The 144,179-nt window shown below is 48.3% G+C and overlaps 1 protein-coding gene across 3 annotated transcripts; it reads left to right on the top strand.

The window, feature by feature from the left end:
• Nucleotides 1-41,033: 41,033 nt before the first annotated feature.
• On the top strand, nucleotides 41,034-139,987 carry LOC142557001 (solute carrier family 2, facilitated glucose transporter member 10-like). 3 transcript variants are annotated; one of them, XM_075668514.1, is made up of 13 exons: nucleotides 41,034-41,469; nucleotides 104,253-104,480; nucleotides 116,436-116,552; nucleotides 118,045-118,235; nucleotides 121,239-121,342; nucleotides 122,582-122,690; nucleotides 129,243-129,329; nucleotides 130,959-131,039; nucleotides 131,722-131,832; nucleotides 132,905-133,916; nucleotides 134,454-134,576; nucleotides 135,501-135,633; nucleotides 138,123-139,987. In XM_075668514.1, exons 1-13 carry the CDS (start codon nucleotides 41,415-41,417, stop codon nucleotides 138,196-138,198), a joined length of 2,427 nt encoding a protein of 808 aa, XP_075524629.1. In that variant the 5' UTR covers nucleotides 41,034-41,414; the 3' UTR covers nucleotides 138,199-139,987. The 3 variants fall into 3 exon arrangements, with proteins under 3 accessions (XP_075524629.1, XP_075524630.1, XP_075524628.1); XM_075668515.1 differs by lacking the exon at nucleotides 41,034-41,469 and adding an exon at nucleotides 80,046-80,116; XM_075668513.1 differs by lacking the exon at nucleotides 41,034-41,469 and adding an exon at nucleotides 96,153-98,235.
• Nucleotides 139,988-144,179: the final 4,192 nt, after the last annotated feature.

Raw genomic sequence — 144,179 nt, 5'->3', positions numbered from 1 at the left:
GGTCTACCGCCCCCTCCATCGCGGTTATGGATGTACAACACCCCGAGGATCGTCCCGGTTCCCGTTCATCCGCGGACATCGGTTCGAGGAAGCGAGGAAATACGTCGACTGGTAGCGAGGACACAGACCTGTACTCCGCATCAGGAGACGAGTCCTCGGAAGACAGCTTTCGACTTGTCCAGTACCGCAAGGCCAAACGAAGAATTATCAGCTCATCTTCGGCGTCCAGCTCGAACACTGTGAAAACAGCGCCTCAACGATGGCCTCACTCCATCCTGTTTGTGCCACAGAACGCTACCGACAACCTGCGCGTCCTCAACAGGCAAGCACTCTCCGTGTATCTCGAAAACACTGTGCCAAACGAGATCAAGGATGTCAGGATAAACACTAGGCGAAACATCCTGGCAATCGATGTGATGAACCCGAGCGCGTTGACTATACTACAACATGTAACGCAGCTGGGAAACGTCAAGGTCCGATCCATCATGCCAGCGAATGGTGCCACAATAACAGGAGTCATCTATGACATTGACAATGAAATTCCTAATGCAGACCTCCCATTCCTCATAAAACCAGCAAGTGAACACAACGTCATTGTGCATGTTTGTCGCCTCGGCAACACACGTTGTGTGAGGCTAACGTTCAAGGGCGACTGCCTTCCACCCTACGTGAAGGTCGGCCACTTTCGCCACCAGGTTCGACCATTTATTCCCAGACCAATGCAATGCTTAAATTGTCAGAAGATTGGCCATGTGAAGGGTGTCTGCAGAAATTCGGCCGTGTGCCCTCGATGTGCCGAACCCCACTCAGAAGACAACTGCAGCGCAACCACGTTGAAGAGTCCTAACTGTCAGGGTGATCACTGCGCCTCTTCCAAAGACTGTCCCCAGATCAAGAAAGAGATCACCATTCTTAAACAAACGGTGAGAGACAACTCTACCCACAAAGAAGCCGCTGTGAAAGTACGGCGAAGACGACGTCACCGTCGAAGGTCTTCACGACGGAAAACATCAAGCTTTCAGGAACAGTCAACTCGTCAATCAGCATCATCAGCGGAAGTTTCCAGCACTCCGAACACCGATGTTGGAAGGGAGAAAACTGCCAGATCTCTCTCCACAAAGGAATGGCCGCCACTTCCGCGTACACGACCGCCAGAAGAGCCGCAGAAGAAGCCGCCCCCAGTACAGCAAGGTGCTGTATCCGAGGAGTCGCGGGAAACAGATGAGCAAGTGATAGCATTTATTAGGCCTTTAATGAATGCCATCCGCGTGTTGCTAAGCAACATGCACACTCCGTCTGCCAGAAGTGCACTTCAAGTACTGGACGCTCTGAGTCCGGTGCTTGCAACCCTTGAGTAGATCATGGCTCCACAGCCACGGTCTTTTAGGGAAGAGGTCCGACAAGCGGCTATTTTTCAGTGGAATGCGTGCGGACTCAGAGCGCGCCTTTCGGATTTTCGTCGCTTCGTGTACGCCAATATGTTTCCCATTATCGTCATTTGCGAGCCGAACTTATGGAACACAATCAGGCTTTCTGGACATAAATTATTTATGTCGTCAACTGTTTATGAAAACAGTAAGGTTTTGGTGTGTATTCGCCGTGACCTCACCTACACTCAACAGCCTGTACCACCTAATGACAATAATCTATATATATGCCTAAACGTAAGGAAAAGGAATTTGGCCTTTACTTTTGTGGACGCCTACCTATCTCCGTCAAGTCGATTTGATTACAAAAGACTACAAGACACCCTTTCCTCAACCTCCAATCCCTGGGTCATCATTGGAGATTTCAATGCCCATCATACACTCTGGGGAAGTCCGATGATCAACGCAAGAGGCAGAGCTCTGGTATCTTTTGCCTCCAGTAATGAACTTTGGCTGCTGAATGATGGAAGTCCTACCTTCTTACGTGGCTCCACGTACAGTAGCTGTCTGGACTTGGCTTTCGTCTCGCAAAGCCTTGTCAGACGTGCAGGGTGGTTTGCGGACATAGAGACGCACGGAAGCGGCCATATCCCCGCGTACGTCAAAATCAGAAGATTGTCCCCTTCCAAAATATGGGATACGATCCAAAGAGTGGACTGGCCTAAATTTCAGTCTATTATGGAAGCACACTGCGACGCCAATCCATCTTTCGACTTGGAAGAGGCAATCAAGAGCGCGGTGCAAGACACTATGCGTACTCTCACATGCTCTTCGAAACTGAATGAATTTGATGTGGAACTAGAACGACTTCGAGCAATCCGACGACGTGCTGAACGAAGATACCGACGTACGAAGACAATGGACGATTTACGGACCGCCAGGCGCACGCAAAAGAAGATACAGCCCCGGTTAGACAAGCTAGAATCGCAACGTTGGACTGCCTTCTGTGAGTCGCTAGATCCACGCAAGCCTTTATCGCAACTATGGAGAACGGTGCGCGGTCTCCGGACACTCCCCGTACAGCGATTCCCATTCAAGGCGCTTGCCCTCTCTCAAAAGAGATCGGAGATTGACGTGGCAGAGGATTTATGTGCCAGATTATCGGGCCAACTCACAGCTACCAACATTCCATCGCCTTCGAGCAACTGTCCGCCACCACGTGATCACCGGATGGATCTACCATTCTCAATCCACGAACTTAAGGCAGCATTAGCTTTGTGTAGCCGCACATCCGCGCCAGGACCTGACGGAATTTCCTACCGAGCTCTGTGTCACCTGGGGGAGCGAGCGAGAGGAGTTCTCCTTGAGGTGTACAATGAATCTTGGAAAGATGGCACACTACCAACAACCTGGAAGACAAGTCGCCTTGTTCCACTGCTGAAGCCTGGCAAGTCGCCGTTGGAACTCTCATCATATCGCCCGATCGTGTTGGCGAGCTGTGTGGGCAAAGTAATGGAGAGAATGGTCCTAGGACGCCTGGAGTGGTACTTGGAGTACCACAACACCTACACAGATGCCATGGCGGGTTTCCGACGCGGTCGATCATCGATCGATAACGTCGTCGACCTGGTCACTTACATTCAACATGAGAAATGCCGTAAGCGTCTCTGCGCTTCTTTATTCCTCGACGTTAAAAGGGCGTATGACAACGTTACGCATGAAGCCATCCTCTCTGCTCTCGCAGAGGTAGGAGTGGGTGGTCGGATGTTTAAATGAATACGGAGCTATCTATCCATGCGATCCTTCTTTGTAAGCACCGAGGAAGGCCATACTTCTCTACATTATAGCTACCGAATGAGAGCAGCATTCCGGGCAAGTTGGTAATCCATTGCTTAAATGATATTGCGCGACATAAAAACGACACGGACGGGAAAGAAGACGACACACCAAGCGCAAACTTTCAACTAAGTTTATTGTGCCACTGCGTCATTTTATACATGGCAGGCAACGTAGATCGCGCATGCGCTTACAAGGAAATGAAGTTGAAGTCATGTAACATGGTTACGTGTCATGTGACGCCGCGTCCAAGTAACGTAATTCTTTTTCTGTGAGAGCCAGAGACGGGAAGCTAACACACGCATCACCCAATTTCGCGATCATCTGCGCTTCAGATATCTCACGGATGAGCTGCGTTCTGCCACGGGAAACAATCGTGCATTGATCCTCAAGAGGCTTGCACCCATGATCGCGACAGTGGATCGCCAAGAAACCACCTGAGCCGTTTTTTACATTGTTGCTGCGTTCGCGGAGCCGATCATTGAGGCAACGCCCAGTTTGTCCAATATATTTCTTCCAACATGAAAGCGGGAGGTTGTACACCACCTGGTGTACACACTCGACAAACTTTTTTCGGTGATGCTTTCTGCACTTATCGGAAGGGACGGCATTTGGATCAGTCAGCCTGCAAAGCTTGCCGAGCTTGTCGGGAGCAGAAAAAACAACTCTCACGTTCGCCCTTTGGGCAATCTTTTTCAAGTTGTGGGATATCCCGTGCATGTATGGTATGACACTTACTTTAGGGCGTATGCCAGGAGGGGCATCGGCAACTGACTTCTGCGTGCTGGATCGCGTTTCTCTTAAGATGCGTTCCGCGACAGACACTAGCACCACCCTAGGATATCCAGCCAGGGACAACCGTAAAGTTTGCGCTGCTAAGCTTGCGTCCACAACATGACAGCAAGACTTGCTAAGGGCATTCTTGAAGCACAAACTGATAATGGCCCGCTTAACAAGCTTAGAATGTGCGGACGTATACGGCAGAAGTGGTTTGTTGGCTCGCGGCTCATACGACGAACACGTGTGACTGTCCTGAAAGTTCAGGCGAAGATCAAGAAAACGAAGAGACCTATCTACCGGCATCTCATGAGTAGTTTGAAGGGGTACTAAGCACTTCTGAAACGTTTCTAACGCTTTCTTACTTTCCAGAATGAAGGCATCAGAAGAGCAGTCAATGTCGGCCCCGCAGAACCTCGTCCATATTCCAGAGTCTGTTGCTTTGCCTGAAGAGATTCGAGAGGTCCTATCCCTCGGGCCGAAGTTTGCCGTCCAAACCAAAAGGCCCCCCAGAGAACTTCTGTCCTACGTTCGAGATGTCTCAAGGCTTGTCCCAGACCAAGAGGTAGGCCGTATCGTATCGGAAGGTGTGGATGCACTTCAAAGGTGCAAGCAACCGAAGGCGAGGATTTCGGTGAATCGGGTGGCCTCTTCACTCGTGGACAGTTCGCTGTGTGTAATTCCTGCCGATAAAGAAGGCGGTTTTGCTGTGTTACCTGCTGAGGACTTTAACGCCAAGGCTCTAGAAGCCATCAGCGCCACGTTTAACTGTCATAGGGAGGTGTCGCTGGCCAAGGTAAAGGCTGCGGCAAAGCGCATGTGCAACAGACTTAATCTGCAAAAATTAACCAAGGCCTTTGAAAACAGCAAGCGAGATCATCTACAAGTTTTCTTCAGTGCCAAAACGCATAAACCCGGTGTTCCGTTACGGGTTATTGTGTCAGAAATCGATACTTGGCAAAAGCCGTTGGGGGTGTTTTTACAACAAAAGTTGGGCCTTCTGCCTGTCAGCGACCCTTTCCTCGTTAAGAGCTCAGATACTGTGATTGATTTTTTGAAGTCACATTCTGACCGTGGTCTTCAGGCGTTTTCTATTGATGTAAAGGATCTTTATTATTCCTTGCCGCATATAAGCGTACTGTCCTGTGTCGAGCAATGTATTGATAAGTATGGTGCTGTTTCCTTCCAGAATGAGGCCGGCATGTCTTGCAGTCAATTTTTAGAACTTTTACAGATTTATCTTAATTCCACCTTTATCACTTGGGATAACCAATGTTTTTTGCTGAAGAGCGGAGTTTGTATTGGCTCTTGCATTGCTCCCATTCTTAGTGACTTGTTTTTATCCTGTTTAGACCGTGACATTTCTTTACAAGTGCAAGGCACTGCAGTTTTTAAAACATTTAGATACGTTGATGACTTTTTAATTTTCATTGACTGCTCTTCTGATGCCTTCATTCTGGAAAGTAAGAAAGCGTTAGAAACGTTTCAGAAGTGCTTAGTCCCCCCTCAAACTAGTCATGAGATGCCGGTAGATAGGTCTCTTCGTTTTCTTGATCTTCGCCTGAACTTTCAGGACAGTCACACGTGTTGGTCGTATGAGCCGCGAGCCAACAAACCACTTCTGCCGTATACGTCCGCACATTCTAAGCTTGTTAAGCGGGCCATTATCAGTCTGTGCTTCAAGAATGCCCTTAGCAAGTCTTGCTGTCATGTTGTGGACGCAAGCTTAGCAGCGCAAACTTTACGGTTGTCCCTGGCTGGATATCCTAGGGTGGTGCTAGTGTCTGTCGCGGAACGCATCTTAAGAGAAACGCGATCCAGCACGCAGAAGTCAGTTGCCGATGCCCCTCCTGGCATACGCCCTAAAGTAAGTGTCATACCATACATGCACGGGATATCCCACAACTTGAAAAAGATTGCCCAAAGGGCGAACGTGAGAGTTGTTTTTTCTGCTCCCGACAAGCTCGGCAAGCTTTGCAGGCTGACTGATCCAAATGCCGTCCCTTCCGATAAGTGCAGAAAGCATCACCGAAAAAAGTTTGTCGAGTGTGTACACCGGGTGGTGTACAACCTCCCGCTTTCATGTGGGAAGAAATATATTGGACAAACTGGGCGTTGCCTCAATGATCGGCTCCGCGAACACAGCAACAATGTAAAAAACGGCTCAGGTGGTTTCTTGGCGATCCACTGTCGCGATCATGGGTGCAAGCCTCTTGAGGATCAATGCACGATTGTTTCCCGTGGCAGAACGCAGCTCATCCGTGAGATATCTGAAGCGCAGATGATCGCGAAATTGGGTGATACGTGTGTTAGCTTCCCGTCTCTGGCTCTCACAGAAAAAGAATTACGTTACTTGGACGCGGCGTCACATGACACGTAACCATGTTACATGACTTCGCACTTCATTTCCTTGTAAGCGCATGCGCGATATACGTTGCCTGCCATGTATAAAATGACGCAGTGGCACAATAAACTTAGTTGAAAGTTTGCGCTTGGTGTGTCGTCTTCTTTCCCGTCCGTGTCGTTTTTATGTCGCGCAATATCATTTAAGCTATAGCTACCGCGGCGTCCTCTAGGGCGGTGTACTTAGCCCTGTGTTATTTAATCTAACACTAGTTGCTCTCCTTGAGCACGTGCCAGCTACAGTCAGACTATCAATGTACGCAGATGACATCTGCATATGGACGTCTGCAGTAACACGCCCACAGTTGCGAGCGAGAATTCAGAGAGCCGCCACACAAACTGTTATCTACCTCCGTAATCGAGGCCTGGAAATTTCCTCCGAGAAATGCGCACTAGTGCCATTTACGCGCAAACCCATGGCCAACTACAATGTAACGATAAATGGCCAAATAATACGACGGGTCCGATCGTACAAGTTCCTAGATGTCATAATCGACAGGGACTTGTCATGGAGCCCACACGTATCATACGTGAAAAAACGGTTGACAGGCATCTGTCACCTGCTCAAGTTTTTCGCTGGAAAGACCTGGGGAATGTCGCCAAGTGCCATGTTGCAACTGTACAGGGTGCTTTTTCTAGGATTTCTGCGATACAGCATGCCAGCAATAAACAACAAAGGTAAAACAAATCTGCGCACAATACAAAATCTTCAGGGTCAGGCGCTCCGGATCTGTCTAGGCCTGCCTCAGAGTGCTTCAACAGTGGCTACGATAGCAATCGCTGGAGATCACCTTGTCAGGACCCACATTGAAATTGAAGTACTCAGGATCCATATAAGGCATCTGACCAGGACTCTTCGTCACAACTTGGCCTCCCTAACAGCGGACAGACCACACACATCTTTCAGCCAGACGATAACTGCATATGATGAATCGTTGCCAGCTTGTTTCATTCCGGCTGCGAGACCTTCAATTCCTCCATGGTGCCTCGCTCAGCCAAAAATCAACCTCACAATACCTGGTATCTTGAAAAAAGCTGACCTATCATCGCCACTGCATTTGTACGAGAACTAACCGTGATTCTACGCATATTTACACTGATGGATCTGTCCTTCCAAGCAGCTCCGCGGCGGCAATCGTCATACCAGCGAAAGCTACAACAATAAAATTTAAGACGACCCACGCGACTGCATCGACGGCAGCAGAGCTCGCAGCGCTCTTTACTTCCCTTCATGAGATTGGTGGTGAACCGCTACACAAGTGGGCGATATTCTGCGATTCGAAGGCGGCGCTGCAGTCTCTATATACTGTCCCTTTTATGTCGCGGACCGCACGAACAACTAATATTCCATATTACAGAGACGTTACAACATATAAGTGATGCAGGCCATGAAATAACATTTCAGTGGCTTCCAAGTCACTGCGGGATTATTGGCAATGAACGGGCGCATCACGCTGCCCGCTCAGCCCATACTGAGGAGCGCCGCATCCCAATTCCTCATTCTAGAACTGACGCAGCACGGAAGCTCCACCTACTTGCTCGGCAGTGCACCGCGTCGCAATGGAATGAGCCGCATTTAAGGAACACGCGACTGTACTCACTTGATCCGACACTAAGTCTTCGAGCGCCATCACAGCTTCGCCGTCGAGACGCCACGATTTTATATCGACTTTGGTTGGGCGTAGCCTTTACTAAAGCCTATGCATTCCGCATAGGGATGACCGACAGCCCAACCTGTGACCACTGCGGCCATGAAGAATCAATTGGTCATATATTGCGTGCCTGCCCGCAGTACAGTACGCAGAGGGCATGCCTTCGCCACGAACTTGACCAACTGGACGACCAACCGCTATCCGAAAAAAGAATTCTACAACATCGAAAGGATCTACCGTCACAGAAGAAGGCCATGCAAGCGCTATTGCGCTTTTTATGATCTACCGGCCTGTGTGAACGACTTTAAGTGGAACGCCTTTTGTGTGTGTGCCTCCATGTGTGCGTTTTTCCCCCTTTTTTTGCGTTTTCCTCTCTGTCATCTTTCTAACCCCTATCCCCCATCCCCAGTGTGGGGTAGCAAACCAGAGACTCATATCTGGTTAACCTCCCTGCCTTTCCTCTTCATTATCTCTCTCTCTCTTCTTCTGGTTAGCTTTGTTTTTTTTTCTAGATTTACTTTTTTGTTTGTAGGCTTAGTTAGTGTGTGTTTGTCTCTGTGCATGTATGTGTGTCCATCTTATGCGGGTTGTCCGAAAAGTGAATGTGCAGCATAAACGGCCGTCTTAAAATTGAAAGCTTAGGTTTTACGTGTGGCCGTGCAGTGATCACTACAGGAGACGCTGAACCGGCTTGAAGAGATGTCTTCCACACGAAGCTGCCTATTAGTGAGCACCCGTTGAAGGGATGCCGGAGTTACCTGCACGACGGCATGCCCGGAAATGGCTGTCTGTATATTTGCTGCAGTGCGAGTAGACTGTTCATGTACGCCCCCGTTCTTATATATATATATATATATATATATATATATATATATATATATATATATATATATATATATATATATATATAGTGCGAGTACGTCATCTTCCTCATTTGCGCATCACCATCGCTTGGTATCTTCTACAGCGCGCTAGTTCCTGCTTTTGTGCTTTTTCCGCACGCACGCACGCACACACACACACACACACACACACACCCCCCACCCACCCACCCAAACACACACACACACACACACACACACACACACACACACACACACACACACACACACACACACACACACACACACACACACACACACACACACACACACACACACACACACACACACACACACACACACAAACAAACACAAACACACGCGCGCGCGCAATATGTGTCGATTGAGCTGCTAAACAACACACTGCGGTGAGGTGAACGTGGTATAGATCATGGATATGGCGCATTCCTCTCGCAGTTCACCGCTAAATCACAAATGAACTGTTTTTGTTCGCTTTTCTCGCTGCAGGATTACTGTTCGGACGTCATGTACAAGGGAAAGGGGCAACCTCACTTTCCTTACTGCGTCATGGGATGCCGCGGGCTCTGATGTAGGCAACTTTCTCGTTTTTGTTTATACTGCTATACCAAAAGAACAATGTCGAGATCGGAGGATTAAGCGATCAAAAATATTCATGAAGATCATAGGCAAGGCAAGGACGACGTGGGAAATTACGGAAATGACCGGTTTTTTTTAATATAAATATCCAGTGACGAAACAATATTAAAAAAGCAGAATACATAAGTCTATTGCACTTCAATTCTACAAGCACTTCAATATAGCCTTACCGCCGTACTAATGCTTAATTATCCCGCAAATATGACAACAATGCTCCTGGTCGGCGTCGTTCCCTACAAAAAAGATAAACAAGGAGAACCAATCGCGCTGAGTGGGTATGTTATTGTAGTAACGCTTGCATGTTATAGTGCGCCCGATGACGCGATGTTGGAACTTATTCGACCGCGCACTACGTTTATCGTTGCGAGCGCTCTCGTGACTGCAGGTATTCCGACGTTTTGTTGCGAGAATTCCCAAGCTTTGTGAACCACGCAACAGGTTTTGTGGAACGGTCTTTTTGTACAGATATATTTGTCTGATATTAGAGGGAAATTACTTTGAAAAAGATCCGGCTATGTGCGGCTGCTTTGAGAATCATGGAGTCAGATCGAGAGAGGGGGGGCGGATGCGGAGGAGGTGGGGAGGGGGTGGTACCAACGTCCCGCGTATCCCCACGAAACCCAAGCGCTTCGACATCAAGAAAAAACGAAAGAAATAGAAGAACGTGTTGACCATCATTTCTGGCCGCGGTATTACGACACACACAAAGCTATGTATTGCTATTGGTGTTGTGACTAAACAGTGCAAAGAAGCACGTGGGACAAGACAATAAGGCCTTGACTTTCGACTAAAGTTTTATTGAAACGGGCACCAATCCATAGGCTGGACAGTGCTATTAACACGCAAAAAAAAATTAACATGAAAAGAGAAAACGGAAATTTTAACGCATGCAGCAAGGCCACCTCTTCTTGTCTTTGTACGTTATGATGTACTGTTTTATTTCTCGTCGTTTATAGTGTGTCTGCTTGATGACAGTGCTGTCGTGCCTATAGACTTGATGCAGTTGTACGCTCCAATAAAACTTTAGCCGGAAGTCAGCGCCTTTGGGTCGAGAACAAACAGCGCTCGGACCGGACGAACAGCGAGGACGACAAACTACATTGCGCTGAACTAAAAACCTCATGGTTTATTGCGGGCAATGCAATATATGCAAAACACAGGCTCGGCGCAGAAGACCAGTAAAAAAAAAATGGCCTCTGCGCATTCCTGGAAATAAACCAGTCGCTGCTAGTTCAACACCTACAGTCTATCGTCCTCACTTCGCATACGGTGCAAGCACTGTTTATTGTCGTCCGAACAATGTAACGACCAAGCCCAGTACAGCACACAGACAGCGCCGTGTCTTGTCCCTTGCGCAGTTTATAGCCTCAATGAATACATACCGACTATAGTCCAACTTTCAATGATTCCACCATAGTAATGAATTAATTAGTGATTGATTTTTTCAAGATACCCTTCACTGAAACTTCTTTGCCGGATTTTCTAAAACCATCCTATGGGTTCTGCCTTAAGATTCTTGCGCTTATCCCTCTTATCCGCTTGCGCCGTCTCGGTATAGACCTTTTGCATCCGCGATGTGGCAGCAGTGCGTTCATGACCCCAGGGAACTTCCGGTCAGCCAACTTCGACAGTCCAGTTAGCCAAGAAAAAAGAAGTATTTTGTGGCATAGTATGCTCCAGGCACATATTCTTGGTGTTTTCAGATATAAGGAACGTGCGCTGATCATCAAGCTCATGTAGGAGCTTTTTTTGTTGCACTTAACACTACAATTCACCTGTCAAACGTTCCAACTCTGCAGCAAAACTGGTGCAAGGTGGAGGGTCCTATAAGTTTATAGGCTATTGTAACATGTGCCGCTACTGGGCTTAACCGGAAGTCTTCTGGGAACTCTGTAAATATGAAAAGGGTCTATAGTCCAGTGGCTACAGCGCAGCGCTACTGAGCTCGGGGTCGCGGGTTCGATCGTGCCTGCGGCGCCAGCGCTTTGTTGGGGGTGAAAACCGAGGACGCCGAAGCACTTCGTATTAGTTGTGAATGCGAAAGCATTAATGTCCACTTGAACGCCGCTGAGCAGTGCTTTACTGTTACGAACTCCTCGCCGGCAAGCGAGCGCGTTGAGACGCCTGGCGCGTTTTGATTTTTCACCTTCCCGAGGCGCAGCTCGAACGCAGGCGGCAGCGTGCACGGGCATGCAAGCAACGCGCGGATAACACGGGCTATCGAGAGCGAGATGCCCCGCGCGGGTCTCTCCCGCTGGGACCACTCGTTTCTCCTTCGTCTTCGCGTCGCCTGCTACAACACGGCCGCCAGAATGCACAGACTGCACGGAAGAGGCAGCGCCGCGTGCTTGGATTGCGGCGAGGAGGGGACGCTTGAGCACCTTCTGCTCCGCTGCCCGGCCTTCGATGTTGAGCGCACTGCGCTCTTTGCATCATACCGTCGTGTGGGACTGCCCTGTGACTCGGAGGGAGCACTTCTCTTTCCGGCAGCCCACCCTTCCATTGTCAAGAAAGTGCTTCCTGCCGTACTTGACTTTTGGTGTGACACGCAGCTGAGAGCGCGGCTGTAAGCCCCGCATTGCTTCTTCAACCTTCTTGTTATTTTTTTCCGCCTTCTTTTCCTTCTCTCCCTGATTTATTTCTCCCCACTCCCCTTTCCCTGTGCAGTGCTGTTGAGTTGTCCTCCTCTGAGAGACAGTTACGGCATGGCACTTCTCTCTTCCTCTCCTTCAAAAGTCACTACACACACCGAGAGCGAGAACGAGGGAGATTTCGCGTCGCGGCGACGACCTGTCCACTCAGGTCATAGAGTTTCTCACTATATTACCTAGAGGGAAATCTTGCGCTGCTACGCTGTGGTATGCATGGGAATGCCGGTATATAGAGTGACTTCGGATTGGCATCGTTCTCGGAGAGCCAGGCAAGCACCGTTCCGTCTGTCGCAACGATTCATTTTCTACTAAAACTGCACGTAAAAAGCTGTTTCAGCTTTATTATTACGCAAGAACATGTTTCGCTCATCTATGAGGTGTTTGGATAGGACTGCTGGTACGATCTGTTGGGAACTCGGCGCTGACGCCCGTGGTTGTACCTGGGTCGCAAGCCCCAAGGGTAGCGTTGGCCTGGCGGCCTGGGGTACAACTGGAAGCATCCGAAGGTCCCGGCAAAGCATGAGTCGACTGGTAACAACGAAACAACTTGTTTATTTTAACATCGCAAAGAGTTGGCGGTCAGGTTTGACCGAAGTAGAGAGACGGGAGAGCACTTCACTCAACAGAAGAAATCGGAGCCCTCCTTTTGGCGTCCGGGGGCAGCTGTTTTTATACTCTCGCAGTTGAGGGCAAGAAGGAACCCCTCAAAAGACGAGCACGTGAATGTACAATGGGCTAATGGTGACGCACACTGTCGTAGCGATGCCGTAGCACCATGTCGAGCACGATCTCGTAGCACCCTGTCGTGGCGCTGCCGGTCGGACACAATGACTGTAATGAGAGGATGGTCCCTGCTTTGGCATCGCCTGTTTCGGGCACAATGACTGGAATGAGATCCCTGCTTTGGCATCGCCTGTTTCGGGCACAATGACTGGAATGCGAGGATGATCCCTAGGCGGTCGCATCGCCGCAGTCGCGCCTGGAAACACCTGGCGATGAGTGTTGCGGCGACGACGATCGGGCCAAAATGTCTGCCGCCCCGCCGCAGTCGCGCCGGCAAAACCACGTGTCGCAGGCGAAACGCAACAGACCGCCCCGCCGGGGGAAGGAGATCCCGATGGACAGGGGACTGCATCCGCTGTCCGGAGGGATGTCGCTCGATGATGCTTATAACCGAAGTCGGGCGTCCCTCGACGTTTCTTGAGCGCAGCGCACAGAGAAGGCCTCGTTCTCTTGTTCAGGTTCGCACGGGACACTGCAAAGTGACTTCGGGAGAGTTCACATTTTTGTTCTCGTTCCCGGCAAGCGTTAGAACTACGCTGAAACTCAACCGCTCAGTCAGCAAGCACGGCACAACCCTCACTAAGCCCTGCCAGGCTCTTTCCCCTTTTTATACCACTGCCTAGTTCCTTACAGTAGTCTAGCATCACTCAGAACGCGTCCACAAATTGAAAAATTGCACTAGAAAGCATATCATCACTTTGAAACACTAAACAAAAGCAATATGTTAAAAAAAATCCTGCCTCAGGAAGAAAAACATCAGTAACAAACAATTTTGAGGCTGATTCCTACGTTAGGGGCTTCGACTTAAGCCATCGGCGTTACCGTTGAGACTCCCCTTTTTGTAACGTACCTCAAAGGAATATTGTTGTAAAGCGAGGCTCCAGCGCAGGAGGCGGCCATTTTTGGGAGAGATGGTCTGCAGCCATTGGAGAGGGCAGTGATCCGTCTCAATGATAAACCTCGAGCCGGCTAGATAGCATGACAATTTCTGAACGGCCCACACGAGACACGCACACTCTTTCTCGGTGGCGCTATACGCCTGCTCACGACTGGTCAGCTTACGACTAGCATACAGGACGGGGTGTTCTACTTCTCCATTTTCCCGTTGGCACAGTACAACGCCCATGCCTCGCTCACTAGCATCGCACTGAACAATGAACCCTTTTGTATAGTCTGGCGATCGTAGCACAGGCTGGCTTGTTAGGGCACTCTTTAGGGCGCTAAAAGCTCTTTCCTTGGTCTCGTCCCAGACGACTGTTTGAGGCTCTGTCTTTCTTAGAGCATCCGTCAGGGGAGCCGCGATATCAGAGTACCTAGGGATGTACCTCTGATAGTAGCCGGCGACACCCAAGAACGACCGAATATCGGTCTTGGTGCGCGGTTGCGGAAAGTCTCGCACAGCGGCCACTTTTATTTCAGAGGGGCGGCGACGACCCTGACCAATCACGTGACCGAGGTAGACAACCTCGGCCTGTGCTAACTGGCACTTAGGAGCCTTGACTGTCAAGCCCGCTTCGCGCAGGCGGGTTAGCACTGCCCGCAAGTGTGTCATATGCTCAGACCAGGATGCGGAGAATATCGCTACGTCGTCTAGATACGGTAAAGCGAATTCTTGCTGTCCCCGCAACACTTTATCCATGAGGCTTGAAAAACAGTATGGCGCGTTCTTCAAACCAAAACTCAACACTTTAGGACGGAATGTTCCCATTGGTGAAATGAACGCCGCATACCTACTAGCCTCTTCTGTAAGTGGAACCTGCCAATAACCCCTGACAAGATCTAGGGTGGAAATAAACTGAGCGCTACTAACTTTCTCAAGGCGCTCCTCGATGTTAGGGATCGGATAAATTTGATCCTTAGTGATGGAATTAAGCCTGCGGTAGTCGACGCAAGGACGAGGTTCCTTGCCCGGTACCTCAACTAAAATCAAAGGGGAGGTATAATCACTCTCACCTGCCTCAATAACACCGAGCTGTAGCATTTTCTTTACCTCAGCCTCCATAATATCGCTCTGGCGGGGTGACACCCGATACGCCTTGGATCGTACTGGCTCTGTGGAGGTAAGTTCTATATCATGAGTAAGTACAGAAGTCCTACCAGGCCTCTCAGAGAACAGACCTTGAAACTCTTGTAATAGCTGGTGTAGTTCGGTTTTCTGCTCGGGCGACAGCGGTGCTTTACTGATAAGGTCACTAATGACTTGACCGGTGTCTTCCCTGTTCGTCACTGAGCCTAGTCCTGGAAGCTCGACCGGAAGCTCTTCAGGAACGTTTACCATCATGCACACCACTGCTTCCCTTTGTCTATAAGGTTTGAGCAGATTACAGTGGTAAACTTGCTGTGCTTTCCGCTTTCCTGGCAGACTTACCACGTAGTTAACGTCCGACAGTTTCTGAACAATTCGCGCTGGGCCCTCCCACTGCACGTCTAGTTTGTTGTTTAGCGATGTGCGCAATATCATGACCTCATCGCCAACCTCAAAACGACGGGCCCTGGCTGTCCGATCATAATAAACCTTGGCCCTCTGCTGGGCCTTTGTCATTGCTTCACCTGACAACTCCTGTGCCCTTCTTAAGCGTTCGAGGAGCTTAAGCACGTACTCCACCACGACTGGGTCGTCGCCCCTGCCTTCCCATGATTCTCGAAGCATGCGAAGCGGAGACCGAAGCGAGCGACCGTACACCAGTTCAGCTGGCGAAAACCCCGTAGCTGCATGCGGCGCGGTCCTTAAAGCAAACATCACCCCAGGCAGACACAGCTCCCAGTCAGTTCGATGTTCAAAACACAACGCTCTCAACACGCGCTTCATGACGGAGTGGAGCTTCTCAACGGAATTCGACTGTGGGTGGTACACTGAGCTGTGTAACAGCTTTACCCCACACCTTTCGAGAAAAGTTGTCGTCAAAGCGCTAGTAAACACTGTGCCCTGGTCTGATTGGATTTCCGCAGGGAAACCAACTCGCGCAAATATGGACAGTAGTGCATTAACTATCTCAACTGAGCTGAGTTCTTTAAGCGGCACTGCTTCAGGGAACTTTGTCGCTGGGCAGATCACAGTCAAAATGTGTCTGTACCCCGTGGCTGTTACCGGCAGAGGTCCCACAGTATCAATAACGAGCCGTCTAAAAGGCTCCGTAATGATAGGTACCAATTTCAACGGCGCCCTCGATTTGTCCCCTGGTTTGCCCACCCGCTGACAAGTGTCACATGTCCTCACGAAATGGTCTGCGTCCCGAAAACACCCTGGCCAATAGTACTCTTGCAAGAGACGGTCCTTAGTTTTCTTAACTCCTAGGTGTCCGGACCACGAACCCCCATGCGACAAGCGCAACAGATCCTGACGATAGCATTGAGGCACGATCAGCTGATCGAACTCCACTCCTCTTCGGTCTAGATACTTCCGGTACAGGACTCCACCTCTTTCCACAAAACGCGCAGTTTTCCTGGCGATACCTTCTTTGACATTGCAGCGCACGTTTTCCAGGCTGCCATCCTTTTTTTGCTCGGCTATCAAAGCCGACCGGCTGACTTTTAGCAACCTATCAAGTCCGTCTGACGTAGGCGCGATGAGCAAATCAGTAGATAGCTCTTCTAACTTTCCCGTGTCGGGCGTTTCCTCTCCAGTATCTGGCGCCTTTAACGTTACAGACTCAAGTTTATTCAGTTCGGGCGTGCTCTGAATATCAGCTTGCTGCGCCTCTGACCCTTTTTCGTTGTTTGATAACGTCGGCCCCGCAACTACCGTCTTTGCAGCGAGCTCCCGAACCTTCGATCTGGTTAAGGCCTGAACACTAGCTTCACCAAACAAAAGCCCCTTCTCGCGCAGGAGGTGATCGGACCTGTTTGAAAATAGGTACGGGTACTGGGGGGGCAGCATAGATGACACTGCCGCCTCCGTCTCAAGCGCTCCGAAAGGTCCTTCAATAAGCACTTTTGCTACCGGCAGACACACGCTATGAGCTTCCACGGCTTGCTTGATCCACGCGCACTCGCCCGTGAACATATGGGGTTCTACGTAAGATGGGTGAACTACATCCATCGTAGCTGCGGAATCGCGAAGCACTCGGCACTCTTTCCCGTTCACGAGGAGGTCTCGCATGTAAGGCTCGAGAAGCTTCATGTTCTCGTCCGTGCTGCCTATTGAAAAAAACACAACTTTTGGTGTTGTTTCCGGACACTGCGCCGAAAAGTGACCCGGCTTCTGGCACGTATAACAAACGCCCGCTCGCCTCATCTCGAACCGCTTTCTGCGTTCGGCTTCGGCTGCCGTCTCTTTACGTTTGGTCGGATTGCTTTCACTCGCATCCTCACTACGCGTGTCCCCCTTAAATCTCATGGGCGTGAACCTTGGCCTCTCAGACTTGGAGCCAAATTCACCCTTTTGACCGTCCTTAGCTCCGCGAGCTCGACGCGTCACAAACTCCTCGGCTAGCTCAGCGGCTCTAGCCACCGTACTCACGTCTGGCCTATCCAAGACCCAGTATCGCACGTTCTCCGGTAACCGACTATAAAACTGTTCTAGCCCGAAGCACTGCAGAACTTTATCGTGGTCACCAAACGCTTTCTCTTCTTTGAGCCACTCCTGCATGTTCGACATAAGCCTATACGCAAACTCTGTATATGACTCACTTCTGCCTTTCTCATTTTCCCGAAACTTCCGACGGAACGCCTCCGCAGACAGCCGGTACTTTTTTAGCAGACTCGATTTTACTTTGTCGAAATCCTCTGCCTCCTCTCTATCCAAGCGAGCGACTACGTCGGCCGCCTCGCCGGGTAACAAAGTGAGCAAGCGCTGTGGCCACGTTTCCCGAGAGAACCCCTGCTTCTCGCACGTTCGCTCAAAGTTAACCAGGAACAAACCAATGTCCTCTCCAAGCTTAAACGGCCGCATCAGGTCAGTCATTTTGAACAATACTCGTTCTCCTGCACCGTGTGCCTGACTTCCATTACGAGCGCGTTCCATCTCTACCTCGAGACGCTTCATTTCCAAAGCGTGTTCGCGCTCTTCTTTTTCTTTCTGCTCTTTAAGTTCGCGCTCCTGTTTCTCTTTTTGCTCTTTAAGTTCGCGCTCATATTTCTCTTTTTGCTCTTTAAGTTCGCGCTCCTGTCTTTTTGACCTCTCCTCAATAGTCTCAAGGCATTCCGACAGCTCGTCATCCTCAGCCTCTAACTCAAGAATAGCCTTTAGCAGTTCAGGTTTTCTTAGTTTGTCTGAGACATCCAGACCCAACTCTCTTGCAAGCTCCAACAATTTCGGTTTGCGCAACGACTTCAAATCCATGGCTGCTCTGAATGCTGCTTTCTCTACTGCTTACTATTGTCTTGCCGCAAACTAACCCGGCAGCAACGACAACCACAATTACCAGCTCTGTTTCTGACACTAACAAAAGCCTGGCAAAGCTCAGAAGAAGAAAGTCCCGCACTCACCAAACCTCGCAGGCAGGAATTCCGCGCAGTCGTTCCGCTGCAGGCAACCAGTCGTCACACAGGGCTCGTTGCACTGCTCCCGGATCGTCGATGAGCTGCTCAGCATACAGTCAACTGCATCTCTTCGCTGCTGGCCTCCGTTGTCGCGATCTCACCGCTGGCAGACAGTTGTTTGAAGTCGGAGGCGATCCCACCGCTGCCACCAGATGTTTGGATAGGACTGCTGGTACGATCTGTTGGGAACTCGGCGCTGACGCCCGTGGTTGTACCTGGGTCGCAAGCCCCAAGGGTAGCGTTGGCCTGGCGGCCTGGGGTACAACTGGAAGCATCCGAAGGTCCCGGCAAAGCATGAGTCGACTGGTAACAACGAAACAACTTGTTTATTTTAACATCGCAAAGAGTTGGCGGTCAGGTTTGACCGAAGTAGAGAGACGGGAGAGCACTTCACTCAACAGAAGAAATCGGAGCCCTCCTTTTGGCGTCCGGGGGCAGCTGTTTTTATACTCTCGCAGTTGAGGGCAAGAAGGAACCCCTCAAAAGACGAGCACGTGAATGTACAATGGGCTAATGGTGACGCACACTGTCGTAGCGATGCCGTAGCACCATGTCGAGCACGATCTCGTAGCACCCTGTCGTGGCGCTGCCGGTCGGACACAATGACTGTAATGAGAGGATGGTCCCTGCTTTGGCATCGCCTGTTTCGGGCACAATGACTGGAATGAGATCCCTGCTTTGGCATCGCCTGTTTCGGGCACAATGACTGGAATGCGAGGATGATCCCTAGGCGGTCGCATCGCCGCAGTCGCGCCTGGAAACACCTGGCGATGAGTGTTGCGGCGACGACGATCGGGCCAAAATGTCTGCCGCCCCGCCGCAGTCGCGCCGGCAAAACCACGTGTCGCAGGCGAAACGCAACAGAGGACTTGTTATTGCGTGTACAATTACACGATACGTAAAAAGTATCAGCAGGCCGCTAAAGTTGGCGGACAGACAATATTCTCGTTCGCTTAGAAACAGTTTGTGGTCTGTTCTTGCTTTTCTTCGCTTGGTCACGCATTGTAGGTGAGTAAAGATGTAATATGCGTGAATGGAAACATTTCATAAAGATTTTACTTTAAAAACGCGTTGTTTGTGTAGCCATATCCACGTTTTAGACGAAGCCTCTGACGACACCAGCCAACACAAGCCTCGCAGACACACATACCGTCATTCCCATGATGGCACGGCGCCCCATATGAAACTCCCATAGACGGTGGCGCCAGATTTCCCTCTGGGTGTTATAGTGAGTAACTCTATGCCTCAGATAGTACCTGGCGCGCTACTGGGGCAGCAGGCGCTACCTTTTACCTGTGTCCCGTGCATCAGCGACACGTTGAAGATTCCATAGCGGTCGAAATTAATCCACAGTCCCCCATTATGGCGTGTCTCATAATCGAATCGGGGGGTTTTGGCACGTAATACCCTGGAATTCAGATTTTCCTTGCGCCCGCTCTATTCCGTCGAGGCCAGCTCGTGCCGTGGCGTCGCAGCCAATGGGAATTCAGGTGCCGTTTCTCTGCTACAGAGGCCGGCTTTTTCGCTCAATGAGCCATTTGACGCTTTCGCATCGAAAGCGCTCCTGTACTGTGCTTAGCTGCACTCTAAAGAGCCCCAAGTGGCCAGATTAATCCGGAGCACCTCACTACGGCGTGTCTCATAGTCAGATCGGGGTCTTGGCTTGTAAAAGCTTCAGTGGAGTCTGTCAAATATTTTTTAATGCAAAAGCGTTATATGCCCCTTAAAGCGGAAAATCCGGCGGCCCTTCGGCGTTAGCACGCGATGGTGCCAAAACCCACGTGACCCTGAGATGACGTCACGTTTCAATATCAATTCCACACCCAACATTGACTTGGCCCACCCCCAAAATTTGGGTGACCCGCCCCCAAAAATGAATTTGGCCAATTTGAAAATTGACTATACCCACGTTCAAAATCGACCTGGCCCACTCTCAAAATTGAATTGGCCTACCCCCAAAATTTCGGTGGCCCACCCCTAAAATTGACTTTGCTCGATTCGAGCACATGACCAGGTGATCACGTCATGTGACAAAGTAACGGGACCAAGAACCTTAAGTTGCAAGGTGACATGGCCAAGTGATTACATAATGTGACAATGTCACGTGACATGTACGTCGAAATAGTATGGACGTCGATATAGTCAACACACCCAACAAGCCGTGCCCAGACATGCCGCGGCCTCGCAAAGTATAGCAGAAAATAGAAAATGAAATCACGTGTCTGGTGGCCAACGAAAGCGCAGAAACAAAAAAAAAAAAGATAAAGAAGACCGTAAAAAGCAGCGTCGCGCGCAAGAGTAATAATGCTGTCGCATTCATTGCACGTAGAGAAACTTGAGTGCTTCTGTAACTTTTTTTTTTCACGAGGAATATGCTAGGCAGAAATATATGGTTTAATTGAGCAATCCGGTAAAAACAAGATTAGGCAGAGAAACTTAAGACTCCGACGGTATGCTGTCACATAAAAAAGGGCCCTGTGTTTTCGAAACACGCTTCAGGACAACATTCGTTTGGGCCAGGTGGTGCATACTTTGGTGTATCTTTTCGCAAAAGATAGAGGAAGTTGACACTTAAGATTGCTTACGTGTGGGAATGCAAAAACATTATAGTCTGTTTGGTGAAATGCTCATTTTTTTTTTCGAGCAGTCCTTCTCCGCTCAAGCTCACGCCTGCGTTCTAACCGCGCCTCGGTGAAGCCAAATGAAAACGCGAAAAGCGCCTCAACACGCTCGCTTGCCCGCGAGGAGTTCGTAACTTGAAGGACCATTCAGTTGCGTTCAAATTGACGATAATGGTTTTTATTTTAAACACTCGCTTTATACACTCACGACGTGGCGCCACCTTCGCCCCACCGACTGCGCCGTCAAGGGTGACGCTTGCACTAGGCCACACCTTTGGACGTGACGCGTGCAGTGATGCACGCACTAGGCACAACTTTATTCAACCAGAACCATGTAGCCTGGCGCCGAGAAAGAAAGAAAGAAAGAAAGAAAGAAAGAAAGAAAGAAAGAAAGAAAGAAAGTAAGAAAGAAAGAAAGAAAGAAAGAAAGAAAGAAAGCCGCCGTGGCGTCGAGGAAGCGTGCTCGCATCCCGGAGGCCCGGGTTCGACACTCACCCAGACCGATATTTCCCAAGTTTTCTTTGCAAAGCCATTGATTTACTTCGTTTACAGGAACCTCCGTGAGCAATATGACGTCGATTCGAGCATTTTACAGCGATAGCTTTAAGGCCCCCGTGGCAGGGCAAATCCGGTTTCGTTGGCGTTGTTCGTGAGCTGACTGCGAGCTGACCGTGAGCGAAAGATTTCTACCAATCACAGAGCGGCGCTCGATTTTCTGCCAATCGTAGCGGGGCCCACCGCGTTTCTACCAATCACACATCTTAAAGCACGCCGTTCCTTTGATATAAAGTGAACTGCTTTTTTTGAAATGTCCGGGAACTCGCTTACATTGACAATCACCGTCCGTGGTTTCTACGTGTATTTGTTACGGTGCAGGCGCTACACTACGTAATCGTCGTTAGCGTGCATGCAGACACTGCACCACCTGACCGGATTGCTTCAACACGGCGGGAGCATCCTGCGTGGCATGGCCGTAGTTGTAACCTACACCACATTCCCACAAAAGCAGAAAAGTTACCCAGCCTATACAGTAACTATAGTGAACACATGTCACCTTTTGAAAATGTACGGGAAATTACCGCACAGTGCATTATCAGGGGCGCCGCGTCGTCGAGGACTGTGGGGTAATTTTTGGGACTCTTTTTTTTAAATGTGAGCTCAAAGCACGACACCCTATCGCTTTTTTTTTCGATAAGCATAGGCTCTGGCCGGTTTTGCCCATTGACATAACCCGCTAAATTCAGCGGACAAAAACGAATGACGACAATGAGCGGCGGGAGCGCGTCGAAACCGAAGTGCGCAGACCTTCAATCCTTCTCGGAAACTCCGTACATAATCATAATGTTACAAATCAACGTCGCCGCAACTTATACGAAAATTTTCAAACATTATTACATAGAGGCATTACGCGTCTTTTCCTTTTCGTCTCGAAGCAGAAAAAGGAACGTTCCATGCATGGGAACAACTTAAAAATGCGCCTTTTTGCGGTACCGGAAGTTTTTTTGGGCCGCAGTCTTGCTGCTATTAACGTGCGCGTGAAAAGTCTTAAAAAACAGCCGTGATACGCCAGCGTGCTTGAGCTCTGTCCCGACGGAAATGTGGCAGCCGCCGTCGGGAATCGAACGCGCAACTTCGCGATCGGCAGCGTATCGTCACAAGCCACTGCGTGCGCCGGAGGTACAGCAGCACAACCTTGAACCGCCCGCCAAAGTACGGGTGAGCTTGCCGTGCGCTTACATTGTTTTGTCGCGCACGAGACGACGGCGTGGGCCATTGACACTGCAGACGCTGACGGTCTTTCCTGAAATGACACAGCCTGATGACATGCACACCTGCCCGCGCAGCTGTTTTCGAAGGAAGTGGCTGGGACTGAATTGCAAAAGCGCTAAAACATTTTCGTGATCGTAAGCATCAGCCTTCTGCAATTTCTGGTTGCATTTTGGACCCAAGTCCGTGCTCTATACGCGGCTCACACGTTTTCTTCGGGTAGCATGATTAGATGTCCGAGTAGGTCAACCTTTTTTTTCTTTTCCTACATTCCGAAAGTTTTTGTACGCAGGTGTACAATCATGCATACGCAGCCTCAAGTGAAAGGGCAAACAAGCAAACAAACAAACATCAGCAGCTGTAAGTCGATAAAAAAGTTGTGGGGTTTTACATGTCGGAACCACTTTCTGATTATGAGTCATGCCGTAGCGGAGGACTCCGGAAATTTTTACCACCTGGGGTTCTTTAACGTGCACCTAAATCTAAGTACACGGGTATTTTCGCATTTCGCCCCCATCGCAATGCGGCCGCCGTGGCCATGATTCGATCTCGCGATCTCGTGCTCAGCAGCCCAACACCATAGCCACTGAGCAACCACGGCGAGTTGTGAGTAGATGACATTACAGGAATATTGTCCTCACACAACTGTGCATCAAAAGCTCCGATTTTGAAAAATTTTGCGATGCACCTATAATTAAACAAGTTCGGAGGCTTTATACGTGCCGAAACAGCGATCTGATTAAGAGGCCCACATGCAGTACTGTGTGACTCCGGATTTGTTTTCCTTAGCGTGTTCTAGCGTGTTCCTAGCGCGTGCTATAAGTCTAAGTGGAAAAGCGTTTTTGCACTTCTGCCCCATCGAAATGAGGCCGCCTGGGCCAGGATTTAACTAGCGTCATCGAACTCCGCAGCGGAGCGTCACAGCCGCTGGACTATGGCGTAACCATATACCTCACCAGCAACGCGCCATATATAGACAGCGAACTCCGTGTAAAAGGAATTCCAGTAAAACCACACACAGGCGCGAGTCAGATTGAGCCAGACGTATAGCAGAAACTGTTGCCGAACCAGGAAGGACACTACGCCTACAGCGAAGCTTTATTTATGGACGCGAATAAACCCAGATTGTTACATCGCAGTTTCTTCGGAGCCACGGGGAGGGTCAGACACCTACTCTCGTTTTATGTTGAGCAAGTCAGACAGATTGAGCATGCGCAAAACTTAAGCGTTCACGGCTCGGAAGTGGATTGCCTGACAATGGTACTTGCCCAGCTCAACATCTCCACCAGTCAAAGTGCGCATGCGCGCGACGCAATTTCGTGCGCCGAAACTGTAAATACAGTAATCACTGATATTTAAGGAATCATCCTCCGATTAATCCTTGCTAAATTTCATTGGTCATCGGGTCGTTTCGGGATTCGTCGCTGAATATGCTTCAACCACCGTAATGGTCGCAACCTCATAACTGAGAAACGCTTCCGCTTGACTTTATGATAACCAAGTAAGCGTGATCGTTACACATCACGCTGGCTTAGCAGCGGCGGCACTCTGCTGCTCCGCACGATGTGGCCTGTTAGATCGCCCATCATTGCGGCCGCGTTCTGGTGAAGGCGGAATGAAAAACAATACGCTCGTCTACCGAGTAAGGTAAGAAAACACCTTGATTAGGCCCAGATTTATCCAAATCCTTCCACTACGAATCTCTCGTCGCCTATATTGTTTGTATTGTTTGGGCAACAATTGAATAATCCCCCCCCCTCCCGGTTGCAGTTTCATATCTGCATCTAGTTCTTTAAGAATTTTTACGTCCTATAGTCCTTGCTCTTCGTGACCAGATCCTTGTTGTCACTTCAGACTGACGGTCAGGTCTGGTCCTAGGCATTTGAAAGAAATTTGTTGATTCTCATGTACAAGAGTTCTATGTCAGTATCCGATTCTTCTAAATCTTACTATACGCCATACAATGCTGACCTTTTTTGGACAGATCTCTGTCTGTAGGCAGCTGTCTGAGCCGCATCGATTTTATGAGAAGGTCCACCATCGCAACGCGTCGTTTTTCGTTGTGTACACCAACCAAACCTCGATAGTTCATGGTTGATTTGTTCTTGTGTGCTCGCACGAGTGATTGCTTTAGCAGGCTAAACTCGAATTATGAATCAATTGTAATCATTAAGGAGCGGGGCTGCTGTAGCCCCTGTCCCATATGGCGGCCTTTTATTAAGCCACGCAGGGACTCAGGAACCACATACACGATTAAAACAGGAGCGCGCGAATCCAGTGCAACATCGCTGACATCGCTATGCGTCACAACGAGCACGATTGTGCAAAACCGGACCTTCTTGCAACCACAGCTTACGACACGCTGTGCTCGTCGCGACCGTGTGCAGTGTTAACCCCGAAGGTCAGGGTCGCGCATCAAAGGAACGAGAAGACCTGCACCATACATGCATTGTAGGATCTGATTTCAAACGGAAGTTGGAGCAACAGCTTTGGTATTTAGCTGCAGCCAAGTCACGTACGCAGCGCATCAAGAAAACTATAAAGATAGGGAGACACAGCGAACTAGCATTCAAAAAGAAGTTAGATATAAGCCGAACGACGGGGACTAGGGAAGGACTCGCTCCCGCTGCTTTTCTTGGTGTGTCGGTTACACCGCTGGTCGATATAGAAATGCATACATGGCGGCAAAGTTTCAAACCATTTTCTAAAATTTTAAATTGACAACGCTCTGCATGTCGGCGTTACATCAGCCGGTCCATTTGATCATTCAACTCTGAACTTCGTGAACTATTCAAGCGAGTTCAATGCCGATTCTTGTTCGTGGACAGCTGGCCGCGGACGCCTCCTACACGCGCCCTTCGCGCTATCTTTCCCACGAGTGCAGAATATGCTTGGAATTCGTCCAGCATTAAGCCCGCATGCTGCGTGGAACGAATGGCTGTGGGTACAGGCAATGTCATACTGAACTGCCAAGAGAGAGAGAGAGATCGAAAAGGATAAACGTATAAGACAGTGAGGTTTACCAGAATTGAGGTTAAGCGGACCGGCTGAATACCCTGAACGGGAAAGGCTCTTTACAGTACATCACGGAATGTGCCCCTCTGCGCATGCTCCGTCCAGCCAGGTGTCGCTTAGCAACGGAGGCTAGCTTCTCCTGTATATCTCTACAGAAAATTAGCGCTAGTCAGATCAGATGACGCGCCTAAAACTGACACGTGGCGCCGCCAAGCCAGTTGGCCGGAAAACCTGTGGTAGGACAGGGCTAATGGGCCACGTTGAAACGAATGCGGAACGTCCCGCGACGTGACAGCGGTTGCGTCCGCTGCTGTTCCATGAGTGCTTTTTTTTCCGAAATAAATAGCACTGAACAATAAGTTTACGAGCAGGGTCGAAGGCAACAGATTGGGAGCTGCCACTCGGGGGCAGACTGGCTTAACGGTCGAGTAACGTAACCACCGGTTATCTTGCAATACGGCTTCAGCAGTGTCGTGTTCGCGGAGGGGCACTTCCGCGACCGTGCGCTGCCGAAAGGACGCATACTTTACACGGCAGACTATCTTTGCGATGTGTACGAAACTGTGTATGGTAGCAACTCGAACTCCGAGATTGCAGCGAAGGGCCATTCGCGGCGTTAAGCATCGTACGGCGTTAAGATATACGGCTAGGTCTGTGTTCAGCTTGCGAGCGCAAAAGCTCGACTCGGTCTGCTGTCTGCACGTCATGTTGCCACTTTCAAAGATAATTAATGTCTCAACATAACTGAGGATGCGTTCGGCCAAGTGGCAGCTGACATTACTTATGTAATCGGTAGTTAGTTTTCGTAGTGCGTCAACTCACAGGTGAGAAGCCGTATTTCTTTGCGGTGTTTCGAACAGTGTACGAGTACTAAAATCAAATCACTCTTACGTAACCGGCATTTACAGCTTTCGTAGCGTGTCCATTCACAGGAGAGAAGCCGTTTTGTTTCGCACTTTTCTTTGCGATGTTTTAAACAGTATCCACCTAATCAATATTCGTTTCACTTTCTTCGAAGCTGATGGCGAATCGCGAGGTGTCCGAGTCAACCTGCACATGCAAGGCCAGCATAAGTGGAAATTGCAAATGCATTGCAGCGGTCGTGCTTTGGGTCAGAGATGCTGACTCAGCGTCGTCAGCAGAATGATTACAAGCATAGGGTCGGTCGTCGTCTAAACCTGACACGCCAATAAAAGAGCCCATTGAGGAACTTTTTGGACGTAAAAGCATAACAGGCCGCTGTGCCGTGCGTTGAAGAAATACAGTATGTGTGAAATGGGGGGGTGGGAGGTGGAATGCTTTGCCCACGCGATTTTTTCCCCAGTAGCTACTTGGTAACCTGTCTGGAACTATATACGTAGCAATGTATTGAAATAAGATGTGCAATGCTCGGCATGATTTTACATATACCTAAATGTTACGTGCTTGCTAAGTAAAAGTTTTCTTGTGTTTCACAGAGTGTCAACCAATGTACATTGACGTAAAGCGACCAAGAGAAGAATTCCCAGGCTATGTTCTGGATCATGTCCTGGAGACTAATCGTGTAATGCCTACATGGCCGGAGAAATTGAACACACTGTTCGTGAAGTGCTAGCTGACATAGTGCCAAAGGCTGCACTGAATGCAGACCTGTGCTTTGTAGAGGAAGTATTGATGGGGGACTAGAGTTTTTGCCCCTTTATACAATGACTGCCAAAAGGCATGTGGCTGCCATGCATGGTGTGATAGACAGCAATGTTTGAAAGCTCAGCGCTGGCGAACGGCGATTCTTTTTTTTTAAAAAAAGTAGCGTCCACTGCAGCTGAGAGCATAGCTGCAGGGACCATCACACAAGGGAACTGCAGTTGGTCTGTAGCGCAGCACATCACTCAGCGCTTTCAGTATGCATGCCCGCTTGTCTTCTCAGAACTGGCAAATGTGCAGGGCTGGTTCTGACTGGAATCGCAAGGAGAGGTCTGTCACTATTTCAAGGTCCCTTGCACATCGTGTCACCAGAAAACGATCCTTCGAGTCGCTAGCGGAACAGTTACAGAAGTCAAACACCAGTGTACCAGCCATCCTGTACGTTACGCCACTAGCATTTTTATAATGTGCTAGCAATCAGCCCAAGGAAAACATAACTGAGTTGTCCTAAGTTCAGCCTTGATCATGTCCACGATAAAAGAAAATAGGAGAACCAAAGCAAAGATAGGCAGCCCTGCAGGTCATAGGGTAGGCAAAATAACTGGAACTCACTCATCCTCACTCACGAAATATATCTTTTGCTTGGAACCTCGCTCAGGCTCAGGCTCACCAGAATACTCATCAGTCTGGCTCATTCGGATTGTGACTCGCCAAAATTGTAGTCAGCCAGGCTCTTTCAGAGTCTGACTTGCCAGAATTCTACGCACCCGACTTCCCTCAGACTCGAGGGTCGGTCTGTATTGACTCACAAAAGATTTCACTGACCTGTGCCACAGACTGAAGCCACAACCACTGCGTTATGCGTTACGCTGTACCAGTTAAGAATTAAGTGCCTGTACCTCCGTTTTGCGGTTATTTAAGATTCTGCTTGTTGAACCTAAACATGACAGTGTGACCTAGAACCACTCATTGAAAGCTTGTCGTTGTCTTCCCTTCCTGTGTGCTTGTCTTTTTTCGTGTGCAAAATTTTCTCATCACTCGCTGAGCATCTGTAAAAAAATTCTTCAAGTTTCACTAATTGTGCAATGACTAGTTCTTGATAAACCAGACAAATTTACCTGTATGTCTATTTGCCTTCGTCTAGGTACTGATTGATTGATTAACAGGTTTTAACGGCGCAAGAGCCAATTCTGCCTAAAGAGCGCCGAATGCATTATGTAAGGAGGTATTAATGATAACAAAGAATGTCGCAAGAAGACCTCAAGGAGGCCTAAAATAAGTATCTGTAAATTGCTTGAAGTATAAATATACTAAAATAATGGCAATGATTAGTGGTGTGTGCTATGATCATAAAATATTTGCAACGAAGGATGATTAACCGATGCACACAGGAGGCAGTAGCACTATAGTACCTCAAGAAAGCGCTTGGACGCAAGCTTCTAGACAAAAGGGCCTGTAGGCAGGTACGAGCTCTACAAATATGATTGCATAGCAGCTACGACGTACAAGGGGCAGGTAGTGCTACTACAAATAACCCGGCCAAACAATTTTTAAGGTGCCGGTTTATGTAAAAAATTGAAGACCGTGTTAAAATTGAAAAGCGGTTAATTGCCCAGAAAAAAAGCTGGGGGTGGAGAGTTACGTGCCCACGACAGAGGGAGGGGAAGTACTTTTCCGGTCTGCTTGTATTTCAGAGCACCGGAGAAAAACGCGAATAACTGTAAAGCTGTCACCACATCTACTAGCATCTTGGAGGATCACTTCCAGTCACTGGGTGAGAGTGAGTCCCATAGGTATGGCCTATCCTTAATCTGTAAAGAAGCACTTCTTTGTGTCTTTCTGTCCTCTCGGATATACAGTTCCACAATTTTGGCTTCATGATGCACAGCTTATTTGACGCTTCAGTATCCCACTGGCTTTTTCAATACTTCCTAAACTGATGCCGTATGGAGGGTTTGAGGCTGAGGTTGCTATGTGCATATTTATATCTGTTTCAGTGAAGGCTACTGAGGTAGCGTTTTCGTCAGCAGCTACATTGCCTTTTATGCCTCTGTGGCCTGGTACCCGGCAAAAAGTAATGACTTGGTTGGACACGTACGCTGTGCATAGCAATGAGTACAGTTCATTAAAAACAGGGTCCGTATGTTTTGATAAGCTGACTAGGGCTTTAACGACCATCAACGAGCCTGTGAACACGACAGCCTTAGTGATATTTGTCTGCTGTATATGTTTGACTGTCTTGAGTATCGCGTATGCTTCCGCAGTGAATATACTGGTGCGCGCATTTAATGTACCTGACGTTTAAAGGACGCTTCCAGAGCTGCTTAAGACACCTCAAAGGGAGACTGAGAAGCATCTGCTTAAAATTCTTCGCAGCAGTACTTCGCTTGAAGTTAAAGGAAATGAGAACGTGTACGTGTTTCAGGTGCATGTTTTGATACTTGTACAAAAGAGAACACACTCGATGGTCTGCCATCTTTAGTGTCGGGGAATTCGAGTAGGAGCCATGATTACGGTTTTTTTTCTAAGTGGGACAGCCGCTTCCTCTGTCATCGCTTCCAAACGCAAGGACAAATGAATCCTCAAAGCTAAGCGATTATGATAAAGCCTGACAGTGGATACGTCGTAAATAATTGAGTGACATGGATGTTCCACATGTGATTCTGCCTTCAGAAAGTACGAGAAACCTAAATATCTCATTTGGAGATGTAGGGACCATTCATTGCATTCAACATACAGGCTTTCCATATGACTAGTCCTGAAGGCACCTGTAGTCAGTCTGATACCCAGATGGTGAGCAGGATCCAGAATCTTGAAACCACTCGGCACAGCAGAGAGATACAGTATTACGTCATATATTCAAGTTGTTATACTAGGAGAATGCCAGCAAACTTGAGAGTAGAAAAAAATCAAGAGGCAGACATAGACAAAGAGACAGAAAGGTGGCTGGCCACCTTTCTGTCTCTTTGTCTATGTCTGCCTCTTGATTTTTTTCTACTCTCAAGTTTGCTGGCATTCTCCTAGTATAACCATGTACCAACTAGCCCAACAAGCCACTCTCACGAAGTCAAGGCGTGATCGTATCAGACTCTTATGCAAGCTCAGGAAGCATCGTCTGCCACTTCCCCAGGATTGGCCTCCCAGAAGCTTCAGTAGATTCACCATTTTGGGACATTTCTTCTTAAGATGTTTCAGTGTTGAGGAATGAAAGTTAGTTTGGAATGTAGGATTACACTTATAGATTTATGCTGACAGCTTATAGAAAGGCTTCCTCCATTCAGAGAAATATCGGGATCCAGTAATATTCCTCTCTTGTTTGAGAAAAGCATGCAGGTATTTTCTGTATATTTAGACTGAATCTATTCTCATCCACCAACTTACATGGCATGGAAAGTGACAGGAGTGTTTTGTGAGTTTCAGCGTTTAAGTGCCTTTCATATACCATTCCGTCGGTTTCTGGAGAAGATTTGTTGCAACAGTTCAGTGAAGCCTGAAATTCAACCATGCTAAATGGGCGCTTGTATGGTTAGTTTAGCGTGCCTTTCGATTCTAAGGAAAGTCGCTCTGCTTGTCGTTGATATTTTAAGAACGTATTGGAATAGTGGGATTAACTGGAAATATGTTCGAGGTCTGCAACTAGAAAATCAGCTTGATTTGTGAGGGTATCTCCCCGGATATTTACTAGCGGTACAGGATGAAACTGTCTGTCTTTTAATTTGTTTACTCTGTTTGGTGCTTTTCTTTCGTCTGTATAAGACTTGATGCTACTCATGTATTTGCGCCAACTTTGCCGTTTTGCACAGCAGGCTATTTTTTATTATTATTAAATGTATTTCGTTGATTTTGTGTCCTAATCGCCTTGAAGTTAATCAGGTTCTCTATGGTTTGGGAGTTACGTAAGAGATTGCAAGCTCTGTTTGGCCCCTCCCGCGCTTCCTTACACGTACTCCTCATTCCACCATGGAATACGTCTTTTCGAAGTCGACCCGTTTGTTTGGGGAATACGTACTCACGCAGTGTCAGTTACAAATGCTATAAATTATGCTACTGCATCGTCAGTACCAAGTGCACGGACATCGTCCCAGGGCAAATGTGTTACTTCACGAAACCGCGTACCGTCAGCTGAGTCGGCTTTCCATCTAGGAACGTGTGTAGAGCATTCAGCCTGTTTTGCAAGGTTTAAAACGACAGGGAAATTGTCACTTTTATACAAATTATTAGTCACGCCCTGCTCCAAATACGGCATAAGTGCACCAGACGCTGTGCTTAGATCTGCGGATGTCTTTTTTTTTGTAGAGCTGTAGTGGTGTCGGTCCCTTCTTGTAAAGCAAGCCATCACTTGAGGAAAATAGGGAGTTTTGTATTAACCGTCATCTCGCATCACAACGAGAGCCGCCCCACAGTGTACTATGCGCGTTTATATGTCCGACGACTACGTAAGGGCGGGGAATCTCATCAATAAAGCTTTGAAATATTGCCCTAGCTCATCACTCGACGTGGGGGGAGGCAGGGTACACAGACGTAATGTTCACCAGTTTACAGAACAGCACTGGTTGGACGGCAATTGCCTCAAGCGGGGTTCGGAGTTATAGTTAGCGATAGGCAACCCCTCTGTCGATTATTACAGCTACACCACCGGACGATGCGGCCGTGTCTTCTGTGTCTCTCCGGAAAATGGCGTATTGTCGGAGAAAGTTTGCGCGTGCAGATTTAAGGTGTCTCTTGTACACAGTGCCTTTGAATTAAACCTATGTAAGAAATCATTAACGTCACCAAGGTTCCGGACAATACCTCTTACGTTCCATTGTATAATTGCAGTATCCATGTTAAAAAGAAGTGTGCGCTTTGTGCCTAAGACAAGGAGGTTAATGCAGCTTAGCTTATACAGGGCCCTTTCCGGACCGCGCAATGCGGGGTTGTTCTTTCTTGCCGCGGTCCTCAGACTCGTGGCGGTGTTACGGCGCTGGCCACGCCGGCTGGCTAGGGCTAGTGTCTACTGCCTCTTGCGTGGCACTGGACGTCCGCTCTTGTGAGCCGTGTGTTCGTCGTGAAGGCCTCGCCTGATGAGACGGAGCCGTGGAGCCTGCCAACCCGGAGGTCCATGAGCCCTGCTTCAGGGAAGGCAGAGCAGCGCTGGCTGATGTCACCAAGGGGGTTGGTGGCGCGGCCGCGGCCACACTCTTTGTGGGCCGGGCAGACGCCGGAGTTTGCTGCGTCTTGCCGGAGTCTGCTGCGTTATTGTTGCCCCATTACGTGCCGCATCAGCATACCTTGAGGTATGAAGGAATGAAACACGCTTCAGTGCTTCCTGGGAAGAAATGTTCTCTTTATTTTATTCGTTATTATTTCCTTTTCTTATTTTTCAACGTGTTACATGAACGCGAGTGTGCTGCATGTTCACCGTCGCAGTTAGGACAATGGAATGTACCACTAAAGTTGTCAGAGTTGTGTTCATTTTCTTCACATTTTACACAGGTCAGTCGGCAGTTTGCCAATGCCAGCTGTACACCGCTGCTATAACCGAATACGACATAACCAAGACAGGTTAGCCGTACAAGGTTAACCCTTACCACGAAGAAAAATAGGAAGTAAACAGAGGATAAAGGAAGACAGGACAGTAATGAATTAGAAGTGTAAATAAAACGAGCAAGGAGACAAGGACAGCAAAAGGCGACTGCCAATTTCCCCCGGGTGGGTCAGTCGGGGGCTGTCGTCTACATGAAGCGGAGGCCAAAGAGGTAGGTGTGTTGCCTCCCGTCTTCGGCTCAAGCCACTGGATCCTATTTTTCCCTGACACTGCTAATTCGCGCACGACTACATGCTGGAGGGTCCAACCCTCATATGTTCGGGTACGTGTTGTCGCAACACACCAAACACCTGCTGATACAGGCGCCGCTGCAGGGTCTTCGTATGGGTACTGTCATGGAACCAGAGGCTAGGAGGAATGTCGAGATGAAAGTTGGCACCACAGTGACACAGGTTTGCTGCAAAATCTATTCGAGCGGCTATTTATGGGAAGTTTTAGAAGTAATGTCCACAAGTGGCTTTGTGTACCTAAATGCCTAAATTTATTTATATGCGTTCGGCGTTGTACTCTCTTTGCATTCTTTTGTTTTCGCAGACGACAGCGTACCCTATATTTCGGTCAAGATCATTTTAAAGGCCCTAATGTCAGGCAACACAAATAACTCCCGAGGTTGCTGCAACAAATCTCGGCCGCGGTGGACGCAATTCTGTGGGGTCAAACTGTTGAAACATCTCCATGGCGTGCATTGGTTGCATTTAGATTCCCTGGTAGTCAAAATATATCGGAGTGCCCCACTAAAGCGTGCCTCATAATCTGCGTATGGTTTCGGCATGTGAAACGCCACAATTATTTTCAGGCAACACAGCCCATCATCTAACGTGTGTAGTGTTGTTCAGTTGCAGTTGAAATGAAGCTGCAGCCTTTTTAGTGCCCTCCTGCTATAAAGTGTTGTGGATGTACTTGGTGATTCATGTTCATTGCATTTTCAGATTAATTGACGCTGTGGCATGCGTAGTGCCAACACATGTTAGTTTTTGCTGAGCTGACTTCAGCAACATATTTGAAAAACAGTATGACATGTCCTTCACAGAAGACGATATTAGTACGCACCATGAACGCTATCACTAACTGAAAGTAAACACTAATGTCTTATTTTATTCACTTTCTATCATGTCTCGAACCATCTCTTCTGTGTGCATGATTATTAGCCAGTTCAATTTTTGGCTTTATCTAGCCATGTTCTTAACACCATGGAGTGGGACCTTGCAAGAAAAACGAACTGTAGAATGGTGCATTCTTAACTCTCATTAAACAAGAATAAACCATGCTGTGTTATTGTTGTGCAGGTTTGCTTTGTCATCAGTTCGTTTCACCCTTGGTTGCTCGCAGGTCCTGAAGGGCTCTTCGAGGCCATCAGTGGTGCGACACCGCTGGAAATCAAATGTCCTTATTCCCGGAGAGACGATTATATCATTGACACAAAGTTGCAGTAGAGTTATGTAAAATATACTGTTTACCATGATGGTAGCTTGAAGCTTGCCTGCAGCCATCAGTATTATTACCAAGCGCAGGTTGCTATGTATGTCATGAATACGAAGGAATGTTTTTTTTTTTTTACAGTAGGAAGCCGAGTGTCATCATTGCTGTTCAGCGTCACCAAGCCTTTCTTAGCGAAAACATTCCTAAGATAGAACATTTTTTTATCCATAAGTGTGAGAACGGCCGCGAAAGTCATTCACTGGGTATGGTACATCTAGCTGATTATCCTTTAGTAGCCATGTTTTATTTCTCAATCCTGTAAGTAGGTCAAGTCACCTACAGTTTACAATTTTTTGCCTGGACAGGGCTACCATATGAATGCATGACAAATCTACAGGGTCCATGATGCACGTACGCCTGGAAACAAGAAAGCATTGCAGAAAGTTCTTAATAGCACGGTGTTTTATCTAATCTACTCATTTCTTTCTTTTTATTATTATTGCTGCACGCGTGTGGTATTTCATTGTTTGAACGAGGCGCGTGGGCGCCATCACTCGAGAAAAGAGGAGGAAGAACGCTCTCTGGATCTCGAGCTGTCGGCTGAACTGGCCAGCGTTGCATTATCCTTTGTAAATATATTTTGTAAATAGTCTCCAGTTTAATCCTTCGTTCGCGTAACATTATTATTGTAGGTAGTCACATTGAACAAGTGCACATCCTAATGTATATGATACTCAAGTCAGGGACATGTGGATAAAAAAAAAGCAGAGCGCAGAGAAAAAAGAAATATTTGTATGCCTTATCAACAACTTTGTTTATTACTACACCTGATTATACTGGAGGAATGTACGTGTCTCTCGTGGTCGAGCCAGGTACGTGAATGCACGCCTTCGAGATCTCGAACGCACAGTGTAGAGGGACAACAGTGCAGTGTTTCATCGCTTTTGATCATATTTAACCACTATTATTGCAGTTAATCATGGTAGTTGATGCGATACTCAAGCCAAACTTTCTTTTACGTCCTATATTTTCAAAGCTAAAATATTTATCTTTGTGTATTCAACAAAAATTGTATGAATAAATCTTTAGTTCCAGAAGAGTTCTGCTATGTGCCACTAAAATGTGCATGTCGTTACGCAAAATTTAACATATAAAAATCGCACACAATATGCTGCCAAGTGTGTTAGAGCTGGCAAGGTACAAGGCATTGGTAAGAATGCAACACAACACAAAATAAAGAGAAACATAAAACGCCGCATATAAATGCATAACCCACAAGTCAGCGTGCAAGAGACAATCAAATTTATTAGCACTTAAATCATGATCCAGCATGAACTTGCTATGTGAAGGCACTGGAAGGCGCTTGAAAAAACCAGTCCAGAAAAGTGACAGCCTCACACTAACCAAATGCAAAAAAATATAAATAATGTACAGTGCAGTGGTGAGACGCTATAATGGAATTTAAAAAAAAAGCGCTGAATTCAATATTCACTTGTACTGCAGGAAGAATTCATCAAATCAACATGCTTGCTAGGAATTGTCACTTTTCATTGTCCTGAATCACCGGGCTTTGAACATTAGCTAACACGCAGCACATGTGAAAAATGTAACTCGTGGCTGACATGAGAGACGCTGGAGCACGTTGTTCCAATATGCCATGAGCTTTAATCCGCTTTATGACCCACTCCACATGTATTCTAACTTATACAATGTTATAGTCTCTAGCTGCTGCTCAGAAAAAGGTTGCTCGCCAAGTTAAAATGGCGGCCACGGTGAGCACCACGTTTCTTCCAGCCAAAGCTGCTCTAATACCCAGGAAGCCTTTGTCGGTTATAATCAAGTCGGCTGTCTCTATAAGATACAAAAAACCACTATCAACAACGCTTTGTGTATCTCAGCAGAGTCCACCAAACGATTTTGATTTAAGAACAATGAGTCGAGATGGTGCTGCAGCAACTAAAAACTCCAGAGTAAATCCATTCTTGTATGTTGAGAACAGCACGTGCTATTGCCTAACTTCGGAAGGCATCTCCGTCCGTATTTCCGTACAATGAATGACAAGAGTGTATTCTGGGTAGTTTACCTTAAAGCATTCTGACATTCTGTCTCGTATTACATGCAACGGTGGCTTAATATCCAGCGCCTTGTTGCACACACCAAGGTGCCCAAAACTACGAAAAAGATTCTGGATGCAATTGTCTCGTGGACACTAAATAATACTGCAATCGCACTGAGTGGTAGACCATGCTTAAGCTTTAAAAGAAAAATGGTCAGTTTGTTCTGGAGGCTCCCGACATTTGCTTTGTCTCTCATGCGAGTAAGAAGACTTAGAAGCAGAGGAACAAATACACGCAGAATCTTCTGTGGGAGTTGTCTAAATGGTGCGTAAGCGTTTGCTCCTAATCACCTGCTGGTTTGTCGTCGTATGCTGCTGTGTTTGGTATAATTTCGAGAAACACTACGAAAGAATAGTGAAACGGAGAAGCGCGCTTAAAACACTGAAACGTTAGGTGAGACCACCATGAGACGACAAAGAAGAGGCGAGCAGTAGCCATGTTCACTCATGCTATATGATAATGCGTTTGGATGATTCCGCTGCTTCGTTAAAGATAAGCAACGGCAGATGGGTGCTGTATGTAGTACGTGACGTAATTGAACGGTGTCGAGTTTGGTTAACTTCGTAGGTAGACGTGGTCGAAGACGCTGCCTCCTCTATGCGAACCATTGTCAACCGTGATCAACTGTACTCCGGTGGCGGCTGCGCCGCTGCGCGCGCCTTATCTGGAAAGCGATCTGCAACGGGGACTGAGTGCACCGAGCTCTGATAGCTTCGTGAGCTCTGTGTTCTCGCCACTTAGTTCGGGTTGAAGCGAGAGGCAATACGAAGGTAAATTCAGTCGCTGCTGTGGGCCCTATCTTGAAAGTGATCCTCTTACGTGACGGACGGACGGATCTTCTCGTTGGGTAGGCACAGAAATGCCTGCGCATTTAAGACAGTGTCATTAGCCCCATAGAGGTTCCTTATTGTCCCAGCTGTCAACGAGATGGTGTCGTAGCCACCGAAGTAACAAGCCCTTGCGTCCACAGTCCGATGGGGCAGGGTTGAGCCAGCCGATGCTGCTGGCGCTGGATCAGCTGTCGCTGACTCTTCACACCCCACGTCCTGATACGAAGCTGAAACGTGCGGCTCCGGTGTTCATCACTGGGTTAACCCAGGCGGTTCATAAAACGACGGCTTGGTAGGCTTCCGAATCCTCGGTACGCAGTTGCTGCTTGCGCTCGGCAGCACGAGCCTGTGGTTGTGCCCGAGCTGAATCATCGGCACGACGTAGACGAGCTCGTTCCCGGTTCTGTTCGCGGCGTTGCTGATCGAAAGCTGCCTGCTCCTCAGGAGTATGTATGATGCGTGGCCTACCCATTTCGGAGCCGGAGAGAAACTGCTGCGTTCGCGCTCGGCTGCGGCGGAGAGCAACGGCGTCACTACTGGCACAGCCAATCGCACACCTCTCTTTCTCTTCATTTTTGCGCATGCGCATATTGGAGCTGCGATGTAGTTGCTTCCGGCGACATCCGACAGACGGACGGACCGATCGGGTAGCCATATAAAAATTCGCTGTAAAAGTCGCAGCTTCGCCCGAAAGGCGAAGCATCTATTGCAGTAGCAAATTTGTCGACAGCTATACGAAGTAAGGATATTCGTTTTATCGGCCGGATAAACATGTAAACATAAGCATACTACATAAATTGACAAGCATACTGTCACGCGCACAAGTAAACATGACCACATCTCACTCGACGACCGCGGAAACCCTCAAAACGCTGCAGTGGAGAAACGCGGCGGCAGGAGCGAGCGAACTGACCTTCGTGCTGCCGTTCGCATCTACGCGAACTAAGCCGCGGAAACAGCGCAGCGCGGACTCTGTACTCGTCGCAGATGCCTTCGAGATACAGCAGCCCGGCCGGGGGCACGCGGCCGCCCAGGCCGCCCGGAGTACAACGCGACCCCCTCCCCTCCCTACCCTCCCCCCGATGGCGGAAGGCGGAGCGCTTCCTCTCCGGTTTCGGCCGTTATGTGCGCTAGATTGAGCCGCAATCGCCGGCTCATCCTCGCACGCTTTCACTCGCACATACAGCGCACGGGGCGCAGTGACAATTTTGTCGCCCTCGGACTTTATAGAGAACCTCATGGCGACGAGACGCCGATGGCTAAAATGTGCTTGGAGTGTTCACACAATTGCTATTTCAATAAAAAGAAAGTAGCAGCACAAGCGCGCCCTTGGAATTTGTAACAATATCATGTGAAGATTGACCGCACGGCGTGTCAGTGGCCTTGTAATGGAGAGGAGTGGCGGGATCGGCGACAGTATGCGCTGGCGCGAAAGATGATTTCGAGTTGGAATGTATTCCGCTGCGTTCACTTCACCGCTACAAGTCCGCTGACACACCGGGCAATCGACGCTTGCGCAATATTGTTAAAAAATAGCAAGATTGTCCGTCTTCTTTAGGCACGAGCAACAAGTACATCGAAACTAAAAAAAAAAAGAGGAAAGTTTTAGGAATGTAAATGAAGAAAAATTGCTACGTTGCAGCAAGTGCAAAGCAACAAGTGTGCAGCCTACGCGATGATACATCAATAAATTCTCGCCACTGCACCCAGCGTGTTGCTCGTAGTTAATGGCTCTGCATAAGGAAAACTTCCCTGGTTTTATCTACAGCCGCTGCTCTTGTGGAGTCACAGGCAGCACCGCGATGGTACTCGGATGGAAGGATCGACGTATGTCGGGTGGTGCATGGTGTCGCTCTTCTTATTTCCTACGAAATGCTGGCTGCACACAACAGTGAACCGTGCGTTAGATTACGTACTACTAACAACATGAGACGGAAGCCACGGCGGAATAAATTATTCCGCGCACGGAGAAGCACGGGCACGGTTCGACTCACCGCGTTCGTCCGACCGCCGAGATCCAGCGCTGCCGCCGCGCTTTCTCGTAAGGCCTCGATGGGAATGAGTAAAAGAAGTTTTTATGGTCGTATCACTCTTCGTTGGGGCACGTTGGAGCAGTACTTGCGCTCCCTGCGTTCTCGTTCTTTTTATTTTTTTATTTTGCGCCCTTGCCCGCAGTCAACCGCGGTAGTCACGTCAACCGAAATTGCAACATGGCCACCAGGGCGGCGCAACATGTCAACACAAACTCCAGCGCAAGCCTCCTTTTTTACTTTGGCTTCTGCAGTACACGTTCGTTTTCCCTCTGCTTCACCACAAGGCCTGCCACAAACAGTTCCTGCCAAGGGGAGCGAAACGGCCCAGCACGCAGCTTGGTAAAGAGGGGGGCGGCTGGCTATTTGCCACTTTAGCGGCCGCTAGCCAATGAATAATTACAGGCAACTGCCATATTTTCTTTATATAAGTATTATTGTGACATATGCATTGCCGTCAAGTGGCATGTGTGGGCTTATTAACCAGCTGCCTTCACCCATAAAGATCCCGTACACGTGACGACTCCGACAAAAATGGATGTTCCGCATCCGCCCTCTAGGCCGTGAAGGGTGGCACTGGCTAACACTCACAGGTTTACTTCTAGTAGATAAACATAAATACCCCACGAAGTGGATGGGAAAACGGCTCCGCGGTAGCTCAGTTGGTAAGACCATCGCACGCGTAATTCGAAGACGTGGCTTCGTGCGCCATTTGCGGCCAGTTGTTTTTTCATCCACTTCCATTTCCATTAATTTATAATTTATTTAATTGAGTTGATAAGTACGTGTAATTTCCCCTATGCTGTCCTTGGTGTCCTTGCATGTTTGCTTCTTATGATATGAGTAATAGAAATTGGGTGCTCGGTGTCCTTTCTTCTCGTTCATGTTTCTAGCTGGGCGGAGCATACGCACAGCGGGCCTCTCTGGAACTGCACTGCGAAGAACATCCCCCACCCTAAACAAGCAGCGAAGTGCAGCAGCTACCGCGCCAGCTCACGAAGTGCTGGCGAATCGAACGGACCTTGAGACTGTGCTGTCCGAGCGTTGCGCGCGGCAACAGCGGGCACGGCTGCGTACCACATGTGGCGCGTAGTATAGTACCTTCTCGTTCATGTTCTGCGACTCAATGAGCTCCCGCGTCGCCTCCCTGCACGAGGAGGCCTCAGCGGGGGGGCGCGCCAGGCGTTACCTATACTTAGAAGGAAGAATGAGAAGAGAGAAAAAGGACGGAGGACGACGTTCACAATGCGGGCCGCGTGCACCTAGCCAACAGAAATGAAGCGAGAGAGAGACTGAGCCACGAGGAAGCACAAGGGGGAGGTGCACAGAGCGGTCCGCAATGTGAAGCAATCGGATTGGAAACGTGGAAGAGTGGTATTATAGCGGAGAGGTCGGGCGCAGGTTCGGGAAGGCGAGCACGGCCAAGAAGTGTAGTGGCAGGTTGGCACTAATACGGCGAGGCACTCTACGTTCCGGGCCGGTATAAAGTCGTCGGGAAGAGGCTTTCTTTCTTTCTTTCTTTCTTTCTTTTTTCTTGGGGGTTGGGGTGATGAGGGAGAGTGAACGGGGGAGCGTTTAGGAATCGCTCGAATGACCGGCGCGTGCTGCCGAGCGAAAGAGAAAACGCGGTTTTACAGTCTCGCGTCGGCGGTTCGCCTGATGGATGTTGCCGTCTACCCTTTGTCGCCGGAGCTGCGTAGCTTCGTTCGCTGCGCTGCTGTTGTGACGCGCGGAGTGCGAGCGGGACTTTAAAGGGTCCCAAACACAGAGACGCCGGCTTCAGTTCGTAGACAGTTCTTGTCGGAGAAGGCCCGGCTCTCGCATTGACTGGCCAGTGTCTCATCTTGTGGTTCTCGGCATTTCTATTTTGTTTTTCGGACTCTGTTATTCGATCTCGGAGACAAGAAGGCTCTTGGACGACGGTGAAAAGTGACACAGTCTGCGCCTCCCACGCGTATGATGGCGACGAGCTTCGTTATTCCTATTGCAATGACCTCCTGCAGGAATTCAAGTAAGACCTTTTGTACTCTGCATGCAACGGGAGACAGTTTTTACGGGATTATCTTGCCGGTAGCGAGCTAAATTAATTTGATTTGACATGTAGGTTCTTACGAACTCTACGTATATTAGGTGCATGATGTCAAGACTATTCGAATAACGGCATTCATGTGTTACGGCGTACAGTGGACTTTTTAGTGCACAATGGACATTACATTCTCTTGCTTAACATGGCTTGATATGAGTGGCTTCGCCTGGCTCGTTTGTCTGTTTCTTTTTTCTTTACAATTATTTTCTTGTAGACAGTATGTTTGTGCATTCGTGGCATGTGCGTGCGTATTTATGGGAGAACTTGTAGTTTCACTTCCTTAACTGTGTATTGGAAGGACAACAAAAAGAAGTTCTGATGTGCTGCCAGTCTTCTTCGACAGGTTAATTATTTGTTTCGTTTCCGCGTTGTGCACCCGCTTAACTTTCGTTGGTCGTTTCACGCTGAACCAATGAATGATAGCGCTTTCAGCGACAGTTTCATACGCGGTAAAGGGTTGGTGGCAAAGCTTGTGGTCCTCGATAGGCAATGAAGTTAAAGCGTTGGCACGAAGTTTTTCCGCTTGAATGCAGCAAACGTTATGTATAAACTAAAGTTGATGTGTCCCTGATCATGGAATGGAACAGCGATGCATTACCTCACTTTTCCTGGTGTCGCTCTTTCCTTTCTTTCCTTTTTTTTTTCTCACCTGGCATTCACTTACGGCGCCGTAGGGTGAACTCTACGGAGGGAGTTGTCGGTTTCAATGTGATAAAGCTGCTCACAAAAAAGAATGTTGAGCACAAAAAAAAAATATAACCATGGCTTTACGTGAGTGCTTAGCCCTCCTTCCAATTGGGATCTCGCTTTCTTAGCATTACGTATTAGCATATTTTATGAATGGCGATCGCGCATGTGGTGTTGCTACGAGCACCACTGTCGTGACTCCGCGCTATCTGGGAACTCCGCAGCTCTCGCTGAGCAGAGACGCTTGAGAGCTTGGACCATTCTTAAGACATTCAATTATATCTCATCGGGCAGCCCGAATGCATCATTTTAACGATGGCGGCGGCTCTACGGATAGCTAATTGATCAACGCGGTGTTCCGTATGCTGGGCTGTCGTCAAAAAAGAAAAAAAAGCCGTTGCTGTAAAAAAAAAAAAATCTTGTTGGCAGTTGATTTCGAACTCACACCTGTTTGGTGGCGTGTCAGGTGATCTAACCACCCTGACGCACCATTTTCTTTTTTTTTTCTTCTTGTATTGCTAGAAGGCACACGATAACATAAATGAAACAAACTACAGTAAAAATGGGGTTGCACCAATTTAACGGTTTGGATAGGGCTTGAGCGAGGAGTACTTCTTGTTGGGCTCGTTGTAATACTAATTAGAGAAGACAGTTCGGCTAGTCGGTGTTTAATTACAGACTCGAGACATCATTAACCAGCGCGAGAAGGACATCGATCGGACGACAGTGAAAAGCACGCAGGACAACCAGCGTTCTGTCCTGTGTGCTTCTCGCTGTCGTCATATGTCTTTCTCGCGCAAGTTAATGATGTCCCAAGTCTAGTAATAGTAATAGCTTGAGCCATATTCTGCCTGTTAGGTATTAACTACAACCATGCACGGTACAAATCAGTATCATTTCATTTTGACGAGTTCGTACATAACACCTTTAGCACGGCAACTGCACTTAGTTACGTTGAAACAGCGTAATAGTAAAAGCGAGCTATGTAGCTCGAGGCGCGTACCACTATGTCAATGAGAAGCATCATTCTACGCGTGCTTCGCGAAGGACTACATTCCGCCGTTGCACACGGTGAAATTCTATGCGTACAGTGAGAAGGCAGATTTCTATGAGTGCGCAGTCAGATTACTCGTGGACGATTAACGCTCGCTAGAGCAAAAAGTCAATCAACGAGCAGAGTCTAGAAGTCGTACTATGACGTAATCTCAATGCACACGACATAAACCATTCGTGAAGTGTCTGCGTAGCGACATTTGTAAGCAAGAGAAATGGGTTCCCCTTGGCTATCACCGCTAAATCTCGTTCGCTTTCAAAAGTTGTCTCCCGTAGTCCTCTCTGTCTTTATTTACCCTTTCTTTTTTTTTTCAATTTCCGTTGAGGGTTGTATATCCTCGTTAAAACTGGACGGGCTCAACCAATTGGGATTGGCAGGGCGTTGTCCCTTTCGTACTCTTAAGAATAAATTTCCGCGCAGTTTGTACCGTGGGTCGGCGCTTCTGAGTAGTCACTGTCGCGACTTGAGCCTGTCGCTGTCACATCACGTAGCGGGTGGGTGCTCGGGGCACTATGGACGTGCGTATCGCAGAAGGCAGCGCGGTTGCAGTGTTCAGTTGCGAATGACTTTAATATTCATGCTGCTTTCTGTTTTTTTCTTTCTTTCTTCTGTCTGAACTGCGACAAAGCTTGCGTCGCCAGTCTCTAGTTTTGTACCGCAGTCCTGCCTGTCACTATACGTATTCATGCGCGCTTGGTAAATATTTAGCACCGCCATTGTGACATCTTGGGTTGAGCAGACTGGGTTGTTAAAAAATATGACTGCTTATAAGTCCTGTTCGCTCTGATGTCTTTTCCTTGGATGTATCGTGAAAATCGGGAGGAGTCTACAAAGATATCGGAGCTCTGAGATTTTAAGTTAATATTAGGAAACATTTAAATAAATAAGTAAATAAATAAATGAACAACGACATACAGAGAATAGGCACATCGGTCTGGGAAAATGATTTAAAAAATAAAATCAGTGAAAAATGTGAAATTGAAGTAACACAGACATGCGCGCGCAGAAAAAAACCGAGAAGATTAGGTTGACGGGCGGCCTCTACACATGATGGCCTCAACACATCACCCACGAGACTGATCGACCACAAAAAATGATGTAATGCCGTACACAGCAACAGACACACACAAAAAGAAAGAAAGTACAAGCTCGTAAGAAAGCAAGAAAACAAGCTAGCATGCACACAAGAATAGCATTACGTCACACTGTGAGGTGGGCAGTTTTCATTTCCCCCCGCTCCCTTGTGATTCAACGTCACCTAAGTGAGTAGCGTTTCGGTTGTGTACGAGTCTGTATGTCACAGGGCAGAGTATCTTTGCATGTTGTTTCTGCTCGTCTGCAAGTCTCTGATTTGTTCTTTACTTTATCTGCGGCAGATGGTGCAGTGCTTTAGGTGCGAGTGGTTCGCGCTTACACGAGCTTATTCTCTGACCTTCTGGGTGGGTTGTGACGAGAGGCTTCCATGTTTGTGCGTGCAATAGTAATAATAAAATATATGGACGTCAAAAGCAGCCGCTTTTCTACGACGCCGACTATGCCATGCGGTTTCCATTGCCGAATTTGGGTGCTTGCCACAGACAAAGGTTTAGCACTCATCGCGTCGCTACATCTCCTCCGATACTCTTCGTTCCCTTGTAGTCGGAAATTTAGGCCACTCCACCTGGGTTGCTTGGTACTCGGCTCTCTTCCCCACCTAGCGCATCGCATAAACCATTAACACAAAAGAAGAAAAATGGGTGTACCTCGCGCTTACGCGGGAATCGATGTTAGGCGAAGCTTTCTTTGGGTGTTTGCTCAGATGTTAATGAATGAATGAAACCACGTTTATTCCACATTAAAATGCGCCGAAGACGCTGCGGCGGAAAGAGCAAACGTTATACAAATGTTAAAGCAAATGTTATACAAACGTAATTCTAATGACGGGAATTTTTGTACAAAATGGCGCAAATTGAATGCGTTTTCAGATATGTTTTCGTAGGCGACTGCTCCAACATTCTGTTGCCGACTTTTTTTTCCCGCACTTCTCTGTAGCTCAGCGTTCAGTGCCCGCCCAGGTCGCACTTTGTTCGCCTCACTTGTTTTTTTCACAGTCGGCTGCTTCTTTTGCCGACTTCACCGCTTCTTGCCTCTTGTTGTGTTTGCCTATTCTGGCTTAGTGCCACAAGCTGCCTACTCAGCAAGACAGCACGCGCAATGGGTAGGGAACAGGTTGAAACACGGGGGCCAACTGATCAATGCCAAATCGTAGACAAATCCACGCACCACACTACCACCAATTGATGATAGCCGAACGACTGGATTATCAAGTCTCCCTCTACTTATGTTACTATGAACCACCGTGGATAAAGAATAATTTACTCACATCTGCGTCATTAAGGCCGCGAGCTGTGCTGGCAAGTGCACCTACTCCGCTCATATGTTAACACGGGAGTCACGTCTGCGCATTAACGTATTGCGTCAGTCTATCTAATGCCGGGATAGCTGCGTCGGTACAGTATAGTTATATACCTCCTCACTATAGGCAAGCACGACTGGGTTGCGCGGCTGTTGCAAAGTTGGCATTGTCAATTTAGTCCAACATGGCGAACGGACCAGATGACGGGACAAGTGAACGAACAGAAACAGGTCGACAAAACAAGTGCATTCTCACTGAAACTTAATCACCCCTACTCTTTTGCGTACATATGCTCCCACACACTAGTATCTACTCACGTTCAGCATTCACTCCCGTTCGTACTCACTACCTATCTGACATTCGCCGGCGTCCACTCAAGCTCACAGTCGAGTGCACTCGCACTAACCAGCATTTACGTTCATACACACACGTCCCTAATCACGTGCGCTCACAGTCGCCCGACAGTCATTGACCATCAGACTACGTTCCCCAGAAAATCACCAACTTCCGTTGATGCTCACATTACGCGGCACCCCCTGCTCAAAAAGAAAAAAAAACACGTCCACTCAAATTCGCCGGTGCCCCATTCCTCTTCGTACTTATACCTCCAATCACACCCATAGCCACTAACTCTATCGCGAGCCTGCGAAACCAGAGCGGAGCGAGTGGGAGTCGGCGTACTCACGAGTGAGTACACCGACCTGGGTGAACAGGAAAGGACGCCTGCCATGTTCATTTATTTGTGCCGTCGTCAGCGCTCTTCCCCACGCTCACTGTCGAGTGATTTCATTGATCAAAACCGCGTTCGCACTTACACGCGCATGCAGTACAGTACAGCCTGCTTCATTTTTTTTGTGATCGATGCGTGGTACTTTCATTCAGAGTATGCACGAATACAGGGACGCAAGTCAGCCCGTATATTTAGGCACTGTCCCGAATGTTACGCGAGTCCCACGTCCAGCCTCTAACCTGTCAGGATATTTTTGGCGTATCGGAAAGCTCATTTTTGAGCATATGCACATACACAGCGGTTAAAGCGAAAAGGGGGGTGAAAGCTACAAACACAGAATATTTTGATCCGTGATCTCGTTTGTAAGCGCATACGCGGAGTCGGGAACGCCAATAGGCTGGGGTTCAACACCTGTCGGGTGTGCAGCTTTAACATCTACAGCGGACGTTCGTCACTTGTGGTTCTGTCCAGGAACGAGGTATGCTCCAGAGAGTATAAGAGCTGCCAACTTAGCAGCGCATCAGGCAGGCAATTATTGGCATTGACTCATAGGCGATAAGCTCCCTAAGCGTGCACTACCAGAACCTTTACATGCCGAGAACCTCCACGCTCTTATTTAATAACACATCTAAGCCGTAGGGGAAACTTCACGAATAATAATAAATAACACATAGAGTTGGCGATAGCACGTTTGAACCCGGAAGGGTGCAACTTCGGCGGCCTAATTACATTTTTCAGCTATGTGATTAAAACCATTTATTTAATCGCCGAAAAATGCGACAGGCTTATAATCAACGATACAGACTCCTATCTTTTTTTTCTTAAGCGAAAGCGATACTCCTCGCGACGCTCATATTGAGGGAGCCGAAATAGTGCTACGAGAGGAGGCATGTCGAAAATGCGGGAACTAAAAGGAAGAGCGAGCGGTAATGACACGGCATTGCGCGCAGTAGGCGACGTGAGATTACGTTACCTGACGTGAAGTTAGGTTAAGCCAGTACCACTTTTCAGCAAACGTTATCTGCTCATTTCTCAAGAGCGCGCACACACACGAGAGAAAGAGAGAGAGAGTTCCTATGTGAGCAAAGAGGTAACTTCTGCTGTTTCATTGCAGTCTGTCGATTATAACTAACGATTCACGTGACCTATTCGAGGTATCATGTGGCTCTACATGAAATCCAACTCCTTGCTTAACGGGTGAAGCCGTGATCGCTACTATCATGTTGAGAGACGATTCTTTCATCGCAATCATAAAAAAGGGAAAAAGGAAACAAGCAAAACGCGTCCTCTGTGGATAATCATCTACGCTAATACGATTAGCACTCAAGTGTTGGTGCAAATATAATTTGGAGATGACAGAAAAAGCACAAGAAACGGAGGGTATGTAAGGCGAAGTGTGTACGGAGGTGCAAGCTTCGGTCAGCCTGCCAGAAAAAGCAGAGCAAACACAGGGCCCGTTATGCCAAGTGCATACGGTGGTGGCAAATTCATTCAGCCTGCAAGAAAAATTGCAAGAAACGGAGGGCCCGTTGGGCCAAGTGCGTACGGGGGTGGCAAGTTTGGCCGGCCTGCCAGAAAAAGCACTAGAAACGGAGGGCCCGTTAGGCCAAGTGTGTACGAAGGGAGCAAGGTCGGCCACCCTGCCAGAAAAAAGCACAAGAAACGGAGGGCCCCTTAAGCCAAGTGTGTACGAAGGGAGCAAGGTCGGCCAGCCTGCAAGAAAAAGCACTAGAAACGAAGGGCCCGTTAGGCCAAGTGTGTGCGAAGGGAGCAAGGTCGGCCAGCCTGCCAGAATAAGCACTAGAAACGGAGGGCCCCTTAAGCCAAGTGTGTACGAAGGGAGCAAGGTCGGCCAGCCTGCCAGAAAAAGCACTAGAAACGGAGGGCCCCTTAAGCCAAGTGTGTACGAAGGGAGCAAGGTCGGCCAGCCTGCCAGAATAAGCACTAGAAACGGAGGGCCCCTTAAGCCAAGTGTGTACGAAGGGAGCAAGGTCGGCCAGCCTGCCAGAAAAAGCACTAGAAACGGAGGGCCCCTTAAGCCAAGTGTGTACGAAGGGAGCAAGGTCGGCCAGCCTGCCAGAAAAAGCACTAGAAACGGAGGGCCCCTTAAGCCAAGTGTGTACGAAGGGAGCAAGGTCGGCCAGCCTGCCAGAATAAGCACTAGAAACGGAGGGCCCGTTAGGCCAAGTGTGTACGAAGGGTGCAAGGTCGGCCAGCCTGCCAGAAAAAGCACTAGAAACGGAGAGCCCGTTAGGCCAAGTGTGTACGAAGGGAGCAAGGTCGGCCAGCCTGCCAGAAAAAGCACTAGAAACGGAGGGCCCCTTAAGCCAAGTGTGTACGAAGGGAGCCAGGTCGGCCAGCCTGCCAGAAAAAGCCCAAGAAACGGAGGGCCCCTTAGGCCAAGTGTGTACGGGGGTGGCAAGTTTGACCGGCCTGCCAGAAAAAGCACTAGAAACTGAGGGCCCCTTAAGCCAAGTGTGTACGAAGGTAGCAAGGTCGGCCAGCCTGCCAGAAAAAGCACTAGAAACGGAGGGCCCCTTAAGCCAAGTGTGTACGAAGGGAGCCAGGTCGGCCAGCCTGCCAGAAAAAGTACTAGAAACGGAGGGCCCGTTAGGCCAAGTGTGTACGAAGGTAGCAAGGTCGACCAGCCTGCCAGAAAAAGTACTAGAAACGGAGGGCCCGTTAGGCCAAGTGTGTACGAAGGTAGCAAGGTCGGCCAGCCTGCCAGAAAAAGCACAAGAAACTGAGGGCCCCTTAAGCCAAGTGTGTACGAAGGTAGCAAGGTCGGCCAGCCTGCCAGAAAAAGCACAAGAAACTGAGGGCCCCTTAAGCCAAGTGTGTACGAAGGTAGCAAGGTCGGCCAGCCTGCCAGAAAAAGCACAAGAAACTGAGGGCCTGTTAGGCCAAGTGTGTACGAAGGTAGCAAGGTCGGCCAGCCTGCCAGAAAAAGCACAAGAAACTGAGGCCCCCTTAAGCCAAGTGTGTACGGGGGTGGCAAGTTTGACCGGCCTGCCAGAAAAAGCACTAGAAACGGAGGGCCCATTAGGCCAAGTGTGTACGAAGGGAGCAAGGTCGGCCAGCCTGCCAGAAAAAGCACAAGAAACGGAGGGCCCGTTAGGCCAAGTGTGTGCGAAGGTAGCAAGGTCGGCCAGCCTGCCAGAAAAAGCACAAGAAACTGAGGGCCCCTTAAGCCAAGTGTGTACGAAGGTAGCAAGGTCGGCCAGCCTGCCAAAAAAAGCACAAGAAACTGAGGGCCCCTTAAGCCAAGTGTGTACGAAGGTAGCAAGGTCGGCCAGCCTGCCAGAAAAAGCACAAGAAACTGAGGGCCCCTTAAGCCAAGTGTGTACGAAGGTAGCAAGGTCGGCCAGCCTGCCAGAAAAAGCACGAGAAACTGAGGGCCCCTTAAGCCAAGTGTGTACGAAGGTAGCAAGGTCGCCCAGCCTGCCAGAAAAAGCACAAGAAACTGAGGGCCCCTTAAGCCAAGTGTGTACGGGGGTGGCAAGTTTGACCGGCCTGCCAGAAAAAGCACTAGAAACGGAGGGCCCGTTAGGCCAAGTGTGTACGAAGGGAGCAAGGTCGGCCAGCCTGCCAGAAAAAAGCACAAGAAACGGAGGGCTCCTTAAGCCAAGTGTGTACGAAGAGAGCAAGGTCGGCCAGCCTGCCAGAAAAAAGCACAAGAAACTGAGGGCCCCTTAAGCCAAGTGTGTACGAAGGTAGCAAGGTCGGCCAGCCTGCCAGAAAAAGCACAAGAAACTGAGGGCCCCTTAAGCCAAGTGTGTACGAAGGTAGCAAGGTCGGCCAGCCTGCCAGAAAAAGCACAAGAAACTGAGGGCCCCTTAAGCCAAGTGTGTACGAAGGTAGCAAGGTCGACCAGCCTGCCAGAAAAAGCACTAGAAACGGAGGGCCCCTTAAGCCAAGTGTGTACGAAGGTAGCAAGGTCGCCCAGCCTGCCAGAAAAAGCACAAGAAACTGAGGGCCCCTTAAACCAAGTGTGTACGAAGGTAGCAAGGTCGGCCAGCCTGCCAGAAAAAGCACTAGAAACGGAGGGCCCGTTAGGCCAAGTGTGTACGAAGGGAGCAAGGTCGGCCAGCCTGCCAGAAAAAGCACTAGAAACGGAGGGCCCCTTAAGCCAAGTGTGTACGAAGGTAGCAAGGTCGCCCAGCCTGCCAGAAAAAGCACAAGAAACTGAGGGCCCCTTAAACCAAGTGTGTACGAAGGTAGCAAGGTCGGCCAGCCTGCCAGAAAAAGCACTAGAAACGGAGGGCCCGTTAGGCCAAGTGTGTACGAAGGGAGCAAGGTCGGCCAGCCTGCCAGAAAAAGCACTAGAAACGGAGGGTCCGTTAAAGGGAAGCTGAAAGTGTTTCCAGAAAAAATTTGTGAACATCTGTACATAATGGTTTTCAACCCTCCGAATTCGACTAGCGTGTCGAAATTGAGCGAAAGAAAGCGCAAATATATTTTATTTCGACGAAAAGTGCAGCAGCGGACACGCCCAGCTCGCGCGTCTCGTTTCAGCCTGTGATTGGTCGGGCGCCTCGTGACGTCAACACTAGTGTTCGTCCGAACCAACCGCTGCCGCTACACATGAAGCGCGGTGCCAGGTAGTTTGGTGCTGTTTTTATGAGACGGTAATGGAAAATTTAGAGAGACTGCGTTTTTCTGAGGAGTTTGGCGTTACTTCCTACATGTGCGAGCCGATTGCGAAGAGCCGGCCTCTCGAAGAAGCAAACGATGCTGGTGCGAGCAGTGCTTTCGACGCGAACTAAAGCGAAGTCTTGGGATCGCCTCGTGTTGGAAAGGCTCTTTGGTGAATATGTTTCTTGCAAAGCGATCTAGTAATCTTGCCGATCTTTCGCCGATCTAGTGAGCTCGTTTCCGGTCAAACAACTGTAGTGTTGTGTTCCTGCAAGCCTCCTCGTGGAACGTAAGCGGGGATGCGATCGTCGGCATTTGTGCGCTGTCCAAAGCTGTCGGCAATCTACAAAGACGGTTTAAACGCGCGAAAAGCTTCCCGGTTCATGCAGTACGTGTAGTGACCTTCATATGTGCGCCATTCGCATACTACTCGTAACTGAAGTCATAAAGGCGGCTAATTCCGTCGGCTACGTGAGGCGGTCGGTTTCTCGCTATGCGCGAGAGAAGGGGGAGCGTAGCGTGCTGGCGTGCGCCGGCATTCCAGCACATGCAAACTCTACATTTGCACTGCGTTATGGCAGCTGCATGCAGGCTGTTTTACAACACACGTGCAAATAGAAAATTCGCGGTGCTTTGCGACGAAACCTGCGTCAAGGGCGCGAGATAAACATGCACCTTCCGTTCAGCGTGCTAACATGAAGGAGCTCGCAGTAAATCAAAATCCAGGTTTGGGCGAGTTCGTGTATTCACAAGGCCTTCCAACACCAGCTATTATCAGTCAGTCCGCACTCGTGCAGTCTTTGTTTTCGTTGCTCCGATCTTTTCGCGCTGCGTTTAGAAAGCCTGCTAGTGGCAAGTAGTCCTCTCTCATTTTGTGGCCATATACAGCAACTGCGCAGGCCGAATTGCAGGGCTGGCCGTATACTACCATTCTACATACACGCAGACGCACCAACAAAGGAATGCAGGGTCGATCGAAGCAGGTTACGATGGCACGTACGCAGAAACAAGCACGGTCAGGCACGGTCGCGGAGGCTGCGAAGGAACGGAACACTAGTGTTGATGTCACAACACCGCCGTTTCCGGTCTCCGCTCGCATCGTCAGCGTCAGCAGCAGCGCGCGGCATTCGACGGGAAGCGGAGCTACAGCGCTATCTTAACCGACGATTACGTCGCTCCTAATTGAAGAAAAAACCCAAAATTTACATACATGGTTTATAAGGTTCCCGCATCCGTATATGAGCGTCTTATTAAATTCGACAGACTCTTCAGCTTCCCTTTAAGCCAAGTGTGTACAAAGGCAGCAAGGTCGGCCTGCCTGCCAGGCAAAGCACAAGAAACGGAGGGCCCGTTAAACCAAGTGTGTACGAAGGTAGCAAGGTCGGCCAGCCTGCCAGAAAAAGCACAAGATACGGAGGGCCCGTTACGCCAAGTGTGTACGAAGGTAGCAAGGTCGGCCAGCCTGCCAGAAAAAGCACAAAAAACACAGGGCCCGTTGCGTCAAGTGTGTACGGTGGTGGCAAATTAATTCAGCCTGCAAGAAAAATCACAAGAAACGGAGGGCCCCTTAAGCCAAGTGTGTACGAGGGTGGCAAGTTCGGCCGGCCTGCCAGAAAAAGCACAAGAAACGGAGGGCCCGTTAAGCCAAAAGTGTACGAAGGTAGCAAGGTCGGCCAGCCTGCCAGAAAAAGCACTAAACCGGAGGGCCCGTTAAGCGAAGTGTGTACGAAGTTAGCAAGGTCGACCAGCCTGCCAGAAAAAGCACAAGAAACCGAGGGCCCGTTAAGCCAAGTGTGTACGAAGGTAGCAAGGTCAGCCAGCCTGCAAGAAAAATCACAAGAAACGGAGGGTCCGTTAGGCCAAGTGTGTACGGGGGTGGCAAGTTCGGCTGGCCTGCCAGAAAAGGCAGAAGAAACGGAGGGCCCGTTAGGCCAAGTGTGTATGGAGGTGGCAAGTTCGGGCAGCGTGCCAGGAAAAGCACAAGAAACGGAGGGCACCTTAAAACAAGTGTATACAAAGGTGGCAAGTTTGCTGAGCTTCTCAGAAAAAGCACAAGAAACGGAGGGCCCGTTAGGCAGAGTGTGTACGGAGATGGCAAGGTCGGTCAGCCTATCAGAAAAAGCACAAGACATGGAGGGTCCGTTAGGCCAAGTGTGTACGGTAGTGGCAAGTTCATTCAGCCTGCCAGAAAAAGCGCAAGAAACGGAAGGCCCGTTAGGCGAAGTGTGTACGTAGGTGGCAAATTGTGCTAGCCTGCCCGAGAGAGCGCAAGAAACGGATTGCCCCTTAAGCCAAGTGTATACAGAGGTGGCAAGTTTGCTCAGCTTCCCAGAAAAAGCACAAGAAACGGATGACCCGGTATGTCAATTGTGTATGGTAGTGACAGATTCGGTAAGCATGCCAGAAAATGCACAAGACGCTGGGGGCCCCGTTAGGCCTAGTGTGTATTGAGGGGGCAAGTTTGGTCAGCCTGCCAGGAAATGCACAGAAAAAGGAGTGTCTGTTAGGCCATATGTGTATGGAAGAGGCAAGTTTGGTCTGCCTGCCAGAAAAAGCGCAAGAGACGGATGGCGCTTAAGCGAATTGTTCATGGAGGTGGCAGATTCGGTCAGCCTGCCAGAAAAGCACAAACATCGCAGGGCCCGTTAGGCCAAGGGTGTATTGAGGCGGCAAGTTTTGCCAGCCTGCGAGAAAAAGCGTAAGAAACGGAGGGCCCGTTAGGCAGAGTGTGTACGGAGGTGGCAAGTTCGGTACGCGTATCAGAAAAAAGCACAAGAAACGGAGGGCCCGTTAGGCCAAGTATGTACGGAGGTGGCAAGTTTGGTCAGCCTGCCAGGAAAAGCACAAGAACCGGACGGCCCATCATGTCAAGTGTGTATTTAGGCGACAAGTTCTGCCAGCCTGCCAGAAAAAACACAAAAACGGTGGGCCCGTTAGGCCAATTGTGTACGGAGGTGCATAGTTCGGTCAGCTGGCCACAAGATGCACAATAAATGCACAGCCTGTTAGGCTAAGTGTGTACGGTTGTTGCAATTTCATTCAGCCTGCTAGAAAAAGCACAAGAAACGGAGGGCCCCATTGGCCAAGTGTGCAGGGTGGTGGTAAGGTCGGCCAGCCTGCCAGGAAAATAAGAAGAAACGGTTCGCCCGTTAAGCCAAGTAGGCACGGAGGTGGCAAGTTTGGTCAGCCTGCTTGAAAAAGCACAAGAAGCGGTGGGCCCGTTAGGTCAAATGTCTATTGAGGCGGCAAGGTAGGCCAGCCTGCCAGAAAAAGCACAAGAAACGGAGGGTCCGTTAGGCCAAGTGTGTACGGAGGTTGCAAGTTCTGTCAGCCTGCGAGAAAAATCACAAGAAACGGAGTGCCTGTTAGCCCAAGTGTGTATGGAGGCGGCAAGTTCGGTCAGCTTTCCAGAAAAAGCAGGGAAAACAGGTCCCGTTTGACCAAGTGTGTATGGAGGCGGCAAGTTCGGCCAGACTGCCAGAGAAGCACAAGATACCGAGAGCCCTTTATGTCAAGTGTTACAGACGTGGTACGTCCAGCCAGCCAGTCAGAAAAAGCACTAGAAACAGAGGACCCGTTAGGCCAAGTTTGTGCGGAGGTGGCAAGTTCGGTAAGCCTACTAGAAAAAAATGCAAAAGAATGGAGAGCCTGTTACGCGAAGTGTGTATTGAGGTGGCAAGTTCGGTCAGCCTGCCAGATAAAGCTCAAGGAACGGAGGACCCGTGAGGCCTAGTGTGTACGGAGGCGGCATGTTCGGCCAGCCTGCCAGGAAAATTCACCTATGGCTGTTCGAATAGGTAACAAGAGATGACGAAGAAAAGGTGCAGGTCCAAGATGAGAGACGCGGACGCGGTCGAGGTGTCTAGAATCAAACGTGCGAGTCGCCAAGGCGATAGAGGCAAACGCGCGAAGGCCGGAATCCAGCCGCAGACTTAAAAAGCGAAAGAGAGTAAATCCCAAGCTTTGGCATTTACGGAGGTCGGGGATCGGCGGGATGCATGTCGCGAAAACGAGAGTTTGGTGAAGATTCAGGCGTAGTAACCGTGGCCTAACGGCATTGCGTCATCTCATGGTAAGCATATGGACAAACGGAAGTAAAAGAAAAAAGGTTCTGTAGCTGCTAGAACAGCCGGTCACTCGCTGGGGAAGAAAGGCAACTATCTAGCCCCTAAGGGAAAAGCGCTCGCGTAGGTCTGTCAATGTACGCTTCTGTCAGCAGTTGGAAGCTGCTGTCCTAATGTTGCAGCTACGAGCTGCGTCCGGCAAATTAGAAGCTTTTGCCTTCTTCACGAGCGCACCTTGCGGGAACCCGGGAATGCGCGACCCTATCGAGCTCGTCTGTAAGGATTCCTTTGAGACCCGCGAATAAAGAAATGAGAAAGACGGGTTGCAAAATGGTTTTGTTCTTTTGTATCCATTTTCTGGAGATTAGTTAAACGCTGAACATTTGACAAGCATAAGAAATGCCCCAAAATATTTGTTAGGTAGTCAGCCTTTCCGGCTCAGGTTAGATCCCTAATTTCAAGTGGAAGTTTCACGTGGTAAAACGTGTAGAATTGTAAGGCGAACAGGGTGGGTGTTGCGTACAATTTGGAAGATCACGCGCAAGTTGCGCAAGTTACGCAAGTTGATAAGTTATGCTTTAGCGCAACTTAATAATAAGTCCTTGGGCGCCTTGCATGAACATTTATTAACGAAAATAATAACCAATTTAAGAACGCGTTTTTTTGCGGGCTAGGAACATTTAAGAGCGCGTTCTTAAATTCGTCATTATATTCGGTATTAAACGTTCGTGCAAGCCGCCCCTGTCTCACTTGGCAGGAGTGCTTGAAAAAAAAAGCTATCGGGTTTTACGTGCCAAAACCACTTTCTGATTATGAGGCACGCCGTAGTGAAGGACTCCGAAAATTTCGACCACCTGGGGTTCTTTAACGTGCAGCTAAATCTAAGTACATGGTTGTTTTCGCGCTTCGCCCCCATCGAAATACGGCCGCCGTAGCCGGGATTCGATCCCGCGACCTCCGTGCTCCGCAGCCCAACACCATAGCCACTGAGCAATCACGGCGGGTAGGAGTGCTTTTGGAGGCACGTTTTGTAGATTGCGCTCATGAGCTCTAATTTCTTCGACTATATTAAATTTTGAACGTTTCAGGAGCTTGGGTCAGACAGAGGACATCGTTGGTCTTTTCTGCTCGTGGTATGGTAGACCTTATTTCAGTTCGTTTGATTACTTCCATGAAAACGTAACAGCTGAACGCTCGAGAAAGGCAAGCGTGTGTTTTCATTTTCTTTAGTTACACGGAGATGTAGGCTGAAAAAGCCGCAGTGTAATCTTGATAGCGACTTGTTTTGGATAGTTTGCACAATTTTTTAAAGAAGTTTTTTATTATTTGTTGGATTTCATGACTTATTCTAATCGCGTGGCATCGTATTATGTAAAGGTTTGTCGCATAAATGCGTCCCCCCTCCCCCCGTCGTATGGAGCGCAGATTTACATTAGCACAACTTAGAAGTGCGCTAGAAGAAAGTCGAAATAAGGCCTTATGAGCCAGTTTAGGAACGTGATAAGGGTTTATAAGGTTTTCCCTTTGTTTATTTCGCTATTTGGCATTATGTAATGATCATGTAGCTATCTTGTGCTAAGTGTTACTGACATGAATTGTTCAAGGCAAGTTCTGCCTTCGCCTTCCTGATCGGTGGAAGCTCTAATTTAGGATTACTTAGCTTCTTTACAAAAACCCCGTTTGTGTCTATTTGTGCGGATACAGTTGAATGTCTCTTGGTACTTGTCAGGATTAACGTGCACCTTTCGTTTCAAGACTTTCTTTTAGGTAGGGGGTTGTCAGATTATATGGATTTCTACAGTCTGGCGATGAGAGTGGCTTGCATAGGGCGCTTGCGGCATTGTGTGGCTGACAGAGGTCGCTCCTTGGAGTTTGTCATCTTGCATTTAAGCAGTCCAGTCAGAGCCCACCTATCAAGACGCCTTTGGCCAGAAGATCTTCATTCTCAGAAGCTGCGGCCCCATGGCTTCGGGCAATGCAGGCATCAAGCCGGCCGGCTTCATCGAACAACTCAACCTCCCGATGCGCCATCTGGTGGCGGGGGTGCTGTTGTGCGTGGCGATCTTTGACATGCGGCTATCACGGGCGCTAATCACGCCTCATTGTTCACTCAAGGCAGCTCAGTGAGCGTCACCTGAGTCTTACGGACAGGAAGTCATGTTTCAGATCTTCGGCTTTTCGAGCGCCGAGAAACGACAGCTCGCTTCAAGACAACACCGCCCACTCCTGACTGTCATAAAGAGGTCACTCAATGATGGCATGGTCATTGTCGAGGACTCCCAGAGAAAGGCGTTGACGGCCGGTTCACAGTTCGCCACCTTGCTTCGTCTTGTGCAACGTCGGAGGCAGGAGAGCCGCTAAAGGGTGGGACGTTGGGGACAGGAAGTGGTGCACGGTTCAGCGTTTGTGATTGGCCAGTGAATTACCTCAACGAGGGACAGAGGGAAATAAAGGGCTTAAGAAGCGCATCCAAACGGCTGTGAGAAGGAGGAGGCTTGGACATGCAAATACTCGATCATGTAGCGCGCTCCGAGAGTTGTAGCCGATTTTGTAAAACTTTATCATGTACTTTTGTTTATAAACCTCTTGTTGTTCTCTTAAACTTCGCTCGGAATCATTCTTTCCACCGGCACCTGGCACGACAGCGTCCGTCGAACCTTCGTGGCCGCACGGACCCCCGATTTCACAACAGCGGAGATTCTGGAAATGCATCACAGCGCCAAGTGTTCAATTCGACTAAAGAATGCGTACATGGACAGTGGCAGAAGTCCGACAAGCTTCAGGGCACAAGGAAATGTTTAATGCGTGGGACGAGAGGTGGGAAGGCTGGCGCTCATCACTCCCTTGCAGGCGTATCGTGCAAGAGTAGGGCAGACAGTCAGCTGTAGGCACACACCGCAAGAAACGCAAACCAACGTCGGGGACGATCTAATGAATTAGTTAACTGCGCGCGAAATGAGATGGGGTTAGGGGTTTCGAGGCCCAACACGTACACTGGCGCCAATTGCCAACTACTTATTCGTCGCATCGACACGGCACATATATACTTTCCCGCCGTTGCAGACGTGCTAAGAGTGGACTTCAGCGACAGGTAGAAGCGAAGTGTTATTTTAACATTCGTGAGCTTCACGTGGCTGATAGGTATGTAGATTTTATTTTAATTGAGCACTTAACCGGTATTTGCGCTTCTGTGGCATGACCGCCCGCCTTTTGTGAATAAATTTCAGCTGGCACGACCACTCTTCTTCACCGGCAGGCCTAGTTACTGCGGCATATTCCAAATAAAAAAAAATCCTTTCTTCGCCTAACCCTTGCCAAACATGCTAAATCTGGATTACGGGCCTCTATGCGAAGCTAGGGCACCGTAGATTGCGACACAATGCTTTCTGATACAAAGTGCCTGGATAAGTTCATCTAGAAAACTTAGTTTGGAGCGCTCACATTGCGTGAGTTGGTGCAGCGACCCTCGCAAGATGACGCTCCGCCATGATACCCTAAATGAAAGAATGAAATTGAATGAAACCTAAAACACCGGTGCGAACCACCACGGCGGCCAACAGGTTTTTTCCCTCCATGGACACATGTGCAGTTATTGGCAGCACAGAGTGTTGTGACGGTCAAAAATACGTCACCTAAAGTACCAAGCCCTGTATGTAGCGGGGCTGACCCATTAAGCTTTTATTAAACTATATCTCTCGTTCAACAATGTAGAATGGTAAACGGAGTATCTTCGTAACCATGCGCATGTGTTGCTCCTTTCCCTTTACCTTCCCGTCATGTGCGTTTTTCGCCACGTTAAAAAATCTTAACTTCGATAAGGTACTTTAAGCTAACCTTCTTCGAGCAAAGACATTAGGTACCGTGTACAGTGGGTTGTTCCATTTTGAAAGGAAACAATGGAATGTGCAGCGTTCGCTTTGCTGGCACTCCGCGCTGAAACTGCAAGACGAATCTATACGTTAATGCACTGAAGTAGATCCTCGTGCAGCTAACACACGCTACACCCCCTGGGTACACATAAGAAGGGAGATAACACAGCGCTTGTGTTGTCATGTTTCCTCTCTGTCCCAGTGATGATCTCGCAGTATGGGAGCTGCGCAACGCCAAATAGTCCAATGTATAGTTCACTGCTGCAGTGTATGCATGGAGGTGCCAGGGGTCGCCAACCCCGAGTCCCGTAGCTGCAAAGAGGGCCGATTGCCACCGTCGCTAGGGGGAGAAAGAAAATTGAACGCACTCTACACTCATGAGTTCCCTTTAACAGTGGACCCGATCCGCACAATCCGAAGTATCGTAATACAACTCCTCGTGCCAGACGTGACATCGCTGCCCGCAAGCAACACGAGAACGGAAAACAAGTCTGTACCGGACGTCCGTCGTAACATCGCGAGGCAGACAAGTGATACCGGTGACAAGCACAGCGAAGGCTGGAGAAATTCCGCGTCGCTTTGTTCTCTTCGCCGATGAATATACTTTCAGAGGGCTTCGAAGCACGCGGCGAGGTCGTTAACCTCAGTTGTGGACGCATTTGGTCATACCATGGGCACGGAATGCAGCGCATTGTGCAAGCACTGCCAGGTGTGTGTGTGTGTCAGGAATATATTTATTGGCCAGGCTTGTACCCAGAAAAAATTCAGAGCCATTTCACTGTGGTGGGGGACCAGCGGAGCTGTATATATGGTGATAAATACGTTGATAATAAATATGTTGCTTGAAGATAAGACACATACCACAATGAATTTCGATTTCCGCCGTCTTTGTTGTTGTTTTATTAAATTGCATATTCAATGCCTTTCTTTTTGTTTTTAACCTTCTTTTGTTCATTTTTTTTAGATTTATTATTTGGGGGTCATCAAGGTGAATATCGCTTTATAATCGCTGTAATATACGGACAGTGGTTCTGCGGCGACACTGTAAGGGCTCTTGGGCGATGTGAGGCCTATACACGACCGATGACGCGTCGTGGGCACGCTGATGTTTGTGTAACACTGAATGCCGAACTTTTTTTCCAAGAGAAACGCCACGAATCACTTTCCGTCTGGCCGAGACACGATTATGTTGAAATCAACCACAATTACGATGGGAGTGGAGTCAGCAGGGGTTATCCAAAAGGTGCATGCGCTTGGCGTTTGCGGCACCATCTTTGTCCGTATAACGTGCAACCCGCCGTCGCCGCGCACGTTCCCGCTTGCGTTCACGACGGTGTTTCTTCGTAGGCGGGCCGTTCTTCCGCAGTCCTCCCCGCACGCGGCCTACCCATTGCATGGGTGGAAGGGAACTGAGATAAGAATACACGGTTTGCCTATAGAGCCCCATGGCGTCACACTTCAATCCATATTAAACAGTGCATATTGCGGTTTTACTTTTTCTTATTGCAATTTCTTTTTTATCACAATACGTTTTGACACTTCTCGCGTTAAACGCAACCGGGACATGCCTGGAGATACGCTTTTGCTTTATGCTTTAGCTCTTTTAGCTCTGGCGTGGCAGCCATCTTTTTTTACCTACGCACACAAACCGTCAGAAGCTAGCGTATATAACAGCTCCGCTGTAAAACGAGAGGACACTCAAACCGCTACGATAGCGCCGAGAACGGTCCTCCGTCATTCAATCTCGAATCACGGGTCAAGTACACGTCCACTAGTATCTATACATGTTGCACGAGGCCGCATGTATAGGGTATTCGCTTGTGCTCCCTTACATTCGAGAATGTACAGTGTACGCGTCGCGCGCGTCTCCTGATAAAAAAAAAATGACTCTTTCGCCAAACAATCGGCGGCAGTATGCAAGAAACTTCGGATACAGTACAGGGCCACCCGGCCACGGTGGCCGCATTACGACGGGCGCGAAATGCAAAAACGCCCGCGTAGCGTGCATTGGGCGCACGTGAAAGATCCCCCCACGTGGTCAAAACTAACGCAGAGTCCCTCCCTCCTCACCCCCCTCCCCCCACCTACCGCGTTCCTCATAATGAGATCGTTGTTCTGGCACGTAAAACTGAGAATTTAATTTTCAAATGCAGTGTAGGCGCGTCTTGCGCCGTACGATAACTTGATATCAGTGATTACCAGCCAAATGTAAATGTGCGCGTGACAACATGATACTGCGCGTGGTCTGCAGACAAAGTTTGTCCATTTATAAGAACCGCGATGACGAAGCGTTATAGCGCTGTTTTGTAAAACTTATTCTATTAGAGAACCGGCATTCACTTGACACCGTAAATACCTCTTCCGTATGTGCAATCACATCGAGAGGCAATACATTTTTTATATATAGTTGTCCTTCGCTTATGACAACAAGTTATAGTTGCTGTTTCCAAAGTTTCGCGAAGAGTTTGTCTGATACCTCATATGTGACATATGTACAGTGCTCGCGGAATGAAACGCGACAGGCAGCATTTAGTAGAACACTGCACATGTGCAACGTACTCGAAAGTACCATTTCATGTCAGGAAACGCGCACTCCGATCTAAGTGTACGCGCCAAAATTACGTAGATGTGACACGGCCCCAAATTGACGTGTTTCATTCCGTGAGCACTGTACCTCCGAGATGTATCGTCACACAAAATTGTGCCTCTGAAAGCATGTTATACTTGTGTTTCCACTGGCTCGTTTCAACTTGTCCGAAGCAACCAATGTGTGGTATGCCTAACTGCACAAAAATAAATAAATAAATAAATAAATAAATAAATAAATAAATAAATAAATAAATAAATAGCAAAAACAACAAAAAGTTTGCCCCAAATCTTGGTGGCAATGACCGTATAGTGGCATGTGAGAGATATGGTATGAAGATATCGGCGCCGAGCACACAACTAGCATGCGATACACGGTATACCAATACTTCTCACAGCGTCCTATTCGATCTTACCGCCGTGCAATATGCGGAGTAATATCTGCAGACGTATTTCATATGTCAGCTGCTAGACAAAGCAAAGAGAGATTAACAACCGACGTTAAAAACTTGAAGAGCTGGTGCTTAATTAAGAAATGATGTAAAAAAAAGGCCCAGCTTATAGCACTCTTACCTCCAAGGCAACCTCAATGTGCTCGTCGACATTTGTGGTTCCTCGCATTTGTATGGCAAACACGACAACGCGCCTGCGCGCGCGTCTGACTTGTCGATAAGCGACGAGACAGAATGTAAATGGGCGACAAGGAGTCGTTTGTATGCGCGAGCTTGCGCTCATGTTGGCTACATATGACACTGTTTGCTCGCCGCATTGAAAACCCCATGCTTCGTGGGCCAACCGCGGAAATTGCGGAGATTGCGACACGCTGCCGAGCACACCTTCAGTTGTGCTCCAGTCTAACACGAGAATTCGTGGATGATACATTACCGCAGTCCGTTAAAATGAAAAAAGAAAAAACGCACGGCGGCGAAAAATGTACGCTTCTCGCTTCGTTGCCGATCTAATGAGTTACAAATGGCATTCAAATTTTTGGGGCCGCGGCCGGTACGGTCTTGTCACCGCCGAGAGGTTGCGCAGGTGCTTGGCGGGTGCAACTGAGTGGCGCAACGGATCGCGGAGTCCGTGACAAGCGTCTCAGAGGAGCGGGATTTCCGGTGGCACTCCGGGAATCCCGTTCGGCTGTTCCCGGATGGGATTCCCGGAGGCAGGATCGCTTGCGTGTTCCCGTTATTTCCGATGAGCCGGAAAGGATTATGAGCCGTCAGCTTCGACGTTTATAAGACAGCTGATGCTCCGTGCTTGTATCAAATTCCCGGAGGGAAATTTGATGCTGGTGCCTGTCATAGCCTTGAGCAGAAAACACGTGAGAGAGATTGCATGGAAGCATCGCAAAATAATGAACACCAACCCACCGGCATCATTGAAGACAAGTGCGTGTAATAACTACATTCTTGGAGTATTAGTCCACGGGACGGAAGCTTGATGATCGACAAATGACTCGGCGAGGAGCTGAGAAACCCGTTATGAGACGTGGAATTGGAAGTGGCTGGCGCCGCGTTAAGAAGCACAAAACAGTAGCTTGAAATGCGGATAAAACGACAGCACATGCCATACTAGCCGAGGTCAAGAGGAAGGAGTCGGGTTGCGAATGCCACGCAGTCGCCAGAAAATATAACTGGCGATTTGTTTGCATGACACAGTGGAGGTCGATGGAGAGGAGAAATGTCGATGGCGGCAGATAAGGATTAGGTTTAGAGATGAGGAACGTTCTTGGCCGTATGGTGAGTTCGGCTAGCGTAGGACAAGGGAAGTTTCAGGCTTCTGCGATCAGTCTTTGTACTTTGGTGGCTTCATTGCGCGGGTGGTGACATGGCGATGACGACATATGCTGAGTTACTATAATGGGCGTCTGTCGTATTAACGTTAGTAGCCGCTTGGTTGTCGTCGAAACTCGTTACAAATGTTTAACTTCACTGGATTACTGCGTGCGTGCCAGTGGACTGCCTTCGGGGCTTCTGAAACATCTTTTCACAACCTGCAAGCTCTTGCAGTGCCAAAAAATTTCGTGGAAAGATACATGACTTGGCGTTTTATGTCTCAGTGGGACATTGATATTATGACTATGTGGCTTCTTCACAAATACAGTTTGTGGGACAGCGACAGTTCTACATTGTTCATTTTTTCCTTCGCTTGCTTTCTTTTCAGTTTTCCTTCTTCCTTTCATTACCCTTTTCTACTGCACCAGTACAGTGTAACCAACATGAGATATCCTCTCGTTAGCCTCGCTGTCTTGTATATGTCTTGCTTTTATCTCTCTTCCTATCCCCCTCTCTATTTGGCGTAGCGGTGTTTACTTGAAATGCATATTTGTTTACATTCTCATCACGTGAGTTTGAATAAAAGGAGAAATAAAGAGCAAAAACTGAAATGAAAATCAAAACAAACTGCAATAAGATACATATGTGGAAAGCGAAAGGTATGAAAGAGAGTGAAGGAGAAAGAAAGAGAGAGAGAGAGAGAAATGAAACTGCATAGTGAGACGGACAAAGAAATGTAAGAGACGAAAAGAGAGGGAATTGCTACAATTAGCGGACGTGTTTGCCGAACAATGACTCGGCAGCAGTGCCTTCGGTAATGCGGTCCAAGGTTATGCGAAATTGTTCGGAGAGCAGACTAAGGTCTTTGCGCGCGACGAACGACTGTCACTGTGCTCATGGTCTGCGCAATCAATGTCGTTCCCGTCCTTCCGGGACCTCCCGACAGGCAGCGTTCTGCTAGTTCTGCCGTCGTTAGGTTAAGTCCTTGGCCCCCAATCCCGACTTAATGCGACGCGCGTACACGTCGCTGCGGCGGATTCATCTGGAGCACCGCGCGTGAGCGTTAGCTTATCGATCACGGCCGAGCGTGCAAGAGTTTCCCTGGAAACGCCGTCACGCGGGGTGTCAGAACAGACTCGTCGCTTTGCCGGCGCTGCTGTGCCTCGCTAATGGAATGTGCGGGCGCTCGCGCGCGGTCCTCGGCCCACATATTATGCGCTGCGCTCTCCTTAGCCCATTAACGCGCGCCCCGAACGCGATGTGGTCGCGGTGCCGTGCCTCGCACCGGTGGCACGGTCGAACGGCGTCTACGCGAGAAGTTGCAGTAGCGCACTGCTCGCGCGGGCGTGAAAGGAACCGGACAGGCTTCCGGAGCGGAACCGCCACGAAGAGCGCCGGTACTTTTCCAGCCGCAGTATTTATCACGCACGGTTGCCGAACGTAAGCGCTGTGGAAGAAGGGGCGTTGTGGAAGGAGAGGAGGGCGGTGTCTGGCGACTGTCTGGTGCGGAGGGTCGCGACAGTTTCGTTGTGATTCGTAGTTCCTTGTAGAGTACAGCAGGACAGCCGACAGGACGTCCCTCACCAGTTGTAGATCACCGAGGGCAGAAATGGGCACGTGAATGGGTTGACAGGTGCGATCACCTGTCGTCGAGCAATCAATCAATCAATCAATCAATCAATCAATCAATCAATCAATCAATCAATCAGGATATCGTGTCAGTAATCAGTTATGATGTCACCGACCGACCAGCCATTATCACCACGAGGTGACAAGCCTCGTAGCATGGTGAGGCTGTACACCTTGCTTTACAGAAGCATAATTTAATTACTGGTGCAGCATAACTGAAATCTACTCTTTAGTGGGCCTTTCAGTGTAGGTTTTGTATTCGGTTAGAAGGTGTCCCGCGACGGTAAGACACTGTGTTATTCCTTAGCCACCCGCTAAGCTTGGTATTTGAAATCTATCAATTAATCAATCAATTGGTCTGTTGCGATGGGGTTTCAGCGGGAAATAAAGAAGATGGAACTCTGACATTCATTTCTTTCTGCTAACTATTCCATTACCTCGAAATTAACGTAGGAGAAACACTTTAAGAATAATATTTTATGAGTGCAAACTCATTCAGTGCTGGATTCAGTGCGCGTGCTTGCGTGCGTTGGACTTTCTTGTGCGTAATAGATAAGTCTTGTGCCCTAATTTCCTAGTGATGTCTCTTGCGTCGCTATTCCTTCTCGCGCCTTGTCGTTAGTCAGAGCGACTCTCCGCCCGCGTTGTCGACGGTATCAGCCGGCCGTGAAAGGTGGGTGATAAGAGTAGCAGAGAATCGAGCGGAAGGAATCGCTGCAAAATCGCGACCCTGAACACATAATGTCGGCGCATAGGTTATCTCTAAAACACTCCGACCACTTAATAGAATGAGGCATGCTATTAACCGCATTCTTTGATTTCATTTCGATTTATCCATGCGGTATGCGAAACTGGACATGTGCTTTTCTTGGCCAATCCTCGAGAGCGGGTTATGTGCCACTGTGGCGCAACAGGACATAGAAGCCTTAAATGTGTTTGCACATTTTTTCCGCCATCTTTCTACTAACACAGCTCACAATTATTTTCTCGACGAACATCAAACACTGTCAAACACACAAGCGACCGTCCGTCGCTTAGTTGTCCCCGCCGTGGGGGTCATTGCCCCTTGATCCGGAAATCCAGTTTACCTCGCCGTGGGGGTCATTGCCCCCTGCTCGAACCGAATCGGCTACCCGACTGGGGCGCCACCACTGCCACTTTTACTTTTGAATAAAGCCAGTCGACTCTCCGTTCTCAAGCTGTCAAAACGCGTGTTCCTTGTCTCCGCTAAACCGAGCTCCCAACACATTCAACAGGTTTGCTGTGCATTTCTACATAGGGTGTGAGCGTTCTGGTGCGCAAACATCCAAATTTGCATGAGATTAAGCTTGGGACCTTTTCAGTCGATAAACATAAACATTGCATGAGATTACATGCTGCATAGCTTAAAAACAATCGCCCCCGTCAGCTGTATACTTCATCAACCACTTCACATAGATACATAGAATCCAACATGTGCGTTGGATCCACATATTCTTTTTTCGCTTCTTTTTGAAATTATATAATGATACAACCCTGCTTTGTCTGACAACGGTTGATATGTATAGACGCTGTTGCACGTAATTGTGAGTTCGTCAAAAGATTATGTGAGTAGGATTCACATAGACTTAACGTACGTTGGCCATGCCGCGTTTCATCCAATGAGACGACATTATTTGGTTCGGTCATGTGTAGGTATTGGCTGCATAATTCTAGACGAATAAAAATGAAATGGCTTTTGAAACTTCTCTGGCACAGTCATGCATCCCCCGCGCTAGTGCCTCACATTCTTGAGGAAAGTACAAAGAAATAAGTTTGAGGAGACGCTCCCCCGTAAGCCGAGGCGAGCCGCAGGCTCAGAGAACAAAAATTAACAACTTGCGTAGGGGTCGAAATGTCGGAACCGAGATTTGCGCCAAGGAGCATAAGGTTATCACGTCGCTTCCACTTCCGGAGGTAGTTCCAGGTCATAGTTTTTTTTTTTACTTCCTTTTTTTTTCACTTGACAGAAGTTGTCCACTCGAGACGCAGATGGCGATGGTTGGAACCAAAGAGGTCTTAACAGATTTTTGGGGGGGCCTCCTTGGTTGCAACTCGCGCTCCATTTTCTAGAAATTTGTGCTTTAATGAACGCTGCGCCTGCTTTGCGAAGATACAAGCGATAATGCTGTAACATAGTTTATGTTCGCTGCAAAAACCGTTTATTCTCGCGTGGCCCTAACTTTCGCCCTTTCCGCGATTCGAGAGAGAGAGAGAGAGAGAGAGAGCAAATAATAAAGGAAAAGTAGGGAGGTTAACCTGGATTGAGCTCGGTTGGCTACGCTACACTGGGGAAAGGAAAAAGGGGACGGAAAGATTAAAAGAAGAGATAGTCTACTGGGGATATCGTTCGGTCACTCAGTCCGGACCACAGACGCTGACTCAATCCAGTAGCTTTCAAATATCACAGCAGCGCTTCTGCGGCCTTTTGTAGCTGCTATATGCGAGGCCATGGTCCCAAGATCTTGTTCAAGGTGAACGGTGTTCTATCTAGCTGATTGAGAGCTGTGCAGAGGTCATGTCCTTCGTTTTCAAAAGATGGGCCGTAGCACAGTAGATGTTCTATAGCTTTCGCGATTCGAAATTTTCTGGGACGAATGAGGGGTGCTGTGCTGAGTACTAACTATTTATTTCACCAGCTAGTTCTGCTGGCCTTTACGCTCCAAAAACTCGGCGAATTCGGTTTACTTGCCTGCGCATGCTTGCGCTACGCTGCAGTCCTCTCTCAAATGCAGTGCGGGGAATCTCCGGCCTCGCAGAGGTGTACTCATGTTTGTCATCCTTACCCTGCGCCACCTGCAGCGTGATATAGCGTCATGCATGAAGTGCTCGTGTGACTTAAGTGCCGCGTAGAAGGCGAAACGGACTGCACTGCTACGAGGAGACAGAAATTGATAAAAACTTTATTAAAGACAGCAGACTTTGGCGCCATTGTGAAATCGCAACTTAATTCTCAGCAGCGAAGCTTTCTTTCGAGCTGTAGCGTTAAGGATTTCAGCTGCCTGTAATTAAACCATATATATATATACGTTAAACATTTTGCCCGCACATGACTAGCCCGTTTGCAACCTTGCCCGCACATAGCGCTCTCGAGAACTTGTTACGAAATATTCTACTTGGCTTATAACATAGAGTTCCCTCGGGACAGTGGGAAACGTAGCTGATTAACCACCGTGTGACGCTTTCGAACACTTGCTTATGGCTTTTTCTCTTTTCTTTCTTCTCCTTTTTTTTTTCTTTTTTTTTGCGGAGGATACTTCGCACCCAACTTTGCCCTAGCGTCCCCCCGGGCCCGCTCTTCGTTCAATAAATTTTAAAAATTAAATTATGGGGTTTTTACGTGCCAAAACCACTTTCTGATTATGAGGCACGCCGTAGTGGATGACTCCGGAAATTTAGACCACCTGGGGTTCTTTAACGTGCACCTAAATCTAAGCACACGGGTGTTTTCGCATTTCGCCTCCATCGAAATGCGGCCGCCGTGGCCGGGATTCGATCCCGCGACCTCGTGCTCAGCAGCCCAACACCATAGCCATCGCGGTGGCGTTTTTAGTTCTGCCAGGGCAACGCAGTAAGTTCCACGCCGCCCGTAGAACACACTCACAACACTCCAGATTCCTTGTGCGCATAATTTATTGCAAAGGCCGCACTGAAGCCACCGACTTCGAAGTTCGCCTACACGTCGTTGATAAACCTGCTGCCCTTACTTTCCATAAATATAGACAACGGACCCAGGTTAGCTCACCGGGGGCGCCGGTAAAACCACCTACAAGACCACGCACGTAGCGCGTAAAACTAGGGTGAAAAACGAGGATTCGCAAATTATTTGCAGCGCTTCTAATTAAGCCAGTATGACAAAAGTTTCGGCCCTGCTTTTATTTTATATCCCCCCCCACCCCCCACCCCCGCGTTCCCCATTTCCACCTAACGCAAACTTCGTTGTCACGAGCGGTTCTTGTAGGGGATCGGGGAATAATAGCGGATAACGTCAGCGTGACCCGGGAACTTTTCAATAAGTAATTTTCTACGATGGCTGAAATTAACAAACTTCTCGCACAGCTCATGAAAATTGGGAAAGTTAAGTATTCAGTAATTATTTTGAAAGAACATAACTTACCTGCACATTTCGAACTTCCGTTACACTATATGTATACACATGAAATCACTGATTTTGTAAGCGTTTCCTTTAACGCGTCGCAGTTGGCCGAAAACGAGGGTTTAGCAATTTTAACCTCTATGTTTTAACCTGCATCGATAACGTAAACAAACGGTTCAAACATAGATGATACCGAGGCAAGCCGAAATAATATGCCGTGGAAACGCACAAATCTGAACAAGCTATTTGTTCAAAGTTAAAACCAATTTGTCAATAATATTTGCTTCTTTAAGGTAAAGCCCCTGCATCTACGCGCCACCACCGCTTTGTCGGCGGAAACGTGTATGGAGGGGCTTTACTTTAAGGTAACGCAAAATAATAGCATGCATTCGTATCGCACAGCACGCGTTTCCTTTATTTGAAGAACTTAAAAGTAACGTTTCTGTAAATTAAATGTTTTAGAAAGTATGTTGCTTTTGAACCTGTCTCACCACCAACAGGGTGCGTGGTCTCTCGCGCGCTCAACGGGGGCGCAGAGAGCGGTGCTTCGGCGACGTCAGTTGTAAGCCGACAACCGTTGCCGTCTGCAATGCTTTGGCTAAACTCTATGTGAGATCGCCGCATTTTGTCCTTATTTGTTTGCTGCCGCTATTAATGCGTACACGATAGCGTGGTGCTTTCAAAGAATAGTTGAATCGCGCAAAATCTTATTAACATATGCTTAGCAAGTTCGGCGTATCCATATGTGCGGTTTTGCAACAACTTAGGCGTTGAACAGGGCAGAAATCCGAGAAAGTTTGTCGGCCCTGCGTCGTCTTCATTTGCTGGGCGTCGTTATTAGGCATGAACTTGGGCGTTACATTACTATACTGAAACCGTTAAATACTGCGCCGTCTTTATTAACGGGTCTGGGTGATTCACGAGTGAGTAAGAGCCCGCCACACTTATATATACATAGCGAGATTTACTGCTTGATTGCGAAGAACACACATTCGAGCATTGACACTACTTTGCCGGTCAAAATGCCAGGTTGTGTAGTAAGCTGGTTTGCTGGAGGGGGCGTCATCTCTGACACTGCAGCTCCAGAGATGTTCACGGCGCAACAGCCCGATGCAGTCTAAAGCATTGTGCCAGTTTGACGTTTGCGCGAGGCACGGGCCGACAAAGTTCTGGGCGCGTGGTCGAACTTCTGCCAAAAAAAAAAAAATGACGCGTAGGTGAATTGATGTGATGAACTGTCCAATTCTGTTCACTGCCATCCGCCTGCGTCGCGGTTTTCTGCGTGAGCTATGCAAAGTTGATCGCGCTTCACTGGATGCCATGAGTGCGAAGAAAAGTCCTCTCAATTTTGCAGAACAGCTGTGTGGTTACCTCGGAAGGATCTTTAGAAGGGAAACAATTGCATAGTGCCGCTGTCTTATGCGTCAGAAACGGTGTTCGTGTGCGAACCGCCATACTTTCAGTTTCCGTAAAGCTCTTTAAGCTCCCGTAGACACCGGCGCCCCCGGTGATATTTAAGGGAAACTCCTTTGCATGTCTGGACTTGCCCCATGAGGCGCACAATCTTAAGTGCCTGCGCGCGGCCCCTTCTAGCGTGTTGACGTGTTGACGTCTACACCACAAAGGGGCAACACGCGGGAAGTGGAGGCGCGCCGATACACGACGATGGTGAAGCGATTAGCAGCGCTCAAGTGGCTTTCTCCTGCGTGTGCGGGTGTTCGACTACACATCGCGTGTATGGTAACCTCCGCGCCGGCGTGATCGAGTGTCCGTGTAGTGCACTTATAGCACGCAGCCTCGCTCCTGTATAGTAATACGCCGTCGCCGACCGGGGACCGTGACGCACTTAACCGCCTTGTTTATTGCTTCGTCCCTCGGCGCCATCGATCATTCACGCACGACGTGCGACGGAGAAGACCGTCTCTCCTGTCACAATTTGGAGTTTCAGGCGGAGCCGATGGGAGAAGAAGCCGTCACTCGCTGGCAGCGAAACGGGGGAGATGGTCGAGCCTGCTTTGAGCCGGCGAGGCGTGTAATTATCGTCCACTTTCGGAAAGGCAGTCGACGTTGTGGCGAGCGCAGAACTTCCTATAAAATTTAGTGGGGGGAACTCTGGCACTGGCGTCTGGCATGACAGGGCTGGTTAGTACGATTAGCAGGCCTAAATTTCACACTTCTTGTTTCAAACGGCTTCGTGACTTCGGAAATTTTCGCAACAGTATTTCGTCACGAATTGAACGATTCGCAATGATTTTGCACTTACAACATTGCAAAATTAAATAAAAGAAGAACTCAGGTGTCACGCTTACAACCGACTGTAATTCGGCAGTAAAAATCTATAGCACAATTTTGTAAACTGCCCCTAATGAGCCATTAAAGTGGGCAACGTTGATGTATTGCACACAGCCTCGATGTACGCCAATAATATTTGAGTAATACTTTGTAAAAACACTCGTAAACATTATAACAACTTCTCGCAAGCTGTATTTGTTCCTTTCAGATGCAGTTCAGAAAAATTCGATTTCTGTTCCTAGTGCAGAGTTAATGATTTGCAAACTTGGTTCTTCTATGCTTCTGTAAGCTTTCCACTTTTCGGGAATTACTGTAAAACATTCGGGGCTCTAAATCAAAATCCTGCTTTGTACAATCGCTATAATTTAGGTTCCCTTTCAAGTGCGATAAACTTTATTCGTATTGGACCAGCCGTTGTCTCATCAAATCATTTCCGCGTTTTACATATGTTTGAATAGCGAAATCTGAGTTATGTCCCCGAACTCAAGCAAAACAACATTATTTTTAGCTATTCCCTCCCGGACTTGCCTGACCATGGCTGCTGCCGCTGTCTTACCGAATAGCGCACGTGCAACGAATCGGCTTATGTGCCCACATCATCAACATACGGATGCACCGGCTCTGTTGGCTAAGGAATCGCAAAACAATATAACAAACGTATTCTAACTGCACGCAGATGTATGCATTCGAGAGCACAATTCCTTTATTAAAACGAAGTTTTCCGCGTCTTCTTCCCCAGAGTTTGGAGTGTCTGCTCGATCGGGTTCTCACGGGCCGACCTCGAAGACAATGTCCTCGGCAGTCGCGTGGTGGGGGGAGGGGGGGGGGTAGTCTCCGCCGTGGCCTCAGTGATCGCGCGCCTACCTTTGTGCACCGTTGCGATGTTGGAGGGTCGCATCTCCGCCATACAGTCTCCTACAAAAAATTACTTGCAGAGGGTGTTTAGGCACTAATGTGAAGAAATGAAGCCCCCTACTGGAGGCATGGTGTCGCCCGAGATTGTAGATGCACCCTCCGCATTTGTAGATGGTTGGGGCTCCTGCGATTACCTCAATCACCTGCCCTTAGCACTCGCTATGGAAACGGACACGTTCCGTAGTGGTCAAAGGGGTTGGATATTCCGCTTTTTTTTTCTGACAGAGTACTTTCTGAAACTACTGAAAGCGCGAAATGACACTAAGTACGCAAGAAAGATACACGGACATGCGCTGTGTACTTCCAGCCGTTTCGCGCTGTCTTTTTGAAGTACTTTCATGCCATCTTGGACCGTGCGTGAAGAACACAAAGGGTAGGAGGGTAGGGGGAGAGCGACATAGTCGAGCAAGCCTGAAAATTTTTGCAACGAATCGTAAACTTGTAAGCCTTATAACTTCTGCTGAGCACTAGCTTTAGTTTGATAAATTACACCTACCATGTCTTATAGTCAGCTCTTTCAAACGCCACCACTCCTGCTCTGGTGGACAAACGTACTGCCGAGCTATGCCTCTTTGGACGCTGCGCGCCATGCTAAATTTAGCTCAGACTGCGCTATGCGGGGAGCGAGAGTGGTGCCATGAGCGCATGCCACGCATGTATGGTCGAGTAATGGTTCCTTTCCTCTACACAACGATATTAAAGTTGAGTGCGCGGGTAGCATGGTTGGCATTGGTTGCAAATATATAAGCGATAATGCTGTAACAAGTTTTCGTTGCATCGGTTTCAGCAAGGGTTCCTTCTTTTTGCCTCTTTAAGTCCATTTCACGTAAAAAATTGCCAGCTTTGCGGCGAGGGCGTTATTAAGTTAAAAGAAGTATGTGTTCAGCAGAATCCCTCATCGCTAAAACTGACAACTACGACTTTTGAGAGTTCTGAAAAAATACTTGGGTAATTCCCACGCAGATACCCGAAACAAATACAGAGACTGTGAGTAGTTAAGAGCGCATCGATGGCTGGGAGTCGTACGACGCATGTTTGCAAAGGCTTCGTTAATTGACGGTTTTAGAATAACGTTCGTCACCATTTTGACGGGACCGTACGGTGCGCGTCCCTTCAAGACATTTAGTTTAGCGGACGCAAACGTAAGGAAAACGTTAGAAGACAGGTCACCGTTTGGTGCTTCTTGCCAAACATGTCCAAGGAAAGACGATCCATCAGCAACCGGCCTGCCGTTTCTATGCTTGTATACACGTCTCGTTAGGCTTATAGTCGCCGGAACCACCGAACGATCACAGAAATTGGAGGCGCTATGCGCTAATAACTAACATTTCAGGTGAATTTAGCTGGAGCGAACTCAAATTTCAACTTGTACTGGCAATCAACAATAGCGAGAGCATAGCCGCCGCGATAGTTCGCGCTGGAACGGGAGCCATGGGTGCCGCCTTCTTCGACAACGCTAAGGAACAGGGTCGTCGAAACGCAGAAGCCCGATAGCGTAGGCAGCATGCGCAGTGACGTACGTAATGATCGGTTTCATTGCGAACGCTATTCATAAACTCTCTAATTTGGTGGAAGGTCAACCTTGTTGGTAAACGTGATCCGATGTGTGCAAGAATAAATTACGCAGATCCAACCGACATGTTGAAATCTGAGAAGCGAAGGCTTAGTGAAGCGCCTAAATAAATGCCATGCAATGGATTATAGCCTACGCAACATTTTGCCACATAGCGATTACCAGCCTGCCACTGAAGACGCGGAAACCCCCACCACGTGAACCACGTGACTGCGTATTATACTGTCTGCGGAATCGGCTCCCTTTGCTATGACACTGTAACTAGGGTCGGCGCGCCTACTGCAGAGCGGGCCGTTTGTGGAGATTGTGAGATAATTAACTGCACTTTGCTCGGTGAAGTATCAACCAAGTAGATGCGCCAAACATAAAACCCTAAGAAAGGAGGCATGGAAATGGTTGCTCTATTAAAGAAATTGTGCTCTTGACGTATGTATGTGCTGCGACGAATATATTTAGGTAATATTTGTTTTAGCACTACGTGACTCCGTAGAAAACAAGGCCATACGCCGAGACACCTGCAGGGGCAATTAAGGGGGTATAGCGCTGTCCTGCGTATGATCTGTTCGGCAAGAGCACCTATTAGTCACGACTAGAAAGGCCCCAGGAGGGTTTTGATTTCCGGTGGGTGTTTTATGGTGCACTTACAAGTACCGAGGCTGAAATGAATCTATCTTTTCTAATTCCTTGTCCTTTATGTTTTACTTTATATCTACTATGTTGTAAAATAAACCTTCCTTCTGACAGCTCTCATTGACCTACTGTTGCAAAAGCTGGCGTTGCAAATTGTGTTTACCAAACATTTGTTATAGTAACGATGCCTTACGGTGTTCTTTGTTTGCTGTCGCTCGCAAACAAAGAGCAGAGAGAGTTATGGGCTTCCGTAAATTAGGCTCCTTTCTGAGGTGCAGCTCTTATGCACAGTGTCCACCATCAGGCTAGCGAGGAAAAATATCAGATCTGCCAGGTATCTAGCAGAAAATTGATCACACTTTTACACTTTTATGCGTACAGGCAATCAGACTTCAGTGTTGTACCTGATCACATTGAATAAAATTATTATTATTATTATTATTATTATTATTATTATTATTATTATTATTATTATTATTATTATTATTATTATTATTATTATTATTATTACACATGTGGAATTACTATTCCCGTTGTTAGCGTAGGCTTTTTCAGCCTGCTACGGCGCAAACCGGAGAAAAAGAAATAGTTTCGCAGACATACACAAGCCGGCGTGCGATCATGCATCATAAGCATGATGACACACGCCGGAAGGCCTAGGGGGTCTGGGTTGCCGCAGTGAAATGACTTCATTGAACTGAAACGCTCCAGTGTTTCCTGTGCAACTAATTAGCCCTACCCGAGGTCATTTGAAACTTTTCCCTGTATTCAGTGCATTCGTGCTTTATTTATTTATTGAGAGGGACCCTGAAACGATTCTGATCATTTTGTACAAACCGTACTGAGTTGCAGGGGCGGGTCCTTCTGATCATTAGGTGACCACATTTAGGCGGTCCGCGTAAAGCGTGTGATTTACTATGAGGTTTTTAAAAAAGGTTCATCGCTATCGATTGCAGCGGTGTCGCTCTGCCGAGTTTTCAGCCGCGCCGTCCCCTGCAATGTAGTGGAGGCGCGTGACGTCAGTAGGGCGAGCTATACGATTGGCTACCCACACAAGTGGCAACCCGTAGTTGATTTTTCCAAGTTTATGGTGAAGAAATGTGTTTCGTGATAGATGAAATATTGGTTAATATGTTTGTCTAAAAAAATGTGACAGAACGAATATACAAGGACAATTTATCACCACACTCAAGCGCTTACCGCGCACTGCAAGTGTCGTCTGCTTATGTGTTCCAACGTGCTCGGTGTTGGTGCGACCTGCGCAGTCAGTGTTGGCCTCGAAGTTTGTGTTTGCGAGGACCATGAATCGCCCTTACTGCGTTATGGGCTGCAAATTTCGCGACTGCCGACACGTCAACCTGCAACGTCGTGTCCCCCTGCTAGGAAACAGACGAGCGGAGTGGCTGCAGCGAATCGGGCTGTCGGTAATACCCGATCGGTGACAGCATCTACGCGTTTGCAGCCGTATCGAATAGACAAGGTCAGTTTCCGTATTTACGTTTACCGGTAATCGTTGTCGTCGTCAGGGGAATCCGGAGAGTCTGGCGAGGGCGAATCATTTCTTCCGTCATCAACGTACAGCTGGGGATTGAGAAACGGCGTATCGCTGTATGGGTCAAAACCCGCCTCTTCGCTGAAGCCCTGGGCCCATTAAGCGAACGACGGTTCGAAACTGGGGCCGAAACAGAACGCTTCCGAACGCATGCTGCTTGGATTGCTTTCGCTCGAGATCGACGGCCAGGCGGCTAACGGAGAACTTGTACAGGCTTCGCGCGTTGGCTTGAATACAACCGGAAGTGCACGACACGACTTCGCATCATTACGCAGAGCCAGCGGAGGCGGGGCTTCGCCCCGATCGCTCGGCGAACGAGTTGAGGAGAAAACCCATACCTATAGGGAGGACGCGAACTTGCAATCGTCCGTAGCTTTCGTAATTTGGGACGGTTCGCTTGAATTGTGGCGCGAATGTTCCACTGTAACTGTACCCTACACGCGTCTGCAATATTTCTCTCTCTCCTCCCCATCTTACACCCCCCCCATCCCGCTCCCATGTGTAGGGTAGCAAACCACTTGAGCTAAACTGGTTAACCTCCCTGCCTTTCCTTCTCCACTTTTTCCTTCCTTCCTTGTCTAAACCGTTCCAAAGACCACTTTAGGAGACTACCCAAAATCCACTGCTGTCTTTGCAAACGCTTTGCTATATCTGAAGCGACTACTTCACCATAGCTGAGGTTCAGGGATTCATTGTGATTCACTGTCAATATTCTGAACGAGGATTCCTTCATTTATTCATTCATTCCTCCTTTGGGGGACTCATTGTAGCGCAGCCAGTGATACTTCTGACCCTACCAGGAAGGAAGGAAAAAGTGGAGAAGGAAGGCAGGGAGGTTAACCAGTTTTGCCTAACCGGTTTGGTACCCTACACATGGGAGTGGGATGGGGGGGGGATGAAAGATGGGGAGAAGAGATAGAGGGCACATAACACGGCACACACATCGTTGGTTACAGTCTGTCACTCTTGTGCGGTACGTGACATCACTGTCACAGCCGCTTGTCCAAGCCCGTATCCTTCATAAACCGAAGTAGTCCCTTCGTCGCCTTCAGCTGCGATGACTTCAGTCGGCGATATGTGAAAATGGTTGCAACTGACAATGGTCTATTGTCAAGGTGCGCTAGAACGGACGCCATGGACTGTCTCTGAACCAGGAGAGCTTCTTGTTGGTCGAATGCTATTGATAGGCATTGCAAAATTCTCAACTAGGTCATTCAGACTTTCGCAGTGTATATCGCAACTATAGGGGTCTGCGAACAGCTAGTCTTTCACTTACGGTTCTGTCTCGAATTTCAAGCCCGAATCGAATACAAATCGAATAGTGCCGAAAGAAAATCAAATCCAACGTCGAATACCTGTTGAATAGTTTTCGAATATATTTATAAATTATTATCAGCTGTTTCCACCATTAATATAAAACTATATTCACTTCCAAGCACATTCACAACGTTAGCAAGTTTCTCTCATTCATTACGTTGTACTTTATGAATCGTCGTTCACGGAAAGCACAAATGGAGCATTACAACCAAATGCCTCGCATACTCAGGCCTCTTTCGTTAGTGCGCGTGATGGCGGTTTAGCCGATAAATATCTGGCTGCCTGAGCGTCGTAGTGGGCTACACTTCGTAACGTCTCGTGCTTTTACGTCTACTATGACACGTTGGCACTGAACAGATCGCACATTTGCTCAAATTTTGTGTTTAATCGCACGAACAGCTGGCGATTTCAAGTCGTCGAAAAATATACGTACTTACGAAGAGTGACTATTCGATTCTAAGACCGAATCAAACGGCGCGATGTTCGATTCGTAATTAGAAAGTTTCAAATATTCACGCGCCCTTAATCGCAGCCAATCTGCACTGGGCACGAGATGATGGTAAGGAAGTAGGAAAAAGAGCATCAACATTGAACGGACAAGGGTCCGGTCAAGCTGTGGGTCAGCGTTCGGGCATAAAGACTCGTCTTTGTCCGAGAAAACGGTATCCCTGACGAAGACTCAAAAAGCCGACCCCAACTTGAGAGCTCCGTTGCTCAGTTACTGTTCAACACTTCAAGTGTCAGCGTTCGTGGTCACACAGGAGGCCCGACAAATGGACGGAAGGTCAGGCAAAACCTTATCGTAATCTTAATTCAATAGACCCATTCGTGCTGTGATCCGTCTTCTTTCCCACGCCTAACGATTTCAATAATTCGTGCATGACCATACCATGCTCACTATTTCTGAATAAGTGACGTTCTGCCAGACGAACATACACTTCCAGTCCCACGTGCCAAAGACATCATCCGAATGGAATCACCTCCCCGCCTCCATCGCCAGCAACCGCGAGCATGCATCATTCAAGACTGCCATTTCGATAATACCACTCCTCTCTGTAACGTCACAATGGCATTCAGAGCATTTCAATAAATAAATAAATAAATAAATAAATAAATAAATTCAGGCAACTACTTCTACAAGTGTAGAGGAATGAAAAGCAGACGCACCTTGCTTTTATTTACGAGAAGCCTTTCCTGCCATCTCGACTTGTCACCTGTCGCAGTGTTCCAGGTTCGCGTTTAGCGCCACAAAGCTTAAACATAATTCCATACGAAAGAAAATAAAAGTAATTTGCTGACCGCTATTACTGCACATGGAGAGTATTTTCGTATTAGAACAGTTGCACTTTATTTTAGGCATAAAAATTAATTACTATGGTAAAGGATCATTAATTTATTTTCTGCATTATTGACGACTGGAACTTCGCTATACCGCGCATATTAAACACCACCCTGTTTCCCGGACTTAAGTCAGAACTTCGAATTATCAAACTCGGCGAATAAATAAATAATAAGAAACGTCGCCAGTCTGCTTCAATCCGCTCAATCAGCCCGTTCGCTTGACCTGTGATTTCACGTATACCGAATTTCCACACGCTTCACTTTCGTCTGCTCATCCGGGGTTAAAATTATCAAGTGTTTGTGAGGGCTCCCTTTCAAGTGTGTAAAGTTGATATTACCTGATTCTAAATATTGAAAATTATTAGAGCAGTGTGTGCGCATGAATCCTCTACGTTTTCTTCCATGGATTAAAAAAAAAATCCATGGAAGCTGCCCATCAGGCCCAACGTCCCAACAAGAACGAGATAAACAGGGAGACGGAGGCTTGAAGTCATCAACTTGATCAAACGAAGGATGTGCCACCGGAGCCAACGTTTCGCCAAGGGGACTCGTGGGGATGTCAGCATACGTTAGTCGGTTAACAAGGGAAGAACCGGTGTGGGACTCCCCTTGTTCGACCACTGCCGATCATGTTGATGACTTCACGCTTGATACGCGCCACCCCTGCCGTAAAGCCCGAGTTGTGCGTATGAAATCAACGAGCGTTTAGCCTTTTCCTTCTGGTATATCTTTCCACTGCACCGAATTAACTGTCGACACACGAGCGATTGAGTTTGTCTTTGTTTTCTTCTCGCATTGCGCTCCTGCGCAATGCGGCCACCTTGGCCGGGAAACGAACCGCCGTCCATTCAGCAGGGGTAACGTCGCATCCGCCGAGCCATTCGCGGCCGGGGATTTCTTTCGTTTCAGAGAAGGGTCGTCGAAGCTGCGAGTTAACCGGGCAGGGGGTGTGTCGCGCGTACCATGTGTGTGTGGGGGGGGAGGGGCGTCTTGCTTCGTTTCCTCTTAGAGATCATGCGCGATGCTACTACACGCACGACGTGTATTCTTAGTCGGGACAGCGCAGACAATCCATTGCGCGCGCACACTCTGCCCGTCGTAGAGTGTGTACTAACAACGCCACCACGTCGCGCTCGTTGTGCAACGAGCAGGATGCTATTCGCGTACCGGGAGATGCCGAGTGAATCTCGGGGGGCAGAGGGCGGGCTGGAGAGGAGGAGGGAGAGACGGCGATCCTAGGCACAGCGTATCATTGCGGAAACGTTCAGTGAGGGCAATAAAAAGCACAATGGATGGATCGGCGCTGCTCCCGCGTTCTCCCCGTTCAACTGTGCCATCGCGAGTCGCGGCGGATAGCGGTAAAATAAAGCTCGGCGGGGAAAGCTGCTGTTCACTCAAATGACGCTGGAAAGAGGTAAGATGCATGCCCATTCTTTCTTCTGCTTTTTTTTTGCGGCGAATATGAATGGAGGAGTTCCGCTATGGTTTTGCGCTGCGAAAACGTGTTATGGAGCGGCCCGTATCGAGGTATTATCGCATTAAGCGGAGCCGACGCGCTATACAGGTCATATGTTGGATATAGCGGAGGGGATAGAGACACTAAGCGCGGATATATGATGAATCGTTTAAACTCAGGTATAACGTAGGAATTGCACCGTATACAGTAAGGCGTCCTTGAAGTAGTAGCGGGGTCTTTCAATACTTTGAAGGACCCTGCTAATAGCTGTACATTTCAGGGTGGTTTGCGGACAATGAAACCCATGGAAGCGACCGTATTCCCACGTGTATGAAAATCAAGGGCCTAGGCACCTATTCTTCACGCATCGAATGGTCAAAGTACAGGTCACTCACAGAGAAAAAGGTGGCAGGAAAATAAAGAAGATTCTCTTCAAAACTTAGAAGGCATAATCAAAGCTGCTACTCAAAATACCGCCTGTAATTTTGTACCTGTATCACAGTTTTGCGCATATGAAGCGGAATTGGAGCATCTCCGAGCAACCCGCCGTCGTGCTGAACAACGGTATAGGCGCACAAAATCCCTCTACGACTCGAGGGAGGCAAGACGTCTGCAGAAGAAGGTTCAGCGTTGAATCAATGCACTCCAGCCTCTAAAATGGAAATCTTTCTGGGAGTCGCTCGGTACACACAAGCCTCTATCACAAATGTGGAGAAGTGTACGTAGCCTACGAACATTGCCACAGCGGCATCGCCCCCTTCAAGTGCCTTGCTCTCCACCAAGGTCGTCGCGAAATTTAACTAGCAGAAGACTTCGAGGGTTGCCTGAGCGTGCCAGCGTACGCCGCGAGTAATCTAGGGAACATGCTTATGTCAAGAGATTCCCGGACGGACAATCTGTTCTCAGCAGAGGAGCTTCACGCAGCTTTGGCAGCATGCAAGCGTTTCTCATCACCTCGACCTGATGGTGTCACTTACGTGGCCCTGTGTCATATCGGTCAACCAGCTCGGCGTGTCCTCCTAACCATATACAACGACTCGTGTGGCAAAGGTTTGGTTCCTCCCTCGTGGAAGTCCAGCCGCCTCGTTCCTCTGCTCAAATAATGTAAATATTCCCTGGACCTGGCATCCTATCACCCCATCGCTACTGCCAGAGGTTTCGGAAAGGCGATGAAGAGGATGGTATTGACTCGCCTAGAGTGGGACTTGGAACATAAGGAGATATACATTGATGCTATGACCGCCTTTCGGCGTGGACGGTCCTCAATAGATAACGTGATTGACCTTGTCTCGTTGGTACAGCAACAAAAAAGCCTAAACAGTTTATCTGCGGCGATGTTCTTAGACGCGAAAGGCGCATACGATAATGTGTCGCATAAAGCTATTCTGGATGCCGTCGCGAACATTGGATTGAGGGCCGTGTCTGCCAATGTATTTACAGTTATTTGAAGGCGGAACCTTCTTTGCACAAAGAGAAGATGGTACAACAACGCACCCTTGTACTTGTCGCGGTGTGCCTCAAGGTGGAGTCCTGCGCCATACTCTTTTTAACGGTGCGCTCATCGACTTTGTTTATGTACTTCCGCGGTCCACGCATCTGTTGATATACGCATACGACTTTTGCATCTGAGCATCGGAGGTGACGCTTCTACGCATACTACATGCCGTACTTCAGAGAGCGGCTACACTGATGTCAAACTACCTTCAAGGGCGGCGACTAGAATTGTCATCTGATAAGTGCTCGATGGTCGCCTTCACGTACAAGGCGATGGTCCCATACGTCATTAAAACCAGTGGAGAGGCTACTAGTTATGAGAAGATCCACCGCTTTCTGGGAGTAATAATGCATCGCGACCTGCTCTGGAGCCCTCATATTGCCTACATGAAAAAGAAGCTCACCATGATCGCTTACGTGCTAAGATTTCTTGCGAGAAAATCGTGGGGTGCATCTGTACGAGCGATGCTTCAGCTTCATGCTGTAGTTTTCCTCGGGTTCATGCGCTACAGCTTACCTGTGCTTTGCAGGACCCGAAGAACAAACGTACACGTCCGCCAGTCCATTCAAGCTCAAGCACCGAGAATATACCTTGGCCTTCCGAGATGTGCACCTTCAGAAGCGACTGTTGTCATCGCGCGTGATCACCTTATCCCAACGTACATTTGCGTCGATGGCTTAAGAATGCCCATCAGGCCTTTCGCCCGAATTCCATCACACCACCTCGCCTCCCTTCCTGCTTCTAGGCTACACTCTGGCGTTTGGCGATATTATTGCTTCGCATCGTGCAGTGTTCCCTCGAACTTCACGCCTGCAGCAAGACCACCATTACCGCTGTGGTGCCTACATGCTCTCGAAGCACTCCTAACCATTCCTGGAATCTAAAAGTAAACACAATCAATATTTTAGCCGTACAGCAAGCCACACTGCTGCTCCGGCATGAGAAACACAGCGGACGCCTTCACATTTACACGGATGGTTAAATTTCTTTTGCAAGCTCACAAGGAGCAGGGGTTATTCCCGGGTAGTCCGTCACCATAAAATTCAAGACATCGCATTTTACATCATCGATGGCTGCAGAACTCGCAGCCTTCAGTGCTGCTCTAGAATTCGTAATTGAAGAACCGTCACAGACATGGTCAATCTTCTCCGACTCCAAGGCCGCTCTCCAGTGAATTATGTCGCCATTTCGTCATGAACCGAATGAACAATTAGTCGCTGACATAAGACTTCTTCATCACCACGCAGAAGAGAAAAAACACAACATAGTTTATCAGTGGATACTGGGCCATTGCGGTATTTACGGAAACGACCGTGCAGATGAGCCCGCCCGATCTGCTCATGATGGCCTCCACTGTGTAGCTATACCGTTATCCGGAGCAGACACAGTGACAGGGCTTCGTTCGCTCGCACGTGAACTTGCACTTGCACAGTAGAACTAGACAATATTTACCAACGCTCGTCTCCATAACGTTGATCCGAATCTACAGCTACGTCTTCCGTCACGACCATCTAGAGCTGAGGAGACGCTTCTGTGCCGCTTGTGGCTTGGTTCGGCCTTCACAAATGCTTACTTATTTCGGATCGGAATGGCCAACAGCCCCACATGCGATGACTGTAGCTGCGAGGAAACAATCGTTCACCTTCTCTGTGAGTGTCCCCGCTTCAGTGCGCCCGGGAAAGAAATTTCAAGAGTGTTAGTCTTGAAAAACACCCTTTGTCGGAGGAAAGGGTCCTGGGACACTGACCGAGACCGTCCTCAGCACAGAAGGCTTTGAAAGCGTTGTTGCGCTTCTTGCGGGGAACTGGTCTTAAAGACAGACTTTAAGCATTGCCGTATTCTCCTTTCCTTCCCCCCATGTTTTTTGCTCTTCTTTCCTTTCTTTTGTAACATATCTCTTTTCTGTTATCTTTTATTCTTGTTAGCCTCTTACCCCAGCACAGGGTAGCCAGCCGGTCTGAGAACTGGCTAACCTCCCTACCTTTCCGTCTATTTCTGCTTTCTTCCTTTTGGGTGGTGACAAACCAGACACGTACGACATTCGATGGCTGTGAGAGCTCCATCAGATAGCTTCCTCGTCTCTTATGCATGATTTTATCGGACTTGCATACATCAGGGAAGTTATTTTTTAAAATTTTATATGAATACAGTACGTGTATGCCTGCAACATAAACACGGTAAAGTTTTATAAATTAGCGCACGTTTCAACGTTTCTATAATGTGACGCTCTTTACCATAAATGACGATAAGAGCTTAGCAAGCTTAGGAGTTTCGGTTACCTTTTGTTGAGCCTGAAGACAGCATCCACGTTACACAAATTTACAATGGCAATGTACTTCACTTCAGCGCTAAATGTCATTTTATACATGCTGCAACTTGACACCATGGCACCACAGTTGCATTTGTTATCTCCCTGTAGATTTTACTGCGATTGACCGAAATTTCTAGGCCTCTCATTAGATTAGATTTAGCAAAAGGATCAGGCAGTGAAGTGCTTCCTCGTACTCCATTTTGCTTATATATGGTGTACGGCGATAGGACCGATGAAATTACTCGGAAAAAGATGCTGATTAACGTGTACGAAATGAAAAAGAACAAAATGGTGGCCGATGAAACGTCACATTAAAGCGTGAGTTTCAAGAAAAGAAAAAGGTTCAAGCACATATACACTTTGGGTGCATTGAAGCAAGGATGCACGAAACAAAACAAAAAAAAAAAGAACGTTCCACACAGCACATAATGCCTTCTTGGCCCCGCCTGGAGAAGTCCCCGGCCCAAGAACATCCCTCAAAGGAGCACCAGAATCCTTGTTATTTTAAAGTTGACACACAGTTACGAACATAACTGGGCATAAATCGGAGAAGTTAATAGCACATACAAAATACGTTCATCTCGTTCACCGCAAGGCCATGAAGATGACTCAGCGCGCTCTGTTTTATGTAGGAAGAGGTGGGCTTTCATCGAAGTCGATGAAACAAAAAAAGAGAGATAATTTCTTTCCGCGTCTCTCAGTAAGTCAATAGAAAGCCCGAGCTTTAGTTCAGGGTCCACTGTATAGAGAATATCTTTTTTTTTTACTTGCATCGTCTGACCATTGTAAAAGTCGAGTCTATGGAAAATTACTTCGCAACGTGTCTTATGTATGCCATGTGTGAAGCGAGGAGTAACGCGCATGCCACCATGTTCATAATGATGACCAGTGCTGCCATTTCTTGCGCATGGTCTTGGCTCCATTCCCATGTGACTGGCCACGCACTATTCCACGCACATTCCGCAAATTAAATGATAAATTACCTCTGTGACGACTTGGTGTGAATGCTACTCAGAAGTTCCATCGCCAACTTCGAGTCTGAGCAAAGCAGCGTCACTTCCGGCAATGAACTTCGCTGCTTCTAGTATAGCCCACAACCGTGCTGTAGTGGACGGCGTCAAGCGATCGATCTTAAGTGGACGCTGTTCACCTGGGGCTGTAATGACAACAGTGCCTGATTAATGCCCGAATGCAAGCGGATGCCCTTGTTATGCATATTCCGTAGACGCTCATATTGGTTCTCCAACGGACACATCAGCGGCAGTTGGTGCAGCGTCCAGCTGGTCCTCAGAGTGGTGTATAGCGCCAGCATAGACTTTGCGTGTAAGGTTGGCCCAAACCTTGGGTGCGCACGCCAGTAATGCGCCGCAGTGTCGCATTGCTGCTGTTATCTACCAGTGTCTGCCGCTACACGCATACACACATCCTTGGCCCGTCAAGCGCTGTTGACCCAGTTTCACTCGAACGGGCGAGTACTTTCTCGGCAAGGACCTTCTCGGAAGGCTCGGCACTATATTCGTCGATTCCACTTCTACGCGGCAGCGAATACTCTCGGCATACTCGGTCTCAACATGCCCGAAACGAAATATAGGTCCGCCCAGGATGCCATTTTGTACCTCAATATTCCTCGGTTGCACTATAGGCGTCATCTTCCGATGTCCGCTGTTTGATGATCGAACAACTGTATGCAAATTACCTCAACTTCCTCCATGCCCACACGGACGAATCGACGAGCGTGTATTTTGAGGGCTGTGCCGCGGGCGCCCGTATTGGGTCTCGTCTTTCATTACTACACGGTTTGGCCGTTGGGACTGCCTGATCTCTTGGACTGCTGCAGAAAGTGCCGCTGTTGCTGCTTCTCCTCGCGAACAGGGAGAACAGACTCCCAGAGAACGCCTTCGTGCATACCGATTCCAAGTTGACAGTTCAGCAACGTATCGTGGCGTGCCTACAAATAAGTTCTGCCATCAGTTTCTGGCTCCACTTTAAAACATTCATAAACGCCTCCAAAAGGAAAGAACCACTAAAGATTAAAATAATGTTCCAGTGCAAATGTCTTCGCATGTTAGCGGAGCTGCTAAATCGCACTTGCCCATGAAACGCTTTCGAGCCAATCAACAATGGGAGTGCCGGTGAATCATTCCGCACGGATGATTCGTGGCCACTTCGGTGCACAATTGGGACACGCCGCACTGGCCCTCTGTTATTATAAACGGGCACTTTTCCTCACAGCAGAAGAACGCGATCGGTTTGTATACACTCCATGGGCATGGGCCTTTAAGGTTGACAGGAGGGCCTCTCCACGCTGCAGTGAGTGCAAAGTTGGAGTTGATATGGTGCCCTTCATCTGGTAATGCAACCGGTTCTGCTCTGAGAGGAAGGAAGTGCTTCTGGACTACATGAGGAGAAAAAGAGTTTCCTCCCGAGCGGGCAGGGCAATTATTTTAACGCGCTAGACCGGACAGAAATACACGTTACAGTTTCGTGCATTCTATACTCACATATGTCTGCGAGAGAATGGAGTTAATGTGTCGCCGTGATGCGTGGTCACGACGCTGACTGAGACGCTCATTCGGAGCAATTGCCAGCCAGGTCTGCCAGGCTAACCCGGCCAACAGCAACACCACAACTGCCGTTCTTGAAAGCTTTGATATGTCATGTTGCTGCACCCAAAAAAAGAAAATAGTGACAACTAGCGGTACCTAGTGTCCCGAGCTGGCTGTAAACGGCCAGAACCTGACAGACAACTTGGGGTAAGAGCCAAAGAAAGCTAAGCATTCCGTAGAGATGGTTAACCAGCGAAGCTGAAACATGCGGCCCCTGTGTTTATCACTGGGTAAATCCCGACGGTTCATTGAAGTCTTTCCCGATGATTGGTTACGTCTTTGTATTTCTTACTGAGCTCTACACGCACGTTCGGCTGCGACGGAGAGAACTACGTCAGTGACGGTACACCCGCAGTCCGCCGTTTTCGCTTGCGTTTGGTGTCTCGAGCTTGCTCGAAAGGGTGCTTAGCACTCTCCGCCTGTTACAGCTTGCGAGTCTTCAAAATTGCTTCAACATTCAATCAGTCCGACACGTAAGACAATGAATGGCTCATGCCCCCTTAAGCAATGGCTCATGCCCTAGTAAACGCAGCCTCCCCGTTAGGACGACAAAAGTGAAATTCTACTTTGGAATGACGAGCGGCGACGGGCCAGCTGTGGAAGAAGACGACGACGACGCTCGGGCCATTGCTGCTGATGATAGTTTTTTTTTTCTACACACGGACACGATAGTCGGGAAACTAGCCCTGAACAGCTTAGCTGTATAAGAAAATGTTATTAAACGACTGTCCTTGGCCTTAACGCAGGAGAAATGATCTTGCAAATAGAAAAAAAAAAGCAACATTTCCGTGCAAAAGTGCTGTATGTGACTAACTCGCTTTAAGGTATCGGAACGGAATGTTGCGCAGTAATGGCTATAATTAAGCAATCGCTGACTTGTACGTGTGCTGTTTATACGATTCGCCGAATGAAGTGGACAGCAAAATACGCGCAGTGACCTTCGGTTATACGAGTGGCTTTCTCACTGATACTTAGTCAAACAGTACTGCGCCGGAGCGTGAGTATATAGTTCAGCACCGGCTTCCTTCTCTAGTGAGAGAAGGATTTCATAAGGCCGGTTCGTACGTACGGAAAACGGTTCGTTATAAACAGCGCCAAAACCAGTTGTGGTAGCCGGCGAGATTAGATAGATAGATAGATAGATAGATAGATAGATAGATAGATAGATAGATAGATAGATAGATAGATAGATAGATAGATAGATAGATAGATAGATAGATAGATAGATAGATAGATAGATAGATAGATAGATAGATAGATAGATAGATGGATAGATGGATAGATAGATAGATAGATAGATAGATAGATAGATAGATAGATAGATAGATAGATAGATAGATAGATAGATAGATAGATAGATAGATAGATAGATAGATAGATAGATAGATAGATTTAGCATGCTCTCAAATGAAGGGCACGGAAACATTGGTACCTGCTACTTCGTTTCACATCTGTGCGGGCTAAAGCGCTCTGGGCGATAAAAACTGACAAAAAAATGCTGGTGGACATGTAAAACTATCAAAAAGAAACAAATAGTGGAGGACTCAGCGTCCCCCTGAGGCGACAGGCTGTTAAGAAGAAACACGCTTGTACACTGTGCGTACCATGAGGCAAGGCCTCACGTAAAGCCAGCTTTACGGTCACTTTCTGAAAGCTGGCTCTGTAATCAAGAACGGCGTCTGCTGCTGCAGTTAGAGATTAGGGCCCCAGGACAGCTGTGGTTGTAAGCATCTAGGCTAGCTGGCCACAGCTACACCTCCTCACTTCGAGCCTGCTCGGACTTCGGGCTGCTGCGAAGCAACCAGGGTGGTCTTAACGTTCCGGTCGAATATCAGCTGCAGCCCTCACGATTACGTACTCTCGTCAGGCGAAATGCAGCTACCTCGCGGTCGTTTTGTTTTTATTTCTCTCTCCCAACCTGTGATGTCGACATTCTGAGGGGTCTCTGCCGCGTGATTGGCGTGTGAGTTCCTCTCATAGTTAGAGGGTTTCCGTTGCACGCCGAAACTCATTTCGTAATGGTGGCCGCGCGTTAAGCACACCGGCATGTGATAATCAATCTTGTAACCATTTGCTAACGCGTGTACGCTGCATCCATCACTTATCGGCCGTTAGGTGAAATGTGCCGTTTGTGGCAAATTACACCAAGAAGCAAGCCCTAATCGTGATGAGTTTAAACGTTCATCTTTTCGAACAGAGCGAATGAAAGCTATATGATAACGACTACGATAAACGGAGACGCGTGAACCTAACATGAGTAGTATTGAGATAAATGGCGCTGATCCAGACTGTATTAGGGTAATTCGGCTGATAAACGGGCACGCGCGGTTTTAATAGCGGGAACGAAAATTGCTCATGCATTTCTTCAGAACGCTCTAATAGACTGTTCGAAGCCGGTAATGTGTTTCTTTTTGTCACATTGGCTTCAAGTCACGACATTCGGGCCCCAATATATAATACGCCCTGCAAATAATTTCTAGCCTCGTTCGCTGCGGTAGTTTGCATAATCAGCCACGGACCTACGGTGCTGCTAGCCAGAACAGTTAACCCTTCCATGCCGTAATGTTTCAGAAGATTCGTGTGCGTTGAGTTTCGTGCGTTGGATTTTTTTTTTCTTTCCTTACCGCCACGCAGGTCCTCGACTCAGCGAGAACTCTACCGCAACTCAAAAAGAAAAAAGGAACGGAATTGATGACGATGTTTGTTAAACAAAATACCGTGAAGGTTTGAACAAAAACGTTTCTCAAGTAGAGAAGGTGTCCCCAAAGGCACCACCTGCATCTTACTACGGGCAGGAAGAAGCGTTGCCGGGTAGGAATAATCCAACCTTCGGACGCGTGCGGCACCAGTTCTACACAGGCAGATGTAAGGACCAATTTATTTCAACCCGCAATCTTATGTGAAACGATTCACTTGAAAAAAAAAAATTCTCCAAATTCCATGGGGAGGTGATGGTCAAAGCCAAGCGATAGCTTCCCGGTAAGCCAGCTCAGATATGCTGTCCGAACTGCCTTGGTTAACGCTGTGAGACGTGTTGGCGCTCTGGCGTTGCACAGTATTGTGAAACTGGTTGGTCCGCGCGGCCACGAAGGTTCCATGGATGGCGCTATGCCACGTGCCGGGAGAAAAATAAAAGGGGGTTCCGAGTGATCGCCAGGCACAACAACCAGCAATCTTCGACAGTCCCACTTGCGAGAGGGACGAGCGAGGAAAAGAGGGAATGCGCTGTCCTGATTTACATTTGCACAGTGCATGTCTCGCGTTCTCCATGCTTCCCACTTACCGGAGTCGAAATTTCCGGAGTCCCCCGCTACGGCGTGCCTCATAATCAGAAAGTGGTTTTGGCACGTAAAACCACGTATATATATAATATATAGGTATATCTCTACCACGGGAACGGCTTCCCACACTTTACATACACTTCTTTCAACTTCGACACTCTTAATGCTAACGCTTTAAAAAAGGTTTTGCTTTTATAGAGCATTATAAGTCGCTATCTATTCACAATGATCGCTGTTTAACTGTTTGAAAAGAGTTGTTCCGACCGTTGTCAGCGTGCTGCCGTCAGTAGACCCAAAATGATGCCCATTAAGTGCTTATGCAAAGCTGTTTTGGGTATTTCGTCGTCTGTCACTTGTTCATTACGTTTGCGTTCCTGTCACAAGTTTTCAGGCAATACCTTGACGTCTAGGCAAATTTTAATGAAGACCACGTTGTCCTTGTCTCGGCCAAAGTGATTTATTTTGTCACAGGCATTAAGCTTATATGTTTTTCTTTTGTTTCGGGTATAAAAGACAATAAATTATTTATTTGGTGCATCGATATGATTGTCAATATAATCGATAGCCGAACGCCTCCGGATAGCTATTTGCTTGTTTAAAGGAATGATGCCATTTACAGTGTATATTTGTAGTGGCGAGAATGTGTTGTTTCATAGGGTGATTTTGTAATGAACTGAACCGTTACTGTGGCAGCAAGTGCGTCTTGAAGAGTTATAAAAGTTGGCGTTCGGCGACAACGCGCTTCGCAACTCGGTTGTGTGCAAAAACAAACGCCTTTTAACATCGCCGCCTGTCAATCAGCTGTGGTCGAAGTCTACCACGGTTGTCATACGGCGCACTTTCCATCCCGATCGAGCTTGATCGCGATCGAATTTCTCGGTTTCGATTGGCTCCTGCGCGCCGGCTGCGGGAGGGAATCGATTCCAGTCGAGAATTTCGATCCTGATCTGGCTCGATCGAAAGTGCGCCGTGTGACACCGCTGTAACCTCCGATCACGAATACGCGCGAGCGAGTCAAAGAAATCTAAACAAGAAAATGCAACAAGAGTTCTTTCATAACTGCCTTAACATAAACGGCGCAGTTTTGCTCCCTAACAATTAACGCACTTATGCTTTTTAAGTCTCGGTCTCCGTGCAATGCACTTACTCGCGTGGATAGATTGTCGTCCATGATTCGACGCCTTTGTAAACGATATTTTGATCGGAACAACCCTTGTGAGACGAGCTTCGACTGTGCCGTAAGTTTTGCTACACATTGAGGAACTTCAGTTTAGTTGAAGTGTTTATGATGGGTAATTGGCCTTCAGACCAGACCAAGTGCTTGTTGCATGTCGTTGGTCTGCGGTCTAGTTCAAGTGTTCATGGTTTAGCTCAAGCGTTGCGTGTCGTTAGTCATCGGTATCGTTTATATGCTCATTGCGTGACCTTGGCCTTCAGTCTGGCTCAAGTGTTAGTTACATGCCGTTCAAATGCTGTCAGGGCAGTTCAAATGCTACGTGTCATTGATCTTCAGTCTTAGTCTAAATCTTTGTTGTTGGGGGACGTTGCCCTTTTGTCATGCTCAAGTTTTAAGTGCCGTTAGTCATCAATCCAGTTCAAGGGCTATATGTCGTTGGTTTGCAGTCGAGTTTTAAACGTTCCGTGGCGTTGCCCCTCAGTCCAGCTGAAGTGTTTTGTTGCGTGGTCATCAGTCCAGTTCAAGTGTTGTGTGTTGCTAGTCTTCCGTCTAGTTCAGGCGTTCGGTTGCGCGACGTTGTCCTCCCTATATATCTCACAAGTTTGTGTCGTTCGTCTACAGTTCAATTCAGTTCAGTTCAGCTCAGTTCAGCTGTTCGTTATGTGTCATTGGAAGTTGCATAGAATGAGAAGACACACGTTCATTGTCCAGATTCGTACTCCGTATTTTCAATTTCGTCGTGAATTCAAGAGCAGCAGATAACTACACTGCAAACTGTCAAGTTTATTGCCACAAGAAACGTATCTAGAATAACAGCTGTGCTCGTGTACTTGTGAAAACTAGAATCTGACTTTAGTCACAATTTTTCAGTTCATTCACAGAGTGTCATTACATTTATATTTGTTATTGCTTGCGTGCTAAGAGGAAGTTTTAGCTCGGGGACTCTTGTCTAAATACATAGGAACGGCGATATCGTTTTTCGCGGCATGCATGCGCCGAATTTGATGAACTCTGCTTCATTTAAAAGAAAAGCGTAAACTCTAGTGACTGTAAGCGGATTTTCTTACTTAGGCGGTCAATTGTTTACAAAAGCTATTGAAAATTGAAAATTTGGAGAAACTGCAGCACAATGTTGGCAACCTGTAACAAAAAAATTATATGGCAATTCTGTAAACTTTACATGTACATCTAAAGCAAATAAAATTCATACTGAGAGCTATTGGAAGTGGGACTTTTGTGAAACCCTCCTAAACATCCAACAATTTCACCTAAACTGTAAATTCATATATCAAAGTTGTCCGCTATTGACGCTTTAATAGATTGAGGTTAGAGAACTGCGATGTCTACTTTACTTCCTACTTCAATTTTCTTTACTTGCCAATTTTTGAGAATTCATGCGAAATATTCGAGACCTAAATCAATGTACTGCTTCAGAGTCACTAGAATTTATCTTTTTTCTCTAAAATGGAACACACTACGTTCGCAGCTAACTTTTTCTATACTTGGTTCCTACCATGTCTGATGCCGGTTTTCGCGGCTACGAAGCCTTCTTTAGATATGTTTTTCCCAGAAAACATGGGATGGAAGACATTATAATCTTCAAGAATTTCTTCGCGACTTTGCGAGCGACCGCTCGAATGAAGAACGCACATTGTGGGTGTGCCCCGCGATCTCCACTCCCAAAGGTAATGTACTCTCAAGCTCACAACCACGCCGTCTCTTTGACAGACCATCTGTTGTGCCCATTTTCGTAAACTCACTTCGCATACGATCATGCGAACTTGCACAAATCTTAGACGCCTTGTTTGGTGAAGTGCACTCTGCCCAGGTCTTAAAAACAGTAGCTGTAGTAATATATCCATGCTTATACTTCTTTTCTTTTGTTTTACGTGTACTGATTGTACAGATACCGACTATTGTACAGTCACTCGCGATGTGAATTGATGTTCGGAACTTCAAATGCTGCCAATAGGTCGCGCTATAACAATAGTTCAGATGAGCAGTTGGAGTAGGCAAGGGAAATGAATGAATGAACACAAGCTTGCATTATTTTCATTCATTCATTCATTCATTCATTCATTCATTCATTCATTCATTCATTCATTCATTCATTCATTCATTCATTCATTACCCGTGCCTACTCCAACTACTCATCTGAACTTCGGGAGAACGCCCCCTGCATTTATGTACTACGCCAGGCAATCCAGTGGCGAGAAGGCGACACCTGTTCACCGCCTCAATATCCTGGCTGCCTCGAAAGCACCAAGAATTTCGTAATCTTGTACAGTACATGCTTCCCGCGATTCGTTCAGCCCGAACCGCTATGGCTCCCTCGAGGAATATGTTTTTCTTTGTAATTTTATTCTAAATGTAGTAACACGTGGAGGTTTAGGCTGCGTTAACGCCAGCTATCCCTAACATTCCCTATCTCTAACTATCCCTATCCCCAGCTATCCCTGCCTACAAAAACCAGCCATGGTGTGGCGCATGACGTTTCACGATTCGAAAGTTTTTCAAGCAGCCTTGACACAAGCTGCTTCGGAGAGTACCAGGAGTTCGGCTCAGCTTCAGGGGTACCCTTCTCAACAGACGACTGATGAAGCGCGTGCCACCGAGTAGAGAAGCCTGTTATAAAACAAATAAACGCTAGTGGTTAAGCTGGCACGCACATCGTGAACGGAACTGGGACTTGAGCATAAATCCAACAGCAAAGGTTTTCGATACTAAAACAGCACGTACGCATGTTTGCCGTCTCTAAAAGGTGACACAAACGCGATAAATTTCGTCACTCGAACGAAAAAAAAAATGGTTTGCACAATTCTCATCGATTCAACGAGGAAAAAGTTTCTATAGGTGTGCAAACGCCATTTCTGAGAACGATGCCGTGTCTTGTCGTCGCTCGCCCAGTCACGTTACTGTAGGGGTGGGTTGTTCGGTGGTTTTAACGCACGTTCCGGTGTGAAAACCTGGAAAAATGAAGTCGCCGAGTGATCGAGATGGCTTTCCATCACCGAATCACATTCACACTATACGAACCTTGAACGGACGCTAAGCGACATTTCCAGCTCGTGCTCGCGTCGGCTTTTCGTGATTCTCGACGTTACAGGATATGCGGACAAGGAATGCGGTCCCCTGCTAGTTAAACATTACTAATACAAAACCACGGTTGCTAGGCACATGTTTTACGAACACATTCAAGGGATACGCAAGCCCTGCGGAAACCGCAAATGCATGCGCAAACCAGAGAAGCGGCAGCCTTCAAACAAACCGGACTTAGTTAGGTTAGGCTCGACAGGCTTTGACCGCCTCCTTCCCTATACACAATTTCTCCCCTCTTTCTGTCTGAGTAAACAATGAACGAGTTACAAAGTTGGGTAACATAAAAATAGTAGAGGGAGATTACAAAACCGCAGCGTGACACGTGACTCAGCGCATCCTGTTCTGGGCCCACAGAACGTCGTAGGAATAATTTCTTTCTTCTGTGCCACCCAGACAAGGGTGGTCGTAAAGCCGTCACCAGCAAAGCGCTGCATTGCACGAAGCAACCCGAGACGGCGTCACACATCCTGACAACGAAACTTGCTCATGTAGCTAACGCTTGCCCAAGATAGGGGCTAACAACCTGACACCTAGTGGACAAGGGAAAGCAAAGGGAAACGCGCTTCTCGTACGCGTGTTATTATATTTGCGAGCGTGAGTAATGTCTCGATGCGCAGCTGAACCAGCTTATAAGGAAAGGGCTTATGCGCCAAGTATGGCTCGACGTCTGAAGTAGCTCGATGTGACCAAACTACCCTATAGCGAACTTCGACGGCCTTTTGTCGTGCGTTCGTTATGCACGCATTTGTTATGCCCAGTGAAGAATAGACGCGAATACGGGCTTAACTTATTCAAAGCAACGTTACGGCCTATACTGGGCAGCAACTCGTGCCGGTGCCTTGAACTGATTTTCAGCACCACTATCAAAACGACGCGCACGCTGCTCGTGGTGATGTCCAGCCCTTCTCGAAAAAGAAGGGCTACCGTTAGCTGGGCTATTTACGGGATCTATGTTACGAGACTAAAACAGTCGTTAGCTAGCGCTCGTTCCGAAAGAAAAAAGCAAAGCAATCAATGCACCAATTAAAAGCTCTCTCTCTCTCATATATATATATATATATATATATATATATGTATAGATATATATATTGTAATGGGTGCACTGAACAGTTCCGAGGGTAACGTCTCTTCGTAATCGAGGAGGCAGGTGACGCAGAGCAGGAACAGCTGGTTGCCCGAACGCGGCTCACACTCGTGCCAAGCAGTGGCGATCCGGCTGGCCCACTGGCTCCACAGCAGGCATGGAAGAGACGATCTGGCTGGCCTTGTTCTTGTGCTCTTCTTCTTCATTACAATATATATATATATGTATATATATATGAGAGAGAGAGAGAGAGAGAGAGTGAAATGAGAAAGCATGTCACATGCGCTCTTCACCCTCGCACATCGTTATGTTGCTTCGATGGATGTCCCCAGGTCATATGCAGCAGGACGTACGTTATAGTGAGCGCTCAGTTTTCGCCAAAGCATAAGCACCAGCACGTTGTGAGCGTAGGGAGAAGGAAGGGTGCGAGAAGGGCGGCGGGCGGCACTGTAGAGGAGGGGCTCGCCCCTGTCGGATGCCCCCCTCTGGATCCGCCAGTGGTCCAAACTCTGTCGTCAACGAAGTCGAAACGTAGATGATGCCGCAACATTAAACCGACGCGTTTTCTTTTTCTTCTCCTTCTCTTTTGCATATAGAGCGACACAGATGCCTCTCTATATCTCCCGCTTTGCATGCAACGCCTCCGCGCCAGCTGCGTCTCTCCAACCTCCTTGAGCGGCGTCCTTTCTCCAGCCGCTTGACCGATGCCCCGCTGTAGTGACTACGTCGCGCCAAGATCGCGTTCTTTGGAGACCCCTCGTCCTCGGCTCCGCCAAGCTGATATGGGCTCTCACTCGGTCGTGTAAGTGCCAAGAGAGAGAAAAAAAAAGGACGAAGGCAGCACAAAGAAGCAAAGAGAGAAAAAAATAACAAAGGACAGAAAGAAAGAGACCTTCGCGATATGGCGCAAGGAACGCGTGCAGGGAGCACCGTTACATCGCCAGAACCGTCTCGACTTCCTTTCCATATGCGTCGCCAAAGCGGTCGTGCCGATACAGCGCTTGAGCGTGTCTAGCGTGTGAAAGCGGCCTAGCGCCGAGAGCGCCCGTTGAGATGCTACAGAATGACCGGGCTAGCTGCTCGGGAGTGCACCGCTGACTGCGATCCCCACAGAGAACCGTTGTTTGCCGAGCCAGTTCATCGGTTACACGCTGCTGGCACCGTATTTTGTTGTTCTCGTGTGGCGTGAGGAAAGAAGAAGAATATGGTGAAGACTTGCCAGTGAGGTGTGCGCGGCGCGCTACGGAACAAGTGTCTGCTTTCAGTACGACGAGCTCGTTCAAGCTCACGTGCCGTGGCAAGGACTGCAGGCGCTTCGAAAGCACTACACGTGGAGCATCGGTGGAGGAGCGCACCCCGATATTCGGGAGACCGGTGATAGAAGAGACACAGAGAGTTCACCAAATTTGAAGTAACACTCGCGGAAGCCCCGCGCACAAGGTATAGTGCCTGAGAACAATCTCGGCGGGTGCGTGAAGACAGCTACTGGCGCGTGTTTTGAGGAAGCCACTTTAGCCAAGCCAAGGTCACTTCAACGAGTAAGTTCGGTATGGTGAGCTCCGCTATTAGCCTTGTCGCCTAGCGAAGAAACGGCGGTCACGTTCCTCAAGCGTCCCCGCAGTCGCGACGCCTCGCGAAAGGTCGTAAAACGTCGCAGGAATCTCGAGTGCCGCTGGACGAAGTGCACCGATGAGGTTGGGGTGCAAGAGAGACCGCGAAGTATAAGTGGTTCGGCAAAGCAGCAGCGGGAGCTGTAGGGTTTCAAATTGCCCTTGAGACGCAGTTGAAGAGAGACACGGTTGTCGGGGACAACCCGTTAGAAAAAGAGAAGCCGCTTTGAGAATGCCACTCGCCCGAAAGGTGCTCGACCCGAGGAGCGAAAGAAGAGACGAGAAGCTGGGGCAACGGCTTCGGGTTCCGCGAACCGCATCGCCGAGCGAACGACAACACTACTGTGGCGACGACGTGTGAAGGTTCTAGGAGGAGGGTTGGCCGTCTTCGCTGCGAAAAACGGTGGCATGTGCAGGGTCCCCGAGGGGCACCGGAAACACAACGTTGGTGGCGCATGTTTTTAGGTCAACGATACAAGAGCAATAATTGTTTGGGGTGTTTTGTCGCTCATCTGGCCCATAACGAAGCTTAACCCCGTTACAGCAGCGTCTTGCGTAACCCAAACACAAGTCCCAGCAACGGACACTCAGCGGAAACCTGATTTGGAAGGTGCGCTTGCGTCTTCGGAATACATAAGACCACCCCACCCGCGTCCCGCTCTACAAAGCAAGACAGAAGGATTCACGAGTGCAGTCAGTCGCGTTTGGTGAAGACGCAAGAGTGTAGGGAACGGAGATACTTCGAGGGCCAAGCGTTTCGCCGCAAGAAAACGTGCTTCCGAGGCTGGCCGAAGACGTCGATTATCCAGCTGGACGGCCCCGCTTTGCGAAAGAGCCTCGCACGACTCGCATCTCGACTAATGCTATAGGTGACGACATATAACGTCGCATCGTCACAGCCCAGGCTGCGGAGGGCGAAAGGCCAGAGAAACGCGAGTGCCGCGCAGTCGTCCATCACGCGCTCGAAGACCTCGACGAAAGGTTAGCCAAGCGACACGGCAAACCACGATCTTACTCGCCGCCACCGCCGCTTAAGGTCGGGGACTCTCCCGTGTACGTTCTGGCGAGCGACCAAGCAAGGAGTCCGGGAGCTTATAAGAAAATAATAATCGCCAACATTGATCGAAGACAGTGGTGGCCATTATTTCGCCCGAAGCCACCTGCACGCGCCGACGTCTTTGGGAGCAAAGCTCGCGGCCACGCTGTCGACGCTGAAGGGCCGTGGCTGGCGACAACTGCGTTCGCCTGTCGCCTTTCACTTTGCTGCCACGCGACATAACCGCGGCCCCGTCGCACGTCGCGGCCTGGCGCCAGCTGCGAGACATGAACGCTCGCGCGGACGCGGCTGCGGCAGCCGCCGGGACGCCGCCCTTCTTCGACGACTACCGGGCAAGCGAGCCGTTTTTAGGCAGCGGTGAGTGACATGCCCGCGCGGGGCGAAGGGGGGGGGGGGGGGGGGCGTGACGCTGACCTCTACGCCCGCTGGTTGCTCGAAAAGCGCGCCACTCACGGGCATAGATTTCAATGCGAGCAGGAAGCAACTGATCAGAACGCCTTTTACACGCTATTACACGAAAGTGCCACGTGAAATGGCTCTGCCGCTGATTGAGCGCGCAATAGACCCAAGAGTGCACTTTGGAGTCTGACTTGGGTCACTGTTGCAAATGCGGGCGAATCTGGGAGCGGAACAACAAATGGGAGTAGTGTAGAAATTGTTTGCTTCTGAATTTGCGCTGACAGTACAACCAGAGAGCTTCGTAGAAAAAAATTACTGAACGGAACTCTGACGCGTGTGCCTACGTAAGTACTCGTCCTTCTGGCTTGGAATGGCTAACGCGCCTCTGTAAATTGATCATTGTTGAGAAAATATTCCTTCATAAATTCGAGAGTTTCGCGAGGATTACACATACGCGCGGGAACTTACTGCCTTGCCGTGTTTAGAAAACTATTGGATTGCCGGAAAATTTGGATAAGTAAAGGCCACAAACGATGGCACAAGAAAAATTGAACCAAAAGAACAGATTAGACAAATGAAAGTGTCTGCCAATCTTCCCATCGCATACCCGAACGTCTGAAGTACCTGCCATGGTTGCTTAGTGGCCATGGTGTTGGGCTGCTACGCACGAGATCGCAGGATCGAATCCCAGCCACGGCGGCCGCGCATTTCGATGGGGGCGAAATGCAAAAACACCCGCGTACTTAGATTTAGGTGGACGTTAAAGGGTCCCAGGTGGTGCAAATTTCCGGAGTCCCCCACCAAGGCGGTCTCCATCATCAGCTCATCGTTTTTGGCACGTAAAACCCCATAATTTGATTTGAACGATCGGAGTGTCAGATCTACCTATGCAATAATTTTTGCGGGAAACCGTACGTGCAACGCTCATGCCAATCTCAGTTCACCCTGCGTTACTTAAAAAAACTCATCGCTTGGTTCTGCGAGAAGCGTGATTGCGGAACGTCGTTATGGACGCGCTGCATGGATGCGAATGTCGTCGTGCATTATAATTTCTATGTCGGAGCGCTGGCGTAAATGGATTGCATGATTTCAAGTGCACCTTACGCGAGTCTCAAGGTCGTCGTTGGCGTATCACCGCGCGCACATTGGGGCCTTTATTTTTCGCTGCAGATTTTGTTTCTCAAGCACTGGGGGGGCCTTCGAGGTTTTCGTAAGCTCTTCACAGCATGCGTTAGACATGCACCGCACCATACGTAATTGGGGCGTTGGTGTGTTCTCGGAGCTGAAGTGGTGTGAAGAAAAAGGGGGTCCCTTAGAAACCGACGTGCAATTGGGACGCACTAACTGAAACATTGAAAAAGAAAACATAGCGAGGGCAAAGGGGCAGGAGGTACGAAGTAGACCGGCTTTAAGTAAAGGATAACCTCCTCATAACAGCTCCAGGTTCTGGCTGTTTGTAGGGATGCACCACCTACTAGCACGAAATTGTTCTCCCGATGGGATTACTTTGGTTATTGACAGTTTAGTAGCGCACTTTGTACCCGTCTCGCTGGATCAGCTGCAATGGTTTAAAATATCACTTGAATTCGTGTTTTCCGGTTTTGCGAGCAACAACGGCGATGATTCGCGGTCGCATGAATTTCATGCCAATGTGTGCCTTAATTAGGGGAAAACGGCCCATGAAACGGCAAAATGTGTCGAGCGTGATTGTATATTCAGATGAAATCTTTTTCGCTGTAGTTCTGGTACTCGCACGAGTTATCGAAGTTACTTGAATCGAGAGTTAATCGATCACCATGGAAGTTAAATATTGTAAAAAAAAATTGTCGATACGTAATTTGTCGGCTGAATATATAAAAATTTGGACGACTAATCAGATGTCGTGCTATTCAATTTCGTTCTATTGGGATCAAATTGTTCTTTCTAGCAACTCGGATATTATGTCATCGCTTGAGGATCATGTGTTACATCTTAACGGAGACTAAAAGCGCGACTTTGAAGCAGAAATGCGTAAAACAGCGGTAGCACGCCATCCAATCTTAGTGGAAACACTTAAGTACGTTTACCATCCACACTTCATTAGTATTCAATAAACCAGAGTGTTCTTATTTATGAGATATTCAATTAATTGTAGCCCCGTGACACATTTCGGAACAGAATACATTGTCCTTTTATTTTGACGTATCTGGCACTCGCGTTTGCCCTTTGACTGATTTGTGGCTATACGTTTCATTCGAGATCCTTTTACGTTTTATTGTACTGCTACTCTCCCGTTCTGTTTTCTTTTTCTGCTTTTATTTTCTGGTTTAACGTGTTATTATTATTATTATTCTCAAGTGCATCATCACGCAAAGTAACCAAAGCAATCGCTGCATCCCATGGGGTTAGGCGCGTTGCTTGCTAACCAGCCTAGCTTTAAGGCCCCGCAGGTGGAGACAAATTTCAGGATCGAAATAACGAAAGTCCTGACCCGTACAAATGTATGGCCACCAGGAGGGTGTCTCGGCCCTTAAAAAATAAATGAAATTATGGGATTTTATGTGCCATAACCACAATCTGATTATGGGGAACGCCGTCTTGGGGGACTCCGGAATAATTTTTACCACCAGGGGTTCTTTAGCCTTCACTTAAATGTAAGTACAAGGGTGCTTTCGCATTTCGCCCCCATCGAAATGCGGCCACCGTGGCCGGGATTCGTTCCCGCGACCTCGTGCTTAGCAGCCCAACACCATAGCCACTAAGCAACCATGGCGGGTAGTCTCGGTGGTGATCGAATAATTCGGATGCTTATTAACAGTGGTTTACCGCGCGATTAAAAAAAGAAGACTGAACACTGGCCTATGAGTGAACTGATCATGCATAAAGAAAAAGAAATTGTGGGAAACTTGTTCATTTATGTTTGCACCAACGGCGCCTTGGCAAGCAGCAAGAAGCGCTCACCACGTGCTGAAGGAAACTTGGCAGGAATATTTAATCCATCTGGTTAAATATTGTTATCAGATCCATTACGCGTCCTTGAAGCTGGTTTGCGCTGAAGAGGTGCTCACCTGTTTCTATATACGCATCCCCCATTTGTAAAGGCATTAGTATGAATATGTGAGGCGTGCCTATAGGCATGCCTAAAGATGTTCGCTTTGTTTTTTTGTCATTCTTTACCGACCTAATGGATAATTTGACCTGAAGTTGTCTCGACATCAGTTTTGTTCAAGATTCAGTTCCGCATTTGAACAATTTGAGCTGAAATTCTTCCCTCGCTACAATGTTCGACGTTTATTATTTGTCGGATCTGGGATGATATTGTAGCGCACAATTACTGTGCGTATCAGCCTCAAAAAATCCGTCCGGCAATGTATAGCTCTTGTCTGGTCATTTGAACTGATAAAGAAATTTCTTCTTGAATTTTGTATCTTCCGAGCGTAATTTAAGGACAACCACCAGCGTGGCATTCCAGATGTACTGAGAAAATATCCGATTGGTATCCCCTATGTATCTGGCACGATAGCTCTTCCGTTCATAAAACTTATATCTACGCTTCCGTTGGGGCTTTTAACGTTTTCTTTAGTGATCAGCGCGAAGCGACTGCCAGAAGGAAGACGCACTAGTCTCGGGCACCCACGTGAGTCTGACCTTAGAATGACCAGCTGGCACATACGCAGAGCATGTCACAGTCTTTGAAGCCACCGCCGTCACAACCAACATCACCGCCATAACCACCGCCACCAAAATCACCATCGTCAACCGAAATAGCATCAGTTATTCCATGCGCAATATGGGGTGGAAGCATTGCAGCTTCCATTATAGGTGGCGCGGTCTACCAAACCTCTTGTGAACAGCTTAAATGGACACTAAAGCGAAATTTCGAGTCAATTCAAGTATCAAATATCAATTGAAAATTAGGCTTCTGTAATAACGAATTCATCATTCGTAATAAAAAAGGGCATTTTATAACCGAGAGTACGATGAATTTGGAAACTCGGAGTGGCGCCACCTCTTGTGGACTGTGGAACGTCTCCTATGTGACGTCAGCAATGCTGCGTCACACAGAGTGGCTGCTATATCCTGCCACTGCGAGCCGCCCGCATCGCTTTCTCTGTGTGCAACTGCTGAGGCCGCCACCACCCTCGCCCGCTCTCACTATGGATATATGAATGATACCGAAACTATGAGTCATACCTACCTGGTATCATTCCTGAGCGCTGAGCGCCTCACATAAGCAGGAACAGCTGCAGCCGCCAAGCAGTACGCTTCTTATGCGCAGCTAAATGAAGATTTTCTAAAGGACATAACGGCGGCATAGAGGCAGGTCACGTGGTGATTACGTCGACTCCTTCGTCTTTGGCGCGGGCGTTCAAATTAAGGAATAGGAGGGTACTCATGGACGGTCACTTTCGGAGATATCTTTCAATGCAGGCTGATTGGCTGGTTGAGCAAAACCACTCGAATCATCCAGCGCACCGTGTACTACGTCATGCGAAAGTGATAGTATATCTCCGAAAGTGATCGTCCGAAAACACTGGCCCCAGCAGCGGGACCTTCGGGGGCAGTTTGTTACGCCGCCGATCTAAATGGGCTTAGTTTTCTTTAGCATCCATGAGCGCAGGAAAACACACACACACGCGCATGCATGCATTCACACAAACACCGAAAAAAAACGCTGCCCCCCCTACCCCCCTATGTATGGATGTGGTTACGGGTATGGTTTATACTTTGCCTCCCACTACCTTTAAGCTACATTTTATTAAAAGTATTCAATAATACTGTTTTCTAATATCCAAATATTTGTTAGCAAATTTTTCGTGTGGGATTATGTCATCAATTGTTCATCCGCAAAATATTTGTTGTAATATGTCATGTGCTTTATAACTGAAATATTTTGTCCCTGCATGGGGGAAGGAAGCAAGGAAGGAAGGAAAGAAGGAAGGAAGGAAGGAAGGAAGGAACGAACGAAGGAAGGAACGAAGGGGGCTAATATGAATAATGCACTCGTGCCACCAATTTATAACGTCTGTCTGTGCTTGCTATTTGAACCCAAGATATCATCAAGCTACTTCCTTTGAGCTTCTTGTCTGAGGTCTCTTCCGCAGCTGACTGGGACGAGCAAAACCATGCACATTAATTCAAATAGGATTCAACTCAAGCTGACTTAGGCCATGAATAGAAGACAGTCTGTATTGACCAAAAGTTACGGTTATTTCAGCGGAAAAAAATAGTGCCCCACAGTTGCAGTGAAAATTTTCACTACTGATAGAGCGAAACCCTTTTCAGTCACAGCTTTGTCACATTAAGGCAGTTCCGTCTGGCATCCCAAGATGGTTTCCTGTGTTTGTTGAAATCGTGGAGGAAGAATATAACTTAGAATGGGGCATTACGTCATACAGCTACCTTTCGCAAGCCAACTTTCCGTGAAACCATTATCTTGGCCAAAAAGTTAAAAAGTTATCTTGGCTCGAAAAGTCGGTCCAGCACATGACCTCTGAGACCCGGCGCATTGACCTACAATGTTTGTTTCCCGGTAGTTTTTAATCGATGCGTACTTGTGTGGCTGTTCTACCTGCAAAGCGGGAGCGCTAGAAACCTACTTCGCACTCTGAGGCATCGATCACGTGTTGGCCCGACTCGCATGGCTTCAATAGTGTTGCGTGATGCGCCCTCCCAGTTCTTTCCTTCCTCCATAATTAAAGTTATACTGGTCTGCACAGGCACGAATAAATTTGTTTATTGATGCACTCACTACTTATGCGTTTTCAGTTTCGCGCCCACCTTTGTAAAACCTCGTTATAACGAAGTTGAGGGGGGCGCTAAAATTACTTCGTTATATTCATTACTTCGTTGTACCCATTATTCCACGTACTCCACTCTGAATCTCTACTGGGATTCCAAGGGTACTTTGACTTACTTGGTTACGTTCATTATTCCTGTAAATCCCGTTTTGGTACAACGATGTTTGATTGTATTTCTTTTCTCTCTCGCTACAGCGGCAACTCCGAAGGCACAGTCCGTGTGCTGTGATCTGCCACCGAAGCTGCCCGGCAACAGCGAGAAAGAGCAGCACGCCAACCAAGAGCAGGCTGCTGCTTCAAACCAGCCGGGAGCCACACGTCAATCACCGGCCGGAGCCAAAGCCAATGACTCGAGCTTCCTTCCCGTCCTCCTGGCGGCGAGCATCGCCTCCCTGGGAGGCATCCTCTTCGGCTACGATTCCGGTGAGTCCGGCCACCGAAAGTGCAGTCATTAATTGGCCTGAATTGTTTTTCTTTGTTAGTTATTGTTTTGGAAATGTTGGAAACGACAAAGGGAGCGAAAGCTGTTTAATGAAATGCTGGGAATTCTGCCGTCGTATGGGTACAGCCAGAGTGTTTTGAAGGACTCTGGTATTAGCCCACATGCTACTCTGCATAAAGATGGAGATCGGGTCCAGAAAATCCCTAGGGGGAGGAAGAGGGCTGGAAAAGGAAAAGATAGGAGAATATGCGATCAAGGGGTACGCTGGTAAGGCAAAAGTGATGGTATTGATTTACATAAACTAGGAATTCACATATAAACAAACGTCTTGAAGGAATGAGAAAAGAAAATTAAAGCTTGACCGCCACATTGAAGGACAAGGCCTAGAACGTAGAGTGTTCGGTAGCTCTATAGTCCTTGGGAAACAGAGGCTCATTCTACTGAAATAACAAGTGCTTTCGTCTGTAGGTCGGACATTCCAACCAAAACGTGTTTCCTGGCTTCTAACGCACCACAGTTATCACAGTAAGGCGTTTGTGGTCAATCCAAGACGGCATACGTATAGTAAACGGCGAATGCTGCGTTGAGATGAAGCCAATGATACAATGTCCCGAAGTGACGAGAAAGCTGATGGTGAAAGTTTTGATTTTAGGACGGGATCAATAAATGCGAGAACGTTGACGAAGCGGCGGACTCCACAGATGACTCTCTTCCGCACGGGCATATCTTTAAATTTGATTTTCTCATTGGTGCTGCATGTGGTATTGTGAAGTATGTTTGCTTGAAATTTAGGTGTAGGCCTCTACGAGGCCTTTTCCTTTTCTTTCGTCGTTTTTTTTTTTTACTTTCCCTGTGTGACGCAGTGTCCGGTAAATCACAGCAATATAACAGTGATGCCCAGCGACCATGGTTATACGATGAATGTAACTAATGTTTCGGGTAACTGGAAGTTGGCAGCGATAACGTCGCCGGCATGCCTACAATGTCCAGCTGTTGCATAAGCGAAATAATTATAGCAAACGAAGCGAAGCTGACGTCATCGTTTTCACATCATCGTGAGAAGTCCCGCACCGATGCATCGAGCGGGCCGACAGAGGAGTCCGGTGTTTGTCAGTGTGGGCGTAGGCAGAACGCGCGACTTCGTCAGTTAGCGTGCGCAGCTACCAGCACAGTAACTCCAAAAAATTATTTACTTCAGCGCACACGTGGCGGCAAATGCGCAATCGCGATGTGGCCAATTTCTTGTCTCCGCGAATTATCAATAATAATTTTAAAAATATGAAATAGCAGGTGCATTCAACGGCCTTTCAATGACACAACCTTACTTAGCATACAGGTAGTGCTGCTGCGTGCCTATAATTGCATAATGCAAATGTGTCGTGCAAGTGCTGTGTGCTTCTTCAAGCAAAGGAACTGAAGAGACGAAAATGTACCGTCTGCTGCAGAGGGGCTCTTTTTGTTGTTGTTGCTAAATCTGTTAAAGAATCACTAAATATAAAAAAGATAATTTTAGTTGTGCTTGTAAATTAACCTTACACATTAGCAAGAGAGTCACTATTACCGCGAGAAGAGCTCTGGTGCGCCAGAAACGACGCAAAAAGAAAAGCAGGTGCCAATGCCGGCTTGAAATTCCCATACTAGCAGACGACGTCATGATTTTGACGCCGCCTGCTCGGGCCCACTTAAACTTGTGTCAGTAAAGATGAACTGGGCTGTATTCTAAGACAGCCAAAGACTGAACTTGGGAAGTTTCAGGAACCCTTACTGAACAACAACTGCCGAAATGCAAAAAAAAATAAAAGATTTAAAGACGTTTTGCAATCCGTGACGTCACGCTGGCGTGCCACGGCCCACAAGTTTAGTTGCGAAATTCAAAAATTAAGCTTCTACTGCGATTTGCTCTTCTAATAATCAACCTGCCACCACGAAATCAACGAAAGAAGAGTCTTTCGAGGATGACTGATTAATCTGAACCGATTCAGCGTTGTCTTTTAGCGTTCATTTTGAGCCTAACGAGAAAAGGGCATCTGAAATATCGCAGAGGTGAGCCAGGTATCGGGGAGTCCCTTAATAAATGATGGCGCACTCCGCCGTAAAGAAGGCGAGGACTGAGGCACTTAAAGCGGTCGGTGCAATGAGCAATCTTTTTTTTTTCTGGCCGCAATTAAGCGCAACAACGCGATGGATCTTGCCCTTTGATACACAAGTAGTTAAACGTCTCGTCTATGAAGCCGACTTCGTTATGTACAAAAGTGGCGGCGATTCCCGCTGAGTGCCGTGCACACAAGAACTTCCTGGTGTAATTAGCGTAACTAGCGCGAGAATAACGTTTAAGCCAAATTACAAAAAAAGAAGAGTGGTTGTGCCATAGATTGAACGAGACGAAGGGCGAATCGACGGACCAGCTTTTGTTACAAGCATACGAAGCCAACAAATAATCGAGCCAAGGAAAGCATAGGGGAAATTATGAGTTGTTTTGATTGAAGTGTACAAATGAGAAGCTAAGTGGGAAACAAAAGTGGACGAAAAAACAAATTCGACTCCCTACGGCGGCAAGTTGTTTTCCCGCCCACTTTCGTTGCCTATTCGCGCGTCATTTCTACGCTTGAATCAAAACAGCGAATAATTTCCCGTGCGCTTTCCTTGGATTCGTCGTGGGTTGGCTTCATGTTGTTGTGTCTTCCATAGATTGTGACTCGGATTTCGAATAATCGAGAGATAACGCTCTTTCTTTCGCATTAACGTCGTAAAGGCTCAGCACTTGTGGATACATGGAAAAACCCCATGGCAGGCAAACTCGAGCGCAGAGTGCGGCTTCAGGCTGTGTTCGGTGAGGCTTTGTTCGGCATTAAGAGCTCGTGCTGGTGTGCCTCGGTGTTCGTCCTTGTGCCCACAAGTGCGCTGCCTTAACATCAGTAAGGAATAAGCAACTAGCCCACTGATATCTCCTCAGCTTCTTTTCCTTTTTGTCAGCTTTCGAGCATTAATCCCGGGCCGAGATAAAGAGCAACAAATCTCGAACGCAGTTTCTGCTCGGGCGCCGATCGACATGGGCTTGTACTGCGGAGTCGCGGCGGAGTCGTCAAGAACGTCGCCATGCGCCGGTTAGAACTCACCCGGCGCCGCAGTCTGCTCTTTGCCACCATATCAGTGCCGACGCCGCAGGTTAGCGTTCGAGGCAGGAAGGCCCTGCGGAGAGCACAGACCACGTGGTCTCCGCGACGAGAGCGCTCAGGTGACAGCACGCGTTATCTGGGAAACAGAACCGCGCGCAGAACAGGACCGAACCTGGAGTTCTTTCCGTCCTCCCGATTCGCGCGCCCTCATCGTCTGCACATCGCGGTACCGATCGCGGCAAACAACGCGACGTTGTAACGCGTCTTTCTCTCTGTTGTGACTGCGCAGTGGGCAATGATCGATGTGCTCTTACAAAGTAAGCTGTTAGGCGAGTTGCTAAACGGTTATGAATAGAAACAAAAATGACAGCACAATGACAAAGAGGAGACAGTGAAGGCGACGGGACGACTGCTTACTTATAACTGTATGGTTTGCTTTTCTTTCAATTCCGAGAGGCACGCAAATAAATACAGTCTTTTCATTCAGTCAGGCGCAGGAGCAACGGTTGTCATCAGACGTGTGATTAATAAAAGTTGTCTACCAGCGTCTAATAATCATTATTAGTAAATTGCATGAAATTGTTGACTAATCGTGATTGGTAGATGGCATGAAAGTGCCTATAATCATGTTTAGTAGACACTTGGAATCCCACGTGTTACGACGATTAACCATTGCGCTTACCTGAATGGCAAGGTTGCATCTATTTGCGGGCCTTCCGGAAGGAACAACTAGTGTTAAGCCAGCGCTCATATTGTCGTCTTCCTTGTCCTTATTTTAGTTTGATATGTCATTCTTTTTTCTTTTGCTCACTTTTACTTATTCACGAACGATGTGATAATTCCTCGTTTGGAGTAGTGCCTATAGAGCACGGAGCAAGAAACATTTAGGAGAGGAAACTTCGCTGTTTGCGGCGACCAGAAAATGTCACAAGCCCGCGGAGCCGTTATCGTGCTGGCGGCGCCTGGCGGCCTGGAAAGAAATTACCGCCGTTGAGAGCGCGCCGGTGCCCGGGCGCTGCATTCTTTTTTCGCCGCGGCTTCTACGACGCGCCGCATGGCGCCGCCACTGTATATGGCCCCGTCGGCGCATACAACAATTGTGACCTTATCTGGTCGCCCGCGCTCGCTTGCGCTGACGGGAGTTTCAACTCCTAAATGTCTTACTCCGTGCTATAGAACGAGTGTTATAACTGCGAAAAAAGCTTTTACCTAAAAGCCGCGGGCAGTACTGAATTTGCAACTGCATCTACAGTGATTTCGCTCCGACCTTGCGTCAGTTGGACGCGTCGCTTGCAGCACGCCCACAACAGTGGGCCGGAAACCACACAGCATATACTATAGTGGAATGTCAAAAGTGTCACCCAGGCAGGGGCGGTTATCGGACGTCCCGTGGTTTCCGGTGTTGGTTTTATGCATACTTGAACGCTGCGAAGCCTCCGACGACGTTAACGTGACGCAACTGTAGCTTGCGCAACTACGTTTTCTTCGAGAAACGCGCCCGCGAACTCGCACGTACGCAAAGTCGGCGATAAAACGCACCCCGATGGCTGTAGTGACAATGACCCTGGCTGTAGTATAATGACAGAACATTTGCCGTCCTTGTAACTGCAACTCCAGCGGCTCCGAACGAAGTCCCTGATGAATTTCTCCGTGCTTAGCAGACTTCTGCAGAGTCTTGCGCACTGCTGCCCGACTACGAAATCCGATTGATAAAAACAAGGCATATATCCCCGGCCGGTGCATGATATATCGGTGATGTCCGACCGCTTCTCGGCCAGCTGAGTTGGTCTCTTGCGTTTCACGAAGTAGCGCTAACAACGCCTAGAAGGAGCACTTTTGACGACAGATTAGTAGCTTAATAAGGGGGAAATGAATGGTTAAGGGAAATGGTTAGCAGCTCACGCTGCCTCAAGGTAAGAAAGACAAAACAAAAACAACAGCGTTGTCACCAATCCACGGCGACTCATTGCGGTTCTTAGAAAATGTCGGGACGGCGCGATTAGGACCTTCGGTTGGAAAATACATCCCTCGCCCACGCGCGGAACATTTTTGTGCAAATGGTCCATTGTTTGCATCCCGGTAAATTGACTCGTAATCTAGTAGTAGAAAGTTAACCAGTGCGACTTACGCACCTATCTCCCGGGTAAATGATTCCACGATACGCTGACCTTGGCAGTAACACGCAAAGGCGCGCAAAAGAAAAAAAAAAGAGGAGAGGAAAAAAAAAAAAAGCACTTAGGTGTCTCAGATATACGGAAGCAGCGATGCACGAGACCGCTTCAAATCGTATAGTGGCGCCGAGGTCAGCGCAAGCACGATAATCGCGGGGATTTGCCCGCGCAACGACAAACAGGGCCGTGCGCGTGACGCCCCGGGCTTACGTGCACCCGTTCACGGCCTCGGTCAAGTTCGGGCTTGTTAGAGAGCGTCCGAGCTCTTTGCCGGGACGTGATAATAGCACGCGCGCACCTACCTGCCCCGGAGATAACCGCGCGCGTCTCGAAACGATGCCAGGCTCATACGGCTCTCGAAATAGTGTAAGGGGAACACACCTCCCTCCCCCCCCCCCCCCAAGTATTACCCTCGGCTTTTAGCTTTCGCTCGGACGGACAGATTGCTGTCGAAGATGTTTGCATAGCCGCCTTCGTATACACAGCCACTTAAGTTTGTGGGGCCGCGTGCTTCCGGAAGCGTTAACTTTCCTCGTGGTATTTTTGTTTTTTGTTTTTTCTTGCCGGCGGCGAGAAACAATAACAAGTTGCGCGATCGTGTGCGGCTCATACGCGCCGCGATTCGCGTAGAGACGGGCACGATTATGAAGTCGTGCGCCTTGACAACCGCTGTTATCGAACATGTTTGTTCGGAGTATAGGCGCGCGCCCCTCTCCCTCAGGAGGGGAAGGGGGGGCGGGACACGTTATGACAAGCATTCGCGCGCGGCGGGCACCCATATTAATCCAAGTGCAGTGCGCAATCACTCGACTCACGCGACCTCGAAATCGCTTCGTCTCCGCTCTTCCGGCATGACCGGCGCTCCCCGAAGGTTGTCGCCTGTGCGTATGTATTACTGCATACGACGAACGTCCGCATTGCTCGACGGCGCGTGGCAGGAACCGCGGGGATGACACTTACGCACGTTCCGGGCAGGCGCAGAACATTCGTAAGATGCTGTTCGGACCTGCTGGGGAAATTACGCGATTATTAAATTGAATTGTCAGCGGTATGTAACCTTCCGAAGTGGCACAATGGGCTATGAGAGACGCTGTATAAGAATGCCGGATGGAATTTGTCGTAACTCTGATTTTTTTTAACATCCAGCCAACGCGCGGCATGCGAACGCTTTTGCATTCCGCACCCGCCGGTATGCGGCCGCCTTGTTCGAGAATCAAACCTTGGACCGTTTTGCTCAGCTGCCTTAGCAGTACAACGCCCTAAACACTGATGTGGCTGATAGGAGCACCAGCATTGGAACTAAAATTCTTGTTCACTTACTAACCACTTTAAGTTTAGCCTGTAAAGAGTATCTGGCTATTCTGAACAGACTATACAGTCCCCTCTCCGGTTCCTTCAAGAAGTTAGCGTGAACTGCAACTGTCATTCCTCGATTCCCTTAGCTCGTTCGCGCAGGTAAGTTCTTATAGCTGGTAAGCTCTTAAATGGCAAGCTGGTAAGCACTTATAGCTCGAAATACGAGTGACCTCTAAGCATGCGTGGCAATGCGCATGGCGCGCTCAACAAATTCCTTATGTAACAGATTGTGTGCTTCACGTTTCGCGTCGCTTAATGGCAAATTCCGTTGGATGCTCAAGGTTCCGCGTTCGGCCCTGGCTGGGCTCACGGTCGCTGTAGACTACAATTACCTGCACTTTGGAGGGCGTATCTTTTCTTTCTCGGCGCCAACCCCGACCCTTGAACCAAACCGCATCAACAGAAGCGGCATTTGCTGACTCGGCGTTCTTCTGTTAAACACTAAAAAAAAAACAAAAAAACTGCCCGTTAGCGTCCCGAAATTTTGTGGTCATAAAGTCCGAATGTAATGTTCGCGTTGTTTATATAGATTTGGTACACACGTAGCGTAGATCAACGACGAGGAAACAATAGGAGCCTCAGCACGAGGTGAACATCTCGACGAGGGGACAGGTCTTGGTCAGGGACACTGGGGCTCGAAGCTGAGGCGCCCCTTGCTCCCAAGCTTATCAGAAGTCTCCATGTTTATCCGGCATGCTCTTCCTGCCAACTACATCTCTCTCTCTCTCTCTCTCTCTCTCGAGAGAGAGAGAGAGAGAGAGAGAGGCTGTATCCACCAAATTTCTTTGACGAAGCCATATGCCCAGCACATCGATTAAACACAGCCGATAATCCTATCGGAAACCGGTTACCCGAAATACGTACGAACACCAACCTTGTATTAACATTCTCGGCATCAGCTCCAAAAGTTGTTTTTTTTTCTCCATTGTAACGCCGCCACAATATCCTTGCCCAAAGTGAATATCTTTTCGATATGTTTCCTGAACACCCTCGCGTCGTGTACAACGGTGCAAGTACCTCCGCTATATGTTAATATCCTCAACGTTGAAGGAGCACAAGAAGACGTCCGGCTGCACCCCATGCAACAAAAGCACGTTTCAAGGTGTCTGCATGCACATGCAAACCACAGAGAGAGTGATCAGTACGTTCTCAGACTTTACCCTAAAAATTCGCTGACCCCTTAATTGCGCTACTTCGAATGTTATATACATGCTTGAGTGCACAGTCTGCAGCAAACAGTATATTGGCCAAACGGAAACCTCGTTTCGAATACACTTTAATAACCATAGATCGCATGCTAATACGCTTCCTAACCTACCATTATCAAGACATATTCGCTTACCAGGGCATTCTTTCGAAAAACTCAGGGCCGCTACAGTTGAATCAAGCTTTCATTCTCATCACGATCGCGAAGTCCGCGAGTCTTACCCAATCGATAAGTTTAACGCCGTGTCAACTGACGTTAACGAAAGCACAGGCACACCAACTAGCGTGCCTGCTAAGCATCCCTAACATTAGCCGCGACTCCTTATGTATGCTATTAGACGCAGCTTTCTTTCAAGAGCCATCTTTCCTTCTTTTCCTCTTCTTTATTTTTTTGCTCAATTACGTCAATTTTTTGTCACATCATGTCCACAGTCGCTACACGACACAGTATTCCACCGTACAGACGCCAATAAAAGCGCTCATCATTCATCCTGCTCACTAGATTACTGAGCACTGCACTTCACCTGCATTCTGGCTGTACTGACGCGCGGCTCTTTATTATCTCTGCGTTTTTTATTGATTTCGAGTGTTTTGCAATCTGATGTTTAGTAAACTAACCATTCATTTCTGCACTGCATTCCACGTGTGTGCCACAACTGCATTTCTTTTTTTTTTTAAATCTCGAGTGGTTTGGATTGCAACACGTAGTAAACTAACGATTGATCTCTGTGCCGTGTGTCACCCGGGTACTCTGCTGCCGTATCCCTCATTATATCACGTGACTAGTTCAGGCCGGAACAGAACAAAGCCGGAGCATATGTCTGCACATGCTCTAGTTGTGAAGTGCATCTCTTTTTTTGTCACGGGCGACTTGATCGTACTGTCGCGAGTACTGAATGTATGTCAACTATCTGAATGCTCAATGTCCTATCACTTACCGTACGACCAACTTCGCCGGTGGTATCGCTATTTTCACGGGGGCTTTTTCTCGTTGTTATTATTGTGCACAACTTTGTCTCGTGTATCGCCGGTTTATAAGGAAACCCGAAGGCGTGTACTTGTTACTTAGACGAAGACCGGTCCACCAGCGGTAACGTCAGTAAAATATACTGTGCAAATCCAACGTACATCGTGCTCCCTGCTTCTTCGTTTTACTACCGGGACTAGCGTGATTTCCTTAGCCACAATTATATATACGTATATATCATTGCACGCGTAATTCGGAGCCGTGGTTCGTATCTCACCTGCCGCCAGTATTTCTTTTCATCCACTTGCATTTTAACTCATTTATCATTTATTTAATTCTAATAATAAGTACCATTTCTCCTATGGAGGGTGCGGATTAATAATAATGTTGACCGCCTGGGGCGGGCCTCTTATAGGTACGAGAAGCGATCGCCGAACGACAGAAAGCATCCCGAGAGCACAGGCAAGCAAAGAAGGCGCAGTTGCCACAGGATGAAGTAACTAGTAAATGGGAAACATATCGGGAGAAAAAGTCTATGGTTCAAATACTGGTGCAAGCAAAATTAAAAGGTGAAAGTGAACGTTGGTTGTCAGAAATACGTGAGAAAAAGAAGGCCGCACCTATAATATTTTGGAACCACATAAAATTATTAGGCAGGAAGTCAACAACCATACAGCAACAGATCCTAGACGAAGATGAAAACAGACTGGAAGGAGAAGCGGCAATAAATTACATCCGAAAAATAACAGCCGAATCTCTCCAAGGCAATGACGAGATTGTATTTAAAGAAAAAAAGGGCATGAAAGAGATTCTGGTGGAAAAGGAGCTGGTGCTGACAAATTTAGACTGGAAGAAAGCCGAAGAGAAAATTCCTAAGCGCCCAGCCACAGGGCTAGACGAGGTTCCCGTTAGGCAGATTAATGAACTAGGACAGTAGCCAACCGGACATTATTCTGGTTAACCTACCTGCCTTGTACTTTTCTCTTTCCTCCTCCCAATGAACTAGGACCAAAAAGTAAGGAAGCTCTGGTGAAAGCAGTGGAAAGAACTTTAACACATAGACGAATACCAGACAGTTGGCAACAGAGTAGAATTAATTTAATTTATAAAGGTAAGGGGGATAAAGATAGAATTCACTCGTATAGACCGTTCACCATTACATTGGTAATATACAGGCTAGCAATGCAGGCAATCAAATTAAAGCTTCAAGCATGGGCAGAGAATAATGGTATTTTGGGAGAACTTCAGAATGGCTTCAGAATAGGTAGGCGTTCAGATGATAACTTAGTTGTTCTTATTCAGTGTATTGAAATATCAAAAGTAGAAAGCAGACTGTTATATGTGGCTTTTTTTAGATATTGTAAGAGCCTATGACAACGTAGGCCGCAACATTTTGTGGGGTATTCTGGAAGAGGAAGGCTTAGGTGACGATTGTCTACAGCTTTTGAGAGAGATTTACCTAGAAAATACCATTTGCGTTGAATGGGAAGGGATGAGGAGCGAGGAGAAAGTCCATATCAACAAGGGACTGAGGCAGGGGTGCCCTTTACCCCGCTGCTGTTTATGATGTACATGGTGAGGATGGAGAGGGCGCTAGAAGGAAGTAACATCAGGTTTAATCTTTCATACAAACAGGCGGGAACAGTAGTAGAGAAGCAGTTCCCAGGTTTATTTTATGCGGACGACATTGTGTTACTAGCTAACAAGCAAAGTCACTTGTAACGTCTGGCTAATATCTGTGGACAAGAAGGCAACAATCTAGGTTTGAAATTTAGTGTTAGAAAATCAGGTGTTATGGTATTCAATGAAAACAGTGGACAGTGGCGATACAGGGCCAGGAAATGCCTCGGGTAACAGAATATAGATACCTTGGTATATGGCTAAACGAAGGCAATAGATATATGGAAACGCAGGAAAAAGCAATAACAGTGAAGCGGAAGAGAAATGCAGCCATAATGAAGCACAGAGCGCTATGGGGATACAATAGGTACGAGGTGCTCCGAGGTATGTGGAAAGGTGTAATGGTTCTAGGACTTACTTTTGGAAATGCGGTTGTTTGCTTGAAATCAGGGGTCCAATCAGGACTCGATGGGAACCAAAGTTCAGTGGGTCGCCTCGCGTTGGGCGCTCACGGGAAGACTACAAATGAAGCTGTGCAGGGGGATATGGGCTGAACTAGTTTTGAAGTGAGGGAAGCTCGCAGTAAAATTGAGTATGAAGAACGACTGAGCAATATGAAAGAAGGTAAATGGGCTGGGAGGGTGTTGAGGTATCTGTACAGGAAAAACATTGATTCACAGTGGAGGAAAACTAGGAAGCTTACCAGCAAGTATGCGGCCTGTAGGGTGGGTAACACAGCAACAAAGAATGTCAAGCGGAAAGTCAGAGAGGCTGAAATAATCTCATGGGTGGCGGCAATGGAAAAGAAACCTGCCATCAGTAACTAATTAAGAGGAAAAAATGAAACCAGGAAAGAAACAATTTATGATAACTCTAAGGTAAGCTCATTACTTTTCGAATCGAGATCGGGATGCCTTAGAACACGCACCTATAAAGCGAGATATAACACGGAAGAAGAAGCATGTGCTTACTGCGGCAAAGCTAGGGAGACTATGGAGCATGTTTTATTAGAATGTGAAGACGTCTACCCAGCGGTCGATTTAGGTGCCACTGGCCTCCTTGAAGCACTTGGGTTCAGCGAGAGCAGTGGAAAAGTGAACATGTCCGCAGTAGGCATTAGTAAGAGGCGATTAGAGGATTGGTGGAAGAAAAGCAGGGAAACGACAAAAAAAAAACAGACACGCACAAAAGCAAAGTTCGCAATAGGGGATCAGAAAATTTGGTTGTGGGAGTTGATAGGACATTAAGCAGTATAAGAGCAAGAGCTTGGTGGCGCAACCCACCGCCCCGTTCCAAAGGGGACGCTAATAACATGCATCAATCCATCCATCTAGGTGCTGCACGGTCTCTATATTTATATACAGCCACTACTGTTTCACTCACAACCTGCCTTGTACCCCGTGGCACAGTACTTTGTCAAGCTTATGTGTGTCTTTTGGGCTGCATCTCCGATATATTTTGGTCTCATCTGACAGTGATTTGGTCTCCTCTCTTTCGCAGGGATAATAGCCGGTGCTCTGCTGCAAGTTAGGGAGGTCTTCGACCTTTCCTGCGTCGTTCAGCAGCTGGTGGTCGGAAGCGTGTTCTTCAGCGCGTTCGTGACGTCATTTTTCGGAGGTGAGTCTACTGCTAAACGATTACATATACCTCGCGGAAGTAAGAAAAAGTCTGCCTGGGTGGGACTCACCGCAAGGGCTGCTCCAATCTGGGCTCCGCGGAGGCTTGACCGGTGTGGCGAGTGCTTCGATCAACGGCCTTGGGAAACGGTGCTGCCACGACTTCACCTTCAGTCGCATTCTTAGAGCGGATGCCCAATGTAAAAAAAAATTAAAAAGAAGTAACGAAAAAAGGTTCTCTTGGTTAGGCTCATGTGCTGCCCGTTAAAGAAGCCCACGCATGGCTCGAACTAATGCGGGGTCCTCCACTACCACCTCCCTCGTAGCCCGGGCGTCGCTTTAAGACGTCAAAACATAAATTAATCAGTCAGCAAATCGGTCAATAAACCCGCATGTGCAATCCACAAACACAGATCCACTCAATGTGACGCATTAGTGCCGTCCTCACGGCTGCTCGAATGATAAGACTGATTCGGGAAGGTGCGACTCCAGCGAGCATTAACGATTCTTTAACGAGTCAATGGGAAACGCGAGCGTCGGCTCAGAATCTACCGCCAGAGTATAATGTTACCAGTGACTTTTATTTCACCGCACGCTAAAATGCAAGCTCATTCGTTTAATAACGGTGCCAAAGAGGCAACGCCTCTGACTTCGTTGCCGGAGACCGGAGTTCTAAACCTCGCGGGGCACTGCGAAAATTTTTCCTTGTAATATTCTGGCGAGGAGTTCTGGCGTTCCAGTGACCCGCACAGGTGGACCTCGCGACGACCAGAGAGGCTAACGCCTAACAGGTTTCGCTGCAGCGAAAGATGACATCGAAGAAATCGTTGGCGTGGCCTCCAGTGCCACCCCACGCACTGCTTCACTGGTACTTGCGCTGTTGCATCGCCCTTTCCCGGCATCACGAGTTCACGCATAATTGCTTATCACGCAGATGAAGTGTGGTACCTCATGAGCTAAACGAGTTAGAAAAGAAAACATGCCACGTCGAACAATTACCACGTTCTGATAATTACCAGGACAATCACCACGTCGGGCTCCGTTACGTTATCACCGGCATCCTTAGTAAATTAGCAGCCCTCTAGAGGACTCTTATAAGCCATTAATTGAATAATAATGACTTGGGTGTTCACTTCGATAGGCGAAAGCGAACTGGATATGGTTGAGAGCACGAAAGAAAAAAGGTAAAAAATATGGAGAGCGTCAATTTGCAGTGCTTACCCGACGCGAGAATTTGGAGAAAAGGATCTTTCGTTGATCATTAAGCTGTGTCCATCACTGGCAACATCTAAAAAGCAAATTGGTGACAAGGTCGAAATCGTCCTTCCGAGGATTACACTGTTCGTTGGCAGTGGAAAATGCATTTGACGGAATGGACCCTTAACTCCCTTTACCCCTTTCCCCAACTCAGCGTAGCCAACCGGTACTTACACTGGCTAACCTCTCATTTTGTCATCTCTCTCTCTCTTTCTCTCTTTCCCATTCAATTCAAGGTGTCCTGGTCGACAACCTGGGGCGCAAGAGGGCGCTCCTGCTGGCCACCGCCCTCTTCTTGGGCGGGTCGGCGCTGCAGAGCCTGAGCACGAGTATCGCCATGTTCGTGACGGCCCGGTTTGTCACGGGCTTCGCCTACTCGCTGTCGACCACGGCACAGTGCACCTACATCGCCGAGATATCGCCAGCCGTAAGTGTGCCGCTTATACTGGCGGCAATCGAAAGGGAAACCCTTTTACTCGTCATCATCGCGTCATCGCATTTCTACTTATCGCATTCTTTTTCTTTTCCATTAATTTATTTATCGGGAGTGCTTCAACGGCGAAATTTCCGAATCGAATACGAATATTCGAGAGAAATATTTTCGAACGTGGAATATATTCCCCGTTTCAAAACAAAGCGAAATATAAAGTCGGTGTGGAGTTCGCTTGGAAAAAAAGAAAAAAAAGAGGCTTATACATATAACGAGGCTTATACGCGCCATTTTATGCATGCGCGAAATGCCGTTCAAAAGCCGATGTCCCGGTCAATTGAGGAACTTGTAAATAAGAAACGAGCCCTTTCGAAAACAAGGTCTTCTTTGGAAATTTCACATGTGTTTCGCGTGCGTGGGATCTGCCTCTTGGTCAAAAAAATATAAAATAAAAATTTTAAAAAACGAGCCTCTCACAACCTGGCTCGAGAACTGACCGGCCGAGCAGCTGACGCACAACGAATACTGGGAACGGAGAGAGACCGGATGACCAGCTTTAACGAGATCATCAAACACTATAAATTGGGAAGGGCCCATTTCCCCTTGGCACACACCTCGCTGAGCAGAAGGCAAGCGACGGCGTGGTGCCTCTTACAAACAGATACATATCCGAACCTGGTGGCCTACCACCGCTACTACCCGGACCCTTACACGGATAGATGTAGATTCTGTCAAGAAAGGGCGGACCTACAACATATGGTTTGGGCTTGTCCCCGGACACCCACACAGAATAAAACAAACAAGACCAGAGAGCAGTGGGAGACCGCGTTGCTCAGCTGTGCACAGGAAGACCAACTCAAGGCAATCCAGCAAGCCGAAGATGCCGCCAGGGCCCAAGGGCTCGAGGCCGTGATCTAGGTAGAGAGGCCTAGGTCTCAAATCCGGTGTCCACAAATTAAATTTATTCCTCCTCCTCTCGCGTTCACACAGCATCGTAGCGAGTCACAAAAGATGCTAAAATATAAGTCCCAACAAGACAAAAAGTGAGAATCAGTGGCGGAGGAGGTCAAATTAACGGTGCGGGCGCACTTAACGTGAATATTGTCGAAAATTGACAACATTGCACCATAGACTGCACTATCTCCGGGACGAGCCCACGTGGTAACTTGGTCAAAAAGAAAAGGAAAGGAAAGAAGGTTGTGTCAATCAAAGTCGACATGAAAGAAGGCAACGTCGACGAGCACGTGCGAAAAAGAAATTTAAAGAAGACGAATAAAAAAGCTGCACACAAACAACATAAATAAAGGGTCCGAAAAGAAATGTAAGGTCTGACAATATAGCAAATAAAATAATGCAAATGCAAAATATAAAATTATCCATCATTGCATCACCTCTAATGACCCCCCCTCCCCTCCCCCCCCCCCCCTGCCGCTTCTCCAATTTCAGTACATATAAATACACATACCTTGTACCACACCACATACCACATACCATACCACATACCATACCACATTCCTTGTCTTCTTTCACGTCGACTTCGGTCGAGAAGCCTTTTTGTTACCTGATCGCTGTTATCGGCTCTCCTGCAGCAGAATCATGCACAACAGCAGTCCTGATCTGCATGGATCTTCTCACTCAAAACGCCACCTCTATATTTTAACAGAAGCTAATACTTGACAATTTCGAATAGCGAATTGTTGGATTGAATTCTCATCGAACAGCAAGAACTATCCGATTCGTATTCCAAATTTTGATTATTCTTACTTCTCTAACTTATTAAATATGAAACTGCTCCTAGTGCATCTGGATCCCTATCCATTGGTTGATTCGGATTCAGCAGGTAAATATCAGTTTATTACAACTTTTAAAAAAATGAGGTTTTACGTGCCAAAACCACTTTCTGATTATGAGGCACGCCGTATTGGAGGACTCCGGAAATTTCGACCACCTGGGGTTCTTTAACGTGCACCTAAATCTAAACACACGGGTGTTTTCGCATTTCGCCACCATCGAAATGCGGCCGCCGTGGCCGGGATTCTATCCCGCGACCTCGTGCTGAGCAGCCCAACACTATTACAACTTAGAAACACGATACACGCGCATACACACATGGGCGACAAATACCAACTGTTTTACGTGTGTAGACCAGTCTGCGTGCACTGAAGTTGTCACGCACAGATGATTAAAAAAGCTCGTCATAAATAAAGCGAGAAAGAAAAGAGGAGCTTCCTATCCAAGTGTAGCATTTTGCCTATCTCTATATGGCAAAATCGCCTATGCATCTAACGACCCCAGCTGCTTCTGCTCGCAACTTGTTTTTTTTTTCTTCGACACTGTAAACGTCGCTCGCTTAATCTCGACCACTGACCATTTAACGCTTCCCATAAGCTTGGACCCCATAAGCTTCCGGAATATGGACGTTCCCCATAGTTCTGGCTGAGTGAATACCTTGGCAATATATTACGACGTCGTGACCGGATGTTTTTGTCCAGCAGTCACATTGCTTATCCTGTTGCAGATATTGTTGCTGTAGGATTTTGTCATCAGACAATTATGCTAGTGCCTCAAAAAATATCGAGGTAACGTTTTGTTTTGATTAATTGGTTTTATTGGCGCAAGGGCAGTTCTGGTCAACGCGCGCCTATGTTTTGAACCGTCCGCGTTATCGTACAAATGTTCTTTCCTGATGTTTTTGCTTGCCATCTTTGAAATGAACTCCATCCGCTTTATTCCCCTATTTTTTGCATCCAGTGTACCGCGTGATAGCGTTTCTGCATATGCTGCTCTTGGGGACCATATATAGAAACTATGCCACTTGCAGCACCCGAACTGCCCCTAGTTATCGAGGTGTGGAACCCAGTGGCGTGAACGTCTTTTTCTCTCTCAACCGCGACACGCTTAAGCATCGCTTATTGGCCCCTGGGACTATTTGAATGTTGTTAGTGACCCCATTTTTGTACGTGCGGTGAATAAAGATGCCGTTGTTTCCAATTATCGCAGGTCCATCGCGGCCTGCTGATGTCCCTGAGTGAGGTGGGCATCACCGCCGGCTTCTTGTTCGCTTACATGATCAACTACGCCTTCATCTCCTACGAGAATGGCTGGTTCGTACACTATCGACCCTCGCAATTAACGGTGTTACTATGCCGCGCGGGCTGTACGCGGCACTGTACGCTATTGAACGAAATACGGAAAGGCGTAAGTAATGTCAGCGGCATTGCCAGCGACATCTCGTGACCACGTTTTTGACAGCAAAGTCTTGGAAATATTCGTGCTGCACAACTTTTGGCTACGCAAATAAAGAAAGAAGGAGAGAGAGAAAAGAAAAAAAAAACATTTGTGGTCATAATATCACCAGGGACACGTTTTTACGCAAGCACGTGAACTAAGATGTTCACCTCGTCGCAATTACAGCTGTACCCGAAACAGTACCAAGAACAGTAATGTTCCAATATACGTCGTCCAAAATTCCGAAGCGCTATTGCATCTGTCCTCTCTGGACAGATGGCTATCTTGTAAGCATTAGTGCTTCTGTACATGTGCTGTACAGTAACTGTGGTATGCGCTGGTGTGACGGATTTGGTGACACCAACTCCAAGGCACCAACCGTCTAGACGTTCATCTATCCATCGGAGCAGAGCTACTATATATAGTTGCCTAACAAAAATCTGGTTGGCGCAGTCGTACAGCCAGCATGTTAGTGATAAGCAATGCGTGGATTTGTTGGGAAAGTGCATGGCACCTTATTTTTATGTTATTAGTGGTTCAGTTGTGCTTTGTTCCACCTACAACACATTTCCTGTCTAAAGCACGCTTGAGGTTTGATAAAATAGTCCTTCGCATAATTAATTTTCAGAGCCCAAATGAATCTGTACACTCTCCAGTATCCGTATGGTTCAATCAGACGTCGCGTAAATTTTTTTCTTTAAACTATTATTTTTGTTCGCACCGTTCGGAAAACCACCGTAAGATAAAAAAAAGATTGAGAATCAAAACGAGGCCAACTTCCCGCACGAATAGACTTTCAGTGATAAACGAGCTTCGAGGAGGTTACTATCAAGATTTACAAGCTCGCTCGAAGCCGCATATAGGCATGAGAGACAGAGAAGAGGCAGTTTAGTTTTAGACTAAATGAATCGCCCGTGCTTCCTGTTTTGGCTGAACAGCTGTAAACTGGCGCGCGCACACACAACCGGCCACGTGGGAGCAGACAGAACGAACGTCTTTTTGATTCGAGCACGTGACCATTTGCGCCTGGGGTACGCTGCAACAGCGCCCCCCGTTACGTGCAAGAAAACCCGGTAGCCGTGTGCTGTAGCGACGTGCCCTGTATTTTCTCGAAGGCAGCTGATGTTCGCGGTCGCTGCGTTGCCGGCCCTGCTGGAACTGCTGGGGACGCTGTTCCTGCCGCAGAGCCCGCACTTCCTGGTGCTCAAGGGACAGCACGATGAGGTATGTTGTTACGTTTGAAAAAAAAAAAAGAAATACTGTGACTATTCACAGCGTGCTCGTTTGCGCTGGTTGGTACACTTTTCTAATTGTCAAGTTTTTTTGCAGCACGGCACAAAACACGGAATGAACAATTCTTGTGTAATGGCGCCAAAAAAATGAAGCACGAGACGGAAAGGGGGAAACTGTGCTTGCTTTGCTTGTCTGCCATCTCTATATTTTCGTACCTTGCTTATTCTACAGTGTCATTACGCCAGAAACAAACCCGTAACAACTAGTCCAACATTTCGGACTTCAGAACAAAAGGAACAAGGAAAGGACAAAACGAAACAAAGAAAGCGATCAAGGAGACACGTAGGAAACTTAATGTGTCGAAGGACAAAATTTAGCGCCAGACGCTACGAGAAACTAAAGTTAGCGTGCTCAGTGGTTGCTGCAGATCTCGGTAAAGAGCTAAATTAAGACAAAGCGTTCTATCCTGGTTGTTCCTTGCGCACATCTTGTCTCGCGCTGGAAAAATATGCTCTTTACCAGGATAACTACGCCCTCATTTTTGAGCTCGTGTGTTAGCGTGTGTGTTAGTTTCAACTCGTACTGTGCCATGGGGCTGTTGCATTGCTCAGGGGGCGCTGCGAAAATGGTGCTAAAAAGCGCCCTCTCTCCTGAACTGGGTAGTACCAAGCTCGGTCGTCTGCTTCGGAAAGCACGTTTACAATATGGACCCGCCACTTTCGGTTTTGTTGTACCGCGGCTTGCAGCGAATATCGGGCGCCGAATATTTTTCAGGGGTGGTACGTTGCGTAAAGGCAATAAATCATGCAACGCCGAATACGTGTACGCCGTTCAATAAATAAGCGGCGAAGTTTTAGCGCGGTGTCAATCGCAAGTGAAGCGAGTCGCGTACGAAGTTTAACTTCAGGTAAGGTTTGCGCGCTGCTAGGTTCAGGCGCACAAACGCGAGGAAATGCTTGTTATAAATGAATTCACAGCAGCGAAAAGCAGACATCATGTGTACGGAACTGCTCGAGCGCACGATCGTACGCGCCGCGACGGTAGCGGTGTTTCGACATGCCGCGAAACGGCGGGCCTCCTGCAATCTTTGTTGACTGCATGCCGCTAGACAAGTAGCGGCCGTCTGTCCCTTTAGCAACGGATAAATGACTGACGCAATGCATATGAGATCGCAGTAACGTACGGGCGAATCGCGCTGCAGCGCGAGCTCGTGCGCTGCTCGCTTGACGTAACTTAATTTAATGACAGCGCTCGAACATCGATGTGCTGTAATCAATACTACCTTGCTGCGCTGCCTCAACATGCTGGCTTGAGGTCAAGGATGAGCGCATTTAACTCTCGAACTTGTGCTGCTCGTAGTGGTGTAGTTATAAATTGTCGCGGAATCAGCCCGACCATTTGTGGTCATTTGCACACACCTGGTCACTTCACCAGTTCGCACCAGTCGAACTGTTAATTGTCGCTGTGGCCGGGTCTCCAATCGTGATTCACAAGTCATGCCTGCTGCTATGTCGGTCTGCTGTCGGGACTGTAGGTGTAAAATACCGAATTTTGGAACGCAGATAATCAAGCAAGCTTCAAGACAGGCGAAGCAGTCAGCATGGCGCGAAGTTTCGCTTATCCAACGTGCCCGACGCTCCGCTTCGCGAGGCTTTGAAGGAAAACGGTAGAATCTGATGTTGGGATTCAGGCCTTTTTGTTCATGGCAGCCCACAAAGCAGAAGTAACTACGGTGACGCTTTTTCGAGGCTGGCTAAGTCTCTCCGGATCAGCGTCTCCGATTCCTTCTGCTTCCAGCATTACGTCTCACGGAGAGTCCGTTTTCGTTAACTATAGGCAGCGGCTAACTCGCAGCGTGGTCAGCGTGGTCTGTGAGAAGTGACGAGCCTTTTCGCACTTGCAACAGGGCAGAAAAAAGAGCGAATCGACGCAAAACTCGGGCTAGAAACGTGCTTCGCCACAGCCAGGGCTCAATACTACCCAAGCCGGTACTACCCAGATAACGTTTCGCGCGCCGCCGCCAGGCGCCGCTACTATACCTCAAGCTCCAGCGCAAGACGCCCATAGCCTCCCGTATTTATTGGAACACCTGCCCAATGACGCCAAAACGAGGAATCAGTTAGAGGGCGCTACTTTCCAGTATACGGTGAGGGTAAGGCCAACTTTCTCTGTGCGCGTGTCACGTGGAAGCGGAAATGTGGCAGCGCGTGGCGTAACTTGTCCATGGTTAAAACATCTGGGAAGGTAGAACTGCCGTAGTGCACTCCTTGCTGCCATGCATTTAGGAGCGACTGTTGCACGAGTTGCAAAAAGTTCAAGAGGAAGTCGTCGTGGATGCGAAGCGCGTCTCATAAAGCTCCATGAACGCATTTCTTCGCACATATATTCATAAAACCTCAAAGGTCCCAGAAATGGGACATTGCATGAGAGCCTGTTGACATTACACGAAGGCCTGATGACATCACCTCCTCCCTCTTTCTCTCACACACGCAGAAATATTTTGGCTCTTATTCTCCCATGTGTCCAGTACACTCGCCGTTAGCATACGCTAGCATTTGAGCACATCAACTATACGCGGCGTGCCAAGAAACCTAAATCCTGGGGTTTTAGGTGCCAAAAACCGCGATCTGATTATAATGTGCCGGAATTTTCACGGGCCACACCCGCGACCTGATTACGAGCCCCGCCTTAGTGGGAGACTCCAGATCAATATTGAGCACCTGGGGTGCCTTAACGTGCGTTCAATGCACGGCGCACGAGCGCTCGGGCATTTCGTCCCCCGCCGAAATGCTGCCACCGCGGCCTGGATTCGAATCCGCGACCTCGTGCTCGACAGCTGAGCGCCATAGCCGCTGCAGGGCAACCGCGGCGAGCGTGGCGCACCGCTAGATGAAAAAGGGGCACCGTGCTTGCGTTTAACGCCGGTAACTTCTCGTGTCCCAGAGCAGAATTCTCGGCACGAGATGTACACAGCAAACAGCTGTGACCGAGGTACTGACTTCACTGGCCTGATTGAATTTCTTGCGTCGTAACAATTCGTAAGAAGATATTCTGGACAGTCGTGTTGTCGGACTTCGCATTTGCGCAGGCGGCCGGCCCATGAACAAGCAACTCTCATGAACGGGAACGCACGTGAATTCGGCCCCAGACGCGAATATAGAAGCACACATGTAGGGCAAGCCCACAGCTGTCCCCTGTGCTACGGATTAAGTGTTACCTTTCGTGTTGGCCCACTACATATGCTTTAACAGGCGTCACGGACATATAGCCAAATGAGATTTTTGACAGAAGCGTCGTTTGATTTATGCATCGAAAGGGTTTGCGTTGAGTAAGACACATACTGCCTGTAGACATGAGAAAAGAAGTGAAGGAAAAGTTTATCGAAAGGCCTAAGCCTTAACAGTGTCGCAAGTGCAAAAGGCATCGTTGAATCGCTTCCGTGAACTTGGGCTTTGGATATCACTGCACGCTTTGATAGTTTGGTGGCCTCATCTTGTCAGCGCTTCTTTAGGAGATTTGTCCTGTAAACGGTGATCTGGAAATACATAACAGGAACGAGGCAGGAGGCAGGACAGGTGGCCCACTGTTGAGTAATCATTTCTTGTAAGAAAATAGCGTAATAAGTGTAAACCTGCCCTGTGTCCTTCTTAGTACCCATCAATCTCGTGCTCGCTTATATATTTCAAATATGTGCCAACTCGCTCAACAACACACATCGCTAAACCCGCTGTCATATACAGATGGTGTCCATATCCACGTCCTATTGATGGCTTTCTCTGGGTAGCAGAATCATATCTCGGAGGCCATGGTCTTGCTCATTTCATTCACCGGAAGCCATTGGAGAGCCGAATACGTGCCCTATGCGCCATGTTTTACAAATCGCCCATTGCTGCTCAGTCGTAGAAAGGGTGCTGAGAACTGAGCCATGTGCCTCCACTGCCGCGCTCTGTGCCAGGACGTGACTCCGCAGAGCGCATTGTATTGTACATTCTATTGCAATCTAACTTTTCCTACATGCGTACAGTCAAGCGATCACTTTTATAGAGAGGTTACTTTTGCTTCCTCGTGTGCTTTCTTTTTAAGTTCAAGTACATAGCTTTACGCGAGGCAGCTTGCAAGTTGCGGCAGCTTGCAAGTAACTCTCCTCTAACATTAAATTCTGGTTTTGTAACGTTCGAAGATCGCGATCTCATTATGACGCACGCCGCAAAGGGGGACTCCGGAATAATTTTGACCACCTCGTGTTCTTTCGCCCAATGCACATTGTACACAAGCCGCACTTCGTCCCCATCAGAATGCGGTCGCCGCGGCCACGATCGAACCAGTGACCTTGTGCTCAGCAGCACAAGACCCCAGCCACATAGCTACCGTGGCGGCTAGCGATACTACTCCACACAGTTCGCGTAGCTTCCGAAATCGACGCTTCGATGCCGAGCCAAAAGCATACAACGAGAAAGGTTTCCGAGTCGCAGTTTCCTGCTAAAATTACTGCGATCGATCAGGCACCCAGGGAGTATAGTACGTGGATTTGTCTCATCTTCGTGCTTGTGGCTTCAGACGTTTCACGCGGCTTTGTTTACTTCGCTCTATCTGCCCTTTATTAGCCGTAATTTCGACGACCATATTTTTTTTTAACGCAGAACACAATAAGACTCGGTGGACGTACATAATCGCTGCGACTAATGGCACACACAACGCAATATTCCGCTGGACACGATCAACGTAGAAGCCAGAAAGACGAAGTTTAGGCAGCTCCATGCATTAACCGTCATTCCCATGGTGGCCCGACCGGTTTGCTTGCAGCTCCCGTAGACACCAGCTCCAGAGTTCCCTCTGGCGATTCTCGTATGGAACTCTATGTTCCGAGCGACTTGATGAAGCAGAGCGCGCTGCTTCGAATTTATAAGCGCAGGCAGGGAATCTGCGGAACGACGCCATGTTTCCCCACAACCTGGACTATAGCGTCGCTAGCGCATGCAGTCGACCAAAAGCAGGTTTAGGCGACAAGTGACGGTTTTTTCAGCTTAGCAAGCGCAGGCGAAGGCCCGGCATGGGGACAGGTTCCGGCTTATCGTTACCGGCGATAACACGCTATGTATGGGAAGCTCAAGTGCTCGTCTGGGAAACGTGCGTGGTTACGACCGCGAAGGGACAAAAGACACAGAGGACACGGGGAAATGAGGGACGATGGCGCAGTCGCAACTGTAAAAGTTATCATCGAGACACACAATATAACCGGCGTGTGACGTAATACATATTTATGAGAACAGAAGAAAACAAGCGCGCGATAGATAAATAGCAGTAAAAAGAAACGCATGCGTCCTCTGAGGCCCATCTCCTGCGGAGACGCACGTCGCATATTTACGGCCAAGGCATCCGCGACCTTTCTCTTATTATATGGCGTGCTCCTGTTACCCGTCATGTCCCTTTGCCCTTCTGACTGAGCAGTACCTCCGTGTGCTTACACGATTGTCTATAGCATACGTTAATCAGCGAGGGCAAGAGTATTCACATTGCTCATTTCCAAAGAGATTTAGCACACACAAATGGCTACACCTGCTATATGGTTATTTTATATGTACTTGGAAGCCATTCAATCCAGCAAGCAGTCGATCACTATACAACCGCAGCCATCGCATTGCTTGCACAGCTGTGTTCGGATGTGTGCGTGCGCGCGAGCGTATCTGCGCCGTATGTGCCAACAACACTGTCGATACAGTAGGACAACTTGCGCATTAGAGCAGCACTGCAGCCCTATTCCGTTCCTGCGCATCACTTGCTTTATTGACGTACCCCCCGGGATCCTGTTGCCAGCAGCTAGAAAGTACATCGCGAACAGAGTTTCAGAATCTGTGTCACGTCGGTCAGATTGTTATGTGCAGCCGCGAGCAAAAGTTTGGGGACCAAAGCGACTGCGATATATATATATATATATATATATATATATATATATATATATATATATATATATATATATATATATATATATATATATATATATATATATATCTCGCAGACTGGGCATTTCGGCTGAAATCAAGAGCGCGTGCCTACGTGCGCGTGTTTGACCAATACAATGCAGTAAACCAGTTCTAGGCCGCGGAGCTGTGCTTGAATATATTTCAATTTTTTTTTCTACTGATGCCATGGTCTCGAAACTCTTGCTCGCGACTGTACATATTATAGTGCAGGATAATGCATTGCCCTAAAAATTAACTTCTTTTTCCCTGCTCTACTCATTTCACGAAGTTTGTCTCTTTCAGACTCGGCGGAATATCTGGCAAGTGCCCTAAATCAACAGAGGTAGAAAGAAGGGGAAAAAAAAACTTGACGCGAGTTGCTCTGCAGAACCTAAATTTTTAAAGGAGTCAAAACTAACTGATTGACATGATCCCCGGCTTGGAGACTCCTGACAGAGAGAGTCATTTTCTTCTCCCGCAATACGTTGGGCAGCTGGCAATACACCCAAATGCTTATATGAAAATTTGCATCTACTCACTGGGTTAATTTTTTTCTCGCTTCTGCATTGACTCGTTGACACAGGCCCGAAAGGTGCTTGCCGTTATACACGGAGAAAACGCGGCTCCACAGGAGTTGGGTCGCATGCAGAAGGCGTTGCTGGAAGAACAGGTTGGTGCTTGCTGCGTTTTGTTACACATGTTCGCACGATTATCACCAAAGTGTACACATTTGTTTCGGAGAAAGAAACCGAGCGTTTGTTTTCTGAAGCCTTCTTTTTGCAATGACGTAAGCTTGCGAAGTCACTCACAGCGAAAAGAGAAATTGAGAGAAGCGTGGCTTTGCTCCAGATTAAATAACTAGGTAAGTGGACTTCGGCAGGAACGTTGTGCATAATTAGATAACTGAATGTGCCAAGGAGTAATTTTGACGCCACACAGACAAGAAAAAAAAAGGCATTTGTTTTCTAATATCTTGGTTAGCTTACTGTCACTTCCATTTCCAGAGGTGGCGCCAAACGTAAGGGTTTGGCTTAGTGCAATCGAATTCCCTGATGATAACTGGCATCAGTGGAGCCGGAACTCCTTATTTGTTTTCATCATTCGGAAACGGTATAATTGTCATTCGCATGTAACTTGTAAAAACGTTCCCGCAGAACATGGTGTTAGTGCTTCGTTATCAGTCGCGGAAACAGTCACAAAACGAGCCAACCAGCACTGACACCGAATAATGGATAAAAGAAACCTTAGGGTACGCGAGACTTGCATTGGAATTGAACGAAGTTCCCTGTACGAGACGATGCCCGGAATGAAAATTACCAACATGTCGTTTGTTGGCTGAAGCAACGTCGTTCCTAGCGAACACGATACGACCACGCGGCGCGAGTCTGCAAATTCCGAGGGTCAATGAGTTGTGGCATATTAATGAGCTCGGGAATAACGTTACGGTCAGTGTCGTTAAGTTTAGTAAGTATGACACGATTGTGAGGATATAACGTAGGATACATCAGGCGCGCGTATCCAACAGTCACTTAGCCTTTTGCTTGATTTATTACAGCTTTATGTAGCTCCAGTGTGACGTGCGAGATGTAATACGCGTATAAGGCAGGTGATAGCCGAATGAGTTAAACCTGGACAGAATAGGGACGATAGTATAAAATATTATTGAGCGCTGGTGGCAGATGATACGCCGGGGGATATAATTTCCGTGAGTTCGGCCCATAACTGCAACTTATACTACTTCGCCAATCGGTCGCACAGAGAGAAATCAGAATATTCGAAAAAATCTTGACAGATTTATCAAATCTTAGTAAGTAATACCTGTGCTTCTGACAATGCACTTGTACAAGCTAGTTCTCACGCTACTAGGAAGTACTATAACAGGAGTACGTTTCCTGTCTGTTCGTGATTATTCATCAATCATCACCGAGGCACTGGTCAAGTGGCCGCTTCGGGCACGTTGGCTGCATTGCGGGACTACGATAAGTACGCCGTCATGTTTTTTTACTGCGGCATGCACCGGTACAAACTCCTAACTGTCCTCCTACATGGATCCAACGAAATGTGACATGAGAAACAAAGGTCACGCATTACTGACCACCAAAAAACGCCATTAAACTGTTGTTTGTTTGACTGAGGTATGTGCAACGTAAACATTTATGGTTTGTTTGTTTTTGTTTGTTTGTTTGTTTGTTTGTTTGTTTGTTTGTTTGTTTGTTTGTTTGTTTGTTTGTTTGTCTGTTCTCAGCAACTACGCTCTGAAGTTCTGACTCACGGTGAAGGGTTATATTTCTCTGTTCAGAATTACAGTTACCGCGACCTCTTCGCACCTGAACTGAGAGGAAGGATGTTCGTCGGTGTTGGCCTCGTCGTCCTGCAGCAGGTGCGTATCATTCCTCCTGGTTCACCTCGCGAACGCTCATTTCCGAAATGTCAGTTAACTTTTGACAGGTTGTGTTACAAGAAGTCTTCGCGCTTTCCTTTCTTTCTTCTTTTTTTTTTTCTAATCTGCTACCTGTGCAGCCGAGTTTTCGTCCAACTCCAATCTTCTCTCAACTCCCGTCTCCTATATATCTCCTTCCGTGTCACAGTCGTCCCTCATAACGCCTCCCGTTCACATCCCCCCGCCAGTTCCGAAGACAGAGCAGCCGTCATATGGCGTCCTATCTCAGACCGACTCCACTCGCACGCCCCAAACACGTCCATTCTTAGCGCTCGTATCACTGTAAATCCCGCAGCGCTCTCCCCCCTCCCCTCTCCCTTGCCTTCTTTTAACGGACTAACTCGCCAATGCGTTGTTCCGTGTTAGTAGCCATTGATCGCGTAAGCTAACCACCGAAACGAAGACATCTGCTGTACTAACCATTGGTCAGTCGTATAGTCAGCGGTTCTTCGCGTATACGTTATCACCAGAAATGGCCGGTCGTGAGAAACGATATAGTTTATACAGAGGGAGAGAAATTCGTACGTTACGACGGCTCAGAATGCTCTCATTTTGTAATGTGTGCATTTATTATGGGGCTTATAACTCTTCTTTAAAGCCCGTTGATGTACGTTTCTCGCAGTGCTCTGGCCAAACAAACGTCACCTACTACGCCCCAACTCTACTCCAGCACCTGGGATTCTGCTCCAACGTCGCTGCCACCCTGGCTTCTGTGGGACTAGGAGTGGTCAAGGTAGGTGGAATGAAAACTCCACTCGCGTTAGCGAACCCCGTCCTCACTGACTATACTCAACAAAAGTCGAGCCAGTCTCTCATCTAATGTTAGCGCTTGCGCAAAACTCGACTGACGACAAAGTGATAAAACTATCAAGACGTTTTACCTATTAGCCAATTACCGGCACAAAGACACTTGAGAATTCAAAGAAGAAATCGACTCGAGGACTGCCATATCAAACGAAAGCTCGCTTCGCGATGGCTCGAACGCGTAAGATGATGTAATTTAACAATTGCATGGAGTATGACGAATGACGCCAACACAACCCTGGCGGTTCCACACGAGCCCTGGTCTCGCGAAGCGCATCTTTTTCTTCGTTGCTGAAGTAATGTACACCGCATACTCGACGAAGCCCCAGATAAAAATAGAGAATGAAACAAAAGCAACGAACATACAGAAAAGAGAAATAAGCGAAAATGGCCGCCAAGGATTCGCCGCACAAGGTGACGCACACCGAAACGACAAAAATGCATTTGTGAGAAAATACGGACAAGAAACTGAGAGCACGAAGTCGCCATAAGTTGACTGTTATTAAAATCTTAGACTATATACACCGTTTAACATCGATTTAACGAATTCGGAGAGGCACGAAGGTTACTTCGGTAAATTTTAAACAGCGTTATATCCAAAATACTTGAAACACTTATATGAATAAGGTATTTATTCAAGAGCAAAAACGAGACGCATTTGTTGGGAACGTATGCGGCACTTATCGCAGACTGCGAATACATTAATTACACCTCCCAGCTGAAAGGATTGAAATTAAAATTAGCATACCCATACCTTCTTCATGTAACCCCAATCCCCTTTCCCCATAAAAGAAGTTTCTCAAATTGAGCGAGACATTGAGCTCATTTCGTTCCTCCGAAATTTTCAGCGTCCTAGGCACTGTGAATATGTGTTGGGGAATCGAGAGGACTTTGTTAAATCAAAAGTTTCAATAATCGGATTTCGTTAAATTTAGGTCTAACTGCACAAGGCAAGCTGTTGCAGCGCAATCACATTGCCCCGGCTTCCATTAACCGCGCAGGTTGCCTCAGCCATCTTCGCTCTGCTGGTCCTGGACCGCCTGGGCCGTCGGGTCTGCCTCTTCTCCGGCACTCTTCTCATGGCGGTCAGCATCTTCGCTCTGGGGATTCTCGCCAAGTACTCCTACGAGGACGGGGGCCACGCCATACCGCTGCGCTGCCGCGACGGACCTAGCCTCATCAACGCTTCCGTGACTCATTACTCCCACGTGACTCCGGCTGAGTACGACTCCGCGGCCACGACTCAGGCCCCGCCGATGGCGTTCCGGAATTCCGACATGCCCTCTCTGAACCGGCGGTACAGAAGGGACAGAGGTGCACAACGTGGTGATTTTCCCTTGATATCGGCCGATCTAGAACCCTCGTCGAGCGCGCAAGTGGCAGTGTCAGGGCCTTCGAGTCTTCCGATGCCTGACCAGTCCTCCAGCGGCGATGGACTCATGGACGTCAGTTACAGTCCGGAACGTGTGCCAGGCAGTACTCGCGGGGTAGCAGAACCGTCGCCGTCGTGGAGTTTCGATCGCGCCGGAGGCACCGCGAAGGCGAGTTCCGACGGTTCAGAACCACCGCGAAGAGACGAAGGAATTCAGCGCCAAGCCGTCGGTGACGACAGGGCCAACGAAGGGTTGTCCATCGAATTGCTCGCGAACTCGACGGGATCGAAGACGGCACCGACGATCGCTTCGTACTCGCTGGGAAACTTCTACCCGTCGGACGACGGTCGAGGAGGAAAGCTTTCCTACATGCGAGAAGGGGCCTCACCTTCGGCGGCGGCGGTGCAGCTCCAAGACGTCATGGAAACGGAAGTGTCTACGTCGTCGCACGGAGCCCCTAGCGTCGAGGAACCTCGCCCCGAAGCGAAAGAGAAGCGTGGCGACAGCCGCTCCTCTGTCGCCGCGGCGGCGGAAGAGTACCAGTGTGCGGGCGTACCTCAGGGCTCGGCTGTCCAGAGGGCGCTCACGCTGGTGGCCCTCATGACCTACGTGTTTGCCTACGGAGTCGGCTTCGGGACAAGTGAGTCTTTCTTGCCAGAGCAGCTTCTCGCCTGTAAGAGGTCTTCTCGGTACGTTTGTTTGGGTAACGAGTGAAACGCCCTCACACACACACACGCGCACACACACGCACACACGCACACACACACACGCGCACACAAACACACACGCACCGTAACAGCAGTCGCCGAAAGTGTTCGGGCACTGGGAGGTCACTGGAATCGATGAGGTGTTGCCTGCTGCTTTGAACCTCTACATTCCTTCCTGCCACGACAAGCAATCGAGAAAGGCAATCTGGATAAAGTACCACACACCACAAAGCGCTGCAGAGCTGTGGCACTGTCAGAGCATTTTTTTTTTGACACGTTGAACCAGCTGACAGAAGTCCATGTTGACAGAAAAGCCTTGTTGAAAAAAACGACAGCAGGAGCGAACACACCACAAACCACTGTGGAATCTACGTTTTTCCGCGCGTTTTTTTATGCCTGCACAAGACTCGCTGAATTAACCATAGCCCAGCGTCCAAAAATTCTCCAATCCTGCGTCTCGTTCCGCGCAGCGACCTGGCTGATCCTCAGCGAGATCTTCCCAGCGGCTGTGAGGGGCCGAGCCATATCAGTGGCCACCTCTGCAAACTGGGCGGCCAACGTGTGTGTGTCGGCCTCCTTCCTCACCGTGCTGGGTAAGAGGAGTTAACGCACGCGTGCACACATTGTCGGGCATTTGTGTGTGTGCACAAGGTCTATATAAATCGACTGTGCTAGTCAGCGCTCAGCTCGCAAATGCGAGAATCAGAGCTTTCTTCATTCACTTATTCGGGAGAGGTTTACTAGAGAGACACAGAAAAAAAAGGAAAGGGCAAGGAGGTTATAACCACGCTGCACGTGGTTTGATTTCCTGCCCTGGGTAAGGGGAAGTGGACAGAACAAGAAAAAAATAGGAAAGAAAGAAAGAACGAAGAACAAGCGATGGCCGCGCGCGCACATAATAGCGTTCACCGCGCAATCAGAGGCGGTCGCAGAGTTCAGTCGACTTTAAAGAAGTGTGGCAGCGCTCTCGTGGCCTTCAGCGCAGTTAGCGGTCGAAGCGATATATGCGCTGTAAAAATAATTTAAACCCGAGTGTGAGTGATGGACGACTTTGCATCCTTATTCACTTTTAATGGATTGAATTATTTCGCAGTGTGGCCCCATAGTATTCCTCCTTTTTTTTCGGGAGCGCTCTGTCGTCCAGTCGGCTTGCAAGGGCACACAATGTCTGCCTTTCATTGTCAAAAGAGGCACAGTATAATAGTATTTCCAATAAATATGCCTTCAGGTACTCGGATAAAGGCTACAGTTGCTTGACTAGGCCTCGCCACCTTTACATCTGCATGCAGCAACGAAAGTATACTGGCGTCTCAAAGCTACGAAGTGGGTTATAGCTTATAGGGGACGCCGTAGCAGAGGGCGCCAAATGGAATTTCGCCCCCTTATATTCTTTAACGTGCATCTTATGCATTATACACGAGCCTTCTTGTTTTCTTGCATCCCATTGGCAAGAACTGAGCCACCGGCCAGCTACGAAACGAGAACGTCAAACCGCTCTCTCCTTTATTTTGTCACAGACGCCCTGGGCATCGGCGACACGCTGCTAATGTACGCCGGCGTGTGCGTGCTGTCGCTGTTGTTCATATTCCTGTGCGTTCCGGAGACCAAGCACAAGACACTCGAGGAGATCACCTCCGAACTTGATCAAGGGTACGTATAGCATACGTCACGTGACGGTCAGCCCCACGAGTATAGAGGCATCGCACGCTCGAGCTTTCCGTAGTGACAGCAGCGCCAGACTACATATAGCCTAGTTCAGCACAACATTCATTCGGGCTAGATGGTGCATACTTGAATTAGGAAGGAACAGCGCCAACTAAGGCGATGTGTCCTGTGATGTCCTGTGTCGTTCTCCCTCTCGTGATCGTCTCAGTTGGCGCTGTTCCTTCCTAATTCTGCATATAGCCTAGCGAGCTGAGGAAGCATATGCTAAGCAAGAGTTCCAACGTTCTGCAAAATTACTACGACTGGGCATTCCGTGTACGGTGGTGAACGCCCACGAAATATGCATTCCAACGCTGCGGCGGTTCGAGCAAGACATCAAGCTCAAGTATGCCATGAAACGGGTGCGCATCCGTCGGTCTGTGGTTGTTCAGAGCGTTATCGCATTTTCGTCATAGACTGAGCGACTGGCGTCGAAGACAGTTGCAGGAAGCTGAAAAGGCTGCAGCGCGGTGTGCTGGCTCGTCCTCTGTGTCTATATGACCATCTGGGCGTTTACATAACATTGACAGAACCGGGTCGAGTCGGCTTGTAGGGCTGGAATCGGCCTGTCGAGTTGGGCTGGGTCAGTCCTTCTGCATGAAGTAAGTTGACCTAGTCCATCCCGTATGCAGCGTGCATGTAAACGAGGACGGGTCGGGGCCAGCCAGCGCCGAGACTTGCACAGAACGACTGAGAGGTCGCGATTTATGACAAGGCAAAGACAAGGGCTATGCAGCGCAAAGTGATCACAACAATAAGACTCATGAAGTTTAGCTGTCGCAGACGACGGCAGGAACCAGAGACCAAGTTCTAACGCGCCGCTGTCTCGGTTAGACGCTGCGTGCCGCAGTTGTCTAGACTCATCAAAGACGAGTTCACGCAAACATGGTCCCGTTAAGCTCACGTCAGCTCGATTTCCGACTCGACCCGCTCACGTCGCGGCTATGTAAACGTCGCCCATAGCGTGTCGATTTTCTCGGCCAGTCTCAGCTTAGCCTTGGCCACACGCGATTTTCGCTATGCTGCACCTGCCTTGTTGGTTTGTTTGTCGTCAATGGGCTTGCACAGCATAAGCTATGGCACAAAGCTTTATGCCCGAGAGAGATTTTGCAGTGTCGGCATCGAATGCCAGAACATTCATGAAGACTACAGCGCACAAGTGGAATGAGGCTCGTAACGGACACGTGGCACAGACACATGTCTGTTACATCTTTCTCGCTCGTCCGCTTGTGTGCCAGAGTCTGCGAGTAGTGGATGACAAGGTAGCCCAATTCGTTACGTCGCCAGAGGAGTGGTTCATTCAGCACTGAAATGTTAAGTAGGTTTGGTTTAGTGTTGCCGTCCTTGCTTGGAACAAGGTTTCGGTTTATTATGTTAACATCATCTGCCCTCAGACGCTCACTGTATGACAATGATTAGCCTTATGTAGCCCCTAATTTATACCTGCGTGCTGTTTTCAGAACACCAAGTCTCGAAATAATGACTTAACTTAGCAAAAATATCCCCCATGCTGACTGTTACTGCAGCCAGAATACCACCTACATCTATTGATGCACATGCTCAAAAGTGTCGGCATTTGGACCATGGTCTTCTCCAGACATTGCAAGGAGGGCGCTGTGTGCTTTGCGGAATTCGTTGTTGTCGTCGTTCCGCGCAACCTAGCCTCGAGGTAGTGACAGTGCCCCGTGTGTATAAATTTTGCTTTCTTTTTATATCTCGTGCTCGAGTGTGACATTACGTCATCCAGCATGTTTCTTTGTCATTTTCGTTTCACGTTAATTTGCATTTCTTTAGAGCAATTCTTCATAGCTTTACGCTCATCGAGTGGTGAAACGGGGTAGCTGTAAGCGCATGCTTTCAACCTTGCCACTACATCATCTCCTAATCAAATCTATCAAAATGTATGTTTTTAATGTTCTGCAAATTACGTGATAGCATGAATTAGTCACGGATGTGAAATACTCAATTATTCCGAAACATATTGCGGCTGGCATGCAACGCAGATGGTTCACAGGAAACAATGAACGAAGCGGCTGCATATTTTACCAACGAAACCGTGCGAAATCGCGACCTTCAGACGAGACTCGACGTGACGTCCCGAACGCCGCATTTTTGGCCTCATTCAAAGCGACCATATAGTCGCTGCCGGTAATAACTTGGCAGATATAACAAGTAGCCTTTTACAATGTCCCACCTGTAGAACATCTCGGCGGTCGCGGTGATCTATGCACATATTCGCCTTGTTATCTACTCAAAATTGGCCTTGCAAGCACCGTTATCCCGCGTTTGCACTCTGAACTATAGAGTTCTTGGACAAAAAAAAGTTCTCATTCAGACAATGCAGAGGGAGTGATCGCTGTGCATCTTAGATAGCGCCATTATACAACAGCATTGAATGCGCTCACCGTTACGTTTCCGTCTCGCACTCGACGCAGGTTGATCCAGTGGCGGGCGATCCTCCCGAGACGGTGGGGAAGTTCCTCGGACTACACGTTGCGTGGGCCGGCCTGAAGCGAGCTAAAAGAAAGAATACGTTACAGGGACTTACTTCTACAACGAAGGAACCATTCCGGTTACTTGGCATCGGCGGGTACCGAGTGTGTGCCGTGCGAATGGCGCCGTGCACCTGAACAAAGACTTGTGCGCAGTCCAGCGACTACGGCTCCGTAGTCTGTCTGGGCTTCGCAAGACGTCACGGTGCAGAGTGTGGAAACGCCTGATAAAAGGACAGTGCGCTCGTTCGTGCCGAGTGACGATCACGTGACCACGGAGCTACGCTGGAGGGCTGTGTGCGATCAGCGTTCTGGAGATCTTGACATCCGGTTTTGGGCGTCGCGAAGGTTGTCGTTATACAGGACTCTCGCCTATAGACCGTCGGTTGTCACTCTTTCAGTGATCGCTAGTCGGCGAATGCGGACCGCAGCATGGCACACTCGCAGCCTAACGTGTAGCCCTCGAAGGGCGTTGGAGCTTCCCGTACTGACGTCACACATGCCTATTATCAAACTGTTGAAACTGTCTCTTACAGTGTTGTGCTTGAACCAAGTGGCAGTTTATGCAAATGGTCGCGCAGCGCGAACTTTATGTGAGAACGATGCGCGCCAAGATATGTCAGCTGTTGTAGTCGACCTTAAGCGGGGTAGCCAAGATCGGCCAAGTGATCCAGCCGTGTTGTGTGATGTTTTTTTTTCTTTTTTCGCTGGACTATTCGGTCACCCAAGGTTAATAGAAGCGCGCTTTCTTCAAGCACAACGCAAGCACTCACCCGGTCGGGTGTCTGTCCCCGTGATTTTCGTCTGGTGTTCAGTCTTCTGTTTCACTTTAGAAGAAACCATGTACATACCAGCAGAGGGCAAGGAAAAAGACCGCGAACAAAGCAACACTCTTGCCAGTCGAGGCAGGACACGCAGTTGTGAAAGACGAGCAGAAAACGCTGCTCTTGTCGCGTGGTACCCAGAAAGAGTAAAACAGCAGAATGCATGGTCCCTTTGAACTCTTTTGTTCGTTGCTAGAATTCGCCGTGGCGCCAGGTGAGGGCTCGGAGCGCCACGAAAAACGTCGGCTCGATAGTGCACTGATAGCGCCGTGCCGCTGAGTTGTATCAACTTCCGGAAGCTAGTGCGTGTTCATAAGACAAACTTGTTCTCGCTCAGCTGATAAATGTTTCCTGATCTATCGATAAAGAAACAACTAAAAGGAAAAGGCTTGCCTAACTGAAAAGCTAATCAGAAGGCTCGAAAGCAAAAGAATTCGAAAGTATGGCCTGCGGCATAAAAGATTTCATGTACGCAAGTTAGATATAGATGCGTGGTTGGTTATATCCGATGAAATCTAGCAAGAATCACTCATTCAGGGCCAGTAACTACATACAACGCCTGTACATGAAGTGCAATCAAGTGTACCTGTGAATAGTCTATGACACTCCTATGTATGTATTATATGCATTTCTATGCATGCTGGCAGCCTTAGGATTTTTTTCGCAGACGTAAACACTGGATACAGTATTGTAATTGGCGAATGCATTTAAAGACACTGGCGGAGGTATATGGTATGTGGTTTATGCCGCTGGTGAGCACGCATAGACTTGTACAATGGGGTTAGTTTATTTGTGAGCGTAATAAATACCTATCATCAAGCATCTGCCTCCGGTATGCAGACCTGTACAGCGCTGTTTTTATGCGAAGTGTGCTGTAGAATGTTACATTTGTCGATCGACGTTGAATTCTGCATCGCCATATTGTAAGGGGCGATTTGGAAAAAAATGGAGCGAGAACTACCGAATAAAAACTTCTGAAAAGTGGTCAATATCTCTTGTGGTCAATTCGAAGCTACACGAGGAAGAGCAGAGAGACACCCCGAAGCTTTTGGTAAAGTCATTACAAATAGGCGGCAGCATATTAAACAGACAAGGCATTTTCATCTACACCCATTTGTCCAAAATATCCTTTTTTTCCCACCGCGAGTAGCTTGGACGTCAGGCCCCGTATTCGCAAAGAAAGTTCGTACACTAGAACTGTTCACAGGAGCAGATGCTAGTTGACTGTGACGTTTGACGTATTATTAATGAAGGACATCGGCCAATGGCTAAAGAGCACTTACAAAAGAAAAGCTTCGTGAATTGCGTCCCAGGGTAGCCTCCAGAAACTAAAGTCCAGCAGTAAAATAAGTTTATGCAATCTTCCGATTGGTCATTTCGTTCCTAAAGGCGCGAAATTTGTTTTGGTGGTCTGCCATTAGAGCTGTATATTTAAATGCCCCGCCATTCGACTTGATGGGCTTTTCGAGCTTTCAGCGCGGAAAGCGATGCACGAAAAGGCCAGCCGTGCGGGTGTCGAAATCGCACCCTTGAACAGAACATACTTTCTTTGGGAGCAGACGAAAGCTTTAGGTGCAGAGTGCTGGCTCTATCGTCAGACGCCAAGCCCGTTGGCCTGCGGAGTCGCACGGAAACAACTAAAGTAAGCAATTGTCTGGCCGTCGTAACTCACCACTTTTGACTGAACAAGTTGAGAAAGGATAAAGCTACCCGCGTCACCAAATTCAGACAAGCGTCGACAAGCAAAAGAGCACAACTTGTTAGGGGGGCGTATTGCAACTGGTGAACTTTGCGAGCGCGCCTTTCAGAACGCTTCAAGAGCTACATTGCTTTGCAAGTGATAGCGGCCCCCTCTAACGATGAGCGATGAAAGAAGGTGTTTCTTGATAATGATAAAAGAAAATAGATTTGTCTTTTCTTTACTCGTCATGCATAAATAAAATTGACGAGGAATTTCATTTTCGTTGAATGAAAAAGTGCCTCGCTTTTAACAACGCTTTCTTCTTTCCCAATGTTTGTTCCCTCCAAGTATACTCGCGTTTCTATCGCTGCTCCCATAAACTCCCCTTGCTGATGTCGGTGACAATTCGTTCTGAACCGCTTTTCGCCCGAAGCTTCGCCACCTATCTGGATCGACCTCGGGTCCGCTGCGCACGCTCCGACGGGGAGAGGGTACCAGCGAGCGAGCGGCCCGCTCCGTAAACACCCTGGCCCGCTCCGGCACGTTGGCCGCCCCAGCGTACGGCACATGCGCAGTGGCGTCTCCGCTCGCCCGCTGGCTCGTGAACCCGCCGAGCTATTACTCGCTAGTAAGTTCAACGGACCGAGTTAGGTAACGCCGGCAGCGGCTCGGGGCCTTCAAAACAAGCGAAAAACGCTACGACCACGGTAGATGCGCAGACTCTGAGCAACTCCAACCACGTGTTGCTTGCATGCGTCTTGGTTACCACTTCCCTTCTTCGTGCAGCGCTCAGAGGCCTCAGCTTGTGCGGTCACTTGGACGGGTTCAGAAATCAGCTAGCCCCCATCCCCCACCTTTTTTTTTCTAATTTCCGAAACAAGCGGTTATTGCCCCGCTTGTTCAGCTGGGCAATAACCGTTAGCGGACTGAAAATCTTGAAAATGAGATGCTCGAGTAGCAAAGAAAAAAATGCTACGTAAAATACGAAGATGTGAGAAACGCTTGGCGATACTTAAATCACCATTAAGCTTTAGCCACGTATTGGAAAGCTTGAAATAATGTTCGTTGCTTCTTCTGATAGGTAGTCTCATTGCTTCCTGTCACGAAAAAAAATGTTCGCTATTTGGGATAGTGTCACAGAAAAGCTTAAGAAGAACCGTGCGCAACTTGCGTGTGTTATACGGAAGAACGCGACTATAGGACTTCTTTTCCAGTCGGATCCATCAGCTGACGCAGTGTCATCATCGATGAATATGTTGCGTCGTCTTTAAGACACTGACTCTTTACGACACTGGCGACACAGCACGAGCGCTCGTCCTGTGTTCTTCTAACCCTGCGCCTTCTATTGTTTTCAGATTGATTAGTAAGTATGCTATTCAACGAAGTCATCAAACGCATGGGTGAATAAAAGTGCGAGTCAGCGCTCTAACGCCCATGGAATTTCGTTGCGTGCGTCGACGAACTGCCGTTCCCGCTGCAGTTTTCGCAATTTGAAACTCCCTTAGTTACCTACCTTTAAATATATAAACTTAATGTCCTACCAACCTTTGCGCATTATTTTTTTTTTCGAATGCAACGGCAGAGAGATGCCACACGATATATTTAAAGGCGCGCGACAACAGATTATAAGAAAGAATTGAGTACAAAGTCAGTACTACGCTGTGAGACAAACAAAGCACTCTCCGTGGTTAGTCTGCTCAGGCAGCATCAAGGCTTTAAGACTTCCCAAACGTGACGCGAACTTTTTAGCGAAAATCGGACAGCACTACCATTTGCAGCAGCTAACAACAATCCTCGCGCTGAACTACCTCATTTCTCAACACGTTTCCCAAGAAACCAAAATATTTAAGATGTCGTCGTGCGAAAAGAATAAAGCTGCTAAAAATGCGTTTGTTTGAGGACATAGCGACAAAATAAGGCGTGATTTTAGCCCTTTACAGACGAGGCGAGGTCAAAACCTCGCACTTAAGAAAATATCATCATCTCTGCATGAAGCAACTAGTAACCGTTGAACTTGTGCGAAGTCGGGCATAAAACAGATCCGGAAACAAGAACTGCATGACACAGCTGGTGCGACGAATAAACGGGCCGCATAAGACCAAACAAAATAAGCCCTTTAAGCTTCAAGTAGCTTTAACACACGACACGGTGCATGCAGTCGTGCGCCCCGGCAAAGAAACGGCATTCGGAACCTAAGCGAAATGCCTCTAACCCGTATGCTGCGCTGCGGACAAATTGAACAAGACGTGGGTAGGCTGTGATCAACTTCGCCACTTACCCGCGGAAATATCGACTGCAAAAAACACCGAGATGACAAAAATAAAGCGTGAAAACAAGAAATTTCCTCTCGTTGCTCCCGCTCATGAGGTCTCGTGGTCAGAACCGTATCGCCAGCAAGTTTTTTGCATGTATTTGAGAACCGCACCGCACAGCAATTCTTCAACGTGACTTGAAGCTTTGGCCACCCCACACATGCACAGGGTGTCGCTTATTTTGCCCCGAAAACGTGAATACAACAGAGGAGCACGAGCAAAGATGCTGAAAAAACTACGGCGGACCGCTGCCTACCCGATGTTGCGTTTCGCCTGCGACGCGGGGTTTTGCCGGCGCGACTGCGGCGGGGCGGCAGACATTTTGGCCCGTTCGGCGTCGCCGCAACGCTCCCCGCCAGGCGTTTCCAGGCGTTTCCAGGCGCGACTGCGGCGGGGCGGCAGACATTTTGGCCCGTTCGGCGTCGCCGCAACGCTCCCCGCCAGGCGTTTCCAGGCGTTTCCAGGCATGTTCCGATGCCACGTGTCTTCATGTGCGTGTGTGAGTGTATGTGCCATTGTGCCCGAACGGCGGCGATGCGACAGCAGGGGGTCACCCTCTCCTTCCAGTCATTGTGCCCGACCAGAGGCGCTACGAGAGCCGAAGTTACCTTCTCCTCCCAGTCTTTGTGCCCGACCGGCGGCGCTACGACAGTGTGCATCACCATTAGCCCATTGTACAATCACGTGCTCGTCTATTGAGGGGTTCCTTCTTGCCCTCAACTGCGAGAGTATAAAAACAGCTGCCCCCGGGCGCCAAGAGGAGGGCTCCGATTTCTTCTGTTGAGTACAGTGCTCTCCCGTCTCTCTACTTCGGTCAACCTGACCGCCAACTCTTTGCGATGTTAAAATAAACAAGTTGTTTTGTTGTTACCAGTCGACTCATGCTTTGCCGGGACCTTCGGATGCTTCCAGTTGTACCCCAGGCCGCCAGGCCAACGCTACCCTTGGGGCTTGCGACCCAGGTACAACCACGGGCGTCAGCGCCGAGTTCCCAAAAACCGATGCCATCGGTGGGATCCAAACAACTGTCTGCCAGCGGTGAGATCGCGACAACGGAGGCCAGCAGCGAAGATATGCAGTTGACTGTAGGCTGAGCAGCTCAACGACGATCCGGGAGCAGTGCAACGAGCCCTGTGTGATGACTGGTTGCCTGCAGCGGAACGACTGCGCTGGACTCTTGGCT

Source organism: Dermacentor variabilis, chromosome 9 (assembly GCF_050947875.1).
Source record: "Dermacentor variabilis isolate Ectoservices chromosome 9, ASM5094787v1, whole genome shotgun sequence".
NCBI lineage: Eukaryota > Metazoa > Arthropoda > Arachnida > Ixodida > Ixodidae > Dermacentor > Dermacentor variabilis.
Note: the sequence above shows the minus strand (reverse complement) of the source record. Positions and strands in the feature narration are given on the sequence as shown.

Bases quoted from the DNA above. Each gene is read 5' to 3' on its own strand.
- LOC142557001 (XM_075668513.1), top strand. From the start codon at position 98,145: ATGAACGCTCGCGCGGACGCGGCTGCGGCAGCCGCCGGGACGCCGCCC. The intron at 133,917-134,453 runs GTGAGTCTTTCT...CGTTCCGCGCAG, and splicing joins CGGAGTCGGCTTCGGGACAA to CGACCTGGCTGATCCTCAGC. The intron at 135,634-138,122 runs GTACGTATAGCA...CACTCGACGCAG, and splicing joins ACCTCCGAACTTGATCAAGG to GTTGATCCAGTGGCGGGCGA.